At 41.5% G+C, this 123060-nt stretch overlaps 1 protein-coding gene across 1 annotated transcript; it reads right to left on the bottom strand.

The window, feature by feature from the left end:
• Positions 1-69802: 69802 nt before the first annotated feature.
• On the bottom strand, positions 69803-118212 carry LOC138853981 (zinc finger protein 271-like). Its single transcript, XM_070094225.1, has 2 exons — positions 117260-118212; positions 69803-75166 (listed from the first exon to the last, which is right to left on the bottom strand). The coding sequence occupies exon 2, from the start codon at positions 72869-72871 to the stop codon at positions 71891-71893; it is 981 nt and encodes a 326-aa protein (XP_069950326.1). The 5' UTR covers positions 72872-75166; positions 117260-118212; the 3' UTR covers positions 69803-71890.
• Positions 118213-123060: the final 4848 nt, after the last annotated feature.

Raw genomic sequence — 123060 nt, 5'->3', positions numbered from 1 at the left:
ATATGAAAGAATGGGTCTATGTGGTCAGTGTGTGCAGTATAAAAAAAATCCTGCAGCACACAATGCATAATGAGAAAAAAAAAAACTGACCGTGTTTTTGGTTTAAAACAGCGACTTTGAACTGTATTTTCGTATGGCATTTTTTTGTTCTATTCTAGTTTTCCTGGTCTCATTGTATAGAATGGGACCAGGAAAACAAGAATACAACAATAAATACCATATGAAAATACAGTGCAAAGTCGCTGTTTTAATCCAAAAATACGGTCAAAGTTTTTTTTCTCATTACGCACTGTGTGCTGCAGGATTTTTTTCTATACTGCACACACTGACCACAGACCCATTCTTTCATATGTAGGCCTACCAGCTTTCTCTCACTAGATTTGAGGGCGCTAGAATTTAGGCATACTAGTACGTCAAAAACCCTGGGACTTAAGTCATACTAGCACGGCCAAAACCCTGAAAGGGTTAAGAACTGCTGGCATAAAAGATTCTCAAGAAAATTGCATCTTGTAAAACATTTGACAACTCTGACTCAAGGTTAAAAACCCAAGTGCAACTGATGCAGTTCATTCAGTCATTAAAGTTGATGTCTGCACACTTTTGGCAAAACAGCACTAACCTTTTGACTGTCGCAATCCCAAATCCCCCCAAAATTATTTTTTCTTATGAAATGATTGAGAATTTTTTCCCAATGATAATGACACCAGAAGTATAAAATTTGATGGGAAACTTACAGAATTACACTCTAATGAAGTTAGCAACCTCGGCGATATTTACGAATCGGCAATTTCGCCCACTTTGAGCCCAATTTTTGGCTAATTTCATTGTTCCAGTCAACCAAACTCATAACCATTTCTTTAGAACTCCATTTGTTCTATCGATTAAGAACAAGAAACTGCCAATTGACTGATTTCAACTACCCAATAAAGTGATCAAAAATTGGCAATTTGGACAATTTCACGCAAATTAAAAAATATGCCAGTTTCAAAATAAGGTCCAGAATAAACAATGTAGAGATTCCTGGTTCTAAAACAACATTTTCTTTGTTCATCAGTCATGTCTGCAGGCCCCTCTGATATTACTCTCGCTTTCTATTTTGAATTTTTATTCAGACAAAAAATATGAAATTTACTGTTATGCAGACTACTGCAATATTGAAATAATTGTATAAATAATGTCAACCCATTCATGACTGCATATTAGAATGGCTAGTTGGACATTTATTGGACAATGACATCATTTGTTTACTCCTGAACATCGGCAAAAATCAAACATTTCCCCTACTTTGAGCTCCATTTCAACGTCCTGATGAGGTTTTTTCAAGGGTTCTTAAGGAATGCAAAATGGAACTCTGTGAACCATTAACTAATATTTTTAATTTATCTCTTCAAACAGGTGTAGTGTCTGATATGTGGAAGATGGCTAATGTAATTCCTATTTTTAAAACGGGACAAGTCGTTACCGTCAAATTACCGCCCTATAAGCCTGACCTCAATTGTAGGCAAATTACTAGAGTCAATTATAGCTGAGATTATAAGAAGCCATCTCGATAAGCATAGCTTGATTAATGATACTCAGCATGGATTCACAAGAGGCCGGTCTTGTCTAACAAATTTATTAACTTTCTTCAGTAAAGCTTTTGAGGCTGTTGACCACGATAAAGAATTTGGTATTATTTACTTAGATTTTAGTAAGGCTTTTGATAGAGTTCCGCACCATAGACTGTTAAAGAAAGTGGCAGCTCATGGCATTGGGGGAAAAGTGCTCTCGTGGATCGAGTCATGGCTCACTGACAGGAAGCAGAGAGTGTCCATAAATGGGGTTAAATCCGAGTGGGGATCTGTAACAAGTGGCGTTCCACAGGGATCAGTCTTGGGCCCGTTGTTGTTTATAATATATATCAATGATCTTGATGAGGGAATTACTAGTGATATGAGCAAATTCGCTGATGACACAAAGATAGGTAGGATAATTGATTCAAACGTAGATGTTATGGAACTTCAGGAGGATTTAAACAAACTATTCTTGGTCAGAAAAGTGGCAGATGCAGTTCAATGTAGATAAATGCAAGGTTCTGAAGCTTGGGAGTGCCCATAACCCTAGAACTTATAAGTTAAATGATGTAGAACTTAGCCATACAGATTGCGAAAAGGACATGGGGGTTATGGTGAGCAGCAACCTTAAACCAAGACAGCAATGCCTAAGCGTACGTAATAAGGCAAATAGATTACTGGGATTTATATCAAGAAGTGTAAGCAACAGAAGTCCAGAGGTCATACTGCAGCTTTATGCATCATTAGTAAGGCCTCACCTAGCTTATGCAGCTCAGTTCTGGTCTCCATATTACAGAATGGACATAAATTCGTTAGAAAACATTCAGCGTAGGATGACTAAATTAATACATAGCATTAGAAATCTTCCTTATGAAGAAAGATTGAAGACTCTTAACCCTTTGACTGTCGCGGCCGTATATATATGTCTTACGAGGTACCGTGTTTGAGGTATATATACTCATAAATTCTAGCGGCTTCAAATCAAGCAGGAGAAAGCTGGTAGGCCCACATGTGAGAGAATGGGTCTGTGTGATCAGTGTGCACCATATAAAAGAAATCCTGGAGCACGCAGTGCATAATGAGAAAAAAAAACTCGACCGATTTTTTAATTAAAATGCAGAATTTGTGGTCTATTTTCGTATAGTATTTATGATTGTATTCTCGTTTTCTTGGTCTCATTTGATAGAATGGAAAACATGTTATAGAAATAGAGGTGATTTTGATTGATTTTACTATAAAAAGAACCTAGAAATGGAGCTCAAAATAGGGGAAATGTTTGATTTTTGCCAATGTTCAAAAGTAAACAAATGATGCCATTGTCCAATAAATGTCCAACTAGCCATTCTAATATGCAGTCATGAATGGGTTGATGTTATTTATACAATTATTACAGTATTGCCGTAGTCTGCATAATAGTAAGTCTTCTATTTTTTGTTTGAATAAAAATTCAAAATAGAAAGCAAGAGTAATATCAGAGGGGCCTGGAGACATAACTGATGAGCAAAGAAAATGTTATTTCAGAGCCAGGAATGTCTGCATTGTTCATTCTGGACCTTATTTTGAAATTGTCATATTTTTTATTTTTTGTGAAATTGGCCAAATTGCAAATTTCTGACCACATTATTAGGTAGTTGAAATCGGTAAATGGGGAGTTTCTTGTACTCAATCAATAGAAAAAATGGAGTTCTAAAGAAATAGCTATGAGTTTGGGCGACTGGAACAATGGAATTAGCCGAAAATAGGGCTCAAAGTGGGCGAAATCGCCGATTTGTAAACAGCGCCGAGGTCGCTAACTTCGCGAGAGCATAATTCCGTCAGTTTTCCGTCAAATTTTGTTTTTTGGTGTCATTACAATCGGGAAAAGATTCTCTATCATTTCATAAGAAAAAATATTTTTTTTTTTTTTTAAATTTTGCGACGCCAGGAGACACCTCAGGATTGGGGGTTGCGACAGTCAAAGGGTTAAGTTACATTCACTTGTTAGACGTAGAATGAGGGGAGACCTGATCAAAGTGTATAAGTGGAAGATAGGTATTAATAAAGGGGATATTAATAAGGTCTTGAGGATGTCTCTCCAAGAGAGAACCCGCAGTAATGGATTTAAATTAGATAAGTTTAGATTTAGAAAGGACATAGGAAAGTATTGGTTTGGAAATAGGGTAGTTGATGAGTGGAACAGTCTACCTAGTTGGGTTATTGAGGCTGGGACTTTGGGTAGTTTCAAATTTAGGTTGGATAAGTACATGAGTGGGAGGGGTTGGATTTGAGTGGGACTTTCACATCAGAGCTTATTTCTTGGGTGGCATTGAAAATTGGGTTGGGCAAATGTTTTGTTAGTGGGATGAATTGTAAAGGACCTGCCTAGTATGGGCCAACAGGCCTCCTGCAGTGTTCCTCCTTTCTTATGTTCTTATGTTCTTATAGTAAAACCAATCAAAATCACCTCTATTTTTATATGTTTTCTATTCTATCAAATGTGACCACAAAAATGAGAATGTAACCATTAAAACTATACGAAAATACACCTCAAAGTCGGCATTTTAATCCAAAAACACGGAGTTTTTTTTTTCTCGTGCACCGCGTGCTGCAGGATTTTTTTTATATGGTGCACACTCACCACAGACCCATTCTCTCACATGTGGGCCTTCCAGCTTTCTCCTGCTTGATTTGAAGCCGCTAGAATTTTTGAGTGTATATACGTCAAACACATTGGCTCGTAAGACGTATATGTACAACCGAAACAGTCAAAGGGTTAATGAATAATGGTGAATGCATTTTTGCTTTTTGGGTCACCTTGCTTCCATGGAAGACAGCTGGTGTGGTAAAAAAAAAAAGTAGCAAATCTGACATCTGGAAAAAGAACATAAACCCAGAATAAAACATGTCATACTGAGGGTGAACGGAGGGTGATGCCATTATCCTTGGCAGAGTTAATTAACTTAAGGGGGCCACCTATTTAGTAAATTCATTTAATGTGTCACTTAATGAATGACAACTCTGAAACCCATTTAGGTTGCTAGTAAGTGTAAAGATGCCTCCTTACCACTTAGTAATCACTTGGGTTCACTTATAGCGATAACACTAACCACTTAACGTATGATTAAGCATTTCTTAGAGATAACTTCAAACCACAATAAAAGAGAATAGAAGATTGTTTATTAAAATTAGTATTCAAGTGAATTAAGTATACGAATTATATATTCTTACTGATTACTAGTTACTGGAATATTGACCCTGTTTTTGGAAGAAAATTTGATTACTCTCTGGGAAGTCTGGGAACATACAGATAACTTAGTACAGACTATTATGAATTCTCAAGTGGATGAAAAGTCTGGATATCTCTTTATATTGTCTCTCTAAGAGTTCTCACTAGCACCACAGACCCTCTTGCCTTAACCAAGTCCTTCCCTCTGATCTGACTTCTTCTCTACAACCTCCCTCCCTACTCTACCCTTCTCCTCTACAGCCTCCCTCTATACTCCACCCTTCTCTATAACCTCCCTCCTTATTTCACCCTTCTCCTCTACAACCTCCCTCCTTACTCCACCCTTCTCATACAACCTCCCTCCTTACTCCACCCTTCTCTTCTATAACCTCCCTCCTTACTCCACCCTTCTTATCTACAACATCCATCCTTACTCTACCCTTCTCCTCGGCAGTGGCAGCTTGTCCATAGGAGCTACAGAGCTGCAGTCCCCCCCAGATGCTCACTGCCAGACGTATGACTTCATCAGCCTTACGCTAAAATAGTTTGCAACTGACAAATATATTAGAGGAAAAATCTGTTGTGTTGTTTTCAGTGTATTTATAACTGATTTTTTTATTTTTTTTGTTGAAACGAGATAAAAAAATGTTTAAAAGTAGAGGTTTGATGCGGTACAATAGTATAGGTATTACTGGCATTACGAGCTGCCACTACTCCTTCGTCGTCCCCAGTTTGAAAGTGTTCATGTTAAAGGGCTCATGACCAGAGATAGGAAGTCAGAACACAGGACATTCCTCACAAACAAACAGTAAAGACTAAATATTTACTTAAATCAATCAAAATATATGTGTTTATTCTTACCTGTTGAGCACAGCAAATAAAAAACTGACTGAAGTCAATGAATGTTTGCATTTTTCAGTGTACAGCTGGACCTTTACTTAAGAGGTTTTGCACTTGCCAGACTCACATTTTGTAACCAGTTAATTATAAACAATGACTCACTTTTCAAACTTTGGGACAACTATAGTATTTTCTATTTTTCACTAAATACATTCAGACTTTCGTGTTCATTTTAATATGTATAGAGAACTTGCATTTGTTTGGTAAGGATTGGTCAAGAACTAGAAATTCAGTATTTACATTGTGTTAGTACATCGGTGGTTAGCAGGTTGTGGAGGACTAGAGGTTGGTTGGTGAAACATGGAGGTGGGTGGGTTGCCTGAGGGCCACGAGGGAAGGAGGTAATGAGCAAGCACTGCTAGCTGCATGATGGACTTTTTCAGTTGGACTGAGGACTGAAATGCATCACCACACAACACTGTCCCTTCATACTAAATACACCTACCCTCATACACACCCACTCATATCCCCACACCTACACCACCAACCCTCACACTCAAACCACCCCCACACCACCCACACAGCCACTAACCCTCTCTCGCTCTCTGTAAATAAAAAGAAACGGTACTCAGTGCAAAATATTGGATAAAAATTCTTGGAAAATAAATTAACTGAAATTAGATATGGAATATTATAGCTGTGGAATGCATTAATTTTTTTTATTTTGTTTCTTGTGGGAAAATAAGCTCTTAACGCTTAAACGGTCCAAACGTATACAGTGGACCCCCGGTTAACGAACTTTTTTCATTCCAGTAGTATGTTCAGGTGCCAGTACTGACCGAATTTTTTCCCATAAGGAATATTGTGAAGTAGATTAGTCCATTTCAGACCCCCAAACATACACGTACAAACGCACTCACATAAATACACTTACATAATAGGTCGCATTTGGAGGTGATCGTTAAGCGGGGGTCCACTGTATATATGTTTCATTTTTCATTCATTCAACATTGGCACAATATGCCTGAGGCGCCTAGACATGAGAGAATGGGTGTGCGCACTCTGTGCGCCATATGAAAAAATTGGGGACGCCTGGGTACCACATGCTCTTTTTTCCTATAAAACAAATTTTTTTTTTTCTCAAAATATTTGGGGCACTGCACAGGTGAATGTGTATATACGTTTGGACCGTTTATGGGTTAATATCAAACAATTAACTTAGGACGAGTTTTATGGAAGTGTATTAACCTCATAAGTTGGGGCTCTCGTGTTTTAAATAGTGAATCAAATAATTAAAATTATTAGAAGTACAGTGGACCCCCGGTTTGCGATATTAATCCGTTCCTGAGAGCTCATCGTAAACCAAAAATATCGGAAAGCGAATCAGTTTTCCCCATAAGAAATAATGGAAATCAAATTAATCCGTGCAAGACACCCAAAAGTATGAAAAAAAAAAATTTTACCACATGAAATATTAAGTTTAATGCACACAAACTGAAGAAGACATGCACAGTTTGTAGTACTCTACTAACAATAGAATACATGACACTTACCTTTAATGAAGATCTGGTGATGATTGACGGGATGGGAGGAGGGGAGAGTGTTGAAGTTGTTAATGTTTAGAAGGGGAATCCCCTTCCAGTAGGACTTGAGGTAGCAAGTCCTTTTCTGGGGTTACTTCCCTTCTTCTTTTAATGCCACTAGGACCAGCTTGAGAGTCACTGGCAGCCTCACCATGCCTAATCACACTATGTATGCCACTACGATTCTTAAATCTTTCAAACCAACCTTTGCTGGCCTTAAATTCACTCACATCACCACTAGTTGCAGGCAATTTCTTTACCAAATCGTCATGCAACTGCCTAGCCTTTTCACAAATGATCGCTTGAGAAATGCTATCTCCTGCTATCTGTTTTTCATTTATCCACACCAATAATAGTCTCTCAACATCTTCTAACACTTGCAGTCGCTGTTTTGTAATCACAGTTGCACCTTTTGCAACAACAGCTTCCTTGATTGCCATTTTCCTGGTCACTATAGTAGAGATGGTTGATTATGGTTTTGTATACAACCTGGCCAGCTCCGACACACGCACTCCACTTTCGTATTTTGCAGTTATCTCTTTCTTCATTTCAGTAGTCATTAGCACCCTTTTTCTCGAAGGGTTGGCACTAGAAGCTTTCTTTGGGCCCATGGTGACTTATTTTGCAGAAACAAGCACCAAAAACACTGTGATAATATGAAATGTACCGAATGTATCCTTAGATGCGAGCACACTGGCTGGCTTGTAAACACTGGCACACACGTGGACATGTCTCGGACGAATCGTATACCGGGTTTTTTAACGGGAACCGAGGCAAAATTTATGCGATATAATGCATTGCATACCGGATTTATCGGATACCGATGGCATCGCGAACCAGGGGTCCACTGTACAGTAGGGCCCCGCTTTTCGGCGTTCCGCTAACATGGCGATTTCAAATTATGACCAAAACTTTTTATAGTGTAAGTGGTCTTTCAAATATGGAGCAGCCACCCGGTTTGTTTACATTCTCCGTAAGATCTCATCTCTCTATTATGTAATAATAACCACTCTTGAGCACATTAAATGTCTAATTTTATGTCAATATAGACATTTTCATTAATCTATGATATTTTCTTCAAAATTATATAAGAAACACGTTACATAGCATATAAACATGCCGTTTATGTGCTGTGGAGGTGTGGTTGCTGGGTGGAGGGAAAACATTATGTAATACTAATAATAATCACTCTTGGGCACATTAAATGTCTTATTTTACATTAACTCTTTGACTGTCGCAGGCCCCTTTCTGAAACTGTCATTCTATGTCGATAAATTTTTCGAAGAAAAAAATTATTTTTTCTTATGAAATGATAGAGAATCTTTTCCTGATGGTAATAACACCAAAAATACGAAATTTGGTCGAAAACTCATGGAATCACGCTTCCGCGAAGTTAGCAGTCTCGGCAACATATACGCATCGGTGATTTTGCTGACTTTGAGCCCTGTTTTTGGCCAATTCCGTTGTTTCAGTTGACCAAACTCATAGGTATTTCTTTAGAACTCCATTTTTTCTATCAGTTGAATACAAGAAACCACCCATTTACCGATCTGAACTACCCAATAAAGTGGTCAGAAATTAGCAATTTGGCCAATTTTACGCAAATTAAAAAAGATGCCAATTTCAAAATAGGGCCCAGAATAAACAATGTAGACATTCTTGGCACTAAAATAACATATCCTCTGTTCATTAATCACATCTCTTGGCCCCTCTTATATTACTATTGCTTTCTCCCAGCACACATAAGGGGGATTACCAACAGACCCCTGGCAGTCTTCAAGCTGGCACTGGACAAGCACCTAAAGTCAGTTCCTGATCAGCCGGGCTGTGGCTTGTACGTTGGTTTGCGTGCAGCCAGCAGCAACAGCCTGGTTGATCAGGCTCTGATCCACCAGGAGGCCTGGTCACAGACCGGGCCGCAGGGGCGTTGACCCCCGGAACTCTCTCCAGGTAAACTCCAGGTAATAAAAAAAATACAAAATTTACTGTTATGCAGACTACTGCATTGTAAAAATGGTATAAATAATACCAGTGCACTAGTGAAAGAATATTAGACTCCCCAGTTGAAGTGTATTGAACGTGTGGTGTGATTTGCTTACTCTTGAACATTGGTAAAAATCGAACATTTCCGCTACTTTGAGCTCTATTTCAAGATCATTTTCATCGTGAAAGTAATCAAAATCATCTCTATGTCTGTAATATGTTTTCCATTTTATCACCCAAAACCATGAAAACGAGAATACAATGATAAATACTATACGAAAATACACCTCAAATTCGGCGTTTTAATCCAAAAAAACTGTCAGTTTTTTTTCTCATTATGCACTGCGTGCTGCAGGATTTTTTTTATGTGGTGCACACTGACCACACAGACCCATTCTCCCACATGTGAGCCTACCAGCTTTCTCCTGCTTGATTTGAAGCCACTAGAATTTACGCGTATAAATACGTCAGAAACAGTGGCGGGCAAGACATATGTATACGACCGAAACAGTCAAAGGGTTAATATAGACATTTTCATTGATCCGTCTATTATATTTTCTTCAAAATTATGTAAGAAACATGTTACATAACATATAAACACTTTATATTTATGTACTATGGAGGTGTGGTAGCCGGGCGGAGGGAAAACATTACGTCACTCCTCTTAATACATAGCGCTTTTGTTTACAATTCTCGGCATGAATTATTCATTACTTCTCCCTTTGTTTATGATGGCATCTAAAGGTAGTTGTTATAAACAAACTCAGTGAACATGGTATGTCGATGGTAATATGTCTCTGGGCCACATTAAATATCGTGTAGCTATGTAGGTAGGTGTAGGTAAGTAGCCCAGGTGGACTACATACCTACATTATTATTATAACTGATGTGTATGTGTGCCTGTACCTAAGTAAACTTACACACTGTGCTGGCATGCAGGTACACATTAAAATCACTGTCTTATTAGTCTTTAAGATGCCATATTAATAATGATAATAATCACAATAATAATCACTCTAAGGAGCATTAAATATCGTATAAAACATTAATATAGACATTTTGCTTAATCGATCTAGATACATCCTACTGTAGAATAAATTAACATAAATATGAGATGTGGTAGCCAGGTGACTTGTAGGACTTGTGGTAGCCAGGCGACTTGTAGGACTTGTGGTAGCCAGGCAACTTGTAGGACTTGTGGTAGCCAGGCAACTTGTAGGACTTGTGGTAGCCAGGCAACTTGTAGGACTTGTGGTAGCCAGGCAACTTGTAGGACTTGTGGTAGCCAGGCAACTTGTAGGACTTGTGGTAGCCAGGCAACTTGTAGGACTTGTGACAAAAACCAGACGCATTCATCTGGTTTGTTTACATCATGTGTGAGTGGGGTGGGTAGGGCTGCCCTTCTGGCTACCCATACTTCCCAACCTGACTTCATACAAATAAAACTCACCTCTCACCGTACATTAAGACTACAAATATTTTAAGGTAATTAATGAGTGTACTCTATACATGCATTTTATCACTCTAGGGAGCTTAATGTTGTAGGTAGAAGTGTCCAGGCAGGATGCCATACCTCTCACATGACTTTCTACAAATAAATACTTTTCACCTCTCACCCTACATTAACCCTCTGACTGTTTTGGTCATATATATACGTCTTACGAGCCAGTGTTTCGGACGTATATACAGTGGACCCCCGGTTCACGATATTAATCCGTTCCTGAGAGCTCATCGTAAACCAAAATTATCGGAAAGCGAATCAATTTTCCCTATAAGAAATAATGGAAATCAAATTAATCCGTGCAAGACACCCAAAAGTATGAAAAAAAAAAAATTACCACATGAAATATTAATTTTAATACACACAAACTGAAGAAGACATGCACAGTTACATGACACTTACCTTTATTGAAGATCTGGTGATGATTGATAGGATGGGAGGAGGGGAGAGTATGGATGGTCTTAGTGTTTAGAAGGGGAATCCCCTTCCATTAGGACTTGAGGTAGCAAGTCCTTTTCTGGGGTCACTTCCCTTCTTCTTTTAATGCCACTAGGACCAGCTTGAGAGTCACTGGACTTCTGTCGCACAACATATCTGTCCATAGAGGCCTGTACCTCTCGTTCCTTTATGACTTTCCTAAAGTGTTTCACAACATTGTCAGTGTAATAGTCACCAGCATGGCTTGTAATAGCTGTGTGAGGGTGATTTTCATCACCCTTTTCACAAATGATCACTTGAGAGATTCTATTTCCTGCTATCTGTTTTTCATTTATCCACACCAATAACAGTCTCTCAACATTTTCTAACACTTGCGGTCGCTGTTTTGTAATCACAGTTGCACCTTTTGCAAGAACAGCTTCCTTGATTGCCGTTTTCCTGCTCACTATAGTAGAGATGGTTGATTGGGGTTTACTATACAACCTAACCAGCTCCGACACACACACTCCACTTTCGTACTTTGCAATTATCTCTTTCTTCATTTCAACAGTCACTAGCACCCTTGGTCTCGAAGGGTTGGCACTAGGAGCTTTCTTGGGGCCCATGGTGACTTATTTTGCAGAAACAAGCACCAAAAACAGTGATAATATGGATAATATGGAATGTACCGAATGTATCCTTAGATGCGCGCACACTGGCTGGCTTGTAAACACTGGTACACACAGGGGAGTTCAGGCCACAAGTGGACATGTCTCGTACGAATCGTATCACATACCGGGTTTTGTATCGGGAAGCGAGGCAAAATTTTTTCGATCAAATGCATTGGCAACCGAATTTATAGGATACCGGTAACATCAGGAACCGGGGGTCCACTGTATACTGAATAATTCTAGCGGCTTCAAATCAAGCAGGAGAAAGCTGGTAGGCCCACATGTGAGAGAATGAGTCTGTGTGGTCAGTGTGCACCATATAAAAAGAATCCTGCAGCATGCAGTGCATAATGAGAAAAAACTCCAATCGTTTTTTTGTAATAAAATGCCGACTTTGAGGTGTATTTCGGTATAGATTTATCATTGTATTCTCGTTTTCATGGTCTCGTGTGATAAAATGGAAAACATTACAGAAAGAGATGATTTTGATTAGTTTCACAATGAAAACGACCTTGAAATTAAGCTCAAAGTAGCGGAAATGTTTGATTTTTACCAATGTTCAAGAGTAAGCAAATCACACCACACATCCAATATACGTCAACTGGGGAGTCTAATATTCTTTCACTAGTGCACTGATATTATTTATACCATTTTTACAATAATGCAGTAGTCTGCATAACAGTAAATCTTCTATTTTTTGTATGAATAAAAAATCAAAATAGAAAGCAATAGTAATATAAGAGGGGCCTAGACACGTGACTAATGAACAGAGGATATGCTATTTTAGTGCCAAGAATGTCTACAATGTTTATTCTGGACCCTATTTTGAAATTGGCATCCTTTTTAACCCTTTCAGGGTCGGCAGGGCCTCTCCTGAACTTGTTCTCAGGGTTGGAAATTTTTCGAAAAAAAAAAAATTATTTTTTTCTAATGAAATGATAGAGAATCTTTTCCCAATCATAATGACACCAAAAGTATGAAATTTGATGGAAAACTTACGGAGTTATGGTCTTGCAAAGTTAGCGGACTCGACGATGTTTACACATTGGCGATTTCGCCCACTTTGAGCTCTATTTTCGGCCAATTCCAATGTACAAGTCAACAAAAATCATACCTATTTAGCTAGAACTCCATTTTTTCTATCAAATGAGCACTAGAAACCACCCATTTACCAATTTCCACTATCCAATGACGTGGTCAGAAATTGGCAATTTTGCCAATTTCACACAAATTTCAAAAGGTGCCAATTTCCAAATAGGGTCCAGAATAAACAATACAGACATTTCTGGCACTAAAATAACATTTCCTCTGTTCATTACTCATGTCCCCAGGCCTATGTTACATTTCTTTTGCTTTCTACTTTGAATTTTTATTCTCATAAAAAATAGAAGAATTATGTTATGCAGACTACTGCATTCGTGTAGAAATGGCGTAGGAATGGTATAAATAATACCAGGGTACTTGTGAAAGAATATTACACTCACCAGTTGACGTGTATTGAATGCGTGGCATGATTTGTTTACCTTTTAACTTTGGCAAAAATCGAACATTTCTGCTACTTCGAGCTCAGTTTCAAGGTACTTTTCATTGTGAAACCAATCAAAATCATCTCAGTTCCATAATATGTCTTCCACTCTATAAAATGAGACCAGGAAAACTAGAATACATCCATAAATAGCATATGAAAATACACTGCAAAATCGCTGTTTTATTCCAAAAACACGGAGTTTTTTTTTTCTCATTATGCATTGTGTGCTGCAGGATTTTTTTTATACCATGCACACTGACCACAGACCCATTCTTTCATATGTAGGCCTACCAGCTTTCTCTCGCTAGATTTGAAGGTGCTAGAATTTATGCGTACTAGTACGGCACCAACCCTGAAAGGGTTAATTTGCATGAAATTGGCCAAATTGCCAGTTTCTGACCACTTTATTAGGTACGTAGTTCAAATCGGTAAATGGGCAGTTTCTTGTACTCAAGTGATAGAAAAAAATGGAGTTCTAAAGAAATAGAACAAAGGAATTGGCCAAAAATAGGGCTCAAAGTCGGCAAAATTGCTGATGTGTATATGTCGCTGAGACCGCTAACTTCACGGGACCGTAATTCCATGAGTTTTCGACCAAATTTCGCACTTTTGGTGTCATTACCATCAGGAAAAGATTCTCTGTCATTTCATAAGAAAAAAAATAATTTTTTTTTTCCAAAAATTTTTCGACATAGAATGTCAGTTTTAGAAAGGGGCTTGCAACAGTCAAATAGTTAAGATCATTAAGACTACAAATATTTTAAGGTAAGTAATGCATGTACTGTATATGCATTTTATCGCTCTAGGGAGCATTAAGCATCGTAGTATAGTATATGTGGGTGAGGTGGCCAGGAGGGCTACCACACCTGACTTCTTAGAGTAAGTACTACTCACCTTTTGCCCTACATTAAGACTATAAATATTATGAAGTAAATAATGAGTGTACTGTGTGTGTATTTTACTTTTTAATGCATAGTTCTATTGCTAACTTAATATATGTTAGTGTAAATTTATTTTCTGGCATTTATATGCATTTATAAATGGAAAAAAATGGAGTTCTGCTTTCTGGCGAAGTCTGCTTTCCGGCAGTAGCCTGGAACCTAACCTGCTGAATAAGTGGGGCCCTACTGTACTGACTTGAGGGTGTATTGAAAGTGGTGAAGGTCTCTTGATCCAGGGGATTACAGTTTGCATCTTCCTTTAACCCTTTGACTGTTTCAGGCCCCTCTCTGAAACTGTCATTCTATGTCGCTCAATTTTTGAAAAAAAAAAAAATTTTTTTTCTTATGAAATGATAGAGAATCTTTTCCCGATGGTAATGACACCAAAAGTTCGAAATTTGGTTGAAAACTCATGGAATTATGCTTCCGCGAAGTTAGCGGTCTCGGCGACATATGCGTATCGGCGATTTCGCCGACTTTGAGCCCTATTTTCAGCCAATTCCATTGTTCCAGTTGACCAAACTCATAGCTATTTCTTTAGAGCTCCATTTTATCTATCAGCTGAGTACAAGAAACCTCCCATTTACTAATTTGGACTACCCATTATGGTGGTCAGAAATTGGCAATTTGGCCAATTTCACGCAAACTAAAAAAGATGCCAATTTCAAAATAGGGTCCAGAATAAACAAGGTAGACATTCGTGGCACTAAAATAACATATGCTCTGTTCATTAGTCACATCTCTAGGCCCCTCTTATATTATTATTGCTTTCTATTTTGATTTTTTATTCATACAAAAAAATACAAAATTTACTGTTATGCAGACTACTGTATTATTGTAAAAATGGTATAAATAATATCAGTGCACTAGTGAAAGAATATTAGACTCCCCAGTTGACGTGTATTGGACGTGTGGTGTGATTTATTTACTCCTGAACATTGGTAAAAATCGAACATTTCCGCTACTTTGAGCTCAGTTTCAAGGTCGTTTTCATCGTCAAATAATGAAAATCATCTCTATTTCTGTAATATGTTTTCCATTTTGTCACCTAAGACCATGAAAACGCGAATACAATGATAAATACTATATGAAAATACACCTCAAAGTCGGCATTTTATTCCAAAAAAACGATCAGAGTTTTTTTTCTCATTATGCAATGTGTGCTGCAGGATTTTTTTTATGTGGTGCACACTGACCACACAGACCCATTCTCTCACATGTGGGCCTACCAGCTTTCTCCCGCTTGATTTGAAGCCGCTAGAATTATTGAGTATATATACGTCAGAAACATTGGCTCGTGAGACGTATTATACGTCGAAAACAGTCAAAGGGTTAATAATATTTGATCCGAGAAGTGGAACTCTTCTTCCTTTCATGATTCATGTCTGAATAGCCCTACTCTTCCCTCTTCCTTTGGCCTCATTAGGAGATACATTTCCCTTTTGGTAATATTCTTCTTGCATACAGAAAAGTGATTCACTTTTGTTGTAGTGTCATAATAATAGTGGTGATGTTGGTGGGTTACTCCACTTGAAGGAACCAGGTCCATCGTGGGGTTACCCTCCAAGGGATACCGTCCTGACCATTGCCCCTAGCTGTCCCCTTCATACGTTGATGATTTGCTACTTCTGACTCAAACACCATGACTGTTTGTAGGGTAATAAAATGTCCTAATGTTTGCATTTTGTGCCTTTTTCCAGTTAAATTTTTTAGGTGTAGTAACTTTGACACTATTTTAAGCAGTAAACAGTCTGTACTACTTAATTCTTAGGTTCAAATCGTTTCTCTTTTGTACAAATGACCGATTCATTCACACAAAACTAAAACAGTTTTCCTCACATGTACACCACCTTTAAGTATATCTAATGTTTTAATTTTCTTCAACATATAATTCACATTTATTCTGCTTCTTAACCGTTATATTACTTAAGCAGAGTATGTCAGAAAGTCAAGCCTTGTTTCATCCCTGGCAACTAACCTGTGTCTGGTTTGTAACAGATTTGTATTAGAAACCATCCTTCAGCTCAATCCAAGTTTAAGTGCTTTATAAGCATAATGCAAAGAGGTTATAGCAAGAGGAGCAGAAACTTACAAATAAAGTCATGAACTTTAACTTTTATAAAAAACTAAGGTGTATAATTTACATATAAAATAATGTCACTGAAGATATAGTAAGCTACAGGAGGGCCCCACTTTGCGGCACTTTGCTTTATAGCGATATGCTAATACGGACATTTCAAATTATGACCAAAAATTCATTTATACAGCTCCCTGATTTGCTACTACAGTGTCTCGCTTGTGTTGAAGATGCACTTGGCATAATAATAATAATAACTCTGGGGGCTTGAAATGTAATATATTACATTAACAGACATTTTCATTAATCCAGCTATGATATTTTTTCAAAATTGTATAAGAAACATGCTAAATATCATATAAACATGATACACAACCACAGCAGAATACAAATATGAGATGTGGTTACCAGGCGGCTTGTAGGAGTGACAGCAGGAATTATGTTTTCTTGAGTCCAACACCAGATAAAATGTGTATAGTAGTATTATGTCATTCACTCTAAAAATGGTGTGTTACATGAGAATGGGAGTGCTGCTGTTATTTATTCTACTGCAGCAATGTGAAGACAACTTGTACACAATGTAAGTTGTTTGTATTGTGGGGAAAAACTGTCACAAAAGCATGCATAATGCAAAATGAATGTATGAACACAAAGTGGACAGGTCTTAATGCATGTTCATCTGGCTGCCCTCAGTTTGTTAACTGTTTACATTCTCTGTGTCTCTCTCATTTATGATAATAAAAATAGTAGTGATAAAAAGAGGAGTCATAAGCCTCTTATTTTAAATGCCCAGTTAGAAATGATTAATCTCAGTGAACAAGGAATGTCTATGTCAGTAAGCATAATAATAATACTACAGTGGTACCTCAAGTTCCAAACAGCTCCCAACTCGAACAATTATGTAAGTGTAGTTTTTGTAAGTGCATTTTTGGGAGTCTGAAACGGACTAATTTACATTATTCCTTATGGGAACAAATTCATTCAGTATTGGCACTCAAACAGCCTTCTGGAACAAATTAAGTTCATAACTCGAGGTACCACTGTAGTAATAATTGCTCTGGGGCACTTTAAATGTTGTATCATTACATTATTATGGACATTTTCATTAATCCATCTATAACATTTTTTTTCAAAATTATACGAGAAATATGCTACAGATTTAAACAAAATATATACAATCATAGTAAAACCAATAAATATAACTGTGGTGTTGTAGCTTGGTGGGCTACCACACCTGACTTCCTACAATAAATACTGCTCACCTCTCACCCTACATTAAGACTACAAATATTTTAAGGGATGTACTGGGTGTGCTGTATGTGCATTTTACTTTTTTTTTTTTTTTTAAATACCTAATTCTAGTGCTAACTTAATATATGATAGTGTAAACATGTTGTCAGGCATTTATATGCATTTAAAAGTGAAAAAAAGGTGATTCACTTGACGGTAATCTCCACTTTATGGTGGTAGCTGGAACCTAACCCACCATATAAGAGGGGCCCTCCTGTACATTCGTCACTGTATAGACTAATGATCGAGTTTATCTCATTTTGTCTACACATATGCACCTACCATCCGACTTACGACCGAGTTCGGTTCCGAGAAACTGGCCGTAAGTCGAACTTTACTACTGAATATCAACAAAACATTTTTGTAATGACTATTTTATTGTTTTATTTTGGTATTTCACGTTTTACTTTACTTTTTATGTTGTTAGTACTGTATTTTATACTGTAAGGTTTAGGATAAACACTGTGTACAACACAAATAGTTGTTTATTTCCCAGAAATTTGGCATAAAAAACACGGTCGTAAGTCGAGTGGTCGTAAGTCGGATGGTAGGTGTATTTATACCTTAATTGCACCATCAAACATATTACTGTATGAGAGTGCTTTTTAATACTAGCATAGATGTATTAATATGTGAGTATATAATGTAAGTAGATAAGAAACAATAAAAGACTAACAAGCCAAACGAGTCCCTGAATAAACTAACTCCTAACATCAGAAAAATTAAAACACAATTTGAATGTCAAACAGTGAGCAGCACCTAGCAGCTGTAAGTAATGGTGAGCCTAGACATAGATACACGCATGACCTATCTAGGGACAACAGTTTGTCCTCCAAAAAGTCACAAAAAATCTAGAATTACTGAATGCAAGTTCGGCAACTTCTAAATACCAACTATGCCAGTGTGTAGATACCAGTCTGAGATACAATAAACCCTGAATATAAAGGACTACGATATAATGGGCTTTTAAAATAATAGGCAAAATGCAGTTGTAAAATTGTATTTTTAACCCCTTTATTTTCAATGTTTATTGCAGAATTGTAAATTGTATGCTGCTGTATTAGTTGTACAGTAGAATATTTTAGTACATTTATTTTATTTTTTAACATTATTCTGATTTAATGAAAACTCAAGAGAATCTCACCAATTACTACATTATAACAAGGGTTTACTGTAGTTAGTTCAAGAATCAGATTCTAGACTTTCAGCATAATAAGTGGCTCACAATATGCAATTGGACAATCTCAACACTTATTAATTCTACATAAAACATTGGGAACATAGTTCCACGGAGAACAAGACGCATGTCAGCTCACTGAAGAAAATATACTCTACCCAAAATGTGTCTGCCTAAAAAACACAAAAGGCGAGTAGATAAGAGCAGTGATGAAGTCGTGCCTCTGCTGTAGCTGCCACAAAAGAGATAACTGTCTTGACTCCACTAATCCAGACCAGATGTGAGATGACCTTGTTGTGCTGGAGAATTAATCAGCACAGCTTAAGTGCCAACAGTGCCAGATTTAGATAAGAGGCCCTAGGCTTGTCCACTTGTGTGAGGTCCCTCACAATTCCCCACCCTTGCCAGAAGAATATTTTCAACCAAATTGTGAAGGTGAAGATGATGACAGCAATCCTGGAGTTTACCTGGAGAGAGTTCTGGGGGTCAACGCCCCCGCGGCCAGGTCTGTGACCAGGCCTCATGGTGGATCAGAGCCTGATCAACCAGGCTGTTACTGCTGGCTGCACGCAATTTAACGTACAAGCCACAGCCCGGCTGGACAGGTACCGACTTTAGGTGCTTGTCCAGTGCCTGCTTGAAGACAGCCAGGGTTCTATTGATAATCCCCATTAAGTATGCTGGGAGGCAGTTCAAGAGTCTTGGGCCCCTGACACTTATTGTATTGTCTCGTAACGTGCTAGTGACACCCTTGCTTTTCATTGGGGGATGTTGCATCGTCTGCCGAGTCTTTTGCTTTCGTTGTGAGTGCTTTTCGTGTGCAAGTTCGGTACTAGTCCCTCTAGGATTTTCCAGGTGTATATAATCATGTATCTCTCCCACCTGTGTTCCAGGGACTACAGGTTCAGGAACTTCAAGCGCTCCCAGTAATTGAGGCGTTTTATCTCCGTTATGCCCGCCATGAGGCTCTCTGTACATTTTCTAGGTCAGCAATTTCACCTGCCTTGAAAGGTGCTGTTAGTGTGCAGCAATATTTCCGCCTAGACAGAACAAGCGACCTGAAGAGTATCATCATGGGCTTGGCATCCCTAGCTTTGAAGGTTCTCATTATCCATCCTGTCATTTTTCTAGCAGATGCAATTGATACAATGTTATGGTCCTTGAAGGTGAGATCCTCCAACATGATAACTCCCAGGTGTTTGTGGCCGGAATTTGTTTTGTACTCTGAAGAAATTTTAATTTCCTCATGTTTACCATATCGGAGTAATTGAAATTTCTTTTCGTTGAACTTCATATTGTTTTCTGCAGCCCATTGAAAGATTTGGTTGATGTCCACCTGGAGCCTTGCAGTGTCTGCAATGGGAGACACTGTCATGCAGATTCGGGTGTCATCTGCAAAGGAAGACACGGTGCTGTGGCTGACATCCTTGTCTATGTCAGATGTGAGGATGAGAAACAAGATGGGAGCGAGTACTGTGCCTTGTGGAACAAAGCTTTTCACCTTAGCTGCCTCAGACTTTACTTTGTTGACTACTACTCTTTGTGTTCTGGTTGTGAGGAAATTATAGATCCATCTACTAACTTTTCCTGTAATTCCTTTAGCACGCATTTTGTGCGCTATTACACCATGTTCACACTTGTTGAAGGCTTTTGCAAAGTCTGTATATATTACATCTACATTCTTTTTGTCTTCTAGTGCATCTAGGACCTTGTCGTAGTGATCCAGTAGTTGGGACAGACAGGAGCGACCTGCTCTAAACCCATGTTACCCTGGGTTGTGTAATTGATGAGTATCTAGATGGGTGGCGATCTTGCTTCTTAGGACCCTTTCAAAGATTTTTATGATATGGGATGTTAGTGCTATTGGTCTGTAGTTCTTTGCTATTGCTTTACTGCCCCCTTTGTGGAGTGGGGCTATGTCTGTTGTTTTTAGTAACTGTGGGACGACCCCTGTGTCCATGCTCCCTGTCCATAGGATGGTAAAAGCTCGTGTTGGAGGCTTCTTGCAGTTCTTGATGAACATGGAGTTCCGTGAGTCTGGCCCTGGGGCAGAGTGCATGGGCATGTCATTTATCGCCTGTTCGAAGTCATTTGGCATCAGGATAGCATCAGATAGGCTTGTGTTTACCAAATTCTGTGGCTCTCTCATAAAAAATTCATTTTGATCTTCGACTCTCAGTCTGGTTAGCGGCTTGCTAAAAACTGAGTCATACTGGGACTTGAGTAGTTCACTCATTTCCTTGCTGTCATCTGTGTAGGACCCATCTTGTTTAAGTAGGGACCCAGTACTGGATGTTGTTCTCGACTTTGATTTGGCATAAAAAAAGAAATACTTTGGGTTTCTTTCGATTTCATTTATGGCTTTTAGTTCTTCCCACGACTGCTGACTCCTATAAGATTCCTTTAGCTTATGTTCGATGTTTGCTATTTCTCTGACCAGTGTCTCCCTACACATTTCAGATATATTGGCCTCTTTTGGCCGCTCTGTTATTCTTTTCCGTCGCCTGTAAAGGGAGTGCCTGTCTCTTTCTATTTTACATCTACTCCTCCTTTTTCTTAAAGGAATAAGACTTGAGCATACATCGAGTGCCTCCGAGTTAATCTGTTCTAGGCATAAGTTGGGGTCTGTGTTGCTTAGTCTATCTTCCCAGCTTATATAGTTTAGGACTTGGTTTACTTGGTCCCACTATGTTTTTGTTATTGAAATTGAATTTGGTGAAGGGTCCCTCGTGACTAATCTCATTTTGTCAGTCTAGGGCTCCGTGCATACATGTCTGAACATTGATTATCTTGTGATCTGAGTATATTTGTTTTTGATATGGTGACATTTCATATCAGATCATCATTGTTAGTAAAGATGAGGTCTAGTGTATTCTCCAGTCTAGTAGGCTCTATTATTTGCTGGTTTAAGTTGAATTTTGTGCAGAGATTTAAAAGCTCGTGCGTGTGCGAGTTCTCGTCAGAGCTGCATCCTGGTGTTATCACTGCAACAACATTATTTGCTATATTCCTCCATTTTAGGGGCCTCAAGTTGAAATTCCCCAGGAGCAAGATGTTGGGGGTAGGAGCTGGAAGATTTTCCAGACAGTGGTCAATTTTTAACAGCTGTTCCTGGAATTTCTGGGACGTTGCATCCAGAGGCTTGTAGACTACCACAATGACTATGTTGTAATACCATCCTCCGCAGGCGGTGTGGAGCTGCCCTTTGTTAGTGCTGCATCAAGTTCAAAGTTAGTGAAAGGAAAGTTGCAGTTATCTTCCTTGCTGAGCATAAAATAAATCAGTCTCTCCCTTGCATCATATCTGTCCATTAAGTTCACCTGTGTGACACTGGGAAGAATGTCATATGGATGTGGCAGCCCAAGCACTGACTAACTAATTCGCCCTATGTAAGGGATGAGGGTGCGCGATCTGCCCAGTTCTGTTGCCCTTAATTTTATTTATGTCCCTCCATGCCCGGCTAAGTGGGGTGTGAGCATTGAGACCATTGACAAATTGTTCCCAGTCTGTTTGCTGCAGCTGTCATACGCTCTCTGGCAGCAGCAAGAGCAGTTTGGAAGAGGCTCAGCATTTCAAGGGTACGATGGTTTCTGTAGGCTAGGTCTAGTTTGCGAGCAGTACGTTTCCATGTTCGAAGTTTAGGATCATTGTAATAGGTATGGTTTTTATAAGATATGATTATTATGGAAGTCAGTTGGATTTAGAGTAATAGGAGGTTTCAAAGTCAGTTCTAAGTAGTTCTGAATACTGCTCACAAGGTCATTGTTAAAAGTCTCGACAGAGGTACACTCATAGGAATTATACCAGTCAGTCACATGTGCAACAAAGTCGTCATGTTGATCAGGGGCAACATTAAAATGTTTCCGTTTGAATATCCCACCAGGAAGGATAGTATTACCAATATCTAGAGAGGTTAGCCTTGGGAAATGATCTGATGATATATCTGTTACAATGCAAGACTCACAGCTGGCAAAAGTAATGTTGAAGCCCAGACACAGATCAAGGACACCTCCATAGATGTGTGGGTTCAAGGTCACCTACAATTTGAACATTATCATGACTGTTTAAGAGTAACAACAGTTGATTACCATTACGATTACCAAACTGAGAGTTTCCAATGCTTTTGTGTCTTGCATTATAATCACCAATAATAAGAGTAGGCTCAGACTGAGCACAAGTTGGGAGCTCCAAGTAATTAAACTTATCAGCAGAAGCGTGCAAGTTAAATATGTTGAGAGCAGAGTTCCCAATATAAATCCTAACACCGTGATACTGTAGCCCCTCTGTTTTCTTATGTGCAAGAAGTTGATGGGGAAGTGATTTTTAAGTATAGAACACAAGAATTAGTAGATTTGAGGTTATATGCAACAAATGATGGCAATTTAAGGGGTTGGGATTTTTCAGGGACTCTGCACTCTTGTAGACACATTATGTCAATGGGTTCAGTAGTTACTTTATGATGTAGGTCAGGAAATCTTTTTCAAAGTGACGCAACATTCCAACTTAAATAGATAGTTTATACGATTTTGGTTCCATTATAAAAGTCCAGGGATGGCATTCAATTTCTCAGCAAAATGAAAAAACTTACTAAATAGCAAACAGACATAATTCATATCAATATCATCAGTATTATCCTTATCCACGAGTCTCTTAAGTGCACTTCCATTATGGAGACCTCTTGGAAGTCTTTGTTTACAGAGGGCACAGCATTCTTTGTCTGTGAATGTATGGAAGGTGACACTATCCCTTGCACTCACCTCTCCACTTTTATTACACTCGTCACTATCATCACATGTACCACTTCCCTCATCATTATGACCAGTGATACATACACCATTATTGACAACCGGGTCATCCCCACACTCAGTTTCTATCAGTACAGTACACTCATCAGGTTGACTATCATGATGGTCTTCACTGCCCTTATCATCTTCGCTGTGATTGTAAACACCACTATCAGATTCATCAATTTTGTAATTATTAATACCACTGCACTCATCAGTTTGTTCATCACACTCATTTTCATAATGGCTGACAATCTGTGGGTTGCTGTACTCATTTGCACCCTCTAAGTTTTTCCTTGCATTGTTCAAGTTTTTTTTTATATTTTATTTAAAAAGCACAGTATACATTATACATGGATGCAAACATATGTCACTGAAACCAAGTGACATGAAACAACAATTAAGATTACAACATACTTATCACTAATCCAGTACACTTCGCACCTGAACCTACCCACAATAACATATCCACATAATCAATTCCCAGCACACTTATTCATCGTATGCCAAGCTTTATTTACAAAAACAATCCCTTATTGGCAAAAGCCTCACCACATGCTATTAAACCTATTAACACCCTCCACCTGCACAATGTACAAATACTGTGGCGTACATATGTATACACTGCAAGTAAAAGAGACCCCTCCCCCTGAACCCCGAACAACCCATCAAATGCCTTGCAAAACGGTGACTTACAATAGGAACTCCAGTTACTATGTGCTGTATATAGCATATGTGAAAGCTTTGTGTCTTGATTACAAAGGATGACAAACCTTATTTCTTAAAAAGGTGCAATCCACCTAGAAGCATAAATTCCTGAATACCTTGTACAGTACAAAATGCATGACCTACACACCTACATGAACGCGTATGCAATCCTGCCACAACGCATTTATCTAAAAAAAATGTGTTATTTACACAAAACCAATATACGTGTTGAAATTTATTCGGTCCTAAAGTTCCACAAGGCAGATACGTCGTACAAAGTTCCCATCCGGTCGCGGATGGGCCGGCTGGGCTGGGTGGCCCTTACACCCACCCAAAACACACATACACACCCGGGTTGGCGAAGGTGGTTGGAAGGTACATCTTAATTGATAGATTTACCCTTCAAGGAAGAAGTAGGTAGTTTATACTGTTAGTACACTAATATTAGGACTACTGAGGCAACTGTAGATAATAATAATGTAGGCCTGAGACCTTAATGTAGGTAGTAATAGGCTGATAATGTAGGCATACACTAGGTTATATTAGCCAGGGAGAACTGGCAGCCCAAGTTTGAATACTGGGGCACAGGTTTGAGACCACAGTGCCCTTTCTTCTAAGGCCAGACACCGTCGGAGCAACAAGTGCCGTGATCAGCAGGCGGCACCCCCACGTGTCTTTACATACTAGACCTGGGGAAATCTGGTGGAGGCACCTCGACGTACCATAGATGTCCTCCTCCATCAGGCCCATACAGTAAGACAAGACCTCCCTTTCCTACTCGGGATTCTGGCCAGTTTCTGGGGGAAATTGCGAATGAGTTGAGCTGTGGGCCTTTGTGCAGACAGGTGGCCCATGACCAGTACATACCAGCGTCTCTTGTCAGCCTTAGAAGCTAGTGTCACTTTCTGCATAGTTATATTAGGGGATACACACCCCCCTTGGAAACAGGAATTTCTGAGGTGCAGGCAGGTCACTAATAACGACTGAATATTGCAGGAATTAAGGCTCCTGGTTGCACATGGTTCTGAGGGAAAGTCCAGAGCTGCTAAAGCTTAGGGAGGTTGAAGACCGGAATAGATTCTCCAACACCAAGTAAGTTAGCCCTTTATTCATGCATGCAGACGAGATTTTCTTGCAACATCAGTCATTTGTGGAAATCTGTCCTATAAGCCACTTGTGAGGCTGAGGTGCCGACCTCGGAGCTCGGTGTCAACAGAGCTGGCTAGGGTAAGCAACTCACATGGAGGCAGTGTAGACAAATTTTCACAATACGTATTACATATTGCCTTACATAATACACTTAAACCGAGAACTTAAAGCATAAAAAAAAAGATGACATCATACATATGCTTAATATAGTACAACCCTCCCCTGAACATACGTTGTTACACAACATAAAAGATATAATCCTAACTAGGCCCTCCAAATCATTATGTGTGAGGCCTTATGTACAAAATACAATCTCTCGTAAATTAAAATCCTTGCCACATTACTCTTGAACCTATTTACACTTCCAACCATCTTAATACACAGATACTGTGCCATACAAAGTGCACACTACAAGAAAGGAAACTCCCAACCTTGTATCACATCATATTCCAAACAAGCTGATGGCTTACAATAGTAACACCAGGTAATACATGCTCCACATAGCACCTATGAAAACATTATATACGATTACATAGGCTGGCCAAACCAACCTTAAAAGTGTGCGATCCATTATGAACCATTAAATGCAGATATTTCTAATAACACCACAACAAGCATTATTCATGTCCTAAACTCTTACATGAATGCACAGCCATTCCTACACACACAAGTGCTTTATGTTCATACCTGCACGCACACCTTGTATACATACAATGTTGTAGTGTTCCAATACACTACGTACATTTGTTACCCATGAACATCGCATAATTAAGAAATCAAAACATGTATTATACCACCACCCACACCTCACTCACACCACAGGCAAAGCATATGTTACAGGACCATATCCAAACCACACACACTAGATGCCCATCCACACTTTCCACACTCGGGAAACTAGCCCGCCGCTACCCCTTACTTTATACTTAAATTCCTTAAATCCTTCAACCAAAAACTCCAGTAACCCTCAGAAAAGCTTTCTCCTATCTTCACCCATAAAGTTCCCTATTGCGACACTTAGTTCTATAAAAGGTCGCCGCTAACACCCTATTTGTTCATCCACACCCACCTCCCTCATGGCCCAAGACGTATAAATAAAATCAGTGACCAAATATGCAACCACATTCACCACCATCTGACTCATCCCACCTATATCTAAACTTAATGCCTGCAAAACCTGTATCCCTCCCCCACCCACTAACCTAAACACCCTACCTAACCATACCTGCACAGCTTCTATACAATTACAAAAATACATCACATGAAAAATAGTCTCCAGACATCCACACGCTTTACACTCCCCACCCTCCCTTAGTCTCCTATTAAATAATACGACCCCAGACGGCAAGATCCCATGTAAAATTCTAAACATTACCTCCTGTACACCCGGTTTAACATGCAATTGCCGTAGACATTTCCATATATTCTCCCACGCATACATTAGGTATGCCCCCTCAACTGTCGCCACCACTGACTCACCCCCCACCCTCTCAAGAATCCTCAATTTGAGGCAAGACGGTTCCCTCACCGTCATTAAAACTCTCAACATTACCTCACCAATCATTAAATCCACCATTGCATATCTGTGCACAGTCTCTCAAGCCCCCTCCCCTCGCCCCCCCTCACTCATATAACCCCATTTTAGATACACACCATTCTTTTTTCTAGAGGTATAAGCCCCAGCCCCCCCGGCCAACAGGAAGCGTCACCACCCCTCTACTTAGCCATTCGCAACCCGATCCCCATATAAATCTGAAAACCCCATGTTGCAAACATTGCACCTCTCGTCGCCTCAACGGGTACTTTACCACCACGTGCCATAGCTTACTATACAAAAGGACATTTGTCACAATAACCCTCTGATGCAACATTAGCTGCGCCGCCCTCAAACCTCCAAGTCTTTTCAAAACACCATCCACGATGCGCATCAAATTTGCCTCTTGTGCAACCCTTTCATCTCTCACGTACACTATCCCACATATCAATAGTTGATCCACCACACTCCACCCACCCTCTACAGTCCTATCTCTACGTACTCTATCCCCAAGGTCCATATACTTGGACTTCACTACATTAATTTTCATCCTGGATGCCTCACCAAACATGTCCACCACCCTGCCTACCCTATGCAAATCCTTATCATCCCTCGCCAAAACAGTCGTGCCGTCCACATATCCCACTATACCCATCCCTCCCACTCATTCAGTACCCTCCCAACCTCCCACGAGACACCACCTAACTGCCCTATAAAAGGGATCCTGTAGACACGCAAACAATATTTGCGACAGAGGGCAGCCCTGTTGCAATCCCCTTCCCATCTAAATGTTAACACCTAGCCTTCCATTAGCCTGTGCTCTCATAGATGCTCCCTGATACAATGTTCTCGCCCAGGATATAATATCCATCCCGAAACCCTGCCAACGCATGAAACTCCATAATGCTTCCCTTTCTATGCTATCATAAGCTGCCCTCCAATCCAACGCCAAAACACCCCCACCCCCCAACTCCCCCACTTCTCTATAAAACTTCGGATCATACCATGCCCATCATACATTGACCTACCCGGCACCGATCATAAGTTATTCTTGCAAATAACTTATAATCGCCGCACAAAAGCGAAAGAGCCCGGTAATCCTCTACCATGGTCTGTTCACCTTTCGGGACTAATACCATGACAGCAGTCCTTTGCTGCTCATCCATTACCCCATCAGCCTTCATTATGTTGAACAACCTTACTAAAAATCCTCTCAATACTCCCCAGTTCCTGACAAAAATCGTTAAGCAGCCCATCTACACCCGGCGCCTTACCTAAACTCGCCCCTGACAATGCATGCCAAATCTCATTCCGTGATCGGCCCTTCCAATGTCTCCCAATCTGTACCATCAATCTCACACTGCACAAATCCTCCCATTTCCCATAATGCCACATCTCGAGTACCCACCCTTTGTATATATGACAAACTATGCATCTACATATCCACTCATACCCTCAGTCGTTGCTAAAACCTGCCCCTCCCTATACTCTTCCACCCCCACATGTACAGTTAACCCCATCATCTCTGTAGCCGCTCTCCTCTTATGCTGGCCCCTCAACATGCATGCCGAAGGCCGATCACCCCATAGCACCTCTTCCATTCCACCCAAAACTCGCGCACCATCAAATCGTGCGTTTTGCAAATCCTTAATACCCTCCTTTAATCCCTCAATATCGTCCACCGGATAACTGGCACTCCCACGTTCGTAACAAGCTCGCAACTGCCCTTCAAGATAGCGTTGATACCCGTACTTCAACCTGTTGTATTCCATCCCACTACAAACAAAAAAATCTCTAATACGTGTTTTCACCACCGAGTCCCACCAACTAACCAGGTCACTATCCTCAGGCACCTCCGCCACCAACCCCTCCCACAATTGCACAAAAGACTGTCGGCACTCCTCTTCCCACAACAACTTTACATTTAACTTCCAATATCCCTTACTCCTTGGCAACTCCTCCCAACCTATATCCACCAAAACACCCCTATGATCTGAAAATATCACGTCCATCACCTGCACGCTGTGCACTACTACTGTTCTAGGCATGTACAATGATCCAGCCTAGCCGCATACCCGTGCCTAATAAATGTATGCTCCACCACACCACCTCCCCCAATGCCCATCAACCCTACCCCGGATAACAATTCCCCCAATATCTCCAAACAATACCCTGCCCCTCTCAGCTCAACATCCTTACACCTTATCCCACAACTCCAATCACCTCCTATCACAGCTACCCCCGACAACCCAACCCATGCAAATAATATTGACCTGGAGTTTACCTGGAGAGAATTCTGGGGGTCAACGCCCCCGCGGCCCGGTCTGTGACCAGGCCTCCTGGTGGATCAGAGCCTGATCAACCAGGCTGTTACTGCTGGCTGCACGCAAACCAACGTACGAGCCACAGCCCGGCTGGTCAGGTACCGACTTTAGGTGTTTGTCCAGTGCCAGCTTGAATGCTGCCAGGGGTCTGTTGGTAATCCCCCTTATGTATGCTGGGAGGCAGTTGGACAGTCTCGGGCCCCTGACACTTATTGTATGGTCTCTTAACGTGCTAGTGACACCCCTGCTTTTCATTGGGGGGATGTTGCATCGTCTGCCAAGTCTTTTGCTTTCGTAGTGAGTGATTTTTGTGTGCAAGCTCGGTAGTCCCTCTAGGATTTTCTAGGTGTATATAATCATGTATCTCTCCCGCCTGCATTCTAGGGAATAAAGGTTCAGGAACCTCAAGCGCTCCCAGTAATTGAGGTGTTTTATCTCCGTTATGCGTGCCGTGAAGGTTCTCTGTACATTTTCTAGGTCAGCAATTTCACCTGCCTTGAAAGGTGCTGTTAGTGTGCAGCAATATTCCAGCCTAGATAGAACAAGTGACTTGAAGAGTCTCATCATGGGCTTGGCATCTAGAACTTCCCTCACAAATTTATTCTTCGTACGTCCATCTCCTTCTGCTGGGCCATACACACACACACCAACGTCATCTGTACCCGACCCCATAACCCATCCACACGAATCACCCTCCCCTCTCCCCCCTCACAATGCTGCACAACCCACGGGCTAGTTTCCTTCACCAGAATGGCTACACCTTTCAACCTGATTGCATGCTCAACATACACATTATATTCATCCACCTTCAACTCATATCCCGGTCTATAATTGTGTTCCTGCAAGAACACAACATCGACACCATGATGCACCAAATATTCACTAAACCACACACACTTTCTCTGCGACCTCAAGCTGTTAATGTTCAATGTCAAGCACTTAAAGCCGACAAAGGGGGTTTCCCTCGACACTATTACCGACTTGTCACCTGATCGTCTCGTTGCACCCCTTTCCCTCTCCCCCCCCTCCTTCTGGACACTCTTACCCAACCCCTGCCCGAGTGCCACTGGAACCTCTCTGCATGACATCTGCCCATGTTTTCTTCCTAGGGTGCTGTGCGGGCATAAGCACTTCCTCTGAATCAGAATGTGCAGCTGCACGCTTTTGCGTCATACCCTTGACCTGCATCATGCCCTCCTCTACAGCAGACCCAAGATCCAGGTCTGTACCCTCCTCCTGACAAAGACACTCGTTTCCCAAAAATTCACCCAATGCCGTCTCCATTTCTGCCGCCCTCTCGACCTCCTCACTCCATGACAAACTCTGCGGAGGCAGTGTCGCATATGGCTGATCTTGGTCTGCACTCTTCTCCTCCACGTCATGTCGTTGCTGCTGTTCCTTATCACCACATTGCCTACCACACAGCACAGCAAGGTGATAATACGACCCACACAATCGACAGGTACGGCATTGCCCAGCATATGTCACAAACACCTGAGTTCGAAATTCATCCAGCACCACATACGATGGTATAGGATGACAGAGCATCATCTTTACGGAGTACGTGCCCTCAGGTATCCCCACATATGGCCCAGCCAACCACCTTCCTACAGTGGCCATATGTATCGTACCGTATTTACTCATCACGAAATGTATGTCAGATGCATCTGCCTCGAACGGCACATTCCTGATCTTAACCCATGTGTAGTAGCATGAAACATCGTTCATCTGCACCGTCATAGCATGGTTAACAGGTATGGCAACCTCCTGAAACTTATCCACCACTGCCTCATACACACTTGCCGATCTGAATTTCACAAAAATCCTCTGTGCCGTTCAGCACAACTCCGCAAATCTCCTCGTTGGCTATGCTGTGTGTATCATGGATTATTGCAGGCAGTAGCAGCTCCATAGACAGCCCTGTCACAGCTCCACTGGTCAATTCAATACAGACCGTATTGATACGACGCTGGCTTGCCAGCGCCATGTTGCGAAAATATAACTGCCACCAGACAACTCCAGGGGGTAGTAGAAGTGCACATCCTCTCCACACAAGGGTTGACAGACGAAATCACAGTGCTCTAGTTGTTTCAGGCACCATTGTTGCTTCTCCAGTACTGCTATGTGCAGCTGCATGTGTACCACCCGAGCAAGACTAGCTTCACCTGGAGGTATGAAGTCCCGGTCAGCTGAGCCAGGTGGCTGACTGACAGATGATTCGGCTAGACAGGCGGTGTCAAAACAAGCAACATCACTAGTGTTGATAGCAGACGTGGCCGTGCTCTGGTGATGTACTCCCAAAGTGACTTGCTCAACCACGTTGTCTGAAATCAGGCATGGGTCAGTATTCAGACATGAAGTATCTGGTAGGCCTACTGCCTCATCATGGGGGGTGATGGGTGAGGCGGGAGCCATGCAGCTGATGATGTGGGCAGCTTTCACTCTGCAGTCAGCATGAGCAGCTATGACTCCTGGGGTCTTACAATTGATACATTGTAATGCAACTGTCTGGTGTTTCTTGATCATACCATTGCACTGGTCAGAAGGATGGACCTTGGCGCACACTGCACACCAGTGTGACTTAAATGGGCATTTCCAAGCAATGTGACCCCAGCGCTGACACTTGTACCATCTACGGTGATGTGGTTTGTACCAGGCTATTTTGTAACTCCTGATAAGCGCTGCACGAGAGTAGATATATGATGGTGGAGTCCCTTGGCCAATCCACTCAGCCAATATCAGATCATTCAGAAGTCCACGAGGGTTTGCAACTTGATCTGACAATAGGAATTTAGGATCCAAGTACTTATTGACATTGTGGATAACCTGGAGTTTACCTGGAGAGAGTTCCGAGGACAACGCCCCCGCGGCTCGGTCTGGTGACCAGGCCTCCTGGTGGATCAGAGCCTGATCAACCAGGCTGTTACTGCTGGCTGCACGCAAACCAACGTACGAGCCACAGCCCGGCTGTCATTTTTCTAGCAGATGCGATCGATACAATGTTATGGTCCTTGAAGGTGAGGTCCTCCGACATGATCACTCCCAGGTCTTTGACATTGGTGTTTCGCTCTATTTTGTGGCCAGAATTTGTTTTGTACTCTGATGAAGATTTAATTTCCTCGTGTTTACCATATCTGAGTAATTGAAATTTCTCATCGTTGAACTTCATATTGTTTTCTGCAGCCCACTGAAAGATTTGGGTGATGTGGAAAATACTGTATATTTTCCGGAAATACGGTAATTTATTACCTGGAGTTTACCTGGAGAGAGTTCCGGGGTCAACACCCCCGCGGCCTGGTCTGTGACCAGGCCTCCTGGTGGATCATAGCCTGATCAACCAGGCTGTTACTGCTGGCTGCACGCAAACCAACGTACGAACCACAGCCCGGCTGGTCAGGTACCGACTTTAGGTGCTTGTCCAGTGCCAACTTGAAGACTGCCAGGGGTCTGTTAGTAATCCCCCTTATGTATGCTGGGAGGCAGTTGAACAGTCTCAGGCCCCTGACACTTATTGTATGGTCTCTTAACGTGCTAGTGACACCCCTGCTTTTCATTGGGGGGATGTTCCATCGTTTGCCAAGTCTTTTGCTTTCGTAGTGAGTGATTTTCGTGTGCAAGTTCGGTACTAGCCCCTCTAGGATTTTCCAGGTGTATATACCTGGAGTTTACCTGGAGAGAGTTCCGGGGGTCAACGCCCCCGCGGCCCAGTCTGTGACCAGGCCTCCTGGTGGATCAGAGCCGGATCAACCAGGCTGTTACTGCTGGCTGCACGCAAACCAGTGTACAATCCACAGCCCGGCTGGTCAGGCACCGACTTTAGGTGCTTATAATCATGTATCTCTCCCGCCTGCATTCCAAGGAATACAGGTTCAGGAACCTCAAGAGCTCCCAGTAATTGAGGTGTTTTATCTCCGTTATGCGCGCCGTGAAGGTTCTCTGTACATTTTCTGGGTCAGGAATTTCACCTGCCTTAAAAGGTGCTGTTAGTGTGCAGCAATATTCCAGCCTAGATAGAACAAGTAACCTGAAGAGCATCATGGGCTTCGCATCCCTAGTTTTGAAGGTTCTCATTATCCATCCTGTCATTTTTCTAGCAGGTGCGATTGATACAATGTTATGGTCCTTGAAGGTGAGATCCTCCAACATGATCACTCCCAGGTCTTTGACGTTGGTGTTTTGCTCTATTTTGTGGCCAGAATTTGTTTTGTACTCTGATGAAGATTTAATTTCCTCGTGTTTACCATATCTGAATAATTGAAATTTCTCATCGTTGAACTTCATACTGTTTTCTGCAGCCCACTGAAAGATTTGGTTGATGTCTGCCTGGAGCCTTGCAGTGTCTGCAATGGAAGACACTGTCATGCAGATTCGGGTGTCATCTGCAAAGGAAGACACGGTGCTGTGGCTGGCATCCTTGTCTACGTCAGATATGAGGATGAAGAACAAGATGGGAGCGAGTACTGTGCCTTGTGGAACAGAGCTTTTCACCGTAGCTGCCTCGGACTTTACTCTGTTGATTACTACTCTCTGTGTTCTGTTAGTGAGGAAATTATAGATCCATCGACCAACTTTTCCTGTTATTCCTTTAGCACCCATTTTGTGCGCTATTACGCCATGGTCACACTTGTCGAAGGCTTTTGCAAAGCCTTTATATATTACATCTACATTCTTTTTGTCTTCTAGTGCATCTAGGACCTTGTCGTAGTGATCCAATAGTTGAGACAGACAGGAGCGACCTAAACCCATGTTGCCCTGGGTTGTGTAATTGATGGGTTTCTAGATGAGTGGTGATCTTGCTTCTTAGGACCCTTTCAAAGATTTTTATGATATGGGATGTTAGTGCTATCGGTCTGTAGTTCTTTGCTATTGCTTTACTGCCCCCTTTGTGGAGTGGGGCTATGTCTGTTGTTTTTAGTAACAGTGGGACGACCCCCGTGTCCATGCTCCTTCTCCATAGGATGGTAAAAGCTCGTGATAGGGGCTTCTTGCAGTTCTTGATGAACACGAAGATCCGTGAGTCTGGCCCTGGGGCAGAGTGCATGGGCATGTCATTTATCGCCTGTTCCAAGTCATTTGGCATCAGGATAACATCAGATAGGCTTGTGTTTACCAAATTCTGTGGCTCTCTCATAAAAAATTCATTTTGAACTTCGACTCTCAGTCTGGTTAGCGGCTTGCTAAAAACTGAGTCATATTGGGACTTGAGTAGCTCACTCATTTCCTTGCTGTCATCTGTGTAGGACCCATCTTGTTTAAGTAGGGGCCCAATACTGGGCGTTGTTATCGACTGATTTGGCATAGGAGAAGAAATACTTTGGGTTTCTTTTGATTTCATTTATGGCTTTTAGTTCTTCCCACGATTCCTGACTCTTATAAGATTCCTTTAGCTTAAGTTCGATGCTTGCTATTTCTCTGACCAGTGACTCCCTACACATTTCAGATATATTGACCTCTTTTAGCTGCTCTGTTATTCTTTTCCGTCGCCTGTAAAGGGAGCGCCTGTCTCTCTATTTTACATCTACTCCTCCTTTTTCTTAGAGGAATAAGCCTTGTGCATACATCGAGTGCCACCGAGTTACCTCACCCGACTGATAACTCATCATAGGCATAAGTTGGGGTCTGTGTTGCTTAGTCTATCTTCCCAGCTTATATAGGTTAGGACTTGGTTTACTTGGTCCCACTTTATGTTTTTGTTATTGAAGTTGAATTTGGTGAATGCTCCCTCGTGACTAATCTCATTATGTCGGTCTGGGGCTCCGTGCATACATGTCTGAACCTCGATTATCCTGTGATCTGAGTATATTGTTTTTGATAGGGTGACATTTCGTATCAGATCATCATTGTTAGTGAAGACGAGGTCTAGTGTATTCTCCAGTCTAGTAGGCTCTATTATTTGCTGGTTTAAATTGAATTTTGTGCAGAGATTTAAAAGCTCGTGTGTGTGTGAGTTCTCATCAGAGCTGTCTCCTGGTGTTATTATTGCAACAACATTATTTGCTATATTCCTCCATTTTAGGTGCCTTAAGTTGAAATCCCCCAGGAGCAAGATGTTGGGGGCAGGAGCTGGCAGATTTTCCAGACAGTGGTCAATTTTTAACAGCTGTTCCTGGAATTGCTGGGATGTTGCATCCGGAGGCTTGTAGACTACCACAATGACTAGGTTTTGGTTCTCGATCTTTACTGCTAAAACTTCCACTACATAATTTGAGGCATTAAGCAGTTCTGTGCAAACAAGTGACTGCGATGTACAGGCCAACCCCCCCTCCTTTTGCCTGTTCACTCTGTCGCATCTGTATAGGTTGTAACCTGGGATCCATATTTCGTTGTCCAAGTGATCCTTTGTGTGGGTCTCAGTGAAAGCCGTGAACATTGCATTTGCCTCTGCAAGCAGTCCACAGATGAAAGGTATTTTGTTGTTTGTTGCTGGCTTTAGACCCTGTATATTTGCAAAGAAGAATGTCATCGGACTGGTGGTATTGTTGGTACTGGGAGGGGATTTTTTTTCCGGCATTAGTATCTGTATCTGTTGGTTTGGAGTGGAGGCCATCGACTGTGGTTCCACTCCAGGAATGACTGGATTTGGTGTACGATTTCTGCCATGTCCTGCCAGTTTTTTTTCCTTCCTGGCACTAAAAAACCTCTCCCTCTTGAGTGGCTGTGGCTACCCAGGTTTTCCCATGGCCTGGATGTTTTGTATCTTTTTGTCCCCTTTAGATGGTGTGCCTGGCAATTTAAGTTATAGCACAGTCTTTCCTGTACTAAAGAGGTACACATTTCAGGGTGAAAAAGCTTACAGGAAGGGAGTTTGCATTTTCCTGTTGTCATATGAGCATGGCATTTTCTAGGGTGGTCATAGTTGCACGTCCCATCTGTTTTTCCAGATTTCCCATGCCTGCAGATTCCAGTAAGGCCTGAGTGGTTAAGTAAGTAAGTAAGTAAGTTTATTCAGGTATACACAAATACAGTTACATAGAATTATCATACATAGCAGCATATGTGTAGAGAACCTAGGATAACCCAAAAAAGTCAGACAGAGTGACTTATTTCCATTGGGGTCCTTTGTTGAGGTTGATGGGAGAGGACGTGTGTGTTGAGTGAGGTCCTAGGCCTTCTATATCAGAACTGCTTATCTCACCCGACTGATAACTCATCATGCAACAAATATCGTTGGAGCACAGCTGAATTGCTGCTGGAGCTCTTATGTGTGAACTGTGACTAGTGATATACCTAGTGAAACACAAACATGTTGATTTGAAGTGGCTGTAGGAGGCCTGCCTTCGCTCCCCCTCGCCTGCCTTCCCTCCTTCCTCGATTTGGAACTCAGCCATTTGCCTCTATTTACTTATGGTCTAGAGGTGGTTTTTGCCAGACCACATAAATGCTTGAGTGCCCATGTCAGTCCTCTGTGCTGCACTCCACTCATCTTATGAAAATGTCTCCTGTGTGCCTACCTGCCTGCTGCAAGCAAATATCCAAGTGGTTGACATGGGCTTAGCAAGCACATTCAAGCAGGCTTGAAAGCAGCATTCCAAGCTAGCCAGAACAAGCTAACCTAGCCTGCAGTTACAGCCGTCCTAAGGCCCAGCATGTCTATGTATACGTTCTACAGTGCTGCTGGCATACCAGTGTTTCCTGTAGTGGCTTAGTTAAGAACAACCTAACGAGCATTGCAGTACTGACTTTTTAAGTGGGACATGCCAGAGCAGCACCTATAAACATGGTAAGTTTGTGCTAGAAGTGTTAAGTGCTGCAGATTTGTTGTAACTATTTGCACGAGTGGATTTCACTGACTTTGGACATTGTGCTACCATCAGTACCTACGTAGGCTTAAAATGAGTGAGGAATGTCTGGCCTGCTGGGTGACCTTGAAAATGGCACTATAAGACCCGCATGCCACTTACACCCATACTGCATGTCTAGTGAGGTGAATGTCCCTTCCTCGACTTTCCTATTCACCGGTATCCCTTAACTCATCGCCATTATCTACATATGGGATAAGGGCGAGTTTAGCTGATCCAGGCTAAACAGCGCTCCAAGCCAGCCAGTGAAGGCCAAGTTATACTGCAGCTACATCTGTTCTGAATCCCTGAATGCCTTTGTGAGTGTTCTACAGTGTTCCGGCCATACCTTCGGTGTTGTGAGAACTAGTTCTTATGTAGTGAAAATTTGTCTGTCATTCCAAGACACGTGTGCTAGATGTGTTAAGTGCTGCGGGTTTGGAGTAATTAACAAGTGTTGGTAACTCTCGAGACGACTGTGGGCCCAGTGAATGACCTTGAAAATCGCACTGCGACCCACAGGCCACTACACCCATATTGCCTGTGTCTAGCGAGGTGAATATCCCTTCCTTGTCCCTTCTCTCTTATGGAATAAAGGAGGTTTTGCTGACCCAAAAGTAACAGACTAACTCTTCCACCTCAAGCAGCTGAACTAGAAGTAACCTATGGATGTGAATGAAGTAAATGATGGTGAAGCAAATTCGTACGTTTTAGAAGTAAGGGAGCTTTGAAAAAAGAAAGAGGATTTCAGAGGAGGCTTGCTGCAAGAAACAACGAGAGCAACAACAACCATCGCAGAACGGTTAGGCTTGATTTCCCTGGTAACACTGAGTTTGAGGTCAAGTTTAGATGGTTTTACGAAGCTTCATTAGACAACCCAGAGGAAAACCTTCGGATTCGCTTTCGTCATGATGAGGATAATTACGTTTTTGTTACTAATGGCCCAACATTCATAGAAAAACTTCTTACTCATAAATATGCTAACATCCAACTCCAAGCTGCCCCACCAAGATCACCTAAAGTGCTTATTGCTATCACCAATGTCAATAAGTACTTGGATCCTAAATTCCTGTTGTCAGATCAAGTTGCAAACCCTCGTCGACTTCCAAATGATCTGATATTGGCTGAGTGGATTGGCCAAGGGACTCCACCATCATATATTTACTCTCGTGCAGCGCTTAACAGGAGTTACAAAATAGCTTTGTACAAACCACCTCACCGTAGATGCTACAAGTGTCAGCGCTGGGGTCACATTGCTTGGAAATGCCCATTTAAGCCACACTGGTGTGCAGTGTGTGCCAAGGCCCATCCTTCTCACCAGTGCTATGATATGATCAAGAAACACCAGACAGTTGCATTAGAATGTATCAATTGTAAGACTCCAGGAGTTACAGCTGCTCATGCTGAGTGCAGAGCGAAAGCTGCTCACATCGCCAGCCGCAGGGCTCCCGCCTCACCCATCACCCCCATGATGAGGCAGTAGGCCTACCAGATACTTCATGTCTGAATACTGACCCATGCCTGACTTCAGACAATATGGTTGAGCGAGTCACTCTGGGAGTACATCAACAGAGCACGATCACGTCTGCTACCAACACTAGTAATGCTGCTGGTGTTGACACCACCTGTCTGGCTGAGTCAGCTGTCAGTCAGCCACCTGGCTCAGCTGACCTCCAGATGAAGCTAGTCTTGCTGGGGTGGTACACAACATGCAACTGCGCATAACAGTACTGGAGAATCGACAGTGGTGTTTGAAACAACAACTTGAGCACCACGAGGAAAAACTTACAGAGGTTGCAAATGAGTACATCAACCCACAGATTGTCAGCCATTATGAAAATGAGTGTGGTGATAATGAACAAACTGATGATTGCAGTGGTGTTAATAATTACAAAAACGATGAATCTGATAGTGGTGTTTACAATCACAGTGAAGATGATAAGGGCAGTGAAGACCATCATGATAGTCAAATTGATGAGTGTAATGTATTGATAGATACCGAGTGTGGAGATGACCCGGTTGTTGATAATGGTGTATGTATCACTGGTCATAATGATGAGGGAAGTGATACATGTGATGATAGTGATGAGTGTAATAAAAGCAGAGAGGTGAGTGCGAGGGATAGTGTCACCTTCCATACATTCACAGACAAAGAGCGCCGTGCCCTCTGTAAACAAAGACTCCCAAGAGGTCTCACTAATGGAAGTGCACTTAGATAAGGATAATACTGATGATATTTATATTGATTATGTCTGTTTGTTATTTAGCAAGTTCTTTTCATTTTGCTGAGAAACTGAATTCTATCCCTGGACTTTTATAATGGAACCAAACTCGTATAAACTATCCATTTTAAGTTGGAATATTGCGTCACTTAGAAAAAGATTTTCTGACCTGCATCATAAAGTAACCACTGAATCCATTAATATTGTGTGTCTACAAGAGTGCAGAGTCCCTGAAAAATCCCAAGCCCCTAAATTGCCATCATTTGCTGCATATAACCTCAAATCTGCTAATTCTTATGTTCTATATATTAAAAAATCACTTCCCCATCAACTTCTTGCACATAAGAAAACAGAGGGGCTACAGTATCACAGTGTTTTATATTGGGAACTCTGCTCTCAACATATTTAACTTGTACGCTCCTGCTGATAAGTTTAATTACTTGGAGCTCCCAACTTGTGCTCAGTCTGAACCTACACTCATTATTGGTGATTATAATGCAAGACACAGAAGCATTGGAAACTCTCAGTTTGGTAATCGTAATGGCAATCAACTGTTGTCACTCTTAAACAGTCATGATAATGTGCAAATTGTAGGTAACCTTGAACCCACACATATCTATGGAGGTGTCCTTGATCTGTGTCTGGGCTTCAACATTACTTCTGCCAGCTGTGAGTCTTCCATTGTAACAGATATAGCGTCTGATCATTTCCCAAGGCTAACCTCTCTAGATATTGGTAATACTATCCTCCCTGGAGTTTACCTGGAGAGAGTTCCGGGGGTCAGCGCCCCCGCGGCCCGGTCTGTGACCAGGCCTCCTGGTGGATCAGAGCCTGATCAACCAGACTGTTGCTGTTGGCTGCACGTAAACCAACGTATGAGCCACAGCCCGGCTGATCAGGAACTGATCAGGAACTGACTTAATTTATAGATTTACCCTTCAGGGAAGGAGTAGGTAGTTTTACTGGTAGTAAACTAATATTAGGATCATTGAGGCAACTGTAGATAATAATAATGTAGACTTAAGACCTTAACATAGGTAGTAATAGGCCGATAATGTAGGCAAACACTAGGATAAGTTAGCTAGGGAGAACTGGCAGCCCTAGTTTGAACGAAGAGACGAGGGTCTGGAAGAGAGACCAGCTCGTTCTTCTTAAGACAGACACCAACTGGACAAGACGTGTCGTGATCAGCAGACGGCGCCCCCCACATGTCTTCACATTTGAGACCTGGGGAAATCTGGTAGAGGCACCTCGATGTACCGTAGATGACCTCCGTCAGGCCCATACAGTAAGACAAGACCTCCACTTTATCTCATAGATTTCTGGCCAGTGTCTGGGGAGAATTGTGAGTGAGTTTGATCTGTGGGCCTGTGTTGAAGCTGGCAGAGCATACCCAGTAAGTACCAGTGTCTCAAGGCAGTCTGGAAGCTAGTGTCCTTGTCTGCATAGTTATACTAGGGGATACATACCCTCTTAGATATAGGAATTTCTGAGGTGCAGGCAGGACACTAATAACGATTGAATATTGCAGGAATTAAGGCTCCCGGTTGCACGTGGTTTCTGAGGGGAAGTCCACAGGGGCTAAGGCTAAGCTTAGGGAAGTTGAAGATCAGGATATATGCTGCAACACCAAGTAAGTTAGTCCTCTATACGTGCATGCAGGCGAGTTTCTTGCAACATCAATCATTTGTGAAAATCTGTCCTATAAGCCACTTGTGAGGCTGAGGTACCCACCTCAGAGCTTGGTGTCAACAAAGTTTGCCAGGGTAGGCAACTCATTTGGAGGCAGTCTACACAAATTTTCATATAGTGTATACTACAGTGGCTCCCTAGTATATAGATGATAAAGGCTAAAGTGTCATAAAGTGTCATATGATTACAAGCATTGATCCAGATACCAACCTCTTATTTAATGACTTAAATGAATCAAACAGTTACTGTAATTACTACACTGCAGAACAATCAAAGGCACTTCTCAGTGCCAACAACAACATAACTATCTTTAACTACAATATCAGATCTTTAAGCAAGCATTACGATGACCTCATAGCATTACTAAATTCCTTACATGCCAATATGTCCATCATTACACTAACTGAAACCTGGCTAAAGCCTGATACTACAGATGTCTATACCATTCCTGGTTACACAGCCATACACAACTGTAGGCCAGACCAACAAGGGGGTGGCACAGCCATATACTACTCAGACCAACTAGAATGTATCACTAATACTTGCACAAGAGATGAACATGGGGAATATATAATAGCCAAATTCAAATCCAAATACCTACAAAAACCTCTCACATTGATAAACATCTACAGAGTTCCACAGTCAAACATTAGCCAATTTAGTCAAAACCTAGGAAGTATGATAACTGATGCACGCATGAACAAAGATCACTTACTACTCTCAGGTGACTTCAATATAAATCTCCTGCAAGACCAGGACCCACACGTTACTGAATTCACAAACACAATGAGTAACTGTATGTTGCTACCAACAGTAACAAAACCTACAAGAGTTACAGAGACTAGTGTTTCCCTACTTGACCACATCTGGACCAACACCATATCCCCTTTAAAATCAGGCATAATTACAGATAATACCACAGACCACTACCCTACTTTCCTCATAACAACTCTTGGTAAATTACCCCAAGACACTACTAAAGTCACCTTCAGACTTCACAATGAGGCAGCCATTAATAACTTCACAACAGCATTAGCAAACATTGATTGGCACACTGAGCTAGAAATCAATACAGATATTGACGAATGTATTAATAATTTTCTAAAAAAGACTCAATACCTCTATAACAAGCACTGCCCTAAAAAAACTAAGCAGATGACAGCTAAGAGACTGAACAGTCCCTGGCTAACACCCAGCATTCTCAAATCCATAAATACAAAACACCAATATGAAAAACAGTACAGAATGGGTCACATAACCAGAGACCAAACAAAACGTTACTCGTCAATCCTAACCAGCCTGATAAGAAGGGCAAAAAAATTGTATTATGAGAACAGATTATCCAACTTACGAGGTGATATAAAAAAGACCTGGAAAACCCTATCAGAAATTCTGGGAACAAAAAAGATATCACGAAATAGCGAAATAAAATTAGCAAAATCAGATGAACCCCAACTCCCACCAACAGAAACAGCAAACAGACTCAATGATTTCTTCTCCACTATAGGACAAAACCTTGCCAATAAAATCCCAAGCTCAGATACCCCACCAAATGACTACCTCACCGGCAACTACCCGAACACACTGTTCCTAGCTCCGACTAACCCATACGAAGTCTCCCTTATTATCAACGCACTAAAAAACAAGGCAGGAGATTTAAATACCTTACCACCCTTTATATACAAAAAAGTGTCACAAGTGCTATCACCAATCATTGCAACACTCTTTAACAAATCCATTGAATCCTCCACCTTCCCTACAGTACTCAAAATAGCAAGGGTCACCCCGATCCACAAAGGAGGAGACCAAACAGAGTTGAATAACTATAGGCCAATATCCAACTTACACCCTCTCTCAAAAATCTTCGAAAAATTAATTCATAAACGAATCTACTCCTACCTTATCTCCCAAAACATACTCAACCCCTGCCAATTTGGATTCAGGCCTAATAAAAATACTAATGATGCTATTATACACATGCTAGAACATATATACACTGCAATAGAGAAAAAAGAAGTCCCACTGGGGATCTTCATTGACTTACGTAAAGCTTTTGATACAGTTGACCATGACTTGCTCCACGTAAAATTATCACACTATGGTATAAGAGGGCACTCCCTCAACTACCTCAAGTCATACCTCAGCAACAGAAGCCAATATGTGTACGCAAATGGGGCAAACTCTTCTGCACAACCAATTACAGTTGGTGTCCCACAGGGAAGTGTCCTTGGCCCTCTTCTCTTTCTCCTATACATAAATGACCTACCAAATGCTTCTCAATTACTCAAACCCACACTATTTGCTGATGACACAACATACGTCTTCTCCCACCCGAGCCCAGTCACGCTAGCCAATACTGTAAATACCGAATTACAGAAAATATCTACCTGGATGAGTACTAACAAACTTACACTAAACATTGACAAAACCTACTTCATTCAGTTTGGTAACAGAGCTACAGATGTCCCTCTTAACATAATGATAAACGGATCACCTATCACAAAGCTAACAGAGGGAAAATTCTTAGGAATCCACCTTGATAATAGACTCAAATTTCATACACATATACAACAAATTTCTAAGAAAATTTCCAAGACTGTAGGCATACTATCGAAGATACGGTACTATGCTCCACAGTCAGCCCTCCTGGCCCTATATCACTCTCTTATTTACCCCTATCTCACCTATGGAATTTGTGCATGGGGCTCAACAACAAGTAACCATCTCAGACCACTAATTACCCAACAAAAGGCTGCAGTTAGAATGATAACAAATTCTCACTACAGGCAGCACACTCCACCAATATTCAATACACTCAACCTACTCACCATACAAAACATCCATACTTATTACTGCACCTATTACATACATAGAACACTCAACTCTGATATTAACCCTCCCCTCAAACATCTCCTTACCAACCTCAACAGAACACATGACCATAACACAAGGCACAGATCACTCTTTGATATTCCTCGTGTCCATCTCACGCTATGCAAAAACTCAATGCACATAAAAGGCCCTAAAATCTGGAATTCATTACCTGTTAATATAAAAGAAACACTACCTGTTTATAAATTCAAGTCTCTTCTCAAAGATCACTTACTCACCCAAAACCAAATAAATACTGAATAACTGAACCTTATAAATTGTATATCTTAAATGTTTCTCACAATTATATCACATAAATGTTAAACCTAAAACCCAATCTAACTTTATTATTTTTTAAATTCACTACCTAACAGAATACTCCATTCTACTGAATTTACAACAATGCATGCAACCATATTACCTGTCTTTGTAATACTCACTTGTGCTTTATAGTAATCAGTTTACATTAATGTTTTTCACTGATTTCATCATTGCTTAGTTAATCTTAAGTTAATTTTAAGCCAGCCCGTAATGCTATGCATAGTATAAGTGGCTTTGGCATGCTGCTCTTATCTGTATTTTTTTTTGTACCTCTGTAAGTGTGCTCAAATTATAAATAAATAAATAAATAAATAAAAAAAACAGGTGAATTTGTAAATGAAGTGATAAGCCTATAGAGGCAGGTGCCAGAAGTCGCCAGAAACTTACCATAGTGGTCAGCTGTTTTAATAATCTTCCTGGCCTGCTAGTGTACTCGCATATAATCTAGTGATATCAGTGAATAGCAGAATACAGTGTTGTAGTAGCAACTAACCAGTATTATAATGGTACTTAGTGGAGTGGAGTGACTTTCATTAGTTTCTTTTTTCTTGAAATACCAGACGTATACTGTGAATTTCATATAACCTGTAGTTACCAGCGGTCGCAATATACACAACGAGAAGCAATTATTACTACAGAAAAAGCGTCCTTCCTCCAAAATTTCCACCAGTCAACTATAGTGATAATATAGCATTTATTGTGGTGGAGACGAAAAAAAAACTAGAAAAGCTAGATACAGTGATTGATAAACAAGGGTTGAGGCTCAACCGTTCGTCATTGTAGGAGCTGCCAGAAATCACCGGTTCTTCAACACGCAAGTTATACTTTTGTATCAATCAAATCACATATTACTCGGGTAGATAATTCCAAGTAGATCCTTCATGTGTTAGCCCAAATCACCGACCAGTATGTTTTAAATAAGTGACCCACTGATCAGATCAGATCGACTGGTCCGAACCCTCGACTCGTCCGAACCCTTGACTGGTCCGAACCCTTGACTGGTTACAAACGGTTTTGTTGGACAATAAAGCAGACTGTAAACGGATGGGGTTGTAATCCTCACCCTCCCAACTCCCAGCACCACCCCATCTGTAGAGGGTACTTCTCCCCTAACCCACGATGTCAGTGGTGGCACTGCAGGGAGTGCCGGGCTCACAGGAACTTCCACTACAGGGACAGCATCGTGGAGTTCGACCGCGAGGCAGCTGTCAGGTGTGCCACAGGCAGTGTGTACTCAGTTCCTCAAGCTCCAACATCCGTGCACACGAGGGCCTGGGATCTTCAATCAACTTGGCGTCCACCAGGACGCTGACAAGTCCCTAGGACAGCTCTCCATCGGGCTGCTAACGGAGTCACTGGCTTCTTGGACCTCTTGGGGAGGGTCGATGGTGCTCGTGCAAGCAGCAGATCCCTGGGCAACTTGCTGCTGTTTGCAATGGCTGTCTGCCGAGGAGAGACAGGCACCTAGCAACATCTGTTGGGGCAATGGATGAATTCCCTGCTATGTTTGTTAACTGCTCATTACTCTGTAATTTGTCTATGATTGTAATCATGTCATAACGTGTTTATCATTCATTACCTTTGAAACTTGTCATGATTGTGACTAGCTCTACCTGGAGCTCATTACCTTTGTAAATTCTCATGATTAATGTGTTTATGATTCATTACCTTTGCAATTATTCATGAGTGTGACCAGCTCAACCTGGAGCTCATTACCTTTGTAACTTGGTCATGATTATGACCAGATCTAGTTCATTACCTTTGTAACTTGCTCAGCTATCAAAACTTTGCAGTCCAGTCCCTGGACCAATTATGTGCCTCTGTAATCTTTTGACTACCGCCCACAGGATGGGTATGGGGTGCATAATAAACATATTAAACTAAACTAACTTATCTCAGCAGCAGATTTAATTACTCCTGAACGATCCCATCTCTAGGAGTAAAAGCCGATGCCAGCCCTGGACAACTCAATCAAATTATATTTCTAGTAAACCAAGTTTATTTTATGGCCAAGGCTTAGAAATTTGTGGTGCCAATCATAGATTTATGCCTATCTTAATCAAAAGAGTTTCAGTTGATTCCTTTCTAAATTCTATTTCCAGTAACTCTGAACTATCCACAAGCCTTAACTAGGACTCAGATAACTTATAAAAGTGTAGGCCTTTTAAACCTAAAAATGTAGTTTTCTACTTCTAGAAATTAAAAATTAGCTAATCAATAATATTAGCTAGTCAAGCTGAAATAATCTTCCAGATATTTTCATATGCCATAAATAAGACCTTTATTCTGATTAAATGTATACATATTTATCTTAGGTGACTCTGTAGTGTTGAGGTACAGTCCTTGGACCCATTATGTGCCTTGAAATCTTGACTACCACCCACACCATGTGTATGGGGTGAATAATAAATGCATTAAACTAACTCTGTAAGTAGCACTCAGCAGGTATGTCCCTACTGGAGTTAACAAGTAAGAACATAAGAAAGAAGGAACACTGCAACAGGCCTACTGACCCATGTGGAGCAGGTCCATGTCCCCGCCCCCCCCCGGATTAGACCAATGACCCACCCCCCGCATTATCCCAATGACCCACCCAGTCTGGTCATCCCCACTCAAGGATGGAGCACTGCACCAGACCCAGCAGCACAAGCTAGTCAGGTCCAACTCACACCCACCCACACCCACTCATGTATTTATCTAACCTATTTTTAAAACTACACAACGTTTTAACCTCAATAACTGTACTCGGGAGTTTGTTCCACTCATCCACAACTCTATTACCAAACCAGTACTTTCCTATATCCTTCCTGAAACTGAATTTTTCCAACTTGAAATTACTGCTGTGAGTCCTGTCTTGGCTGGAAATTTTCAGCACACTATTTACATCCCCTTTATTTATTCCTGTGTTCCATTTATACACCTCGATCATATCCCCCCTTATTCTATGCCTTTCGAGAGAGTGCAGATTCAGGGCCTTCAGTCTATCCTCATAGGGAAGATTTCTGATACATGGGATCATCTTTGTCATCCTCCTTTGTACATTTTTCCAGAGCATTTATATCCATTCTGTAATACGGTGACCAGAACTGAGCAGCATAGTCTAAATGAGGCCTAACCAAGGATATATAGAGTTGAAAAACAACCTGAGGACTTCTATTATTTATACTTCTAGATATGAAGCCAATAATTCTGTTAGCTTTATTGTGAACACTAATGCACTGTTGTCTTGGTTTTAGGTTACTGCTAATCAGAACTCCTAAATTCTTTTCTCAATCGGTAGTATTAAGATCTACATTATTTAGTTTATATGTGGCATGGTTATTTAAATGTCTAACATTTAAAACTTTGCATTTGTCAATATTAAACTGCATCTGCCACTTCTCCGACCATTGCATCAGTCTATTCAAATCATCCTAGAGTGCTCTAGTGTCCTCATTAGAATGAATTGGACGGCCTATTTTGGTGTCATCAGCAAATTTGCTTATGTCGCTATTTATTCCCTCATCTATGTCGTTTATGTAAATTGTGAACAACAACGGGCCCAACACTGACCCCTGAGGAACACCGCTTGTGACGTGCCCCCATTCTGATTTCTCCCCATTTATGCAAACTCTCTGCTGTCTGTCAGCCATGCCTCTACTCAGGAAAAAATTTCTCCTACTATTCCGTGTGCCTTAAGATTCCTCAATAGCCTCTGGTGTGGAACTCTATCGAAAGCCTTATTGAAGTCCATATACACAATATCATATTCATTACCATGATCTACCTCCTCAAACACCTTAGTGAAAAAAGTTAGTAAATTCGTAAGACAGGAACGCCTCTTTGTAAAACCGTGTTGAGAATCATTAATCAATCTGTGCCTGTCAAGATAGCTACGAATTGCTTCGGCAATTATTGATTCCATAAATTTTCCCACTATGGAGGTAAGGCTTATTGGTCTATAGTACGAAGACAAGGACCTGTCACCTGCCTTGTAAATAGGTATTACATTTGCCATTTTCCACTTATCAGGCACTATGCCAGTTTGTAGTGATATGTTAAAAAGATTAGCCAAAGGTATGCTAAGTTCCTCTTTACATTCCTTTAACACCCTTGCAAACAGTTCATCAGGACCTGGGGATTTGTTAGATTTTAGTTTATTTGTCTGAGGACCATGTCACTAATTACCGCAATCGTACATAGTTTATCATCCTGTTCCACGTAATCTATTATTTCAGGAATATCGCTAGTATTTTCCTGGGTGAAAACTGAGAGGAAGTAGGTATTTAGAATTTCACACATATCCTTATCACTGTCAGTGATCTGACCAGAGGTACTCTTAAGTGGGCCAATCTTGTCCCTAATCTTACTTCTGTATACCTGAAAGAACCCTTTTGGGTTAGTCTTTGAATCCCTTGTGACCTTAGCCTCATAATCTCTTTTTGCTTTTCTTATTCCTTTCTTTCTCTCTTTAATTGAATATATTGATTTCTTAACTGCCCATCCCCTCTCTTGATTCGCCTATATATGCCTCTCTTTTGACCAATGAGATGTTTTAATCTATTGTTCATCCATTTGGGATCATTTTTGTTAGATCTAATTTCCCTACTCGGAACAAAAGTTGTCTGGGCAGCTAGAACTATGCTCTGAAAAACGTCATATTGGCAACCAAGATTGTGGTGATGTCCTCTGTATGTAGCACTCAGCAGGTATGTCCCTACTGGAGTTAACAAGTAGGTTGTGATGTCCTCTGTATGTAGCACTCAGCAGGTATGTCCCTACTGGAGTTAACAAGTAGGTTGTGGTGATGTCCTCTGTATGTAGCACTCAGCAGGTATGTCCCTACTGGAGTTAACAAGTAGGTTGTGGTGATGTCCTCTGTACCAAGATTCCATGATGTTGCCGTGTTTAACAAGGTGTATACAATACCAGCAAGGTCATGAATTAGACACATGTGGAAGATCTGGGTATCTTTATTTTGTAGATGTTTTGCCATCCAGTGGCTTTATCAGCATAAGGTCATAATATGAAGACTAGAAATATATACGTACTGTATATTACTTGGAACTTAAACTGTTGTATGGCCAGGGTCCACAGTAATAACCTGCTATTGAATCATGTAGAATTCTCAGAGTACTGCAAGGGTTTATGGTCAGTTTCAAGCATTATTATAATCAAAACTAAGCACTAAACCCACAAGAGCCAGTTTCAAGCATAAAAATTTACCACAAAGGTATGAACTGCTTCATGCCTCAAGCGATTGCATAATTCTTTTTCTATAAATGAATAATCTGACTCTCGGGGAAGCAACTTCTTACAGCAGGAAAAGAACATTATCACGATACTTTGAGAGTAGTGTCCTCAGTCCTGTATGTCCAGTGTCTGTACACATGATTATTATAATCAAAAAGAAGTGCTAAGCCACAAGGACTATACAGAGCTGCAGGGCAGGAAGGAAGCAAGGGCATCAGGTGGCAAAAGGGAGATGGATGAGTAATAGGTTACGGATAACAGCGGGGTAGTGAATGGTGAAAGGGTAAAGGGCAGCAAGAGACTGAACTAGAAAGGGCTGAGGGGAGTGCAAAAAGTATCATCAGAGTTTGTGGAGTAAATCAGTCGTTGTCAAGAAGTCAATGAGAGAGTCAGGATTAAAGGAGGGTCCATCAGCAAGAAGGGAAGGTAAAGAGAGAGTAGTAGAACGAAGACGACGTTGGAGGTAAATTCTGCGTGCTCGTTGATAGAGAGGGCAGTCTAACAGAATGTGGCTAATCGATACTGGAACTTGACACTGCTCACAGAAAGGAACAGGGTGCCTCTCCATGAGATACCCATGAGTAAGACGAGTGTGGCCAATGCGAAGGCGGGAGAGAGTGGTCTCCCAACCTCGGCACTGATGACAAGAAGACGGCCAGTAACCTATGCTCGGTTTAATAGAATGAAGTTTGTTACCGAGCAGAGTTGACCAACGTTGTTGCCAATGGGTGCGAAGGTGGGTAGCTATTGCAGCAAAATAGTCCAGAAATGGAACACCTCAATAGGAAATTGGTAGGTCATGTACAGCTGACCGCACAGCAGTGTCTGCCTGTTCATTGCCCTGTACATCGACATGACCAGGGACCCAACAAAAAACAATATCTTTATGTTTCGTAGAGATACGGCGTAGCCAAAGTTGGATATGGAGAACTAGGGGATGAGATGTATCAAATTTTCGTATAGCCTGTAGAGCACTAAGGGAGTCTGAGACTACTACAAATGATGACACAGGCATAGATGCGATACGAATAAGTGCTGCAAGAATGGCATACAGTTCAGCAGTAAAAATGCTAGCTGAAGATAGTAAATGCCCCCGCACGACGCTGTCCGGAAACACTGCTGCGAATCCGACGCCATCTGAAGACTTAGAGCCATCTGTGTACACAGCGGTGGCATGAGAATGGGAGTGGAAGTGATCAAGAAAAAGAGAGCGGGAAGCCACCGTAGGCAGTTGAGCTTTCGAGCAAGGGAGTGAGAAAGAACAGACCCGAACAACTGGAACTTCCCAGGGGGGTAGGGAAAAGTGAGATGCTACATGAACATATAAAGGTGGTAACTGAAGGGAAGACAAGAGTGAATGTAGACGAAGAGAAAAGGGACGGAGCAAACAGGGGCGGCGAACGAATAAAGAATGTCTACTAATATCGGTGACCATTCTATAAATGGAAGGATTGTGTAGATCGTGAGAGCGTACATAGTAGCGAAGGCAATGGGCATCACGGCGATCAGACAAGGATGGAACATTCACTTCTGTATAGAGGCTCTCAACAGGGGAAGAGCGAAAAGCACCAAGGCACAAACGTAATCCTTGGTGATAGAGTTAAGGCTAGAGAGAGTAGCAGGAGAGGCCGCGGAATAAATCTGGTCACCATAATCGAGTTTCGATAAAACGAGGGCTGAATGTAGGCGAAGCAGAGTTCGATGATCAGCTCCCCAAGAAAGATGAGCAAGGGTTTTAAGAAGGTTTAGCCGGCTGTGACAAGTTGCCTTCAGAGAGGTAATGTGAGGTTTCCAGGATAACCTACGGTCAAACAGAAGGCCTAGAAACCTGACTGTATCACGTTCGGGGATACGGGAGCCATAAAGATACAAAGGATGATCGGAGATAACAGAGCGTCTAGTGAAAGTAATTTGGTGAGTTTTGGTACTTGAAAATTTAAACCCATGTGTGGTGGCCCAAGTGGAAACACGGTCGACCGCATGCTGGAGAGAAACTGCAATAAGATGACAGTCAGCGCCTGCACAAGCAATAGCGAAGTCATCAACATAGAGTGATGACCAAATATTGGGTGGAAGAACAGAGGCCAAATCATTTATAGCAAGGAGAAAAAGTGTTGTGCTTAGAACACATCCCTGAGGGACACCTTCAGCTTGGACAAAGTCCAGGGAAAGAACATTATTGACTCGAACACGGAAATGTCTGTCAGTTAAAAAGTTCTTAAGGAAGGATGGTAGATTGCCTCGGAGGCCTAAGGAATGGGCCTGGGCCAAAATATTATACCTCCAAGTTGTGTCATATGCCTTCTCAAGGTCAAAAAATATGGCAATAACTGAGTGATTATTCACAAAGGCACTACGAACATACGTATCCAAGCGTAGTATGGGGTCTATGGTAGAACGACCTTTACGAAAGTCATATTGACTAGCGGAGACACTGTTGTATGTCTCTAAATACCACATTAAACGTCGATTTACGAGACGTTCCATCACTTTGCAAACTGCACTAGTAAGAGTGATGGGACGATAGTGGGAGGCATCATGTCCCGTAGTACCCGGTTTGCGGAAAGGGAGAACAATGGCAGATTTCCACAGCTGGGGAAGAACTCCTTGTGCCCAAATAAGATTGAAGAGGTGTAAGAGGACTACAAGGGCTGACCGATGTAAATGTTGTAACATACGAATATGAATGTCGTCAGGCCCAGCTGCCGATGATTGGCAAGCTGAGAGCGTTGCCTCCAGTTCTTGAAGTGTAAAAGGCACATTATACTGTTCTTCTCTGAGAGAAGAAAAGTCCAAGGGTACTAACTCTCTGGCAGACTTTGAGGAAAGAAACGAGGGGCATAGATGGAGCCCTCGGGAAATACGGACCAGATGTGTGCCAAGTTCAATGGCAACGTCGAGAGGGTTTGCTACATCATCACCAGCGACCCGTAGAACAGGAGCCGGGTCAGGAGAGTATTTACCACTCAATTTCTTCACTTTTTTCCAGACTGCACTCATAGAAGAAGCAGAGGTGATGGTGGAAACATAGTCTCACCAACAAGTGCGTTTAGCTTCACGGATGACACGGCGAGCGATCGCACGCTTCTGCTTAAAATCAAGAAGTCTCTCAGCGGTTCTATTGTACCAGTACCTGCCCCATGCAGCACGTTTCAAACGTACTGCACGAGCACAAGCAGGAGACCACCAAGGCATGCACTTCTGAGAATGCCTGCCTGAGGTTTGGGGTATAGAATGAGAAGCTGCGGTATAAACTGACATCGAGATGTGTAGGAGCTCATCAATGGAGGATGAAGAAGGAACCTCACTAAAAGCAGTGAGGTGTGAGTAAAGATCCCAATTTGCCCAATCAAATTGCCAGCGAGGGCTACGGAAAGGTGGTGAAAAGGAAGGAGAAGTAAGAATGATCAGAAAATGATCGCTGTCATGTAAGTCCGGTAGAGCAGACCAGGTGAAGTCTAGTGCAGTGGAGGAAGAGCAGACTGATAGATCGATGCAAGAGAGAGTATGAGTACGAGGATCAAAATGGGTGGAAGTACCCGTATTTAAAACATGGAGGGGGTGAGAGGCGAGAAAAGCCTCCAACTGGATGCCACGCGAGTCACAATGAGACCCCCCCAGAGGAAATGGTGGGCATTAAAATCACCAAGTAACAGAAGTGGTGGTGGTAAGGATGAAACAAGAAAGGCAAAGTCTGGGATAGAAAATGGTCGAGAAGGAGAGAGATATAAAGAACATATTGTAAACCACTTATTCAAGTGGGTACGGGCTGCAGTGTAATGCAGCGAGGTATGGACAAATAGTTGACAGTACGGAATATCATTGCGTAGAAGAAGGGCACTTTCATTAAAGGTCCCATCTGAGAAAGGATCCGAATACAATAAATTATAGCCAGAGATAGGTTGGAAGACAGCCGAGTGTAATTTTGGTTCTTGTAAGCAAGCACCAACAGGGGAAAACCTGGAAAGCAACATCTGAAGCTCACCCCGATTACCCCTGAGGCCGCGGATATTCCACTGTAAATAGGCCATGATTGGCGATGAAGAAAATACCAGGAATCTGTAGGTAAAGGCACCTACGGACTAGAGGGGTTAGAAAAGTCAATGTGTGGTGGCATTGGAAGACGTTCAAGTAGCGAAGGAATGGAGTGTTGCGAAGAATGGGGTTGTGAAGATGGAGGAGAGGGAAGAGAAGGAACAGGAAGTGAATCAGTGTCCATTGAAGGTTTAGTCTCTGCAATATATTCTGAAATGGCTTCAAGTGTTTCTGAATTCAAAGATGTATGGGAGACCATATTGGAGATAGAAGGAGGAGGGTGAGTAAAGATTGGGACAGTAATGGACTGTACCAAAGTAGAGGGGGAGGGAAGAGTGTAAGGGACTGGAGATGAAGTGTGGGGGGAGACAGAAGAGGCAGAAACCTGGGAGGTGGCAGAAGAGGGAGAAACTTGGGAGGGGACGGGGGTGGAAGGCATAGTACGAGGAGGAGGGTGAATCTCCACACTTGTAATAGAGCCAGAGAGAGGGGAAGAACTAGGTACAGAGACTGGAAAGGTAAAGTGTGGAGGTGGAAGAAGGGAAGGAAGGGGCAAAGAAGATTTGAGCAATGTGGATTTTTTGGACTTCTGAGAAGTAGAGGGGCGATTGGTATTAGGTGTCGTACGAGGTCTTGTCAATACTGGGGCTTGTGAGGAAGGACGCGAAGATGTGAGAACAGACTGAGTTGTAGTCGGGACGTCAGAGCCAAGGACAGCAAAAGGATTAGATGCCGGAGTGGCTATGGGAGGGGTAACAACAGAGGAGGCTGCAGAAGATGGGACCCCAGAAGTGGGGGGATGTTTGGAAACATGAGAATAAGAAACACGGGGTAGTCTCCCTTGGAGGCGGAGATGAGTAACTGCCATAGCATAAGGGAGACCTTCTGCCTCTTTGAGGCAACGGATTTCACGTTCATTTAAGTAGACCTGGCAACGGCGGGAGTACAAAGGGTGAGCTTCATTACAATTAAGGCAAGATGGAGGTTGATTGCAAGATGTATTAGAATGGTCGTCGGCACCACAGACTGGGCATTCGGCTATAGATCTGCAATATTTCACTGGGTGACCAAAACACCAGCAATTTCTACATTGTTGCGGTGTAGGTATCACCTTTCAAACTTGTAACCAATGTCCCGCGACATATACAGAGAACGGGAGTTCTCGGCTGTCAAAAGTTAAACGAGCCACATTGCAAGGGTAACGTCTCCGCCCCCGGGCAGGAAGGACATAAGTGTCTACTTTGAGGATTGGGAGATCCTGGAGTTCCAGCTGTTCAAAAATGTCATTGCCACATGACTGGAAATTCTGTTGGACTATGGTATGGGGCAGAATGACAGTACCACTACAAGAATTGAGAGAAAGATGTTTTTCAATAGTGATAGGAGTAGTATCGATATTTGAAAGGAGAGAAAGATCATGAGCTTGGGTAGCATTCTGGACAGTGACGATGCGCGTACCACTCTTGAGAGCATGAAATGAAATATCTCTACCAACATGATGCAGGAGCGCTTTGCCAATACTATGGTCAGAAAGGTAGGCAGAAGAAGAAGTCGGTCTTAAAGTAAAGAATTTAGTCCATTGTGTGGTCCGAAACTGAGCGTGGAGAGGGAGTGCTTCACGTGTCGGTCTTTTCCGAGTAGAATGGGAAGGTAACGAAGGAGCATCATCAGGAGACTGACGTTGGCGTTTAGGAGTAGGACCAGAGTTGGTCCGGCGTGAAATGGGCGGGCGATTCGAAAATTGCCATACTGTAGAGGGAGAAGCCGGAAGCATAGTCAAAGGAGAGTGGAGTTCAGACAAATCGAAGGAGTCAGTCAAAGCCCCGGTACCTGAAGCGGGTGAGGAAACAGCACCAGCAAGAGGTACAGGGGCATCAGGAGTGTCCGAAGAGTGGTCTAAACACAAGGCAGGGTCAGAATGGGGTGCGGTATCAAGAAGGGGCCCGGGGGTAGTGGGTTCATGGATTGGGTTCTCCATGGTTAGGTTACTCCTTTCCTTTTTGTTTTTAAGAAAAAAAAGAAAGAAGAAAAGAAAATAAAAATAAAAAAAAGAATAAAAAAAGGGGGGAGCGGGGAGGAATAGTTCCCAGGAGGAATGAGAGGGCCGGAAATCTCCCTCCGCGCCCAAGAGGACCTCAGCACCGCTAGTAGCGCAGATGCAGCATGGAACCCGTGCCATACCCTACCCTTCATGCCAGTAAACCAGCAATCTGGGATAGCAACCTCACATCTGCCGAGCTACCTCAGTGGACAAAAAAGAGGGCGGCCAGATATCCGCCACAAAGCATACCTCCTTCGGCCACCACCCCTGGAATCCGAAAGGTGGCTTCCAGAGATACACCCGTCGCCTGAAAGACACCCAACGCTACTCCGGGATACCGGAGAGGGATCGGGACATCCCCAGGCAATCCAGATTCCACGGCAAACTACGCCACCGCCAAGAACCTCAACGGAATGGGATGGACCCCGGTGTCCTTTCCCCTACCTAGGAACTAGCGTGCCTGTGGGAGAAATCCCAAAGGCCAAAAAGAGGAAGGGCAAAAGGGAGGGGTGGGGAGGAGGAGGAGGAATGGAAAAAGGGGAGGATGGGATAGGGGAGGGGAGAATGGGGGGTAATTAGGTTCGGTCTGAGGAAGAAGACCAACAGGGCTAATTCCTCAGACCAAGAGCCTCTTCACCACGCCAAGGAGCCCCCCTTGAAGAGGTGTGTGTCTGTACACAGCCAAAATGTTTCAGTATTGTTGCGAAATTTTAATAATGGGTTATTAGAAAAGCATATCTTCAGCTGGCTGAAATGTTTCAGTGGTATATTAAAACTAATAAGTGGCTCTTTAGTAGCATTTGTAAGATATTCTGAATTATTATTAATTGGCCTGAAATGTATAGTCATGCTAGGCATGATAGTGGCCCTCTTTGTAATTAGTATTTTATAATATGTAAACCACACATTGTAACCAATATTTTATAATATGTAAACCCCACATTGTAATCTTTACAGAGAAATAAATATTTGTATTTGTAAGTTGTTTACAAACTTACTATAAAAGTTGAGTTCCAAAGAAAATCTCGTAATGTGTTTTTTGGTCTCAGGAAACTTACACTGGACCAAACCTTTGGTCTTATCAGGCAAAGGAGACAAATTGTTGTTAAAAATGATGACACCAAGGTAGCTTATCTGGTCATATCCTAGCAAACACTTGCATGGCTTCACAGTTAATCCATGGAATTGTAGTCTTTATGAAACTAAAGAAAGGAACATAAGAAAGAAGGAACACTGCAACAGGCCTACTGACCCATGCAGAGCAGGTCCATGATCCCCCCCCAGATTAGACCAATGACCCCCCCCCCCTGGATTAGCCCAATGACCCACCCAGTCTGATCATCTCCACTCAAGAATGGAGCACTGCACCAGACCCAGCAGCACAAGCTAGTCAGGTCCAACTCACACCCACCCACACCCACTCATGTATTTATCTAACCTATTTTTAAAACTACACAACGTTTTAGCCTCAACAACTGTACTCGGGAGCTTGTTCCACTCATCCACAACTCTATTACCAAACCAGTGCTTTCCTATATTCTTCCTGAATCTGAATTTTTCCAACTTGAAGCCATTGCTGCGAGTCCTGTCTTGGCTGTAAATTTTCAGCACGCTATTTACATCCCCTTTATTTATTCCTGTTATCCATTTATACACCTCGATCATATCCCCCCTAATTCTACGCCTTTCGAGAGAGTGCAGATTTAGGGCCCTCAGTCTATCCTCATAGGGACGATTTCTGATACATGGGATCATCTTTGTCATCCTCCTCTGTATGTTTTCCAGAGCTGGTAGACAGCAACCACCCAGGGAAGTACTACCGTCCTGCCAGATGACTGTGAAACAGAAACCTGTAACTGTTTTGCATGATGGTAGGATTGCTGGTTTCTTTTTCTGTCTCATAAACACGCTAGATAACAGGGATATCTTGCTTCTCCTACTTATACTTTGGTCACACTTCACAGACATGCACATGCATATATATATATACATACATCTAGGTTTTTCTCCTTTTTATAAATAGCTCTTGTTCTTCTTTATTTCTTCTATTGTCCATGGGGAAGTGGAAAAGAATCTTTCCTCCATAAGCCATGCATGTCGTATGAGGCGACTAAAATGCCGGGAGCAATGGGCTAGTAACCCCTTCTCCTGTAGACATTTACTAAAAAAGAGAAGAAGAAAAAATTTATAAAACTGGGATGCTTGAATGTGCGTGGATGTAGTGCGGATGACAAGAAACAGATGATTGCTGATGTTATGAATGAAAAGAAGTTGGATGTCCTGGCCCTAAGCGAAACAAAGCTGAAGGGGGTAGGGGAGTTTCAGTGGGGGGAAATAAATGGGATTATATCTGGAGTATCTGAGAGAGTTAGAGCAAAGGAAGGGGTAGCAGTAATGTTGAAGGATCAGTTATGGAAGGAGAAAAGAGAATATGAATGTGTAAATTCAAGAATTATGTGGATTAAAGTAAAGGTTGGATGCGAGAAGTGGGTCATAATAAGCGTGTATGCACCTGGAGAAGAGAGGAATGCAGAGGAGAGAGATTTTGGGAGATGTTAAGTGAATGTATAGGAGCCTTTGAACCAAGTGAGAGAGTAATTGTGGTAGGGGACCTGAATGCTAAAGTAGGAGAAACTTTTAGAGAGGGTGTGGTAGGTAAGTTTGGGGTGCCAGGTGTAAATGATAATGGGAGCCCTTTGATTGAACTTTGTATAGAAAGGGGTTTAGTTATAGGTAATACATATTTTAAGAAAAAGAGGATAAATAAGTATACAAGATATGATGTATGGCAAAATGACAGTAGTTTGTTGGATTATGTATTGGTAGATAAAAGACTGTTGAGTAGACTTCAGGATGTACATGTTTATAGAGGGGCCACAGATATATCAGATCACTTTCTAGTTGTAGCTACACTAAGAGTAAAAGGTAGATGGGATACAAGGAGAATAGAAGCATCAGGGAAGAGAGAGGTGAAGGTTTATAAACTAAAGGAGGAGGTAGTTAGGGTAAGATATAAACAGCTATTGGAGGATAGATGGGCTAATGAGAGCATAGGCAATGGGGTTGAAGATGTATGGGGTAGGTTTAAAAATGTAGTGTTAGAGTGTTCAGCAGAAGTTTGTGGTTACAGGAAAGTGGGTGCAGGAGGGAAGAGGAGCGACTGGTGGAATGATGATGTAAAGAGAGTAGTAAGGGAGAAAAAGATAGCATATGAGAAGTTTTTACAAAATAGAAGTGATGCAAGGAGGGAAGAGTATATGGAGAAAAAGAGAGAGGTTAAGAGAGTGGTGAAGCAATGTAAAAAGAGAGCAAATGAGAGAGTGGGTGAGATGTTATCAACAAATTTTGTTGAAAATAAGCAAAAGTTTTGAAGTGAGATTAACAAGTTAAGAAAACCTAGAGAACAAATGGATTTGTCAGTTAAAAATAGGAGAGGAGAGTTACTAAATGGAGAGTTAGAGGTATTGGGAAGATGGAGGGAATATTTTGAGGAATTGTTAAATGTTGTTGAAGATAGGGAAGCTGTGATTTCGTGTATAGGGCAAGGAGGAATAACATCTTGTAGGAGTGAGGAAGAACCAGTTGTGAGTGTGGGGAAGTTCGTGAGGCAGTAGGTAAAATGAAAGGAGGTAAAGCAGCCGGGATTGATGGGATAAAGATAGAAATGTTAAAAGCTGGTGGGGATATAGTTTTGGAGTGGTTGGTGCAATTATTTAATAAATGTATGGAAGAGGGTAAGGTACCTTGGGATTGGCAGAGAGCATGCATAGTTCCTCTGTATAAAGGCAAAGGGGATAAAAGAGAGTGCAAAAATTATAGGGGGATAAGTCTGTTGAGTATACCTGGTAAAGTGTATGGTAGAGTTATTATTGAAAGAATTAAGAGTAAGACGGAGAATAGGATAGGAGATGAACAAGGAGGCTTTAGGAAAGGTAGGGGGTGTGTGGACCAGGTGTTTACAGTGAAACATATAAGTGAACAGTATTTAGATAAGGCTAAAGAGGTCTTTGTGGCATTTATGGATTTGGAAAAGGCGTATGACAGGGTGGATAGGGGGGCAATGTGACAGATGTTGCAGGTGTATGGTGTAGGAGGTAGGTTACCGAAAGCAGTGAAGAGTTTTTATGAGGATAGTGAGGCTCAAGTTAGAGTATGTAGGAAAGAGGGAAATTATTTCCCAGTAAAAGTAGGCCTTAGACAAGGATGTGTGATGTCACCGTGGTTGTTTAATATATTTATAGATGGGGTTGTAAGAGAAGTAAATGCGAGGGTCTTGGCAAGAGGCGTGGAGTTAAAAGATAAAGAATCACACAAAGTGGGAGTTGTCACAGTTGCTCTTTGCTGATGACACTGTGCTCTTGGGAGATTCTGAAGAGAAGTTGCAGAGATTGGTAGATGAATTTGGTAGGGTGTGCAAAAGAAGAAAATTAAAAGTGAATACAGGAAAGAGTAAGGTTATGAGGATAACAAAAAGATTAGGTGATGAAAGATTGGATATCAGATTGGAGGGAGAGAGTATGGAGGAGGTGAATGTATTCAGATATTTGGGAGTTGACGTGTCAGCGGATGGGTCTATGAAAGATGAGGTGAATCGTAGAATTGATGAGGGGAAAAGGGTGAGGGTGCACTTAGGAGTCTGTGGAGACAAAGAACTTTGTCCTTGGAGGCAAAGAGGGGAATGTATGAGAGTATAGTTTTACCAACACTCTTATATGGGTGTGAAGCATGAGTGATGAATGTTGCAGCGAGGAGAAGGCTGGAGGCAGTGGAGATGTCATGTCTGAGGGCAATGTGTGGTGTGAATATAATGCAGAGAATTCGTAGTTTGGAAGTTAGGAGGAGGTGCGGGATTACCAAAACTGTTGTCCAGAGGGCTGAGGAAGGGTTGTTGAGGTGGTTCGGACATGTGGAGAGAATGGAGCGAAACAGAATAACTTCAAGACTGTATCAGTCTGTAGTGGAAGGAAGGCGGGGTAGGGGTCGGCCTAGGAAAGGTTGGAGGGAGGGGGTAAAGGAGGTTTTGTGTGCGAGGGGCTTGGACTTCCAGCAGGCATGCGTGAGCGTGTTTGATAGGAGTGAATGGAGACAAATGGTTTTTAATACTTGACGTGCTGTTGGAGTGTGAGCAAAGTAACATTTATGAAGGGGTTCAGGGAAACCGGCAGGCCGGACTTGAGTCCTGGAGATGGGAAGTACAGTGCCTGCACTCTGAAGGAGGGGTGTTAATGTTGCAGTTTAAAAACTGTAGTGTAAAGCACCCTTCTGGCAAGACAGTGATGGAGTGAATGATGGTGAAAGTTTTTCTTTTTCGGGCCACCCTGCCTTGGTGGGAATCGGCCAGTGTGATAATAATAAAAAATTATACGCATTCTGTAATACGGTGACCAGAACTGAGCAGCACAGTCTAAATGAGGCCTAACCAAGGATATATAGAGTTGAAGAACAACCTGAGGACTTCTATTATTTATACTTCTAGATATGAAGCCAAGAATTCTGTTAGCTTTATTGCGAACACTAATGCACTGTTGTCTTGGTTTTAAATTACTGCTAACCAGAACTCCTAAATCCTTTTCGCAATCAGTAGTATTAAGATCTACATTATTTAGTTTATATGTGGCATGGTTATTTACCTGTCCAACATTTAGAACTTTGCATTTGTCAATATTAAACTGCATCTGCCACTTCTCCGACCATTGCATCAGTCTATTCAAATCATCCTGGAGTGCTCTAGTGTCCTCATTAGAATGAATTTGACAGCCTATTTTGGTGTCATCAGCAAATTTGCTTATGTCGCTATTTATTCCCACATCTATGTCGTTTATGTAAATTGTGAACAACAACGGGCCCAACACTGACCCGTGAGGAACACCGCTTGTGATGTGCCCCCATTCTGATTTCTCCCCATTTATGCAAACTCTCTGCTGTCTATTTGTCAGCCATGCATCTACCCAGGAAAAAATTTCTCCTCCTATTCTGTGTGCCTTAAGTTTCCTCAATAGCCTTTGGTGTGGAACTCTATCGAAAGCCTTACTGAAGTCAATATACACAGTATCATATTCATTACCATGATCTACCTCCTCAAACACCTTAGTGAAAAAAGTTAGTAAATTCATTTATCAATCTGTGCCTGTCAAGATGGCTATGAATTGCTTCGGCAATTATTGATTCCATAAATTTTCCCAGTATGGAGGTAAGGCTTATTGGTCTATAGTTCAAAGCCAAGGACCTGTCACCTGCCTTGTAAATAGGTATTACATTTGCCATTTTCCATTTATCAGGCACTATGCCAGTTTGTAGTGATATGTTAAAAAGATTAGCCAAAGATATGCTAAGTTCCTCTTTACATTCCTTTAATACCCTTGCAAACAGTTCATCAGGGCCTGGGGATTTGTTAGGTTTTAGTTTCTCTATTTGTCTGAGGACCATGTCACTAGTTACTGCAATCATACATAGTTTATTATCTTCCTGTTCTACATAATCTATTATTTCAGGAATATCGCTAGTATTTTCCTGGGTGAAAACTGAGAGGAAGTAGGTATTTAGAATTTCACACATATCCTTATCACTGTCAGTGATCTGACCAGAGTTACTCTTAAGTGGGCCAATCTTGTCCCTAATCTTACTTCTGTATACCTGAAAGAATCCTTTAGGGTTAATCTTTGAATCCCTTGTGACCTTAGCCTCATAATCCCTTTTTGCTTTTCTTATTCCTTTCTTTATTTCTCTCTTTAATTGAATATATTGATTTCTTAACTGCCCATCCCCTCTTTTGATATGCCTATATATGCCTCTCTTTTGACCAATGAGATGTTTTAATCTATTGCTCATCCATTTGGGATCATTTTTGTTAGATCTAATTTCCCTACTCGGAACAAAAGTTGTCTGGGCAGCTAGAACTATGCTCTGAAAAATGTCATATTGGCAACCAAGATCACCTACTTAACCCATAGTCAGGACATCCCAATTTAGCCCACCCAGGTAATTTTTCAGTCCCATGAAGTCGGCCAAGCGAAAATCTGGGACAGAGATTTGATTGCAGTTATCTGGGTAATTCCATGATATATTAAAACTAAGTGATTTGTGATCACTTTCCCCAAGCTCATCATTAACCTCAAGATTATTAATTAGTGAATCTTTGTTGGCAAGAACCAAGTCAAGCAGATTGTTTCCTCTAGTTGGTTCTGTCACAACCTGTTTTAAAAAGCAATCCTGAACCGTATCAAGAAAGTCACTAGACTCAAGATTTCCTGTCATATTTTTCCAATCAATTTGTCTACAGTTAAAATCTCCCATTATAACAACATTTTCATATCTAGATGCCTTATGAATTTTGTCCCATAACAGCTTACTGCCCTCCCTATCAAGGTTTGGGGGCCTATAAATCACACCCAAAATTAATTTGTCAAGTCCCTCGAGAAACTGTAGCCAAACAGATTCTGTGTTCGATATCTCTAATCTTATATCATGTCTAAGACAACAATTTAAATTTTCTCTGACATACATCACCACCCCTCCACCCTTCCTGTTGACCCTGTCAGTGTGGAATAGTTTATAACCCTGTATGTTGCATTCAGAAGGCATTTCTCTATCTTTCAGGTTAAACCAGGTCTCTGCTATACCAAAAATATCTATATTACCTTGGCCCTCTTCTCTTTCTCCTATACATAAATGACCTACCAAATGCTTCGCAATTACTCAAACCCACACTCTTTGCAGATGACACTACATACGTCTTCTCTCACCCGAGCCCAGTCACGTTAGCCAATGCTGTAAATACCAAATTACAGAAAATGTCTACCTGGATGAGGACTAACAAACTTACACTAAACATTGACAAAACCTACTTCATTCAGTTTGGTAACAGAGCTACAGATGTCCCTCTTAACATAATGATAAACGGATCACCTATCACAAAGCTAACAGAGGGAAAATTCTTAGGAATCCACCTTGATAATAGACTCAAATTTCATACACATACAACAAATTTCTAAGAAAATTTCCAAGACCGTAGGCATACTATCGAAGATACGGTACTATGTTCCACAGTCAGCCCTCCTGGCCCTTTATCACTCTCTTATTTACCCCTATCTCACCTATGGAATTTGTGCATGGGGCTCAACAACAATAAACCATCTCAGACCACTAATTACCCAACAAAAGGCTGCAGTTAGAATGATAACAAATTCTCACTACAGGCAGCACACTCCACCAATATTCAAAACACTAAACCTACTCACCATACAAAACATCCATACTTATTACTGCACCTATTACATACATAGAACACTTAACTGATATTAACCCTCCCCTCAAACATCTCCTTGCCAACCTCAACAGAACACATGACCATAACACAAGGCACAGATCACTCTTTGATGTTCCTCGTGTCCATCTCACACTATGCAAAAACTCAATGCACATAAAAGGCCCTAAAATCTGGAATTCATTACCTGTAAATATAAAAGAAACACTACCTGTTTATAAATTCAAGTCTCTTCTCAAAGATCACTTACTCACCCAAAACCAAATAAATACTGAATAACTGAACCTTATAAATTGTATATCTTAAATGTTTCTCACAATTATATCACATAAATGTTAAACCTAAGACCCAATCTAACATTGTTATTTTTTAAATACACTACCTAACAGAATACTCCATTCTACTGAATGTACAGCAATGCATGCAACCATATGACCTGTCTTTGTAATACTCATTTGTGCTTTATTGTTATCTGTTTACAATAATGTTTTATCACTGATTACATCATTGCTTAGTTAATCTTAAGTTAATTTTAAGCCAGCCCGTAATGCTATGCATACAAGTGGCTTTGGCATGCTGCTCTTACCTGTATTTTTTTGTACCTCTGTATGTATGCTCAAATTACTAAATAAAATAAATAAAATAAAAAAAAAATTTCTTAGACTCCTACTATTTGTATAGTAAACTTTAAGGGAGCTAGTCGCTCATTGCCCTCTACTATCCCCCTTTGTTTGTTGATCAATTGATTTGCCATTAGTAGCAACTTTATTTTGAATATTGTCTTTTAAACATATCCCTGAGGTATCCCGGTAATAACTGCTGCTTTTAACCCTAATGCTGCAGCCTGATTGTTTCCCACAAACACCCATACCTCTATAATCTATCAGTTTAAATTCCTAGACAAGTCATCAATTACTCTCTCAATTGAATTGGCTAATGCAACCACTCCATCCCCAGAGAGATGAACCCCATCCCTTGCATACATATCACGTTTGTCAAAGAACAGGTCCCAGTTATCAATGAATGGGACTGCAAGTTCATTGCAGTTCCTGTCTAGCCAGCAATTTATACCAATTGCCCTAGACATCCATTCGTTGCCCACTCCCTTTATAGGCAAGATGCTACATATGACTGGAATCCCTCCCTTAGACCTAACTACTTCTATGGCTGACCTGTACTTATCCAGCAGCTCCTTTCTCCTGCTCTTCCCAATGTCATTACCCCCAGCACTAAGACAGATAATGGGCTTGATCCCATTACCTGCCATAATATTATCCAACCTGCTGACTATGTCACCAACACCAGCTCCAGGAAGACACACTCTCTATCTGACCTTTCTGTCTCTGTTACAAAATGCACGGTCCATATATCTTACCTGAGAATCGCCTAATATTAAAATATTCTTACCTTGATTAGCAGGGGAATCAGTGGTACCGTCAACCTCACTAACCACTGAAGTACACTCATCCAAGGAGGATTTATAATATAGATATCAAAATAAGATACTGTACATCTGGAAGGTCTTTAAAATTAACGTGATCCTTCCAAAGAGGATTCATAAGTACTGTACGCATTAGACTAATGACAAGTTTGAATGGCATTTTACAATACTGCACGAGGTCAGAAAAGCAGTACGTATACTGCTTGGAATCAAGGTACGTATAAAGAAAGTTATGTGCCTGAGTAATATCCACAAGTTAGCAAATATATCTAGGGTTATCATCAGTAACCAGCATGGGTTCTAAATCCCATTTTATTATGGCATTAAGACTTTTGATATTTTGTACACAAGCCTGTATAAATTATCGGATTTGTTAATCATGAGACAGACCTTAAGCGAACAGGCACTGGATACGTTTTCCTTTTAATAACCTCTGCAGTGGTTAGTCTAATCTTATGTTCAACAGAGATGGTTCTATCTGAGATTTCTGAAAATACCTTAGAAAATTATGGTATTACCTGTCTCACTTGAACTTTCTGTCTGTGAATAATTCTGGGAATAAGTCACTTTATCTTACTTTTTTGGGGAGGGGGGGGAAGAGGGGAGGGGGTTATTCTAGGAAATTTACACATGATATTATGATAATTGTACTTAAATGAATGTATACCTAAATAAACTTACACCTCAGAAAGCTTGGAAATATAAACACATATGCAGTATAATGTGATCCTTTATTGACAACGTTTCGCCTACACAGTGGACTTTTTCAAGTCACAAACAGATCTACCTGGGGTGGAAGGTACGCGAGTATTTATAGTTAGGTTGAGAATGCTGTGGTCAGGTGGAACATAGGAATGGAGGAACACAGGAATGGAGGAACACTGCAGAAGGTCTGCTCACAAACTTATCCAATCTCCCTTCCAAGCTACCCAAGATTTTAGACTCTATAACCCCACTCGGTACATCATCAGATGCAGCATTCTCCACCTGACCTCAGCATTCTGAACCTGACTATAAATACTCACGTACCTTCCACCCCAGGTAGATCTGTTTGTGACTTGAAAAAGCCCACTGTGTGGGCAAAACGTTGTCAATAAAGGATCACATTATACTGCATATGTGTTTATATTTCCATTGTGTCAGTATTTTATACCATTTATTTCCATCTCAGAAAGCTTATCAGCTGCATCTTAGGTGATTATATCAGGACCATCATCTAAGTTCAGATCTGAAATATCAGTTAATTACACATATATTAAGATAAGTAACATTTATGAAGGGATTCAGGGAAACCGGCAGGCCGGACTTGAGTCCTGGAGATGGGAAGTACAGTGCCTGCACTCTGAAGGAGGGGTGTTAATGTTGCAGTTTAAAACTGTAGTGTAAAGCACCCTTCTGGCAAGACAGTGATGGAGTGAATGATGGTGAAAGTTTTTCTTTTTTGGGCCACCCTGCCTTGGTGGGAATCGGCCAGTGTGATAATAAAAAAATAAATGATAATTAAGATAAGATTTTGTTTAGATTTCTAACATGGAGGATTAGCCACCCAGAGTAGGAAGGTTTAGGCACTCAGGATAACACAAGGTGGGAAGGTTTAGGCACTCAGGATCACACAAGGTGGGAAGGGTTAGGCACTCATGATAACACAAGGTATGAACAGTCACCCAGGATAACCCAGGGTACCTACTTGCTTGCTAGGTGAACAGGGACAGCAGGTGTAAACACGACCAATGTTTCCACTCGGCTGGGAATCAAACCACAGACACTCAGTGTGTGAGGACCTTATAAAGTAATCAAAATATTTATAATAAAGTGGATTATGTAACTGACGTTAATGGTAACTAAAGTTACCATATCAATATGCTTAAAACATTTCACCACAGAATTAATCTTCTTTTCTCTGAATAGATACAAAATCTTTTAGCGCTTACCAGATACCATCCCATGGCCTGGTAGGCCACAGGATGGTCCTCACCAAGGAACTAATAATTTACTAATTTTGTCTGGTGACAACACTACCACTTCCTTCCTTACACTGTCTTAAAGTTGCATTTCTGATTCTTCAGATCAAAGTAAGTTTTATAGTGTTCATAGAGACATTTAAATTTTAAGTTACAATGTTTCAAGTCTCTTCTAGAATGTTTCTCAAACCTAAAAGAAATTGATAAGTGGTGTGTGTTAGTGCAAAGTTCCTTTCTGTTGCAGAGACAAGGAAAATTCTGCATAAAAACTCTGAATGGCATTGTTAAAACTTTAGATATCCTAATTTATATTTTCTCTTTATCTAATGAACATAAAATAACCTTATGATTTCTTGGATAATTCTGTGCTACTGGTGAATGTCTCTCAGTATTCAGGTAAACATATGCAGCCTATTTCACACACCTCCACCTCACTATTAGGTACAAATACTCAGGTTAGGTAGGTCAAACTTGTGTGAACTTATTCAGTTCCTCTACAATTCCATTGTCAGGTCAGTGTTTACATAAAAGAATATTAGAATAAAGCATTGCAGTTGGCCTATTGGCCACATTAGGCAGGTCCTACACAAGAACATACAATTAACTCATCTGCAAGTTTGTTGCTAAACCACTGATTATATACAAAACAAACAAAAGAAAATCAATGTAGGGGCTTAGAGGTTCATCTAGGCAAGTCCAATAATTTCTGCCTATGTCACCAGCTCGCCCTTAAAACTGCCCACACTACATGCTTTAGTGGTACTACTTAGTAGGTTGTTCTAATTCTTTGCAATTGTACTGCCAAACCACAGCTTTCTAATATCTCTATCTACTAATAACCTATGTAACTTTAATTAACTGTTTGATGTTCAGTCTAAGTTAGATTTTAGTGTTTCATTTACATCCTCTTTATTAGTATATTAATTACACAGTACAATCTGCACTGTCTTGAAAGTTACAGAATGAGGAGATATGAAAAAGATGTAAAGTAGAAGACAGGTAAAATAAAGAATATAAACAAGGAATTTAGGACACGTAGCTAAGAAAAACCCGAAATAATAACTTAAAGTTATAGAAAATATGTAGGAAAATCTGATTATTATTATTATAATCATGGGGAGAGGAAAATCTGAGTGTGAGAGACAGGAAGCCAGTATGTGGTAAATGAAAGATACACAAGTAATAATAAACATAATAAAGTTAACCCAAATCCGAAAGGTTCAGATATGTGAATAAAGACTTCGTTAAACAATATTTTGCCAAACAAGAGCTTTATTAACTCCTAAAATAAAGCTAGCTCTCACTGAGTTTAATAATGGCACACTGTGTGTCCTTTATCCAGGATAGCATTGATAGCTTACAGCTTTGTAGTGGTATAAACTGCTTAGTAGTATTATATAATTTAAACTTCAGTAACAGCTCCAACATACCACTGACTCCACTACAGACTGGTTTTCAATATATTCAACACTTCTCCAATACATTTGAGAATTATGTTAAACTTAGATAAAATATTAGATGAGGATAGTGTTTTTCCTTTTTACGTAGAGCAAACCACAGGACCCAAATGACTTGTTACAGTGACTAAATCACCAGCAAAACCTATAATAGCACATTAATTCTCAAATGTTGGTCTACAGTGTCTTAAAACCTATCGTAGACTTGTACAAATGTTATATATAAAAAAGATTTTTTTGTCAAAAATTCAAGGATGGATTTATACACAAACTTGGGTTATATTTGCATATATATATATAATATATATAATATATATATATATATATATATATATATATATATATATATATATATATATATATATATATATATATATATATATACATATGTCGTGCCGAATATGTAAAACTGGTCAATTAGCAAGAACTCATTTAAAATTAAATCCTTTCTAAAATTTTCTCATATACGTTTAAAGATATATTTTTTTCATTAATGTTAATGTAAAAATTTTTAATTTTATTCCAAAAGAATTTTAGAAAACTTACCTAACCTTATTATAACAAGAACAATTTATTTTAGCCTAACCCAACTAAATATATTTTAGATTTGTTTACAATAATTTAATACTAAACAAACACAGTGAAATATATTTTTTCCGTTAGGTTCAGAATGATTTTGGCGAAATTATTGCATACACAAATTTTCACTTGTCCTATATGGCAAGATGAGCGTTGCTATTTAAGCCAAGATCGCAAGTTCTGCAGTTCTGCCTATTCGGCACGACATATATATATATATATATATATATATATATATATATATATATATATATATATATATATATATATATATATATATATATATATACATGTATATATATATATATATATATATATATATATATATATATATATATGTGGACCCCCGGTTAACGATATTTTTTCACTCCATAAGTATGTTCAGGTGCCAATACTGACCGAATTTATTCCCATAAGGAATATTGTGAAGTAGATTATTCCTTTCAGACCCCCAAACATACATGTACAAATGTACTTACATAAATACACTTACATAATTGGTCGCATTTGGAGGTAATCGTTATGCGGGGGTCCACTGTATATATATATTATATATACAATTATATATATATATATATATATATATATATACATATATATATATATATATATATATATATATATATTTATTTTTTTTTTTTTTTTTTTTTTTTTCAACAAGTCGGCCGTCTCCCACCGAGGCAGGGTGACCCAAAAAAGAAAGAAAATCCCCAAAAAGAAAATACTTTCATCATCATTCAACACTTTCACCACACTCGCACATTATCACTGTTTTTGCAGAGGTGCTCAGAATACAACAGTCTAGAAGCATAAACATATAAAGATACACAACATATCCCTCCAAACTGCCAATATCCCAAACCCCTCCTTTAAAGTGCAGGCATTGTACTTCCCATTTCCAGGACTCAAGTCCGACTATATGAAAATAACCGGTTTCCCTGAATCCCTTCACTAAATATTACCCTGCTCACACTCCAACAGATCGTCAGGTCCCAAGTACCATTCGTCTCCATTCACTCCTATCTAACACGCTCACGCACGCTTGCTGGAAGTCCAAGCCCCTTACCCACAAAACCTCCTTTACCCCCTCTCTCCAACCCTTTCGAGGACGACCCCTACCCCGCCTTCCTTCCCCTATAGATTTATATGCTTTCCATGTCATTCTACTGTGATCCATTCTCTCTAAATGACCAAACCACCTCAACAACCCCTCTTCTGCCCTCTGACTAATACTTTTATTAACTCCACACCTTCTCCTAATTTCCACACTCCGAATTTTCTGCATAATATTTACACCACACATTGCCCTTAAACAGGACATCTCCGCTGCCTCCAACCGTCTCCTCGCTGCTGCATTTACCACCCAAGCTTCACACCCATATAAGAGTGTTGGTACTACTATACTTTCATACATTCCCTTCTTTGCCTCCATAGATAACGTTTTTTGACTCCACATATACCTCAACGCACCACTCACCTTTTTTCCCTCATCAATTCTATGATTAACCTCATCCTTCATAAATCCATCCGCCGACACGTCAACTCCCAAGTATCTGAAAACATTCACTTCTTCCATACTCCTCCTCCCCAATTTGATATCCAATTTTTCTTTATCTAAATCATTTGACACCCTCATCACCTTACTCTTTTCTATGTTCACTTTCAACTTTCTACCTTTACACACATTCCCAAACTCATCCACTAACCTTTGCAATTTTTCTTTAGAATCTCCCATAAGCACAGTATCATCAGCAAAAAGTAACTGTGTCAATTCCCATTTTGAATTTGATTCCCCATAATTTAATATATATATATATATATATATATATATATATATATATATATACATGTATATACGTATATATACTATACAGGAGTTGTTTGAATAATCAATAATTTAAAAAATGTAAATAATACTGATTACCTGCCAAAGCTCAGTAAATAGGCACTAATTAAATTGTATAATTAGATTGGCTTATGTTACTGCTTCTTTTATTCTACTGTTGTGTTTATTTTTTAAAGATCTCTCATGTGCAATGTATATATTATTTTATTATTATTATTATTATCACACTGGCCGATTCCCACCAAGGCAGGGTGGCCCGAAAAAGAAAAACTTTCACCATCATTCACTCCATCACTGTCTTGCCAGAAGGGTGCTTTACACTACAGTTTTTAAACTGCAACATTAACACCCCTCCTTCAGAGTGCAGGCACTGTACTTCCCATCTCCAGGACTCCAGTCCGGCCTGCCGGTTTCCCTGAACCCCTTCATAAATGTTACTTTGCTCACACTCCAACAGCACGTCAAGTATTAAAAACCATTTGTCTCCATTCACTCCTATCAAACACGCTCACGCATGCCTGCTGGAAGTCCAAGCCCCTCGCACACAAAACCTCCTTTACCCCCTCCCTCCAACCTTTCCTAGGCCGACCCCTACTCCGCCTTCCTTCCACTACAGACTGATACACTCTTGAAGTTATTCTGTTTCGCTCCATTCTCTCTACATGTCCGAACCACCTCAACAACCCTTCCTCAGCCCTCTGGACAACAGTTTTGGTAATCCCGCACCTCCTCCTAACTTCCAAACTACGAATTCTCTGCATTATATTCACACCACACATTGCCCTCAGACATGACATCTCCACTGCCTCCAGCTTTCTCCTCGCTGCAACATTCATCACCCACGCTTCACACCCATATAAGAGTGTTTGTTTGTAATAAATACAGTTTACAATGGAGTATCCCTGCTGGAGATGGTGTTGTCAAAAGTTTTACAAACTGTTTCTTTCCTGAAGTCTTTTAGATTCTGAATATTATTAGGCTTTTTCTCTTCTGTATGAATTCTCATATGATACAACAGATTAGTTTTGTACAAAAAGCCTTTTAGACACTTATAACACTGATATGGCTGTTCTATGTCTCTGCTTTGAATTTTTTTATTATGGGATTTCATATGTTTTGTTAAATAATTTTTTTGTAAAAAGCTTTTTGAGCACACTGTGCAACTGTATAGTTTCTCATCTGTATGAATTTTCATATGTTCTGTTAGATTTGATTTTGATCTAAAATCTTTCAGACACTCTGAACACTTATATGGTTTTAGCTCAGTGTGGAGTTTCTCATGCTTTACTTTAACAGATTTTAATGCAAAAGCTTTTGAACATATAGAACAATGATATGGTTTCTCCCCACTGTGGACCCTCATGTGTATCGTCAAGTTTCCTCTTTGTTTAAAGCCTTTTTGACACATTGAACACTGAAATGGTTTTTCACCTGTATGACTTCTCATGTGTAAAATAAGACGAGAATTTTGAACAAAGCCTTTTAAACATACATGACACTGATATGGTGTTTGTCCTGTATGAATTATCTCGTGCTGTGTTAATGAACATTTATCTTTGAAGTCTTTTAAACATACTGAACACTGATAAGGCTTCTCTCCAGTATGAACTGTCTGATGTCTCTTGAGGTGATACTTATTTGAGAATACTTTTTCACACACACAACACTGAAATGGTTTTTCTCCTGAATGAATTTTCTTGTGTTGTGTTAGTTTACCCTTATCTTTAAAAGCTTTTTCACACTCGGAACACTGATAAGGTCTCTCTTCTGAATGAATATTCTTATGTCGTGTTAGGTGAAAACTAGTTGAGAAAGTTTTTAGACACAACGAGCACTGATAAGGTTTGTTTTCTGTAGCATCACTCATATTTCCTTCTAAAATGGATATTTCAAAACAGCTTCAAATACTGGAAATATTTATTCCTAAATGAATTGCAATCTGCATTGGTAGAGCAAACTTTCTTTCATGACTCAAATAACATGTATAAATGTTGTAAACTATTAACAATTATATAATAAACACTTGCTTCTATCCTGAGGAAACTCACTCATGTTTGTGCAGACTCACATATACAATATACTGAAGAATAATGTTACTTCACTTTTATATACTTTGGAATTCACAAATAATAATGAAAACTCTTCACTACACAAATGAATGAAAAGATTTCTGTTTATTTACAAATGAATATAATTTATTCAATGTATTTTAACTTCTGCATTATCTTCAAACATACTGAACAATGGATGTATTACGATATATGTATACATGTATATATATATATATATATATATACACCTACCATCCGACTTATGACCGAGTTCGGTTCCGAGAAACCAGTCGTAAGTCGAAATGGTCGTAAGTCGAACTTTACTACTGAATATCAACAAAACGTTTTTGTAATGACTTTATTTTATTGTTTTATTTTGGTATTTCATGTTTTACTTTACTTTTTATACTGTTAGTACTGTATTTTATACTGTAAGGTTTAGGATAAACACTGTGTACAACACAAATAGTTGTTTATTTCCCAGAAATTTGGCATAAAAAACACGGTCGTAAGTCGAGTGGTCGTAAGTCGAGTGGTCGTAAGTCGAGCAGGTCGTAAGTCGGATGGTAGGTGGCCTGGTGGTTAACGCTCTCGCTTCACACGGTGAGGGCCTGGGTTCGATTCCCAGCCAGAGTAGAAACATTGGACGTGTTTCTTTCCACCTGTTGTCTATGTTCCCCACCAGTAAAATGGGTACCTGGGTGTTAGTCGACTGGTGTGTGGTTGCATCCTGGGACACTGACCTAAGGAGGCCTGGTCACAGACCGGGCTGCGGGGGCGTTGACCCCCGGAACTCTCTCCAGATAATCTCCAGATCCTCCAGAATCCTCCAGATATATATATATATACACACATGTATATATATTTGATCACGGGACTGGTTATGGTAATAGTGTTATCACCATTATTCTTGATAATTATAAAAAATCTTGATAAACAACAAGGAAGGTGTAACTGAGCAATACCTGGATACCTGGAGTATACCTGGAGAGGGTTTCTGGGGTCAACAACCCTGATTTATGATTTGTGGTATTATATTAAAGTGCTAAAACTCATAAGGTTAATAGTGTGATAGAAGGAGCCAACAATGAAATAATTCCTTGAAGATGCTCTCACAGTTATTTAATAAGATTTCTTAAAACATCTATGTACACTGTTAACTTCAGGAGATTGTATAAAATGGAGATTGTGTACATAACATATATTCTGTTATATAAATTTCATGAATTAGTTAAAAAGTACTGATCTTCCAGACAGTAGCACAATAAAATACTGAAGAATTAGAATGCACTTAAAATATAAACTTCCAATTCCCAAATATTTTACCAACTTAAATTTTAAAAAACATCTACAGTTCTTGTCATTCAAGGATGATGAGGATGATGTTAGGTGCTGCTACTGCCTGTGCACTACCTCTGGTGAACAACTCTGCTATAATGGGTACTAAATTTCTACATTAAAACTTTGGATCAGTAGTGAAGTTACACACAGTATAAGAGTGCACTTATGATGTACAGGGTCTTAAGCTGAGCCTAAAATATTGAACTGAATGTGAATTATTTCTGATGGCATAATATACTTTGTGAAAGTTGGTAATGATTCTTTTTCATTAGCAAAATTGGATATAGTATATGACAGTTTTACACTGGGAGCATAAAACTATGTTTCTTTGCCATATTCCATCACACAGGATGGGTCACACAGTGTTGAATCTCATCCAGAGATGTTAAGATTCAGCAAGACAATAAGGACATCAAGTATGTATTCCATTAGAGACTCACAAAGAGAGCTTTAAAGATTTCCTTTTAGAGTTTAATGACACTGAAAATTAGAGGTGTAAATATAGTACTAATGAGCTGCCACTGTGAAAACAGTGAGTTTATTAGTGTACATGTACTGCTCAGCTTCCACTGTGGTAACAGTGAGTGTTAGCAGTGCATGTATACTGCTCAGCTTTCACTGTGATAACAGTGAGTGTTAACAGTGTATGTGTACTGCTTAGCTGCCACTGGGATAATGTTGTTAGCAATGTGTGTGCACTGCTCAGCTTCCACTGTGATAACAGTGTTAGCAAAGTGTGTGTACTGCTCAGCTTCCACTGCAAGAATGATCTGTAAAATAAAAAATATGAACCCTGAGAATCTGTAAAAAAATTTACCAAAATACATATATGAATTACTAAATGTACTAGGGAAATTTATTTATCAAGGCGTAGTGGACAGTGTTATATATACTACAGCAAGGGTCAAAAATCTTCTTTGTTCACGTGGGCCACATTAATATTTAAAATTTATAAAGAAGCAACATTTTATAATTATTAAGTAAAATAAATATGTAGGAATTTAAAGCACAACATTTCAACTTAAAAACAATAACCACAATATTACTACAATGTAAATAATGGCAGACAAGTGATCAATAATCAGCAACATATCTGCAAGGGAAGGGGATTAAGTACAGTAGCAGCTTCAGTAAATGATTATGTAAAAAAAATATAAAAAGCTTACCGGTTGTTGTGATCTTTGCATGTCAGTCTTGATTGCAAATTAGCCTTTGTGTGTATTCTGCACAGCAATGAAATTTCATACATCTTGATGACTGCACAAAGTCACTCAAAGTTCCATCCATATCCAACACATAACATAAAAAAGTATACAAAACAGTTGGGATCCTCTCAAATATACGTTATTATGCACCACAAATAGGCCCTACTAACACAATACAGTGGACCCCCGGTTAACGATTTTAATCCGTGCAAGAGGGCTCATCGTTATGCGAAATAATCGTTATGCGAATGAATTTTCCCCATAAGAAATAATGGAAATAAAATTAATCCGTGCAAGACGCCCAAAAGTATGAAAAAAATTTTTTTTTACCACATGAAATGTTAATTTTAATACACACAAACTGAAAAAGGCATGCACAATTACATGACACTTACTTTTATTGAAGATCTGGTGATGATTGATGGGATGGGAGGAGGGGAGAGCATTATCTTCTTACTGTTTAGAAGGGGAATCCCCTTCCATTAGGACTTGAGGTAGCAAGTCCTTTTCTGGGGTTACTTCCCTTCTTCTTTTAATGCCACTAGGACCAGCTTGAGAGTCACTGGACCTCTGTCGCACAACAAATCTGTCCATAGAGCTCTGTACCTCCCGTTCCTTCAAGACTTTCCTAAAATGGGCCATAACATTGTCATTGAAATAGTCACAAGCACGGCTTGCAACAGCTGTGTCAGGGTGATTTTCATCTATAAAGGTTTGCAGTTCAACCCACTCTGCACACATTTCCTTAATCTTTGAAGTAGGCACAATGGATTCCACAACTGGCATAGGCTTCTCAGGGTTAGCCCCAAACCCTTCAAAATCTTTCTTAATTTCCATACTAATTCTCACCCTTTTTACCACAGGGTTGGCACTAGAAGCTTTCTTGGGGCCCATGGTCACTTATTTTCCAGAAACAGCACCGAAAACACTGTAATAATACGAAATATTCCGAGTGTATGCTTGGATGTTACCGCGGAGGCTGGCTGGTAAACAATGGGACGGCCGGCACATGTGAGGGCACATTGGACGCGTCTCGGACGAAAATCGGTAAGCGGGTTTTTAATCGGTATGCGCGGCAAAAATTTTGCGATAAAAGTAATCGTTATGCGGAAAAATCGCTATGCGATGCCATCGTTATGCGGGGGTCCACTGTACTATTCACATTTATCCCTACCTCACCTATGCTATTTGTGCCTGGGGAACAGCAGCAGCAAACCCACCTAAAGCCAATAATAACCCAACAAAAAGCTGCAGTAAGAATTATCACACAATCTAATGCTAGACAACACCCCTTCCCCCTACTCTTCAAAGACCTAAACCTACTCACTGTACAAAACATTCACACCTACTGTGTAACCTACATTTACAGAACCATAAATTCTAACATTAATCCTAAACTAAAACACTTCCTTGATACAGGTACCATCCGACTTACGATCGAGTTCGGTTCCAACAAACCAGTCGTAAGTCGAAATGGACGTAAGTCGAACCTTACTACTGAATATCAACATCACATTTTTGAAAAGAGTTTATTTTATTGTTTTATTTTGATATTTAATTTTTTTACTTTAAATGCTGTTAATACCTTATTTTATACTGAAAGGTTTGGGATACACACTGTGTACAACATAGACAGTTGTTTATTTCCCAAAAATTTGGCATAGAAAACACGGTCGTAAGTCGAATAGTCGTATGTCGAGCAGGTCATAAGTCGGATGGTAGGTGTAGTTGCAACAGGATTCATACACATAATACCAGACACAAGAATATGACATTCCTCGTGTCCAGCTAATTATTATTATAATAAAAAAGAAGCGCTAAGCCACAAGGGCTATACAACGCTGCAGGGTAGGGAAGGAAGCGAGGGTATTGGGCAGCAGAGGGGGGAAGGGACGATCAGTAGGTTACAGAAAACTGCGAGGCAGGGGATAGTGCAGGGATAGAGGGTAGCAAGAGATTGAGGTAGAAAGGGCTGAAGGTATCATCAGAGTTTGTGAAGTAAGTCAGTTGTTGTCAAAATGTCAATGAGAGAGACCGGATGAAAGGTGGGTCCATCAGCGAGAAGGGAAGGTAAAGAGAGAGCAGTGGAGCGAAGACGACGTTGAAGGTAAATTCTGCGTGCTCGTTGATAAAGTGGGCAGTCTAACAGAATGTGGCTGACCGATAATGGAACCTGACAATTCTCACAGAGAGGAGTAGGGCGCCTCTCCATGAGATATCCATGAGTAAGACGAGTATGGCCAATGCGAAGACAGGAGAGAGTAGTCTCCCAACCTCGGCACTGGTGACAAGAAGACGGCCAGTAACCTATACTCGGTTTAATAGATTGAAGTTTGTTACCAAGTAGAGTAGACCAACGTTGTTGCCAACAGGTGTGAAGGTGAGTAGCTATTGCAGCAAAATAGTCCGTAAATGGAATACCTCTATATGAAACTGGTAGGTCATGTACTGCTGACCGCGCAGCAGTGTCTGCATGTTCCTTGCCCTGTATGTCAACATGACCAGGGACCCAACAAAAAACAATATCTATATGCTTGGTAGAGATGTGGCGTAGCCAAAGTTGGATACGGAGGACTAAGAGGTGAGGTGTATCAAATTTCTGTACAGCAGGGCCCCGCTTTATGGCATTTCACTTTACGGCGTTCCGCTAATACGGTCATTTCAAATTATGACCAAAACTCGCTATACGGCTCCCCCCACCTGACTTTCTAATACGGTCACCGCGCCCCACCCTGTTTGTTTACATTCTTCGTGAACTCAGTAAGCACTAAGTCTCTCCATTTTGTCTGGAAACTCCAAAATTTCAAATGTTTTTAAAAGTTATTTCATATTTTATATATACGTACTCTGATAATTATACTTATGTATACCTGTACTTAAATAAACTTACATACTGTGCTGGCATGCAGGTACACATTAAAATCAGTAAGAGTGTCTTATGTCTCCAGACATCATATTAGTAATGATAATAATAATCATCGAGTCTCATTTAAATGTCGTATATTACGTTAAATACACATTTTCATTAATCCATCTACGATATTTTTTCAAAATTATATAATAAACACAATACATAACATAAAAAGATGATAAATACACCCCACAATAGAATAAATAAACATAAATATGAGATGTGGTAGCAGACGACTTGCACAAGTGACGCCATATTAGAAATGATAATAATAATAATAATAATCACCGAGTCTCATTAAATGTTGTATATTAAATTAATATACACATTTTCATTAATCCATCCATGATATTTTTTTCAAAATTATATAATAAACACGATACATAACATAAAAAGATGATAAATACACCCTACAATAGAATAAATAAACATAAATATGAGATGTGGTAGCCAGATAACTTGTACAAGTGATGCCAAGAATAACATTTTCTCTAATCTAACATAAGAGAAAATGTGTTACTGGGGGTAACTGTAGAAAATTATTCCTTTCGTATGTATGTAAGTTTATTCAGGTATACACAAATACAGTTACATAGATTATCATACATAACAACATATGTGTAGAGAACCTAGGATAACCCAAAAAAGTCAGAGTGACTTATTTCCATTGCCTTCACTCAGAGCATCATTTCTTCTCAAAATGATGTTACATGAGAATGGGAGTGTTCTTCTTTATTTATTCTACCGTATCAATGTAGAGACAACCTGTACACAATGTAACTTGTACACAAACCAGACGTGTACACTTTGTTTACAAAATACATATATACGTGTGGTGCATATAGTGTACGTTACTATTATATTGTACATTATTATTTTTATTATTTTTCATCACTAGCTAATGAAATACCTCCAATACTCTATACTTCTTTCTTACTGCTATTAATTGCTCATAATTTTAAATTACAAGTCAAATCTTACTCCAAATTAATAATATTCATTATTCTTACCTGTCCATTTAATTTTGTTTATCACTACTTGTTTTTTTAGTCACTTTTCATTGTGTATGCAATTAGTATATATTCCAATTACTTTTTTGCAAGTACCAAAACTATCTTTTGCTAGCTAGTACCAACTACCTCATTTTTTTTACTTTTATTGTGCAATAAACTGCTCAATTTATTTAATATTACAAATCAGATCTTACTCCTAAACCAATATTATTTCATAGTGACCACCTGTCCATTTAACTTTGTTTACCATTACTTAATTTTAGTCCCTTATATATTTTCTCCTTTATTTTAGCTTTATATAACTACCCTAGTTTATACATTCACAATTGTTAAAATAATCATGGTGCTATTCTCAGGTGCTAAAGTAGAATAAGTTCACAATTTTGCCATTATATTCCAAAGCTCATTTATTTGATTACCACTTTATTGTTCACCACAACTTACATTAGTCCCTTTTATATTATTATTTTATACTATAATTCTAACTTTAAAGAATTACCTTTATAGTACTACCTACTATCATATTCCCAAGCTCCATTATTTGATTATCACTTTATTTGTATTAGTCCCTTTTATATTGTCTCCTTTATTTTAGCTAAAAAAAAAAAAAAAAAAAAAAAAAACTACCTTAGCTCATTATTTTACATTTGTTAAATAATTCAGGTGCTATTTTTTAGCTTAAGACTATTTACTTTGTTTTATACTTAATTCTAACTATAGATTCACTACAAATCTTATGATTACAAGCATTGATCCTGATACCAACCTCTTACTTAATGACTTAAATGTATCAAACAGTTACTGTAATTACTACACTGCAGAACAATCAAAGGCACTTCTCAGTGCCAACAACAACATAACTATCTTTAACTACAATATCAGATCTTTAAGCAAGCATTACGATGACCTCATAGCATTACTAAATTCCTTACATGCCAATATGTCCATCATTACACTAACTGAAACCTGGCTAAAGCCTGATAGTACAGATGTCTATGCCATTCCTGGTTACACAGCCATACACAACTGTAGGCCAGACCAACAAGGGGGTGGCACAGCCATATACTACTCAGACCAACTAGAATGTATCACTAATACTTGCACAAGGGGATGAACATGGGGAATATATAATAGCCAAATTCAAATCCAAATACCTACAAAAACCTCTCACATTGATAAACATTTACAGAGTTCCACAGTCAAACATTAGCCAATTTAGTCAAAACCTAGGAAGTATGATAACTGATGCATGCATGAACAAAGATCACTTACTACTCTCAGGTGACTTCAATATAAATCTCCTGCAAGACCAGGACCCACACGTTACTGAATTCAAAAACACAATGAGTAACTGTATGTTGCTACCAACAGTAACAAAACCTACAAGAGTTACAGAGACTAGTGTTCCCCTACTTGACCACATCTGGACCAACACCATATCCCCTTTAAAATCAGGCATAATTACAGATAATACCACAGACCACTACCCTACTTTTCTCATAACAACTCTTGGTAAATTACCCCAAGACACTACTAAAGTCACCTTCAGACTTCACAATGAGGCAGCCATTAATAACTTCACAACAGCAGTAGCAAACATTGACTGGCACACTGAGCTAGAAATCTATACAGATATTGACGAATGTATTAATAATTTTCTAAAAAAGACCCAATACCTCTATAACAAGCACTGCCCTAAAAAAACTAAACAGATGACAGCTAAGAGACTGAACAGTCCCTGGTTAACACCCAGCATTCTCAAATCCATAAATACAAAACACCAATATGAAAAACAGTACAGAATGGGTCACATAACCAGAGACCAAACAAAACGTTACTCGTCAATCCTAACCAGCCTGATAAGAAGGGCAAAAAAATTGTATTATGAGAACAGATTATCCAACTTACGAGGTGATATAAAAAAGACCTGGAAAACCCTATCAGAAATTCTAGGAACAAAAAAGATATCACGAAATAGCGAAATAAAATTAGCAAAATCAGATGAACCCCAACTCCCACCAACAGAAACAGCAAACAGACTCAATGACTTCTTCTCCACTATAGGACAAAACCTTGCCAATAAAATCCCAAGCTCAGATACCCCACCAAATGACTACCTCACTGGCAACTACCCGAACACACTGTTCCTAGCTCCGACTAACCCATACGAAGTCTCCCTTATTATCAACATGCTAAAAAACAAGGCAGGAGATTTAAATACCTTACCACCCTTTATATACAAAAAAGTGTCACAAGTGCTATCACCAATCATTGCAACACTCTTTAACAAATCCATTGAATCCTCCACCTTCCCTACAGTACTCAAAATAGCAAGGGTCACCCCGATCCACAAAGGAGGAGACCAAACACAGTTGAATAACTATAGGCCAATATCCAACTTACAACCTCTCTCAAAAATCTTCGAAAAATTAATTCATAAACGAATCTACTCCTACCTTATCTCCCAAAACATACTCAACCCCTGCCAATTTGGATTCAGGCCAAATAAAAATACTAATGATGCTATTATACACATGCTAGAACATATATACACTGCAATAGAGAAAAAAGAAGTCCCACTGGGGATCTTCATTGACTTACGTAAAGCTTTTGATACAGTTAACCATGACTTGCTCCACGTAAAATTGTCACACTATGGTATAAGAGGGCACTCCCTCAACTACCTCAAGTCATACCTCAGCAACAGAAGCCAATATGTGTATGCAAATGGGGCAAACTCTTCTGCACAACCAATTACAGTTGGTGTCCCACAGGGAAGTGTCCTTGGCCCTCTTCTCTTTCTCCTATACATAAATGACCTACCAAATGCTTCGCAATTACTCAAACCCACACTATTTGCAGATGACACTACATACGTCTTCTCCCACCCGAGCCCAGTCACGCTAGCCAATACTGTAAATACCGAATTACAGAAAATATCTACCTGGATGAGGACTAACAAACTTACACTAAACATTGACAAAACCTACTTCATTCAGTTTGGTAACAGAGCTACAGATGTCCCTCTTAACATAATGATAAACGGATCACCTATCACAAAGCTAACAGAGGGAAAATTCTTAGGAATCCACCTTGATAATAGACTCAAATTTCATACACATATACAACAAATTTCTAAGAAAATTTCCAAGACTGTAGGCATACTATCGAAGATACGGTACTATGCTCCACAGTCAGCCCTCCTGGCCCTATATCACTCTCTTATTTACCCCTATCTCACCTATGGAATTTGTGCATGGGGCTCAACAACAAGTAACCATCTCAGACCACTAATTACCCAACAAAAGGCTGCAGTTAGAATGATAACAAATTCTCACTATAGGCAGCACACTCCACCAATATTCAATACACTAAACCTACTCACCATACAAAACATTCATACTTATTACTGCACCTATTACATACATAGAACACTTAACTCTGATATTAACCCTCCCCTCAAACATCTCCTTGCCAACCTCAACAGAACACATGACCATAACACAAGGCACAGATCACTCTTTGATGTTCCTCGTGTCCATCTCACACTATGCAAAAACTCAATGCACATAAAAGGCCCTAAAATCTGGAACTCATTACCTGTAAATATAAAAGAAACACTACCTGTTTATAAATTCAAGTCTCTTCTCAAAGATCACTTACTCACCCAAAACCAAATAAATACTGAATAACTGAACCTTATAAATTGTATATCTTAAATGTTTCTCACAATTATATCACATAAATGTTAAACCTAAAACCCAATCTAACTTTATTATTTTTTAAATACACTACCTAACAGAATACTCCATTCTACTGAATGTACAACAATGCATACAACCATATGACCTGTCTTTGTAATACTCACTTGTGCTTTATAGTAATCTGTTTACATTAAAGTTTTATCACTGATGTCATCATTGCTTAGTTCATCTTAAGTTAATTTTAAGCCAGCCCGTAATGCTATGCATAGTATAAGTGGCTTTGGCATGCTGCTCTTATCTGTATTTTTTGTACCTCTGTATGTGTGCTCAAATTTTTAAATAAATAAATAAAACTTACCTTCACCTGGTTTGTTTACATAACTCTGCGCCTGTCCTCTCTCATGCACTCATTCTTTCTCTCTCTCATTTATTCGTTTTATCTCATTTACTTACTCCTGACCCTACATTAAGACTACAAATATTTTAAGGTAAGTAATGAGTGAACTGTATATACATTTTATTGCTCTGGGATGCTTAAATGTAATAGAATATTATGTGTAGGTGGGTTGGCCTGGTATGGTAGCCCGGCTGACTACCATACATACCACACTTGATTTTTTACAATAAATACTACTCATCTCACCCTATATTTTAAGGTAAGTAATGAGTGAACTGTATATACATTTTATCGCTCTGGGATGCTTAAATATCATAGAATTGTATGTGTGGGTGGGGTGGCCTGGTATGGTAGCCTGGCTGACTACCATACATACTACACTTGATTTCTTACAATAAATACTACTTGTCTCACCCTAGATTAAGACTATAAATATTTTAAGGTAAGTAATGAGTGCACTATGTGTGTATTGTAATTTTTTATTGTTTTTTGATGCCTGGTTCTATTGCTAACTTAATATATGTTAGTGTAAACTTGTTATCTAGTGTTTGTATGCAATTGTAAGTGGAAAAAAAGGGAGTTCCAATTTACGGCGGTTTCCGCTTTACGGCAATAGCCTGGAACCTAACCAGCCGTATAAGTGAGGCCCTACTGTATAGCCTGTAAAGCACTAAGGGAGTCTGAGACAGCCACAAATGATGACACAGGCATAGATGCAATACAGATAAGTGCTGCAAGAATAGCATACAATTCAGCAGTAAAGATACTAGCCGAAGATAGTAAATGCCCTCATACGACGCTGTCCGGAAACACTGCTGTGAATCCTACGCCATCAGAAGACTTAGAGCCATCTGTGTACACTGCAATGGCATGAGAATGAAAGTGGAAGTGGTCAAGAAAAAGAGAGCGGGAAGCTACCGTAGACAGTTGGGCTTTCAAGCAAGGGAGTGAGAAAGAACAGACCCGAACAGCTGGAGCTTCTCAGGGGGGTAGGGAAAAGTGAGATGCTACATGAACATATAAAGGTGGTAACTGAAGGGAAGACAAGAGTGAATGTAGGCGAAGAGAGAAGGGACGGAGCAAACAGGGGCGGCGAACAAATAAAGAATGTCTACTAATATCGGTGACCATTCTATAAATGGAAGGATTGCGGAGATCATGAGAGCGTGCATAGTAGCGAAGGCAATGGGCATCACGGCGATCGGATAAGGATGGAACGTTCGCTTCTGCATAGAGGCTCTCAACAGGGGAAGAGCGAAAAGCACCAAGGCATAAATGTAATCCTTGGTGATGAATAGGGTTGAGGCTAGATATAGTAGCAGGAGAGGCAGCTGAATAGATCTGGTCACCATAATCAAGTTTCAATAAAATGAGGGTGGAATGTAGGCGAAGGAGAGTTTGACGATCAGCTCCCCATGAAAGATGAGCAAGGGTTTTAAGAAGGTTCAGCTGGCTGTGACAAGTTGTCTTCAGAGAGGTAATGTGAGTTTTCCAGGATAACCTACAGTCAAAGAGGAGGCCTAGAAACCTGACTGTGTCACGTTCAGGGATACGGGTGCCATAGAAGTATAAAGGATGATCGGAGATGACAGAGCGTCTTGTGAAAGTAATTTGGTGAGTTTTGGTACTGGATTATTATTATAATCAAGGGGGAAGCGCTAAACCCTTAGGATTATACAGCGCCCAGGGGGGGGGGATGTGGAAGGCATTCAGGCTTAATTCAGGGAACTGGAGCACAGATCCAATTCCCTAAATCAAGAGCCCCTCACCAACATCAAGGAGCCTTCCATGAGGGGTTTGGTACTGGAAAATTTAAACCCATGTGTGGTGGCCCAATTGGAAACACGGTCGACCTCATGCTGAAGAGAAACTGTAATGAGGAGACAGTCAGCGCCTGCACAGGCAATAGCAAAGTCATCAACATAGAGTGATGACCAAATATTGGATGGAAGACTAGAGGCCAAATCATTTATAGCAAGGAGAAAGTGTTGTGCTCAGAACACATCCCTGGGGGGTACCTTCAGCTTGGATAAAGTCCAGGGAGAGCACATTATTAACCCGAACACGGAAATGCCTGTCAGTTAAAAAGTTCTTAAGGAAGGATGGTAGATTGCCTCGAAGGCCTAAGGAGTGGGCTTGGGCCAAAATATTATACCTCCAAGTTGTGTCATATGCCTTCTCAAGGTCAAAAACTATGGCAATAACTGAGTGGTTATTCGCAAAGGCATTATGAACATATGTATCCAAGCGTAATAAGGGGTCTATGGTAGAACGGCCCTTACAAAAGCCATATTGATGAGTGCAGAGACTGTTGTGTCTCTAAATACCACACTAAACGTCTATTTACCAGGCGTTCCATCACTTTGCAAACTGCACTGGTAAGAGCAATGGAATGATAGTGGGAGGCTTCATGTCCCGTAGTACCCGGTTTGCGGAAAGAGAGAACAATGGCAGATTTCCACAGCTGTGATAGGACTGCAAGGGCTGACTGATGTAAATGTTGTAGCATACGAATATGAATGTCGTCGGGCCCAGCTGCCGATGATCGGCAAGCTGAGAGTGTTGCCTCCAGTTCTTGAAGTGTAAAAGGCACATTATACTGTTCTTCTCTGAGAGAAGAAAAGTCCAAGGGTGCTAACTCTCTGGCAGACTTTGAGGAAAGAAATGAGGGGCATAGATGGAGCCCCTGAGAAATATGGACCAGATGATTGCCAATTTCATTGGCAACATCTAGTGGGTTTGCTATATCAACACCGGCAACCCGCAGAACAGGACCGGTCAGGAGAATATTTACCACTCAGTTTTAGTACTTTTTTCCAGACTGCACTCATAGAGGAAGCAGAGGTGATGGTGGAGACATAATCTCGCCAGCAAGTGCGTTTAGCGTCACTGATGACACAGCGAGCGATCGCGCGCTTCTGCTTAAAATCAAGAAGTCTCCCCATGGTTCTATTGTACCGGTACCTGCCCCACGGAGCGCGTTTCAAACGTACTGCATGAGCACAAGCAGGAGACCACCAAGGCACGCATTTCTGAGAATGCCTGCCCGAAGTTTGGGGTATAGAATGAGAAGCTGCAGTTAAAATGGAGGACGAGAAGAGGTGTAAAAGCTCATCAATGGAGGACAAAGAAGGAACCTCACTAAAAACAGTTAGCTGTGAGCAAAGGTTCCAATTTGCCTGATCAAATTGCCAGCGTGGGTTACGAAGAGGTGGTGAATATGAAGGGGAAGTAAAAATGATTGGGAAATGATCGCTGTCACGTAAATCCGGGAGAACAGACCAGGTGAAGTCTAGTGTGGCAGAGGAAGAGCATACTGAGAGATCAATGCAAGAGAGAGTATGAGTACGAGGATCAAAATGGGTGGGAGTACCTGTGTTTAAAACATGGAGGGGGTGAGAAGCAAGAAAAGCCTCTAACTGAATGCCACGGGAATCGCAGTGAGACTCCCCCCAGAGGAAATGATGAGCATTAAAATCGCCTAGTAACAAAAGTGGTGGTGGTGGTAAGGACGAGACAAGAAAGGCAACATCCGGGATACATAATGCCCAAGAAGGAGAGAGATACAAAGAACAGATTGTATACCACTTACGCAAGTGGATACGGACTGCAGAGTAATGCAGTGAAGTATGAACAAATAGCTGATGGTATGGAATATCAGTGCGTAGAAGAAGGGCACTTTCATTAAAGGTCCCATTAGAAAAAGGATCCAAAGAATACAATAAATTATAGCCTGAGACGGGATAGATAACTGCGGAGTGTAATTTTGGTTCTTGTAAGCAAACACTGACAGGGGAAAACTGGGAAAGCAACAATTGAAGCTCACCCCGATTACCTCTGAGGCCACGGATATTCCACTGTAAATAGGTCATGATTGATAACGATAAACACACCAGAAATCCGCAGGTATGGGTGCCTACGGACTAGAGGGGTTTGAAAAGTCCACATGTGGTGGCAGTGGAAAATGTTCAAGTAGCATAGGAACGGAGCATTGTGAAGAAAGGAGTTGCGTAGATGGAGGAGAGGAAAGAGAAGGAACGGGGTGGATCAGTGTCCATCGATGGTTTAGTCTCTGCAATATATTCAGAGATAGCTTCAAGTGTTTCGGAATTCAAAGACGACGTGTGGGAGACAATATTGAAGATGGAAGGAGGAGGGTGAGTAAAGATTGGGGCAGTAATGGATTGTACCAAAGTAGGGGGGAACGAAAGGGTGGAGGGAACTGCAGAAGAAGTGTGGGAGGAGACAGAAGAGGCAGAAACCTGGGACAGGGGAAGAAGGCATGGTATGAGGAGGAGGGTGAACATCCACACTTTTAACAGAGTCTGTGAGAGGGGAAGAACCAGGTACACATACTGGAAAGGTAAAATGTGGAGGTGGAAGAAGGGAAGGAGGGGTTAAAGGAGATTTGAGCAACGGGGATTTTTTGGACTTTTGAGAAGTAGAGGGGCGATTGGGAGGAGGTGTTGTACGAGGTCTTGTCAATACCAGGGCTTGTGAAGGAGAACACGAAGATGTGAGGGCAGACTGAGGTGTTGAAGTAGGGACTTCTGAGCCAGGACAGCAAAGGAATTAGAGACAGGAGTGACTATGGGAAGGGCAACCACAGAGAAGGCTGCAGAAGATGGGACCCTAGAAGTGGGGGGACGTTTAGAAACATGAGAATAAGAAATACGGGGTAGTCTCCCCTGGAGGCACAGATGAGAAACCGCCATAGCATAAGGGAGACCTTCTGCCTCTTTGAGGCAACGGATTTCCCTCTCATTTAAGTAGACTTGACAATGGCAAGAGTAAGAATGGTGAGCCTCGTGACAATTAAGGCAAGAGGGAGGTCAGCTACATGACGTATTAGAATGGTCATCGGCACCACAGACTGGGCATTTGGCTATAGATCTGCAATATTTTGCTGGGTGACCAAATCACCAGCAATTTCTATACTGCTGCGGTGTAGGGATCACCTTTCGAACTTGCAATAGATGTCCAGCTATATAAACAGAGGATGGGAGTTCACGGCTGTCGAAAGTTAATCGAGCCACATTGCAAGGGTATTGTCTCCGCCCATGGACAGGAAAGACATAAGTGTCTACTTTGAGGATTGGGAGATCCTGGAGCTCCAGCTGTTCAAGAATGTCGTTGCCACATGTCTGAAAATTCTGTTGGACTATGGTATGGGGCAGAATGACAGTACCACTACAAGAATTGAGGGAATGATGTTTTTCAATAGTGACAGGAATAGTATCGATATGTGAAAGGAGAGAAAGATCATGAGCTTGGGTAGCATTCTGGACAGTGACGATGCACGTACCGCTCGAGAGCATGAAAGGAAATATCTCTACCAACATGGAGTAGGAGCGCCTTGCCAATACTATGGTCAGAAAGATAGGCAATAGTGGAAGTCTATCGTAAAGTAAAGAATTTAGTCCATTGTGCAGTCCAAAGATGAGCATGGAGAGGAAGTGCATGACGTGTCGATCTTTTCTGAGTAGAATGGGAAGGTAACGAAGTATCGTCATCAGGCAATTGTCATTGGTGTTCAGAAGTGGGATGGGCTGGCGATTTGAAAATTGCCGCACCGTAGAGGGAGAGGCCGGAAGCATAGTCAAAGGATGGGAGAGGTCAGACAAACAAAGAAGTCAGTCGAGACCCCGGTACCTGAAGCTGGCGATGAAACAGCACCAGCAAGAGGTATAGGGGCATCAGGAGTGTCCGAAGAGTGGTCAAAAAACGAGGCTGGGTCAGAACGGGGTGCAGTACTAGTAAGGGGCCCGGGGGTAGCAGGTTCATGGACTAAGGCTTCCATGGTTAGGTTACTTCTTTCTTTTTGTTTTTAAGAAAAAAATAAAGAAGAAGAAAAAAAAAGAAGAAAAAAAAAGGGGGGAATGGGGAGGAATAGTTCCTAGGAGGAATGAAAGGGCAGGGAATCGCCCTCCGCGCCCAAGAGGACTTCAACACCACAAGTAGTGCAGATGTGGCATGGAACCCATACCATACCCTACCCTTCATGTCAGTAAACCAGCAATCCAGGACAGCAATCTCACATCTGCCGAGCTACCTCAGTGGACAAAAGAGAGGGCGGCCGGGTTACCGCCACAAAGCATACCTCCTTTGGCCCCCACCCTGGAATCCGAAAGGCGGCCTCCAGAGATACACCTGTCGCCCAAAGGACACCCAAAGCCACCCCCTGGGAGACCGGAGAGGGAATGGGATATCCCCAGGCGATACAGATTCCACGGCAAACTACACCACCGCCAAGAACCTCAACGGAATGGGATTGACCCCGATACCCTTTCCCCTACCTAGGAACCAGTAGGCCTGTGGGAAGAATCCTAAAGGCCAAAAAGAGGAAGGGACAGGATGGGGGGGGGAGGAGGAAAGGAAAAAGGGAGGATGGGAGAGGAAAGGGGGGATTGGGGGGTAATTAGGTTCAGTCTCAGGAAGGAGACCAACAGGTCTAATTCCTCAGACCAAGAGCCTCTTCACCTGGAGTTTACCTGGAGAGAGTTCCGGGGGTCAACGCCCCCGCGGCCCGGTCTGTGACCAGGCCTCCTGGTGGATCAGAGCCTGATCAACCAGGCTGTTGCTGCTGGCTGCACGCAAACCAACGTACAGTGGACCCCCGGTTAACGATATTTTTTCACTCCAGAAGTATGTTCAGGTGCCAGTACTGACCGAATTTGTTCCCATAAGGAATATTGTGAAGTAGATTAGTCCATTTCAGACCCCCAAACATACACGTACAAACGCACTTACATAAATACACTTACATAATTGGTCGCATTCGGAGGTGATCGTTATGCGGGGGTCCACTGTACAAGCCACAGCCCGGCTGATCAGGAACTGACTTTAGGTGCTTGTCCAGTGCCAGCTTGAAGACTGCCAGGGGTCTGTTGGTAATCCCCCTTATGTGTGCTGGGAGGCAGTTGAACAGTCTCGGGCCCCTGACACTTATTGTATGGTCTCTTAACGTGCTAGTGACACCCCTGCTTTTCATTGGGGGGATGGTGCATCGTCTGCCAAGTCTTTTGCTTTCGTAGTGAGTGATTTTCGTGTGCAAGTTCGGTACTAGTCCCTCTAGGATTTTCCAGGTGTATATAATCATGTATCTCTCCCTCCTGCGTTCCAGGGAATACAGGTTTAGGAACCTCAAGCGCTCCCAATAATTGAGGTGTTTTATCTCCGTTATGCACGCCGTGAAAGTTCTCTGTACATTTTCTAGGTCGGCAATTTCACCTGCCTTGAAAGGTGCTGTTAGTGTGCAGCAATATTCCAGCCTAGATAGAACAAGTGACCTGAAGAGTGTCATCATGGGCTTGGCCTCCCTAGTTTTGAAGGTTCTCATTATCCATCCTGTCATTTTTCTAGCAGATGCGATTGATACAATGTTATGGTCCTTGAAGGTGAGATCCTCCGACATGATCACTCCCAGGTCTTTGACGTTGGTGTTTCGCTCTATTTTGTGGCCAGAATTTGTTTTGTACTCTGATGAAGATTTAATTTCCTCATGTTTACCATATCTGAGTAATTGAAATTTCTCATCGTTGAACTTCATATTGTTTTCTGCAGCCCACTGAAAGATTTGGTTGATGTCCGCCTGGAGCTTTGCAGTGTCTGCAATGGAAGTCACTGTCATGCAGATTCGGGTGTCATCTGCAAAGGAAGACACGGTGCTGTGGCTGACATCCTTGTCTATGTCGGATATGAGGATGAGGAACAAGATGGGAGCGAGTACTGTGCCTTGTGGAACAGAGCTTTTCACCGTAGCTGCCTCGGACTTTACTCTGTTGACGACTACTCTCTGTGTTCTGTTAGTGAGGAAATTATAGATCCATCGACCGACTTTTCCTGTTATTCCTTTAGCACGCATTTTGTGCGCTATTACGCCATGGTCACACTTGTCGAAGGCTTTTGCAAAGTCTGTATATATTACATCTGCATTCTTTTTGTCTTCTAGTGCATTTAGGACCTTGTCGTAGTGATCCAATAGTTGAGACAGACAGGAGCGACCTGCTCTAAACCCATGTTGCCCTGGGTTGTGTAACTGATGGGTTTCTAGATGGGTGGTGATCTTGCTTCTTAGGACCCTTTCAAAGATTTTTATGATATGGGATGTTAGTGCTATTGGTCTGTAGTTCTTTGCTGTTGCTTTACTGTCCCCTTTGTGGAGTGGGGCTATGTCTGTTGTTTTTAGTAACTGTGGGACGACCCCCGTGTCCACGCTCCCTCTCCATAGGATGGAAAAGGCTCGTGATAGGGGCTTCTTGCAGTTCTTGATGAACACAGAGTTCCATGAGTCTGGCCCTGGGGCAGAGTGCATGGGCATGTCATTTATCGCCTGTTCGAAGTCATTTGGCGTCAGGATAACATCGGATAGGCTTGTGTTAATCAAATTTTGTGGCTCTCTCATAAAAAATTAATTTTGATCTTCGACTCTCAGTCTGGTTAGCGGCTTGCTAAAAACTGAGTCATATTGGGACTTGAGTAGCTCACTCATTTCCCTGCTGTCATCTGTGTAGGACCCATCTTGTTTAAGTAGGGGCCCAATACTGGACATTGTTCTCGATTTTGATTTGGCATAGGAGAAGAAATACTTTGGGTTTCTTTCGATTTCATTTATGGCTTTTAGTTCTTCCCGCGATTCCTGACTCCTAAAGGATTCTTTTAGCTTAAGTTCGATGCTTGCTATTTCTCTGACCAGTGTCTCCCTACGCATTTCAGATATATTGACCTCTTTTAGCCGCTCTGTTATTCTTTTCCATCGCCTGTAAAAGGAGCGCCTGTCTCTTTCTATTTTACAGCTACTCCTCCTTTTTCTTAGAGGAATAAGCCTTGTGCATACATCGAGTGCCACCGAGTTAATCTGTTCTAGGCATAAGTTGGGGTCTGTGTTGCTTAGTATATCTTCCCAGCTTATATCGGTTAGGACTTGGTTTACTTGGTCCCACTTTATGTTTTTGTTATTGAAGTTAAATTTGGTGAATGCTCCCTCGGTCTGGGGCTCCGCTCATACATGACTAAACCTCAATTATGTTGTGATCTGAGTATATTGTTTTTGATATGGTGACATTTCTTATCAGATCATTGTTTATTTATTTATTTATTTATTTATTTATAATTTGAGCACACTTACAGAGGTACAAAAAAAAATACAGATAAGAGCAGCATGCCAAAGCCACTTATACTATGCATAGCATTACGGGCTGGCTTAAAATTAACTTAAGATTAACTAAGCAATGATGATATCAGTGAAAAACATTAATGTAAACTGATTACTATAAAGCACAAGTGAGTATTACAAAGACAGGTCATATGGTTGCATGCATTGTTGTAAATTCAGTAGAATGGAGTATTCTGTTAGGTAGTGAATTTAAAAAATAATAAAGTTAGATTGGGTTTTAGGTTTAACATTTATGTGATATAATTGTGAGAAACATTTAAGATATACAATTTATAAGGTTCAGTTATTCAGTATTTATTTGGTTTTGGGTGAGTAAGTGATCTTTGAGAAGAGACTTGAATTTATAAACAGGTAGTGTTTCTTTTATATTAACAGGTAATGAATTCCAGATTTTAGGGCCTTTTATGTGCATTGAGTTTTTGCATAGCGTGAGATGGACACGAGGAATATCAAAGAGTGATCTGTGCCTTGTGTTATGGTCATGTGTTCTGTTGAGGTTGGCAAGGAGATGTTTGAGGGGAGGGTTAATATCAGAGTTGAGTGTTCTATGTATGTAATAGGTGCAGTAATAAGTATGGATGTTTTGTATGGTGAGTAGGTTGAGTGTATTGAATATTGGTGGAGTGTGCTGCCTGTAGTGAGAATTTGTTATCATTCTAACTGCAGCCTTTTGTTGGGTAATTAGTGGTCTGAGATGGTTACTTGTTGTTGAGCCCCATGCACAAATTCCATAGGTGAGATAGGGGTAAATAAGAGAGTGATATAGGGCCAGGAGGGCTGACTGTGGAGCATAGTACCGTATCTTCGATAGTATGCCTACAGTCTTGGAAATTTTCTTAGAAATTTGTTGTATATGTGTATGAAATTTGAGTCTATTATCAAGGTGGATTCCTAAGAATTTTCCCTCTGTTAGCTTTGTGATAGGTGATCCGTTTATCATTATGTTAAGAGGGACATCTGTAGCTCTGTTACCAAACTGAATGAAGTAGGTTTTGTCAATGTTTAGTGTAAGTTTGTTAGTACTCATCCAGGTAGATATTTTCTGTAATTCGGTATTTACAGTATTGGCTAGCGTGACTGGGCTCGGGTGGGAGAAGACGTATGTTGTGTCATCAGCAAATAGTGTGGGTTTGAGTAATTGAGAAGCATTTGGTAGGTCATTTATGTATAGGAGAAAGAGAAGAGGGCCAAGGACACTTCCCTGTGGGACACCAACTGTAATTGGTTGTGCAGAAGAGTTTGCCCCATTTGCGTACACATATTGGCTTCTGTTGCTGAGGTATGACTTGAGGTAGTTGAGGGAGTGCCCTCTTATACCATAGTGTGATAATTTTACGTGGAGCAAGTCATGGTCAACTGTATCAAAAGCTTTACGTAAGTCAATGAAGATCCCCAGTGGGACTTCTTTTTTCTCTATTGCAGTGTATATATGTTCTAGCATGTGTATAATAGCATCATTAGTATTTTTATTAGGCCTGAATCCAAATTGGCAGGGGTTGAGTATGTTTTGGGAGATAAGGTAGGAGTAGATTCGTTTATGAATTAATTTTTCGAAGATTTTTGAGAGAGGGTGTAAGTTGGATATTGGCCTATAGTTATTCAACTCTGTTTGGTCTCCTCCTTTGTGGATCGGGGTGACCCTTGCTATTTTGAGTACTGTAGGGAAGGTGGAGGATTCAATGGATTTGTTAAAGAGTGTTGCAATGATTGGTGATAGCACTTGTGACACTTTTTTGTATATAAAGGGTGGTAAGGTATTTAAATCTCCTGCCTTGTTTTTTAGTGCGTTGATAATAAGGGAGACTTCGTATGGGTTAGTCGGAGCTAGGAACAGTGTGTTCGGGTAGTTGCCGGTGAGGTAGTCATTTGGTGGGGTATCTGAGCTTGGGATTTTATTGGCAAGGTTTTGTCCTATAGTGGAGAAGAAATCATTGAGTCTGTTTGCTGTTTCTGTTGGTGGGAGTTGGGGTTCATCTGATTTTGCTAATTTTATTTCGCTATTTCGTGATATCTTTTTTGTTCCCAGAATTTCTGATAGGGTTTTCCAGGTCTTTTTTATATCACCTCGTAAGTTGGATAATCTGTTCTCATAATACAATTTTTTTGCCCTTCTTATCAGGCTGGTTAGGATTGACGAGTAACGTTTTGTTTGGTCTCTGGTTATGTGACCCATTCTGTACTGTTTTTCATATTGGTGTTTTGTATTTATGGATTTGAGAATGCTGGGTGTTAGCCAGGGACTGTTCAGTCTCTTAGCTGTCATCTGCTTAGTTTTTTTAGGGCAGTGCTTGTTATAGAGGTATTGAGTCTTTTTTAGAAAATTATTAATACATTCGTCAATATCTGTATTGATTTCTAGCTCAGTGTGCCAATCAATGTTTGCTAATGCTGTTGTGAAGTTATTAATGGCTGCCTCATTGTGAAGTCTGAAGGTGACTTTAGTAGTGTCTTGGGGTAATTTACCAAGAGTTGTTATGAGGAAAGTAGGGTAGTGGTCTGTGGTATTATCTGTAATTATGCCTGATTTTAAAGGGGATATGGTGTTGGTCCAGATGTGGTCAAGTAGGGAAACACTAGTCTCTGTAACTCTTGTAGGTTTTGTTACTGTTGGTAGCAACATACAGTTACTCATTGTGTTTGTGAATTCAGTAACGTGTGGGTCCTGGTCTTGCAGGAGATTTATATTGAAGTCACCTGAGAGTAGTAAGTGATCTTTGTTCATGCGTGCATCAGTTATCATACTTCCTAGGTTTTGACTAAATTGGCTAATGTTTGACTGTGGAACTCTGTAGATGTTTATCAATGTGAGAGGTTTTTGTAGGTATTTGGATTTGAATTTGGCTATTATATATTCCCCATGTTCATCTCTTGTGCAAGTATTAGTGATACATTCTAGTTGGTCTGAGTAGTATATGGCTGTGCCACCCCCTTGTTGGTCTGGCCTACAGTTGTGTATGGCTGTGTAACCAGGAATGGTATAGACATCTGTAGTATCAGGCTTTAGCCAGGTTTCAGTTAGTGTAATGATGGACATATTGGCATGTAAGGAATTTAGTAATGCTATGAGGTCATCGTAATGCTTGCTTAAAGATCTGATATTGTAGTTAAAGATAGTTATGTTGTTGTTGGCACTGAGAAGTGCCTTTGATTGTTCTGCAGTGTAGTAATTACAGTAACTGTTTGATTCATTTAAGTCATTAAATAAGAGGTTGGTATCTGGATCAATGCTTGTAATCATAAGATTTGTAGTGAATCTATAGTTAGAATTAAGTATAAAACAAAGTAAATAGTCTTAAGCTAAAAAATAGCACCTGAATTATTTAACAAATGTAAAATAATGAGCTAAGGTATTTTTTTTTTTTTTTTTTTTTTTAAGCTAAAATAAAGGAGACAATATAAAAGGGACTAGTACAAATAAAGTGATGATCAAATAATGGAGCTTGGGAATATGATAGTAGGTAGTACTATAAAATAAATGAGCTTTGGAATATAATGCCAAAATTGTGAACTTGTTCTACTTTAGCACCTGAGAATAGCACCTTGATTATTTTAACAATTGTGAATGTATAAGCTAGGGTAGTTATATAAAGCTAAAATAAAGGAGAAAATATATAAGGGACTAAAATTAAGTAATGGTAAACAAAGTTAAATGGACAGATGGTCACTATGAAATAATATTGGTTTAGGAGTAAGATCTGATTTGTAATATTAGATAAATTGAGCAGTTTATTGCACAATAAAAGTAAAAAAAAAATGAGGTAGTTGGTACTAGCTAGCAAAAGAGTTTTGGTACTTGCAAAAAAGTAATTGGAATATACACTAATTGAATATACAATGTAAAGTGACTAAAAAAACAAGTAGTGATAAACAAAATTAAATGGACAGGTAAGAAAAAATTAATATTATTAATTTGGAGTAAGATTTGACTTTTAATTTAAAATTATGAGCAATTAATAGCAGTAAGAAAGTTATAGAGTATTGGAGGTAGTTGGCATTAGCTAGTGATGAAAAATAATAAAAATAATAATGTACAATATGATAGTAACGTACACTATATGCACCACACGTATATATGTATTAAGGGCACTTATTTAATCTGTTACAGAAATGTCAGCTTTTCTAAGGAAGGTAGAGAAATCATGTTCGTTTGAGAAGGTATATTGTTGTCCTGTTGATGTTTTCCTTACTAGTATTTTCCCATCTCGCGTGAAACACTGATGTATTTTGTTTTCCTGTTTAAGTTTTCTCAGCCTGAACAGAAGGTTTTGACGTTTTTTTGTTAGACACTCATTTATGTACACTCCATTTTTCATTGTAATTGCTGATTTAATTAGGTCCTTTCTTTTATCGTATGAATGAAGTCGGATCATTATACTGTGTTTACTTCCTGGTTTTCCTAACAAACGTGTTTCTTTGATTTCATTGTTTTGCACGATGACTTGTACGTGGTTCTGTATTATCCTGATAGCAGTTTCTTTGCACTGTGCTTGTGTTATGTCACTAGGAATGTGTGGACTGTTTATTATAACTGCATCAGACAACTTATCTTGTTCAGTTTTGTCGTCTTGGAAATCAAGGTATTCATTTAGTCGAGTGTGCATGTTCAGATTCCAGTCCTTGATTGCTTCTTCAACCTTCATATTTATTGTTGTTATTTGTTCAGTGTGACTGGCTATAGCTGCTTTTAGAGTATTTTCTGTATCAACACTTCCCGATGTAATCTTCTCTTCAAGGTTTTGGATCTTATTCTCGAGGTTGGTTATCTTGGAATCTCGTCGCTCGAGTGCTGCTTTGATATCTTTGATTTCATTTTCTAGAGCAACGATGTAGTCCTTGATATTGTCAGGAATAATCGTACCTGAGTTATCATGGATGAATCCTTTGAAGGGAGTGGAGTTGGAGGGGGAGTCAGCCATGTTTGTTGTTGTTGTTGTTGTTCCTTGGGTGGCGGCGGAGAGAGGGGTTGATGATACACTGGCGTCCTGCTGGGTAGACAAGTTGAGTTCTAGGGTCCTTGCTGTTATTCTTTTATTACTGGTGTTGTGTCTTCTGCGATATCCTTTCATAGTATCACTGAAGTAGATACTGTGTAGCAATGGAGGAGAAGGCTTGTTTTCTCGGAGCTTGGGTTAAGTGGTTGTCTGGCAGCGGAGGCAGTGTTTGGGTTAGCAGGGCTGTCTTCCTTAGATCTTCTAATTTTGTCAAGATTTGGGTTACATTCTTAGTATTCTTGGGTCATGTTGTGGTCTACGTGGGTTCATGTAGTTGAACTTTCACTTAGGCCATCACAAGTTTTGATGGGCGATGTTTTTTTGAGAAAGAAGAGCTGGTAGGATACCGTTGCTGCCGCTATGTGTGGTGAGGTAATAGTCAAGTTTAGTGAAGATGAGGTCTAGTGTATTCTCCAGTCTAGTAGGCTCTATTATTTGCTGGTTTAAATTGAATTTTGTGCAGAGATTTAAAAGCTCGCGTGAGTGTGAGTTTTCATCAGAGCTGCCTCCTGGTGTTATTACTGCAACAATATTATTTGCTATATTCCTCCATTTTAGGTGCCTTAAGTTGAAATCCCCCAGGAGCAAGATGTTGGGTGCAGGAGCTGGAAGATTTTCCAGACAGTGGTCAATTTTTAACAGCTGTTCCTGGAATTTCTGGGATGTTGCATCCGGAGGCTTGTAGACTACCACAATGACTAGGTTTTGGTTCTCGACCTTTACTGCTAAAACTTCCACTACATCATTTGAGGCATTTAGCAGTTCTGTGCAAACAAGTGACTCTGCAATGTACAGGCCAACCCCCCCCCCCCTTTTGCCTGTTCACTCTGTCACATCTCTATAGGTTGTAACCTGGGATCCATATTTCGTTGTCGAAGTGATCCTTTATGTGGGTCTCAGTGAAAGCCGCGAACATTGCCTTTGCCTCTGCAAGCAGTCCACGGATGAAAGGTATTTTGTTGTTTGTTGCTGGCTTTAGACCCTGTATATTTGCCAAGAAGAATGTTATCGGACTGGTGGTATTGTTGGTACTGGGGGGGGATTTTTTTTCCGGCATTAGTATCTGTATCTGTTGGTTTGGAGTGGAGGCCATCGACTGTGGTTCCACTCCAGGAATGACTGGATTTCGTGTACGATTTCTGCCATTTCCTGCCAGTTTTTTTTCCTTCCTGGCACTAAAAAACCTCTCCCTCTTGAGTGGCTGTGGCTACCAAGGTTTTCCCATGGCCTGGATGTTTTGTATCTTTTTGTCCCCTTTAGATGGTATGCCTGGCAATTTAAGTTATAGCACAGTCTTTCCTGTACTGAAGAGGTACACAGTTCAGGGTGAAAAAGCTTACAGGAAGGGAGTTTGCATTTTCCTGTTATCATATGGGCATGGCATTTTCTAGGGTGGTCATAGTTGCACGTCCCATCTGTTTTTCCAGATTTCCCATGCCAGCAGATACCAAGTACATAGTATGTGCACAGGCTTGATTTCCGTTTGCCTTGGGTTTCTGTGACTGTATTCCCTGTTGGTGCATGTTTCCCTGTCTTACTTCTATCCTCCCTAGCACCAACAATGGAGTTCCCACCAGTTGTTTTTGGTAATATATCCTCACCACACCAAGGAGCCCCCCCTTGAAGAGGAGAGCACATATAAAATATGCAATAAATGCCACACAACAAGTTTACACTAACTTGTATTAAGTTAGCAATAGAAATAGGCATTAAAAACACAATAAAAGGTAAGATACACACAGAGTGCACTTATTACTTACCTTAAAATATTAATATTAATGTGTGAGAGGTAAGTGGCAGGGTGTTTATTAAATAAAATCAGAATGGCACACCATCATCCTCTAACCTGGCACTTAAAGCAAGAGACTTACGACTTCTCTTTTTATCACAGCTAACCTTAGATGCCATCGTCAATGAGAGCCAACTAGTTAAAGAAAGAGTAAATAGAGAGAATGAGATACAGAGTTGAAACAATGTAAGAACACAAACTGAACAGGTAGTGGGCGATCACTTGGTCAGGCGAAATAAATGTGTATTAATATGTGTCTACTTTTAGTTCATTCACGTCCATTTATAAGAGTTTGTAAAACATTTACCTCAATATTTTTTTATTATAATAATAATTACCTCACAATACAAATACTCTTACATTGTGTACAAGTTGTACAAGTTAGTTCAGAATAAACAAACAGCAACACACCATTTTTAGAGTGAATGAAGATAATAATAATAATAATATTATTATTATTATCATTATTATTATTATTATTATTATTATTATTATAATAAAAGGCACTAAACCCACAAGGGTTGTGAATTGCTATAGAGTAAAGGCATACGAAAAGAATATTTTTCTACAGTTATCCCCCAGTTTGACTAGAGAAAACGTAATTCTTCCGACACTACCTACACAGCTGCTTTGTAAACAAATCTCATATTTACATCAATTTTTATTCTGTGAGTGTATGTATCATGTTTATATGCTATGTAACAGATTTCATATATAATTTTGAGGAAAATATCATAGATGGGTTAATGAAAATGCCTATATTGATGTAAAGTAAGACATTTAGTGTGCCCAAGAGTGATAATTATTACGTAGTATTGGCTTCATGAGTAGAGAGAGACTTAGGAATTTTCATGTGTACCTGCACACCAGCACAGTGTGTAAGTATATTTAGGTACAGGTACACATAAGTACAGTGGACCCCCGGTTAACGAACTTTTTTCATTCCAGTAGTATGTTCAGGTGCCAGTACTGACCGAATTTTTTCCCATAAGGAATATTGTGAAGTAGATTAGTCCATTTCAGACCCCCAAACATACACGTACAAATGCACTTACATAAATACACTTACATAATTGGTCGCATTTGGAGGTGATCGTTAAGCGGGGGTCCACTGTATAATTATCAGAGTACATATAAAATATGCAGTAACTTTAAAACACTTGAAATTTTGGAAAGTTTCCTGACATAATAGATGTGGTCATGGAGAATGTAAACAAACCGGGTGGGGGCACAGTATTTGAAAGACCGCTTGCCATATAGCAAATTCTGGTCATAATTTGACATCGCTGTAAAGCGGGGCCCTACTGTACTCTGATAATTATAATTATGTATACCTGTACCTAAATGAACTTACATACTGTGCTGGCGTGCAGGTACACATTAAAATCAGTAAGAGTGTCTTATGTCTCGAGACGTCATATTAGTAATGATAATAATAATCACCGAGTCTCATTTAAATGTCATATACAGTGGACCCCTGCCTTACGAACACATCGCGTTATGTTAAGTCCGCCATACGAAGCATTTGAACGCAAAAAGTTTGCCTCGCCTCACGATAAAAAACTCGCCTTACGTGATTCATCCAGGATGCATCCCCACATGTGGCCTCAGCACCAGTGTTTACAAGCCAGCCAGTACGGTTGCATCTACGCATACATTCGGTACATTTCACATCATCCCAGTGTTTTTAGTGCTTGTAACTGCGGGATTACCAAAACTGTTGTCCAGAGGGCTGAGGAAGGGTTGTTGAGGTGGTTCGGACATGTAGAGAGAATGGAGCGAAACAGAATGACTTCAAGAGTGTATCAGTCTGTAGTGGAAGGAAGGCGGGGTAGGGGTCGGCCTAGGAAGGGTTGGAGGGAGGGGGTAAAGGAGGTTTTGTGTGCGAGGGGCTTGGACTTCCAGCAGGCATGCGTGAGCGTGTTTGATAGGAGTGAATGGAGACAAATGGTTTTTAATACTTGACGTGCTGTTGGAGTGTGAGCAAAGTAACATTTATGAAGGGATTCAGGGAAACCGGCAGGCCGGACTTGAGTCCTGGAGATGGGAAGTACAGTGCCTGCACTCTGAAGGAGGGGTGTTAATGTTGCAGTTTAAAAACTGTAGTGTAAAGCACCCTTCTGGCAAGACAGTGATGGAGTGAATGATGGTGAAAGTTTTTCTTTTTCGGGCCACCCTGCCTTGGTGGGAATCGGCCGGTGTGATAATAAAAAAAAAAAAAAAAAAAAAAAAATAATAATAACTGCAAAATAAGTCACCATGGACCCCAAGAAAGCTTCTAGTGCCATCCCTGTGGTAAAAAGGGCGAGAATTAGTGTGGAATTGAAAAAAGTATGGAATTGAAAAAGAGAGATTAAGGAAATGTGTGCAAAGTGGGTTGAACTGCAAACCTTTACGGATGAAAATTACCCTGACATAGCTACTGCAAGCCGTGTTAGCAACCTGCACAATGACAATGTTATGGCCCATTTTAGCAAAGTCTTAAAGGAACGGGAGGTACAGAGCTCTATGGACAGATTTGTTGTGCAACAGAGGTCCAGTGACTCTCAAGCTGGTCCTAGTGGCATTAAAAGAAGAAGGGAAGTAACCCCGGAAAAGGACTTGCTACCTAAAGTCCTAATGGAAGGGGATTCCCCTTCTAAACAATTTCCACACTCCCCCCTCCTCTCATCCCATCAATCATCACCAGATCTTCAATAAAGGTAAGTGTCATGTATTCTATTCTTAGTAGAGTAGTAATTGTGCATGTCTTCTTCAGTTTGTGTGTATTAAAATTAATATTTGGGGTGTCAGGAACGGATTAATTTGATTTCCATATTTCTAATGGGGAAAATTAATTCGGCTAATGATAATTTCAGCTTACGATGAGCTCTCAGGAACGGATTAATGTCATAAGGTGGGGGTCCACTGTATTACGTTAATATAAACATTTTCATTAATCCATCCATGATATTTTTTCAAAATTATATAATAAACACGATGCATAACATATAAAGATGATAAAATCACCCCACAGTAGAATAAATAAACAAATATGAGATGTGGTAGCCAGACAACTTGCACAAATGACGCCATATTAGAAATAATAGAAATAATAATAATAATAATAATAATAATAATAATAATAATCACCGAGTCTCATTAAATGTTGTATATTATGTTAATATACACATTTTCATTAATCCATCCATGATATTTTTTCAAAATTATATAATAAACACGATACATAACATATAAAGATGATAAATACACCCCACAATAGAATAAACAAACATAAATATGAGATGTTAGGTAAGACACATATGCAACAGTTAGGTATCTTTATTTCGAAACGTTTCGCCTACACAGTAGGCTTCTTCAGACGAGTACAGAAAAGTTGATAGAAGCAGAAGATACTTGAAGACGATGTAATCAGTCCATCACCCTTAAAGTTTTGAGGTGGTCAGTCCCTCAGTCTGGAGAAGAGCATTGTTCCGTTGTCTGAAACAATATGAAGTTGAAGTGACAGAATGGGGCCTTATATAGTGCCAGGAGGTGAGACATAGTTTGCTTTGGGAGGGCAGGTCCCTCTCAAACCCAGCCGTTCTCACTAGTAGAGGTTGTCGAAGTTGATGGTCTGTACCAAGATACCCTTGTGTTGCAGTGTCTGACAGAATGAACATTAAAATGGTATAAAATACCGACAGGTTGTTAGGTAAGACACATATGCAACAGTTAGGTATCTTTATTTCGAAACGTTTCGCCTACACAGTAGCCTACTGTGTAGGCGAAACGTTTCGAAATAAAGATACCTAACTGTTGCATATGTGTCTTACCTAACAACCTGTCGGTATTTTATACCATTTTAATGTTCATAAATATGAGATGTCGTAGCTAGATAACTTGTACAAGTGACGGCAAGAAAACATTTTCTCTAGTCTAACATAAGAGAAAATGTGTTATTGGGGGCAACTGTAGAAAATTATTCCTTTCGTATGTATGTAAGTTTATTCAGGTATACACAAATACAGTTACATAGATTATCATACATAACAGCATGTGTGTAGAGAACCTAGGATAACTCAAAAAAGTCAGACAGAGTGACTTATTTCCATTGCCTTCACTCAGAGCGTCATTTTTTCTAAAAATGGTGGTACATGAGAATGGGAGTGTTCTTTATTTATTCTGCCGTATCAATGTAGAGACAACTTGTACACAATGTAACTTGTACACAAACCAGACGTGTACACTTTGTTTGCTTACAAAACTTGCGTTTGCCTGGTTTGTTTACGTAACTCTGCGCCTGTCCTCCCTAATGTAATCATTCTCTCTCTCTCTCTCTCATTTATTCGTTTTATCTCGTTTACTCACCCCTGACCCTAGATTAAGACTACAAATATTTTAAGGTAAGTAATGAGTGAACTGTATATGCATTTCATCGCTCTGGGATGCTTAACCCTTTCAGGGTCGAGAGGCACCTATCCATGAGGTGCCCATGAGCGAGATGTGTGTGCCTAATGCGAAGATGGGGAAACATAGTCTCCCAATCACGATATCGATGATAAGAAGACCAGGAACTTAAACTTGGCTTCATAGAATGAAATTTGTTATAAATCAATTCAGACCAACGTTGTTGTAAATGGTTGTAAAGGTGGCTGGAGATTACAGCAAAATAGTCTGAGAATGGAATAGAGTGGACCCCCGGTTCACAAAGCCATCGGTATCCGATAAATCTGGTATCCGAAGCATTATATCGCAAAAAATTTGCCTCGGTTCCCGTTACAAAACCTGGTATGCGATACGATTTGTATGAGACGTGTCTGGTGTTTACAAGCCAGCAAGTGTGCGCGCATCTAAGGATACATTCGGTACATTCCATATTATCCATATTATCACTGTTTTTGGTGCTTGTTTCTGCAAAATAAGTCACCATGGGCCCCAAGAAAGCTTCTAGTGCCAACCCATCGAGACCAAGGGTGCTAATGACTATTGAAATTAAGGAAATGTGTGCAAAGTGGCTTGAAGTGCAAACCTTTTTTGATGAAAATCAGTCTGACACAGCTACTGCAAGCCGTGTTGACAACCTGTACACTGACAATGTTGTGAACCACTTTAGGAAAGTCATAAAGGAACGAGAGGTACAGGCCTCTATGGACAGATATGTTGTGCGACAGAAGCCCAGTGACTCTCAAGCTGGTCCTAGTGGCATTAAAAGAAGAAGGGAAGTAACCCCGGAAAAGGACTTGCTACCTCAAGTCCTAATGGAGGGGGATTCCCCTTCTAAACATTAAAAACTTCGACACTCTCCCCTCCTCCCATCCCATCAATCATCACCACATCTTCATTAAAGGTAAGTGTCAATTATTCTATTGTGATTATTCTATTGTTATTATTGTTATTGTAATTATTATATTGCATTAAACTTAATATATCATGTGGTAAAAGTTTTTTTTCATACTTTTGGGTGTCTTGCACGGATTAATTTGATTTCCATTATTTCTTATGGGGGAAAATTGATTCGCTTTCCGATAATTTTGATTTACGATGAGCTCTCAGGAACGGATTAATATCGTGAACCGGGGGTCCACTGTACTTCTATATGAAAATGAAAGGTCATGTACCACTGACTGCACAGCAGTGTCCACCTGTTTGTTGCCCTGAACATCAACATGACCAGGAACTCCGCAGAAAATTATTTCAATGTTTTTGCTAGAAAGGTATTGCAACCAAAGTTGTATACGAAGGACTAGGGGATGAGATGAATTAAATTTTTTGATAGCTTGCAAAGCACTAAAGGAGTCTGAGACTACCACAAATGTTGAGGTAGACTTGGACGCTATATGGATAACTACGAGAATTGCATACAGTTCAGCTGTGAAAATGCTAGCCAAGTCTAATAAATGACCTCGTACAACACTGTCCAGAAACATTACTGCAAACCCAACACTGTCTGAGGATTTAGAACCATAAGTGTACACTGCAACAGCATGAGAATGAGACCAGAAGTGGTCTCATTCTCATGCTGTTGCAACTATGGATGTTTGAGCTTTAGTGTATAGCAGTGGGGAAGAGCAAACACAAACTGTGGAACCTCCCAAGGGAAAAGAGAAAAGTTAGATGCTAGATAAACATATAATGGGGGCAAACGAAGAGAAGTCAAGAGTGAATGAAGATGAAGAGAAAAGGAATGGAGTAAATAGCGGGGGCGAACAAATAACGGATCCTAGAAATGTCCATTACTATCCTGTATGTAGAAGGAATGTGAAGGTCATGAGAGCAGACAAAATAATGGTGGCAATGGGCATCACACCGATCATTCAAAGATGGAATAATTTGCCCCTGCATACAGACTCTCAACAGGAGAGAAGCAAAAATTACCTAGACATAAATAAATATAATCCTTGGTGATGGATGAGATCAAGTTGAGAAAGAGTTGTGGGAGAGACTGCAGAATATATCCAGTCACCATAGTCTAGTTTTGATAAAATTAGGGCTGAATGCAGTTGAAGGAGAGTTTGACGATCTGTCCCCCATGAAAGATGAGTGAGGATTTTAACCTTTTCAGGGTCGAGAGGCCCTCTCCTAAACTTGTTCTCAGGGTCAAAAAATTTTCGGAAAAAAAAATAACTTTTTCTTATGAAAAGATAGAGAATCTTTTCCCAATCATAATGACACCAAAAGTATGAAATTTGATGGAAAACTTACGGAGTTATGCTCTTGCGAAGTTAGCGGTCTTGACGATGTTAATGCATCAGTGATTTCGCCCACTTTGAGCCCTACTTTCGGCCAATTCCAGTGTACTAGTCAACAAAAATCGTAACTATTTCGCTAGAACTCCATTTTTCTATCGAATACGTACAAGAAACCACCCATTGACTGATTTCAATTATCCAATAAAGAGGTCAGAAATTAGCAATTTTGCCAATTTCACACAAGAATAGGGAAGACTTGCCAGAAAACTACAAACTCTCTGCGATAATAGTCATTGGAAAATTTTAGGAAGACCTGACATTATTCGAAATCTTTCATCTTGTCCACTGTCAACCACAGAAACAGAAGCCCTCAGCTTAGGCCTCAAATTCGCAACAGGAATTACGAAACCAAAACAAGACCTCAATTTCATCGCTAAAAACTACAGACACAATGACTCTGACTTCCAAAAAGGTTTTCTTCAAGGCATCATCTCAGCAGCCATCTCTACACGCAGCTCACCAGTCATACCTCGACGTTACATCGTTGCACTTAAAGGTTTAGCAGAAGACACGACCATCAGGGTTACCACCGCTGATAAAGGAGTTGTTGTTATTATGAACACTGACGACTACAGGAACAAAATGCTCAATCTACTTAATGACCCAGATACCTACAAACCCCTCACAACTAACCAAGTGGACAACCTTACTAAAACTTTTCTTCAAAGGACTCGCCGAATTCTGAGGAACTCAGAACAAGGGAAGAAACTTCTGCACACCATACTCAGCAACCCCAGACCTGCCAGAATGTATGGCCTACCAAAAACTCACAAGCCTGGTATCCCATTGAGGCCCATATCTTCGGGAATAGGCAGTGCTCCCCACCAACTCTCAGGAATTCTAGCAAAACACCTCTCCAAACTCTTGGGCACTATCAGTCCAGCACATCTCAAACACTCGGGTGATCTTCTCAATCACATTCGCAACATCAACATCAGGAATAAGAAACTTTCCAGCCTTGACGTAACTTCCCTATTCACCAAAGTACCTACTACACAAGCCATCGATCTCCTGCGCAGAAAAATTGACGATTCACTTGATCTTCCTATTACAGCCAGCGATTTCATCGACCTCGTTGAACTATGAGGTGGCTTTATGTGTTTCTCTTTCAAAAATCACTTCTTTCAACAGACTTTTGGCTTACCCATGGGCTCGCCACTCAGTGCCGTCCTGGCGAACAGTTACATAGATTATCATACATAACAACATATGTGTAGAGAACCTAGGATAACCCAAAAAAGTCAGAGTGACTTATTTCCATTGCCTTCACTCAGAGCTTCATTTCTTCTCAAAATGATGTTACATGAGAATGGGAATGTTCTTCTTTATTAATTCTACCGTATCAATGTAGAGACAACCTGTACACAATGTAACTTGTACACAAACCAGACGTGTACACTTCGTTTGTTTACAAAACTTACGTTCGCCTGGTTTGTTTACATAACTCTGCGCCTGTCCCCTCTCAGGTACTCATTCTTTCTCTCTCTCATTTATTCGTTTTATCTCATTTACTTACTCCTGACCCTACATTAAGACTACAAATATTTTAAGGTAAGTAATGAGTGAACTGTATATACATTTTATCGCTCTGGGATGCTTAAATATCATAGAATATATGTGTGGGTGGGTTGGCCTGGTATAGTAGCCCGGCTGACTACCATACATACCACACTTGATTTTTTACAATAAATACTACTCATCTCACCCTATATTTTAAGGTAAGTAATGAGTGAACTGTATATACATTTTATCGCTCTGGGATGCTTAAATATCATAGAATAGTATGTGTGGGTGGGGTGGCCTGGTAAGGCAGCCTGGCTGATTACCATACATACCACACTTGATTTCTTACAATAAATACTACTTGTCTCACCCTAGATTAAGACTATAAATATTTTAAGGTAAGTAATGAGTGCACTATGTGTGTATTGTACTTTTTTATTGTTTTTTGATGCCTGGTTCTATTGCTAACTTAATATATGTTAGTGTAAACTTGTTATCTAGTGTTTGTATGCATTTATAAGTGGAAAAAATGGGTGTTCCACTTTACGGCGGTTTCCGCTTTAGAGCGGTAGCCTGGAACCTAACCTGCCGTATAAGTGGGGCCCTGCTGTACTCAGATATGGTAAACACGAGGAAATTAAATCTTCATCAGAGTACAAAACAAATTCTGGCCACAAAATAGAGCGAAACACCAACGTCAAAGTGGGAGTGATCATGTCGGAGGATCTCACCTTCAAGGATCATAACATTGTATCAATCGCATCTGCTAGAAAAATGACAGGATGGATAATGAGAACCTTCAAAACTAGGGAGGCCAAGCCCATGATGACACTCTTCAGGTCACTTGTTCTATCTAGGCTGGAATATTGCTGCACACTAACAGCACCTTTCAAGGCAGGTGAAATTGCTGACCTAGAAAATGTACAGAGAACCTTCACGGCACACATAACAGAGATAAAACACCTCAATTACTGGGAGCGCTTGAGGTTCCTGAACCTGTATTCCCTGGAATGCAGGCGGGAGAGATACATGATTATATACACCTGGAAAATCCTAGAGGGACTAGTACCGAACTTGCACACGAAAATCACTCACTACGAAAGCAAAAGACTTGGCAGACGATGCAACATCCCCCCAATGAAAAGCAGGGGTGTCACTAGCACGTTAAGAGACAATACAATAAGTGTCAGGGGCCCGAGGCTGTTCAACTGCCTCCCAGCATACATAAGGGGGATTACCAACAGACCCCTGGCAGTCTTCAAGCTGGCACTGGACAAGCACCTAAAGTCGGTTCCTGACCAGCCGGGCTGTGGCTCGTACGTTGGTTTGCGTGCAGCCAGCAGCAACAGCCTGGTTGATCAGGCTCTGATCCACCAGGAGGCCTGGTCACAGACCGGGCTGTGGGGGCGTTGACCCCCAGAACTCTCTCCAGGTAAACTCCAGGTATGTAGGACCCATCTTGTTTAAGTAGGGTCCCAATACTGGATGTTGTTCTCGACTTTGATTTGGCATTTATGGCTTTTAGTTCTTCCTGCGATTCCTGACTCCTATAAGATTCCTTTAGTTGAAGTTCGATGTTTGCTATTTCTCTGACCAGTGACTCCCTACGCATTTCAGATATATTGGCCACTTTTAGCCGCTCTGTTATTCTTTTCCGTCACCTGTAAAGGGAGCACCTGTCTCTCTCTATTTTACATCTACTCCTCCTTTTCCATACATCGAGTGCCACCGAGTTAATCTGTTCTAGGCATAAGTTGGGGTCTGTGTTGCTTAGTCTATCTTCCCAGCTTATATCGTTTAGGACTTGGTTTACTTGGTCCCACTTTATGTTCTTGTTATTGAAGTTGAATTTGGCGAAGGCTCCCTCGTGTCTAATCTCATTTTGTTGGTCTGGGGCTCTGCGCATACATGTCTGAACCTCGATTATGTTGTGATCTGAGTATATTGTTTTTGATATGGTGACATTTTGTATCAGATCATCATTGTTAGTGAAGATGAGGTCTAGTGTATTCTCCAGTCCAGTAGGCTCTATTATTTGCTGATTTAAGTTGAATTTTGTGCAGAGATTTAAAAGCTCGTGTGTGTGAGTTCACATCAGAGCTGCCTCCTGGTGTTATCACTGCAACAACATTATTTGCTATATTCCTCCATTTTAGGTGCCTCAAGTTGAAATCCCTCCGGAGCAAGATGTTGGGGGCAGGAGCTGGAAGATTTTCCAGACAGTGGTCAATTTTTAACAGCTGTTCCTGGTATTGCTGGGACATTGCATCCAGAGGATTGTAGACTACCACAATGACTAGGTTTTGGTTCTCCATCTTTACTGCTAAAACTTCCAATACATCATTTGAGGCATTAAGCAGTTCTGTGCAAATAAGTGACTCTGCAATATACAGGCCAACCCCTTCTTTTGCCTGTTCACTCTGTCGCATCTGTATAGGTTGTAACCTGGGATCCATATTTCGCTGTCCAAGTGATCCTTTATGTGGGTCTCTGTGAAAACCGCGAACATTGTATTTGCTTCTGCAAGCAGTCCACAGATGAAAGGTATTTTGTTGTTCGTTGCTGGCTTTAGACCCTGTATATTTGCAAAGAAGAATGTCATCGGACTGGTGGTATTGTTGGTACTGGGGGGAGATTTTTTTTCCGGCATTAGTATCTGTATCTGTTGGTTTGGAGTGGAGGCCATCGACTGTGGTTCCACTCCAGAAATGACTGGATTTGGTGTACGATTTCTGCCATTTCCTGCGAGTTTTTTTTTTTTCCTTCCTGGCACTAAAAAACCTCTCCCTCTTGAGTGGCTGTGGCTACCCAGGTTTTCCAATGGCCTGGATGTTTTGTATCTTTTTGTCTCCTTTAGATGGTGTTCCTGGCAATTTAAGTTATAGCACAGTTTTTCCTGTTCTGAAGAGGGACACATTTCAGGGTGAAAAAGCTTACAGGAAGAGAGTTTGCATTTTCCTGCTGTCATATGGGCACGGCATTTTCTAGGGTGGTCAAAGTTGCACGTCCCATCTGTTTTTCCAGATTTCCCATGTCTGCAGATACCAAGTGGACAGTATGTGCACAGGCTTGGTTTCTGTTTGCCTTGGGTTTTTGTGACTGTATTCCCTGTTGGTGCATGTTTACCTGTCTCATTCCTATCCTCACTAGTACTAACAATGGGGCTCTCACCAGTTGTTTCTGGTAATATATCCCCACTATTGCTAGTGGAGTCTCCTTGTTTGCTATCTCCTGTGGTATTACTAGTTTGTAATATTGGTTTTATCTTGTCCTTGAATACACTTGTTTCCCCACTACAGCTCCTGTCTCCCTCGAGATCATTTATATGCATTCCCTCATGTGTACATTTACTGTCTACCTGGACAGCACCTCCATCCTCACCATTACTGTCTCCCAGGACAGCACCACGAGCTTCACCATTACTGTCTACAAGGACAGCACTTCCAGCCCCACATTTACTGTCTACCAGGGAAGCACCTCCAGCCTTACCGTTTCTGACTACATGGCCAGCACCAAGGGTGATACCATCCAGCCCAGACTTTTTATTTTCCCATCTGTTATAGAATGCTTCCAGGTTTTCTATGAAGGCTGCTTTGATGTTATCCTCTTTTAATATCAATGTGATTTTAGTCCACAGATTGATCTCATTTGGGCATATCCAAAAACACTTCCCTGATTTAATACTGCCTGTAGATAATTCTTGGATATCTACACACGGGGCGTGACACCAATCTTCACAAAAATGGCAAGTAATCCATGTGGAATTGTAGATGAATGGTTCACAGAACTGACACGTTGATAAATTAGACACATGTGCAACTCTTGGGTATCTTTATTGAGGAAACGTTTTGCCACACAGTGGCTTCATCAGTCCATACACAGGAGAAGCTAGAAGAACAGGAGGAGAATGAGGTAATCCATCCCTCAGCCTTGAGTGACCACATCGAGTCAAGGCTGAGAGACTGATTACCTCATTCTCCTCCTGTTCATCTAGCTTCTCCTGTGTATGGACCGATGAAGCTACTGTGTGGTGAAACGTTTCCTCAATAAAGATACCCAAGAGTTGCACATGTGTCTAATTAATTCATGTGGAAGCCCGTTTGTTTGATTTACTGCAGACTACACAGAATTTCATAATGTGATTTGAATGGTTGATTTACTGTAATTCTACTAGTAACCTCTTGAATATTCTACTAATAATCTCATTAAAGTGAAGATCTGGCTATTTGTATTTCTATTTCTAACTACTCGTATATTAGGGCAGCTTACCGGTGTACATTTCTGTTTTATATTTATTATTTGTGTTTGATAAGGGCGCCTGATACCCCGTTTGTTTATAGTTTGCTTTATTGTCCAACGAATCCGTTTGAAACCGGTCAAGGGTTCAAACCAGTCAAGGGTTCAAACCAGTCAAGGATTCGGAACCAGTCGGATCTGATCAGTAGATCACTTATTTAAAACATATCTGGTCGGTGATTTGGGCTAACACATGAACGAACTACTGGAAATTATTTAACCGAGTAATATGTGATCAGATTGATACAAAAGTATAACTTGCGTGTTGAAGAACCGGTGATTGCTGGAAGCTCCTACAATGACGAACGGTCGAGCCTCAACATTTATTTACAGCATGAAATTTTAAATTTTATAGATCACTGTATCTAGCTTTTCTAGGTTTTTTTCCGTCTCCACCACAACAAATGTTACCACTATAGTTGACTGGTGACCGCCCTAAGTTATCCTGGGTGACTTACCCTCCGTACCCTGGATGGTTTGCCCTCCCTACCCTAGGTTATCCTGGGTGGCTTACCCTTCCTACCCTAGGTTATCCTGAGTGGCTTACCCTCCATACCCTGGATGGCTCACCCTCCCTATGTTATCCTGGGTGGCTTACCCTCTTTACACTGAATGGCTTACCCTCCCTACCCTAGGTTATCCTCGGTGGCTTACCCTCCCTGCCCTAGGTTATCTTAGGTGGCTTACCCTTCCTACCCTAGGTTATCCTGAGTGGCTTACCCTCCATACCCTGGATGGCTTACCCTCCCTACCCTATGTTATCCTTGGTGGCTTACCCTCCTTACCCTGGGTTATCCTGAGTGGCTTACCCTCCTTACTCTGGGTTATTCTGGGCTGCTTACCCTCCCTACTCTGGGTTATTTTGGGCTGCTTACCCTCCCTACCCTGGGTTATCTTGAGTGTCTTACCCTCCCTACCCTGGGCTACTTACCCTGATACCCTAGGTGGCTTACCCTACCTACCCTAGGTGGCTTACCCTACCTACCCTAGGTGGCTTACCCTACCTACCCTAGGTTATCCTGGATGGCTTACCCTCCCTACCCTGGGGTGCTTACCATGGCTACCCTAGGTGGCTTACCCTCCCTACCCTGGGTTATCCTTGGTGGCTTACCCTCCCTACCCTAGGTAATCCTGGGTTGCTTACCCTCCCTACTGTGGATGGCTTACCCTCCCTACCCTAGGTTATCCTGGGTGGCTTACCCTCCATACCCTAGGTTATCTTGTGAAACTTATCCTCCCAACCTGAGGTTATCCTGGGTAGTTTACCCTCCCTACCCTGGGTTATCCTGGGTGGCTTACCCTCCCTACCCTGAGTTATCCTGGGTGGCTAACATTCCCTACCCCAAGTCATCCTGGGTGGCCAACACTCCCTAACCTGGGATATCCTGGGTCGCTAACCCTCCCTACCATGGTTTAACCTGGGCGGCCAACACACTCTACCCAGGGTTATCCTAGGTATCTAACCTTCCATATCCTGGGTTATCCTGGGTGACCAACACTCCCTACCCCAGGTTATACTGGGTATCTAACCCTCCCTCCCTCCCCTGGTTGGCTAACCCTTCCTACCCTGGGTTATCCAGGGTGGCTAACCCTCCCCACTCTGTTATATTCTGGGTATCTAACCCTCACTACCCTGGACTATTCTGGGTGGCAAACCCTCCCTACTCTGGGTTATCCTGGGTGGCTTAACCTCCCTACCCTGGGTTACCCTGGGTTATCCTGGGTGCCTAACCCCGTCCATCCTGGGTTAACCTCGTGGCTTACCCTCCCTACCTGGTTGGCTAACTCCCAACCCCCAAGTTATCCTGGGTGGCCAAGACTCCCTACCCCGAGCTATCCAGGGTGGCTTATCCTTCTGGGTTATCCTGGGTGGCTGATCCTTCTGGGTTATCCTGGGTGGCTAACCCCTCCCTATTTCCAGGTTATCCTGGGTGGCCAATATGTACTCCCTACCCTGGGTTATCCTGGATGGCTAACATTCCCTAACCCAGGTTATCCTGGGTGGCCAAGACTCCCTACCCTGGGTTATCCTAAGTATCTAACCCTCCCTCCCTTGCCTGGCTGGCTTACCCTCCCTACCCTGGGTTATCCTGGGTGGCTAACCCTTCGTGCCCTGGGATATCAAGGGAATCTAACCCTCCCTACCCTGGGTTTCCTGGGTGGCTAGCCCTACCCTGGGTTATCCTGGATGGCTTACCCTTCTTACCCTGGGTTATTCAGGGTGGCTAACCCTCTCTATCCTGGGTTATCCTAGCGGCTTACCCTCACTACCCTATGTTATCCTGGGTGGCTAACCCTCCCTACCCTGGGTTATCGTGGTTGGCTTACCCTCCTTATTCTGGGGGCTTAACCTCCCTACCATGGGTTATCATGGGTGGCTTACCCTCTCTACCCTGGGTTATACTGGGCGGCTTACTCTCCCTACCGTGGGTTATCCTGGATGGCTAACATTCCCTACCCCAGGTTATCCTGGGTGGCCAAGACTCCCTACCCTGGGTTATCCTAAGTATCTAACCCTCCCTCCCTTGCCTGGCTGGCTTACCCTCCCTACCCTGGGTTATCCTGGGTGGCTAACCCTTTGTGCCCTGGGATATCCTGGGTATCTAACCCTCCCTACCCTGGGTTTCCTGGGTGGCTAGCCCTACCCTGGGTTATCCTGGATGGCTTACCCTTCTTACCCTGGGTTATTCTGGGTGGCTAACCCTCTCTATCCTGGGTTATCCTGGCGGCTTACCCTCACTACCCTGTTATCCTGGGTGGCTAACCCTCCCTACCCTGGGTTATCGTGGTTGGCTTACCCTCCTTATTCTGGGGGCTTAACCTCCCAACCATCGGTTATCATGGGTGGCTTACCCTCTCTACCCTGGGTTATCCTGGGTGACTTACCCTCCCTACCGTGGGTTATACTGGGCGGCTTACTCTCCCTACCATGGGTTATCCTGGGTGGCTTATCCTTCCCTACCCTGGGTTATCCTGGGTGGTTGACCCTCCCTACCCTGGGTTATCCTGTGTGGCTTACCCTCCCTACCCTGGGTGGCTTACCCTCCCTACCCTGGGTTATCCTGGATGGCTTACCCTCACTACCCTGGGTTATCCTGGGTGGCTTACCCTCCCTACCCTGGGTTATCCTGGGTGACTGACCCTATCCTGGGTGGCTTACAATCCCTACCCTATGTTATCCTGGATGGCTTACCCTCCCTACCCTAGGTTATCATGGATGGTTTACCCTCCCTACCCTGGGTTATCTTGCCTGGCTTACCCTTCCTACCCTGGATTATCCTGGATGGCTTACCCTCCCTATCCTGGGTTATCCTGGGTGGCTCTCCCTCCCTACCCTGGGTGGCTTACCCTCCCTACCCTGGGTTATCCTGGGTGGCTTACCCTCCCTACCCTGGGTTACCCTGGGTGGTTTACCCTCCCTATCCTGGGTTATCCTGGGTGGCTTACCCTCCCTACCCTGGGTTATCCTGGGTGGCTGACCTTCCCTACCCTGGGTTATCCTGGGTGGCTGACCCTCCCTACCCTGGGTGGTTTACCCTCCCTACCCTGGGTTATCCTGGGTGGTTTACCCTCCCTACCCTTGGTTATCCTGGGTGGCTTACCCTCCCTACCCTGGGTTATACTGGGTGGCTGACCCTCCCTACCTTGGGTGGTTTACCCTCCCTATCCTGGGTTATCCTGGGTGGCTGGCCCTCCCTACCCTGGGTTATCCTGGGTGGCTTACCCTCCCTACCCTGGGTTATCCTGGGTGGCTGACCCTCCCTACCCTGGGTGGTTTACCCTCCCTATCCTGGGTGGCTTACCCTCCCTACCCTGGGTTATCCTGGGTGGCTTACCCTCCCTACTCTGGGTTATCCTGGGTGGCTTACCCTGGGTTATCCTGGGTGGCTTACCCTCCCTATCCTGGGTGGCTTACCCTCCATACCCTGGGTTAACCTGGTTGGCTTACCCTCCCTACCCTGGGTTATCCTGGGTGGCTTACCCTCCCTATCCTGGGTTATCCTGAGTGGCTGACCCTCCCTACCCTGGGTGGCTTACTCTCCCTATCCTGGGTTATCCTGGGTGGCTTACCCTCCCTACCCTGGGTTATCCTGGGTGGCTTACCCTCCCTATCCTGTGTGGCTTACCCTCCCTACCCTGGCTTATCCTGGGTGGCTTACCCTCCCTATCCTGGGTTATCCTGGGTGGCTTACCCTCCCTACCCTGGCTTATCCTGGGTGGCTTACCCTCCCTATCCTGGGTTATCCTGGGTGGCTTACCCTCCCTACCCTGGGTTATCCTGGGTGGCTCACCCTCCCTACCCTGGGTGGTTTACCCTCCCTATCCTGGGTGGCTGACCCTCCCTACCCTGGGTGGTTTACCCTCCCTATCCTGGGTTATCCTGGGTAGCTTACCCTCCCTACCCTGGGTTATCCTGGGTGGCTTACCCTCCCTACCCTGGGTTATCCTGGGTTGCTTATGCTCCCTATCCTGGGTTATCCTGAGTGGCTGGCCCTCCCTACCCTGGGTGGCTTACCCTCCCTATCCTGGGTTATCCTGGGTGGCTTACCCTCCCTACCCTGGGTTATCCTGGGTGGCTCACCCTCCCTACCCTGGGTGGTTTACCCTCCCTATCCTAGGTGGCTGACCCTCCCTACCCTGGGTGGTTACCCTCCCTATCCTGGGTTATCCTGGGTAGCTTACCCTCCCTACCCTGGGTTATCCTGGGTGGCTTACCCTCCCTACCCTGGGTTATCCTGGGTTGCTTATGCTCCCTATCCTGGGTTATCCTGAGTGGCTGGCCCTCCCTACCCTGGGTGGCTTACCCTCCCTATCCTGGGTTATCCTGGGTGGCTTACCCTCCCTACCCTGGGTTATCCTGGGTGGCTGACCCTCCCTACCCTGGGTGGTTTACCCTCCCTATCCTGGGTTATCCTTGGTGGATGACCCTCCCTACCCTGGGTTATCCTGGGTGGTTTACCCTACCCTGGGTTATCCTGGGTGGATGACCCTCCCTACCCTGGGTTATCCTGGGTGGTTTACCCTACCCTGGGTTATCCTGGGTGGTTTACCCTACCCTGGGTTATCCTGGGTGGCTTACCCTCCCTACCCTGGGTTAAAACTCCCAACAATATTTAATCTCAATGTGAACAACACAATGGTCGTTACCTCTGCTGACTCCACAACTGTACTTGGTCTGGAGCTCTTCCTGGTCCACCAGCAGTTATCCTGGTCCAGCAGCAGTTATCCTGGTCCAGCAGCAGTTATCCTGGTCCAGCAGCAGTTATCCTGGTCCAGCAGCAGTTATCCTGGTCCAGCAGCAGTTATCCTGGTCCACCAGCAGTTATCCTGGTCCACCAGCAGTTATGGTGGTCCAGCAACAGTTATGGTGATCCAGCAACAGTTATGGTGGTCCAGCAACAGTTATGGTGGTCCAGCAACAGTTATGGTGGTCCAGCAAGTTATGGTGGTCCAGCAACAGTTATGGTGGTCCAGCAACAGTTATGGTGGTCCAGCAAGTTATGGTGGTCCAGCAACAGTTATGGTGGTCCAGCAACAATTATGCAGGTCCAGCAACAGTTATGGTGGTCCAGCAACAGTTATGGTGGTCCAGCAAGTTATGGTGGTCCAGCAACAGTTATGGTGGTCCAGCAACAATTATGCAGGTCCAGCAACAGTTATGGTGGTCCAGCAACAGTTATGGTGGTCCAGCAAGTTATGGTGGTCCAGCAACAGTTATGGTGGTCCAGCAACAATTATGCAGGTCCAGCAACAGTTATGGTGGTCCAGTAACAGTTATGGTGGTCCAGCAACAGTTATGGTGGTCCAGCAACAGTTATGGTGGTCCAGCAACAGTTATGGTGGTCCAGCAACAGTTATGGTGGTCCAGTAACAGTTATGGTGGTCCAGCAACAGTTATGGTGGTCCAGCAACAGTTATGGTGGTCCAGCAACAGTTATGGTGGTCCAGCAACAGTTATGGTGGTCCACAACTTAATATTTCTCACAGCTACAAACATTGTTTTTCTTCATCTTATTATAACACTTTATTTAGTAAATTTTCTTTTGCCTCCAGAACTTGATACAGTCCAGCTGTTGTTGTTGTTGTTGTTGTTGTTGTTGTTGTTGTTGTTGTTGTTGGGTTAATGGGTTGAGACGGTCCAGAGGACGTGTGAACCCCACCACAGTGGCTACTGAAACCCACAGTTAATGAACCCCACCACAGTGGCTACTGAAACCCACAGTTAATGAACCCCACCATAGTGGCTACTGAAACCCAGAGTTAATGAACGCCACCATAGTAGCTACTGAAACCCACAGTTAATGAACCCCACCAAAGTGGCTACTGAAACCCACAGTTAATGAACGCCACCATAGTGGCTACTGAAACCCACAGTTAATGAACCCCACCATAGTGGCTACTGAAACCCAGAGTTAATGAACCCCACAAATAACAAAAAAGGCACAATACTGTGACTGGAACGATACACAAATAACCCGCACATAAAAGAAAGAAGCTTACGACGACGTTTCGGTCCGACTTGGACCATTTACAAAGTCACACTGACTCAAGAAATCGTAATGACACAATTGCAAACAAACCATACCCCCGGCCGGGATTGAACCCACGGTCAGAGAGTCTCAAAACTCCAGCCCGTCGCGTTAGCCACTAGCCCAGCTAGCCACAATAAGATTCATCCAACTAGGTATATTTCTACACCATAGGAAGGTTAGCACAGGCACCACTGTGACCACAAATGGAAGTTTTTACAGACGAATCTCCAGCTAGCATGGCCGGGGGTATGGTTTGTTTGCAATCGTGTCATTACGATTTCTTGAGTCATGTTGACGGCAGTGAAGGGACTTGAGCTAGAGTTCGTCACGGCCACGCTAGCTGGAGATTCGTCTGTAAAAACTTGCATTTGTGGTCACAGTGGTGCCTGTGCTAACCTTCCTATGGTGAAGAAATATACTTAGTTGGATGAATCTTATTGTGGCTAGCTGGTCTAGTGGCTAACGCGACGGGCTGGAGTTTTGAGACTCTATGACCGCGGGTTCAATCCCGGCCGGGGGTATGGTTTGTTTGCAATCGTGTCATTACGATTTCTTGAGTCATGTTGACGGCAGTGAAGGGACTTGAGCTAGAGTTCGTCACGGCCACGCTAGCTGGAGATTCGTCTGTAAAAACTTGCATTTGTGGTCACAGTGATGCCTGTGCTAACCTTCCTATGGTGTAGAAATATACCTTGTTGGATAAATCTTATTGTGGCTAGCTGGTCTAGTGGCTAACGCGACGGGCTGGAGTTTTGAGACTATGACAGCGGGTTCAATCCCGGCCGGGGGTATGGAAAGTCACACTAACCAGAAGTACGAACGAATGAACGAAAGTTCAGGTAAGATCCCAAATGGGATGAGCGGGGAAGACGGGACAAACGAAGAATAGTGCTGGAGAGGAGTGTCCTTAGTTGTAGAAATAGAGCCAGGGCTTAACCCAGCAGCGAAGACGATCGTGGGACAAATAGTGAGAAGAGAAATTCAGCCTCTTCTGTTGGGACTCCGGTGGGGTGAGCGGGAAGGAAGGGACATGCAACGTTTAGCGCTAGAGAGGAGTGTAGAACTAAGCCATGTCTTAACCCAAAAGCTAAGGCGAAGGTGGGTCACAGAATGGTACCTGTCATAGAAGGTACCTGTCAGCGAATCCAAGGTTATTTGTAAATAGGGTTAGGAGCAGGATCATGCAAGGAGTAGAAAAGATTGTGTTGGTTTGTGGGTCTGCGAATGTCTTCGTCAAGGAGAGAGGTCCAGTAGTCATGTCGTGTCTCAAGTTTGTCTATCTGTCTGTCACTGAGCGTCTTCCAGTACAGATTCAGCGCAGGGATGTCTAATTAGGTATGGAGAGACTCGCTTGTGGCGAAGTCCTCCCATCTGACATCAAGCATCCAGCGCAGCGCCTTGTTCTGGACACGCTGCAGTTTAAGTAAGTTTGTTTTTGCTGCAAGAGAAATGGCTAGAGGAGAGTAAGTTATCAGAGGTCTTATTAGGGATTTGTAGAGGTGTAGTTTAGTGCGTTGAGAGGCATGTTTCAGCTTGAAGAGGCCTGCAAGGGCCTTACTAGCTATTGCATGCCTTGAGTGAATGTGTCCGTGTAAACGAAGAAGGTAGTCAAGGTTAATGCCAAGGACAGTGATAGATTGTATGATGGGGATGTAAGTGCGGGTGTCAGCTGTTCTGAGCTCGATAGGTAGTGGAGGATCACGTTTCCTGTAGTTAAAATACGTAATGCTGGATTTAGCTGCATTGGTTTTGATCCTCCATTTTTGTTCCCAGATGGCTATCCTGTCGACCTCATTTTGTGTTTTGTGTGCGAGTGTATCTATATTGGCATGAGTGATAAGTTGTGTAATGTCGTCTGCATAGGCTAGTGTGATGGAGTTGCGGTATACAGGTGTTTGAATGTCGTTAGTGCATAAAATGTAGAGGGTAGGGGAGAGGACAGATCCCTGGGGTACTCCGGCATTTAGTGTGAAGTAGTCAGAGTAACAGCCTTGGAATTTTATTCTCATGGTACGGCCGTCTAGGAAGTTGCAGAGGAGTTTACGAGTAGTGAGAGGCAGGTTAAAATTAGTGCAGAGTTTGTACTTGAGCCCTTCGTGCCAGTGTCAAAAGCTTTTTCAACGTCTTTTGCAACAAGGGCTGTCCTGTTTCTTTGTTTTGTGTTAATGTGGATGCAATGAATGGTTTGAAAAACCGACAAGTTGAAGATTGAGACACTTATGCAACATATGGGAATCTTTATTCAGGAAACGTTTCGCTACTGTGTGGCGAAACGTTTCCTGAATAAAGATTCCCATATGTTGCATAAGTGTCTCAATCTTCAACTTGTCGGTTTTTCAAACCATTCATCACAACTGTCAGACACTGCAGCATCATGGGATCTTGTTACAAAGAATTCTTCAACACTTGTCTAACCTCTGGACGAAGACCTACTTCGACTAGTGGATGATACCACTATGACCCCACCTCCTCCTGCTTCGCCTCACCTCACTAGAGTATATAAGCCACGTCCACGGGCCTATGCTGTACATTCTACAAGATTGATGGACTGAACACATCGACTCCAGGCTGAGAGACTGATTACCTCGAACTCCTCCTCTCCTTACGCCTTTCTACTTTGTATTGGACTGATGAAGCCACTGTGTGGCGAAACGTCTCCTGAATAAAGATTCCCATATGTTGCATAAGTGTCTCAATCTTCAATGTGGATGTAGTTGAGAATGATGTTAATGGCATCCTGTGTGGATCTGTGTGTTCTGAAGCCAAACTGGCCATTAGAAAGTAGAGAATTATGTTCCAGGTATCTGCGAAGGCGATGATTAATGAGTTTTTCAAAGAGTTTTCCTAAAGTTTCGAGGAGGCTGATAGGGCGATAGTTCTAGGGTCAGAGTGGTCTTTATTGGGTTTAAGAAGGAGGATAAAGCAGTAGCAGCTTTGAAGAGGGAAAGGAAGTATCCAGAGGCAAGGGAGGCATTGAGGAGGTTTGTGTAGGCAGTAATGATAGAGTCAAGAATGTGTTTTAGGATAATATGGTTTAGGCCAGAGGCACCAGGAGCCTTGGGAGGAAGGTGTCTGAGGAGAGTTTTGATGTCTGTATTGGTGAAAGGAGTGTCGAGTTCTTGGGAGGAGGTAAGAGTGTCTAGATGGATGTGGCTATCTGGTGTTGTTTCTTGTGTGTGTGCAGTGTTCCAGTGTTCTATGTTCTGAATGTGTTGAATACCGTTAGGGTGAGGTTGGTGAGGGTGGAAGATGTTCTCCCAGATGTGTTTGAAAATATTGGTAGCAGCTTGCGGGTCTGAGATGTGTGTGTTGTTGTGGGTGATGTGTTTGAATTTGTTGGTGGGAGTTGTGCCTCAGATTCTTTTGATAAAGTGCCAAAGGCTTTAGTGTTTTTAATACGCTGTTTGTCTGCTTGTTGTATTAGTTGTGACCAGTGATTGTTGTGGTCTTGGTCTAGGCTGTGTAAAATGTTGTTTCTAAGATAAGTGAGATCTAATCGGACTTGATTAAATCTGTGTGTGTTGTAGAGGAAGCGGTTGTGGTAGCAGATAATTAGTCTTCTTGTTCTGAGTGACGGTTTGAAGGAATATCGAGTGTTGTGAGTTTTCTTTGGTATTGCGATGTTGGCTGCTTGTGTAATGGTGTCCTGGATGAGATCAAGTTGGGTATCGATGTCCGAGATAGGTTTGTTGTTGTAGTCATAGGTGAGGTTAATATTGTCTATGTGTTGTTTGAAAGCATCCCAGTCAGTGTTCATGTACCTGGAGTTTACCTGGAGAGAGTTCCGGGGGTCAACGCCCCCGCGGCCCGGTCTGTGACCAGGCCTCCTGGTGGATCAGAGCCTGATCAACCAGGTTGTTGCTGCTGGCTGCACGCAAACCAACGTACGAGCCACAGCCCGGCTGGTCAGGAACTGACTTTAGGTGCTTGTCCAGTGCCAGCTTGAAGACTGCCAGGGGTCTGTTGGTAATCCCCCTTATGTATGCTGGGAGGCAGTTGAACAGTCTCGGGCCCCTGACACTTATTGTATGGTCTCTTAACGTGCTAGTGACACCCCTGCTTTTCATTGGGGGGATGTTGCATCGTCTGCCAAGTCTTTTGCTTTCGTAGTGAGTGATTTTCGTGTGCAAGTTCGGTACTAGTCCCTCTAGGATTTTCCAGGTGTATATAATCATGTATCTCTCCCGCCTGCGTTCCAGGGAATACAGGTTCAGGAACCTCAAGTGCTCCCAGTAATTGAGGTGTTTTATCTCCATTATGCGCGCTGTGAAGGTTCTCTGTACATTTTCTAGGTCAGCAATTTCACCTGCCTTGAAAGGTGCTCTTAGTGTGCAGCAATATTCCAGCCTAGATAGAACAAGTGACCTGAAGAGAGTCATCATGGGCTTGGCCTCCCTAGTTTTGAAGGTTCTCATT

The sequence above is a fragment of the Cherax quadricarinatus genome, chromosome 44, assembly GCF_038502225.1.
Source record: "Cherax quadricarinatus isolate ZL_2023a chromosome 44, ASM3850222v1, whole genome shotgun sequence".
NCBI lineage: Eukaryota > Metazoa > Arthropoda > Malacostraca > Decapoda > Parastacidae > Cherax > Cherax quadricarinatus.
The sequence above is the reverse complement of the archived record's forward strand: the minus strand, read 5'-3'. Positions and strand labels throughout refer to the sequence as shown.

Bases quoted from the DNA above. Each gene is read 5' to 3' on its own strand.
- LOC138853981 (XM_070094225.1), bottom strand. From the start codon at position 72,871: ATGAGTGATGCTACAGAAAACAAACCTTATCAGTGCTCGTTGTGTCTA.